Below are 143,599 nucleotides of genomic sequence, written 5' to 3' on the forward strand. Positions count from 1 at the left end.
CCATACTTTTACTACATCCTTCTAGTGTCCTGGCTGCTACGGTGTCCTCAGGCTCCTGTTACAACATTTTTGCTGTGCTGTATTACTGTGCCACCCAGAGGCTAAGGGTCTGTGCTAAAGTCTGTGCTAAACATTTCAACCAGATGTAAAAAATGCTAAACCAAGTCAAAACTAGATAGTTTGTGATTGCAGGGCAAACAAAGGGACAACTAATATCAAGTAATGTTCAATGCAGCAACTGATCTCTAATGACTGCTGGAGGCTCATGGTCCAGCTGATCATCCTGAATTATTTCCTTTACCCATGTCTGGTACTCAATTTCAGCACCTCCCTGGGTTAGAATTCCTCAGCCTTTGTCCTGACTTGTGCTTGTACTTATATTACAGATCATGGAACCATGCAGTTCTACAGGTATTTTTTTTTTTTTTAACCTAACAAACAGGTCGATCTGATCACACTTTATCAGATTCAGTCCAATAGTGTAAATCATCTCTATATGTGGTGCAATCCTCATTCTGTGTGTTCTACTTCTACCTATACCTCTCACCCATTCACTCACACACAGATGATGGCTGCCAAACAAAGCCTAAACCAAATGGAGCAGGCAATACAACTGAACCTTTATCAACCTTATTGGTGGACAGCTGCTCTATTTCCTGAACCGCAGCCTTCCCCAAATATTATTGTTTATTTTATAGTATAGATCCATTGCATATGAACAGTTGACAATCATACATTAAAAACAGTGAGAGCAACACAATCCCAACAACAGAAAAAATACATTAATTGAACACCATCAGCCTTCTATACATAAAATTCCCTCAAAATAGAGATCATCAATGGGCATATTATTTTCTGGTGTAATGTATTAATACCTGACTGAAATTGTGGTGCAGTTTTTGTTGGACAGTGCATGCACTAGATGCCAAAGAATTTAAAAAGTCAAATTATCAGGAGAGGTGCTATTGAAATCAAACAGAGTGAGGATTTTCAAGATGTTTGCTTTCATTAAAAGCAAAACCAACTTCTGCTTCTTCCCACACTGTGTTTCACCATGAACTATTAGTAAGACATGCAATCCTTTCAATTTGTATGCTACTGCAAAAGGCCTCTTAACTATTCTTGCTAATACGCTACACTTACATTATCATTTGAACATGTTCTTAACACAATAATCATTCTCCAAAAGTTACTTAGCAAATCAAAGGTTTACAAAGGAGTAATATACGTGTTATTCTTTTGACTGGTTTCCATTCATAACAATGTGTTTTAAAAAACTTTGAAACTCACTTGATAAAGGTGGTCATTGCTCCAAAATTAAACCTTTGAAGAAACAAATATGGTTTAAAAATCATAGTATGAAGTAAACATATTAACTGTGAACTGTTTTTTATGGACAAAGTGAAATGTGATGAAGCACTGGTTCTAAGATGACAAGATAAATACTGTCCGTCTATTGAGCCCGAGCCTGCAGGAATGTTAATACAGTCTATGGGCCCCTCTGACAGAGCATCCTTAATTATACAGACACAATTGTGTCCATGTTGATCACAGGACACTCAATCACTGCTCTGTTTGCTAAACACAACTACAGTATTCCCCACCCTTTCATGTAGACCGAATGTATTGGGAATAGACTCCTGCAACAGATCAATTTCTTGCACTAATCAGCAGTGCTTGTTTGTGGTGGTATGTGATTGGCTCTTTCACAGACAAGCTCAGATTTCTTCCTTGGAGAACACAGAAGTAAACCAGGAAAATGTTGGCCCATCTGGAGATTGTAGAGGAGAGTTTGTAATCAGGATTCAAATCAGTAAGAGTGACTGAGCCGTAACTCCCACTGAGCACGGGGCCTCTTTCCAGCCATCGATTCTCATTCAGGTGAATATCAATTGTCCCCATTTAAAGATTTCAAGCAGCCATTTGTAACAGTATCAGTCTTATAACTCCCTCGTCTCACTCTCTTACATTTATTCCTCTCCACACCACCCAGGCTATTGTACTTTGGTGGAATGCATCATAGGACAGGCTATTGAATAGATAAATATTAAAAACTATAACTGTAGATATACTATAACTGTAATTCAATGTCTGGTAACCACTTTGCCTTGACTAAAATTTAGAGCATTACAATTATACAACAACTACAAATTATATATCTAGTATTATATATTATTAGTATTATATATTATATATCTACCACATCTCTTTCCTTACAGCTTCAGATATGACCAAGCAAACATAGTCACCAGCTTTATTGTGACAGACAATACAATAATTGACAGAGCTAAAACAATCCGGAAACACATGCATATAGGGCCAACTCAAAATGTTTGGTGAAACATGACAATTACAGTACAGTGTTGTAGACAGGTTGGAGACATCTGGATCGTGGTGCAAAGTAGAGTTTGTGTCTGCACAGTGAGATTATTGCTAGAGCTCCCTCAGGTTATAACAGTGAGTTTCAACATTATTGGGTACAATGGAATTCAATACAACAGCCTTCAGTGGAGGAATCACTGCTTCTTGAATGCAAATTAGATGGTGGTTTGTGTTGGTTGATGGTTGCTCAAGGCCATCTAATAACAGGGTTTAATTACCTAATTACTCTCTTAATTACAGTAGGTTATAATTAGGATATTTGACATTCAATGCACTTCCACAAGGCCATTGTTGCCTTCTTGTGTGTATACAGCTACTGCATACCATTAGCTCAGTGGGGGTTTTCTGGGTGTTTAATCTCAATTGGCTCTGACCTGTCACAATGTCCTTGCACACGATGTGTGTTTCATGTGGCTGTGCTCATTTGGATGTTTACCCAATAAATATATTAAATTAAATAAAACCTATATCCACAAATAAAATAGCAAAATAAATCCTGATAATCACACTGTGTTAGTTGTTGTATTTATTGTTGTATTGGAGTTAAAGTGGTCTTTCTTTTGTCCTGTATTTTGCTGTATTTTGAAACAAAACAACAGCATTTTTTTACTAACCATTTCTTGTAAAGATATCATGAAAGGTCCTGTGAATTAAATTCCTCTGGCTATGCTGGGAAGTAATCTAATGTCACCAAGCTTAAAGCTAACCAGAGAGTGAAGAGGTTGTCATTCAAACACTGGTGTCATGAGGTTAAACAGGGCATTGTGGTTACTTTACGTGGCGGCTGCAACACTTTTGTATGTTTATCTTTCAGTCAAGATGCAAAGTTTTTTTCTAAATAAGGGTGAGCAACACATATTTATTTTAAACCAGGTGAATACTGTTGTATGCCCCTAACTATCTGTGCTTTTATGTGAATACTTTCACGAAGTAAATTTGCTGTATTCCCTGTCCAGCAGAGACATCTAGCGGCTAGTGATAGTACTTTTAGTTTATCTGTGTTCAGACCTTCTCCCAGCAAGAGTCACACAGGCCTTCCTGTTAAGGTGGTCCAACAAGAGCAGCTAAACCTGCATAAATCAGTGTTATTGTACAGATTGGTGTCCAACAGTAGATTTTTTATTCATTTTCGTAACTAGTTTTCCATTCTATATAAATAAACTATCCTTTACTATTGGTTTGATTATAGAACTCTCTATTTCTGCCTAATCAATATATATACAGTGGATATAAAAAGTTTACAAAACTGTAAAAAACATAACTGTGCACACCCTCTTATATTTAGGAATCTAAGTGTGTTCAGATTTACCAGTTCCAATCACCATTAAACTGATGTTAAACAGTAGTCAGTTAACACCTACCATTAATTAAAGTGAGTCTTTTTCAGCTGTTCTAGTAGGATTTACTCAGTTGCCTGTTAAAGCAAAAGCCATGGTCCACAAAGAGCTTGTAAAGCATCAATATGATCCCATTGTGGTAAGGTATCAGTCAAAAATGTCCTATGGAACACAGTGAAGACCATCATCAACAAGCACTGGATGTCACTCAAAAATTGATGAAAAAATAAGAAGAAAACTGGTCTGGGAGTCTGAAGGTAAGGAGGAATTTCACCTTTCAGCATCACAACAACCCTGAGCATACATCCAAATCAACACTCTGAGTCTGGACCTGAGTCCAATTAAAAACCTGCGAGGTGTCCTAAAGAGGGCAGTGCACAGGAGATGCCTCTGATTTCTTTTCCCCTAAAAAAGTTTTTAAAAACTAGTTTTTAATTGAATTGCACAGAATATAGGATTATAGGTCAGATTAAAAGTGGCCAAAGCAATGACTTGGTTTAGCATTTTTTACATCTTGTTTTTGAGATGTAAAAAAAGGACATTTTAACAGGGAATGTGTAGAATCTTTATAACCACGTAATTTTTAAGAACCCATTAAGAAAAACATTTTTACAAATCAAAATGTCTGTAAACAAAGAAACAATCTTGTTCAGTTTTTCTGCATTATCACGAGACAAATAAATGATTGACATATTGGGAAATGTAATCAAGAAATTAATTATTGCATATAACTGTAGGTTTAGATAAGATAAGGGAGTAGATCAGGTGTCAGGGAAAAGATGATGATCAATGATTCCGAGTAACATCACTGACAATTTGCTGTAGGTCAATATCAGAAGACATTTCACTTCAGAAATCATCAGTGAAATTCACAAACTACACAGCTGTAACAAAAGAAAGTAATTCAAATTAGCCTCACCTTTAACAACAGCAACATTATAGTGATCTACTCACAAATATACATTTTTCACAAGTATATCTATTCCACCTTATGGGTACTTTTGGTAATTGCAAGTATATGTAGCGTGTATGTGAACAGGCTTTTGTACTTAACATTTTCAATGCATTATTGATGACTATGTGGAATTAATAAATGTACTTATATAGAACAAAATTCTATGACTGCACACACACTTATCGTGTATTATTGATGTTTTATGGGATGAAGTTACGGTCAAGTGCTTTTTGTTAGTCATAGCCTTAGTGGAAAAGTATTTCCTTGTTTAGAGATTAAATATGAATGCTTTACTTCAGATTACAAAAAGCAGTATTGTACGATAAATCATTGTGTGCCTTGATTCCTGCGTGTGTGAAAATAAACACCAAAAATCTTTTTATCAATGAAGGGTTAACAAGTAGTAATATGTTCCTATTTTAAGTGGAATATTAAAGTAACTTGTTACATACATTGATATAATGTTTCTTTTTTTCTTCATCTTTTCTTTCAATTTACAGTAAACTGTGTTATGGAGTTATAAATGTGACTTTATTTTATTTTGATGAATTGAATCAACCTGAGTTGAATTCAGTTGCAGTTTGGATGAAGTTTATCTGTAGGCCCTTTGTTTTAATGAACACTCATTTCTTTATGTGTGGTGTTTCCTCGTGGGTTGATGATTAACAATATTATGTGGTAAAAGGTTACAGTTTTGGCACATTAAATTTCACATCTAATTCGATGTCAGCAAGGGTTATTTACATATCCAGATTCTTTCAACCAAACACAATAAGTGGCCATTTATTAGATAAACACATTCACTCTGGTTCTTTCCCCCTTTGTCCCCCCCACTCTTTCCCACAGTCACACAAACACACCTCCACCTGCACGAAGGAGCAAAGGTACATAAGTGTCTGCAAAGGTGCTTCACTCAGTGTGAAGCGACTGCAGCAGCACTCCTGTCGGAAATGTCTCGAGACTACTTCGGATTTTCCTATATAAGGAACAATGCAAGAAACAGTTCAACCACAGTGGCACTTAATAATGCAGCGGACATCTCCGTTATTGTAATTTACTTTTTGGTCGTCTTGGCTGTTGGAGTATGGGTGAGTAGATCCATATTCCCTGTGAATAGTTACCTCTTCACCTGTTTTAGAGTTGTGTGAGTTGTAGTTTGTTTTAAGCCATTAAACATACTTTGTGTATTCAGCCACAGTGTAAAATGTACCATTTTATATTATAGAAATGTCAAAAATAACTATTATTTATGAGTTGATAATGAAAACATTTCACTTTTGCAAAGAACCATTTTGGTTTTACCACTTCTATAGCTTGACTGAGATATATAGTGGAGTGACATGGTGTAGTTACTACGTCTTAATCATTAATGTAGTTTAACAAAGCAAAAGATTTTTACATTTCAGATGGTGCTGACTAAATTTATTTATGAGCAGTGATGGTCTAAGTGCCTTGTTTACGTTTGTTTCTGTTATATGTAGCCATGTTTCAAATAAAATGTTATTGTGAACAATATACTGTGACCGTGAATATGGAGCTTTGTACAATTTAGTTTAATGATTCTCTAAAATGTGCCCTCCTCCTGTTGCAGGCTATGATTCGTACCAACCGAGCCACAGTCGGTGGCTTCTTCCTTGCAGGGAGGAGTATGGTGTGGTGGCCGGTGAGTGTGTTATTGAGGATAAGACACTTAAGATAAAGCTCTGTTTTACGCTTACAGTAACCTTGCAGCAATAAGGTATATTATGCCTGCAGACACATCCTTACTGATAAAATTTTTTTATTGTTTTGTGCTATAAAAAAGTGATGTGTCATAATGAACACACTTGAGTATTAACAGATTTTATGGGAGTAATTACAGTGAATGGGGAAATCGTGTAGTACCTATTTTGCTGACAGTGTGACATAACAGCTTAGTCATCAATGCATCTGATAAATCCTGTTTTCTGTCTTGTGCCTTCCTGGTTATCAGCTGCACTGAAAACATGTGAGAATTTTGGATATTATGCATTTCACATCACTGACAGATTTAACTGTACCCCTTACAGATCGGAGCATCACTCTTTGCCAGCAACATTGGCAGTGGCCACTTTGTAGGAATCGCTGGGACTGCTGCAGCTTCAGGAATAGCCATTGGTGGATTTGAGTGGAACGTAGGTTATCTTTTCTCATTATGTCACTTTTTACACAAATATATCGCCGTCAGTTATGATAAGCTGAAAAGTCTGGAGATTGTCAGAAACATTTCACCCTGCAGAAGATGGAAGAAAATAGAATGAAAACATAACTTAGTTTTATTGTTTTGAATAAATGTGGCATCAATTGTTTATTGTTTTTTGTGTCTGGTTCAGGCTCTCGTTGTGGTCGTCATTCTGGGATGGCTCTTTGTGCCCATCTACATTAAAGCTGGGGTAAATACATCAAAAACATGCACTCTTTATTCATCTAGGTGACATATTTATCTCCATTATCCTGATGTGTATTTCTAATCTTTGTGAGCTTAAACTAAGTCACTGATTGAAACTAGAAGAGTGGGAGGCCATTAAAACAGCAACATTAGTGAAAAAAACACAAGTAATACTCTCATGGATGTCTTTAGGTGGTCACCATGCCAGAGTACCTGAAGAAGAGGTTTGGAGGACAGCGTATTCGCATCTATCTCTCGGTGCTGTCCCTATTCCTGTATGTTTTCACCAAGATCTCAGTAAGTCACTATAACATTTCCCATATTTGGGTCAACACTGGATGGTATTGATTAAAATGACTTGTTTTGTCATCTCATCTCCACTCAGGCAGACATGTTCTCTGGTGCCATTTTTATCAACCAGGCTCTTGGGTTGAATATCTACCTCGCTGTTATCCTGCTACTACTGATTACTGCGCTGTACACCGTCACAGGTCTTAAATTCACTTCCTTTTCCACTGAAGCCACGGATCAACATTTTACTCATAAACTAAAAGCAGAGGTCTTATCTACCTCTCAAGGCCATTTGTAGAGATGCAGACACACAGGCACGCTCTCTTCTCCTGGAAGGTTTATCTGTGCTGTGTTAGTGTGGTTAATTACCCGTGGACTATGATAACCAGAAAATGGCCTTCTGTTGCTGTTTTGTAATGCATCCACATGTGTTTTGGACGAAGAATTTATAGATTGTCAACATACTGTATGTACCGTATCTCAGGTGGACTGGCTGCAGTGATCTACACAGACACCTTACAAACCGTCATCATGCTTGTTGGATCATTCATCCTCATGGGTTTTGGTAAGGTTATTTTCTTTTTGTTGATTTTTTTTTTTTTTACCAGATATAATGACAAATCATATTGGTAACATCAGACTTTTGAAGAGTCTCTGTAACATAATCTAAACTGTCCAAATGTCCTCAGCTTTCAATGAGGTGGGTGGCTATGAGCGCTTCCAGGAGCGCTACATGACGGCCATCCCTTCTGTCACGACTAACATCAGTGCGAGTTGCTACGAGCCTCGAGAAGACTCCTTCCACATTTTTCGGAACGCAATTACAGGAGACCTGCCGTGGCCTGGCCTCGTGTTCGGACTCACCATTCAGGCTGGTTGGTACTGGTGCACTGATCAGGTTAGTCACGCAAATGGGCAGCACTGTTGGGCATGTGCATGACCATTATAACAGTGAGCATTCAATCCTTGTGCTGACTCAGTAGCAGTTTTAACAGCATAAGGTCATAAACACACACACACATACACACATACTCAGAAAGAGACTCATTCAACTGAGAGGTTATACACACTTATTGGATTTGTCTTGTCTGTTTTGGACAAACAGCACTCAGTTGCTCTGAGAAAGCATGCTTTTAGGTAGTCTATAATGTTCTTCTACCGAGTGAGAGAAGATTAACAGACGATGGATGCTGGGTCTCTGGTTTGGAACTATTTCCATTTACCCATACATACTGTAATATTATGGTCCTATTGATTCTTTTCCCGACTTCTGTCTTTCTGCAGGTGATTGTCCAGCGCTGCCTTTCAGCTAAGAATTTATCTCACGTTAAGGGAGGCTGTATCTTGTGTGGTTACCTGAAGCTGCTGCCAATGTTCCTCATGGTTTTCCCTGGTATGATAAGCAGGATCCTCTACGCTGGTGAGTGTGCTGTGTGTTTTTAATGCTCATCCTTTTGGACAGTGGTGTTTTTGAATCATAATTACTACCATTCCGTCAAGATGGAGAGGTTGCTTGTAACGTGCTATGTCATGTTCTATTCTATTCTAGATGAAGTGGCTTGCGTGGAGCCAGCTGAATGTGAAAAATACTGCGGTGCCAGTGTGGGCTGCACCAACATCGCTTATCCCAAAATGGTGGTGGATCTCATGCCCAATGGTGGGTGGCTGAAAACTTTATTTATGAGCTAAGAATGCAAACAGTGGAGCTTCTTCTACTTTTTTCCACTCCAATCTTCATCATCATTTTTTTTAATTTTATCAATTTCAGGGCTGCGAGGTCTTATGCTGTCTGTGATGTTGGCGTCTCTGATGAGCTCACTTACCTCCATCTTCAACAGCGCCAGTACCCTCTTCACCATGGACATCTACACTAAAATTCGTCACTCAGCCACTGAGAAGGAACTCATGATTGCTGGCAGGTAAAACTCATGTTTGAGGTTGTTTCCAATATCATTTCCCATGCATTTCTATGCACTATATCCGTTTGAATGCCTAACTGCAACTATTTCCACTTATGTGTAAAGGGTGTTTATCTTGGTCCTAATTGGTCTGAGCATTGCATGGATCCCTGTGGTGCAGTCAGCCCAGAGTGGTCAGCTCTTTGACTACATCCAGTCCATCACCAGCTACCTGACACCCCCCATTGCAGCCGTGTTCATGCTTGCCATCTTCTGCAAACGTGTCAATGAACCTGTGAGTTGCCTCTTGACAGCATTCCCTGTTGCATGTAACAGTAGTAGTGCACAGCTATGCTAGCAGCTCTGTGAGGTTGCAGATCATTCAGAGAAGAAAACAAACATGTGTGCCAAATTTCATTGAATGCACTCAAACTCATATAGTTGTCCCAGTTGTCCCATACTCTGTCATTGCTTTATCAATTCCCTTAACCCCAGCTTCCCCAGTGGAGCTGCTCAGTGGCCTCAGATTGTGGCTGTACTAGCAGCTTCCACTTGTGTTGTTGTGTGCCTATGTTCATTGCATGTCTTCAAAACAAGTCAGCTTCTCAGTAAAACTACCCTAAATGTATAAAAAGTCTAAAAGGAATACTTGGGAAATACGCCGGAGGGAGTCTCCACTGCTGGCTGCCTGGTAAGTGGCTGCAGGCTGGAAATATACATATACACCTTTAAAACTACAATATAATGTTTTAAATTAAGCTTTTTCTCTGGATTGAACAAATAATATATAATGTGTAAATCTGTGTTCTTTAAGGTATAGTTTTCTTTTTGTTTGTATGTTAGGCTACACAAATGAGAGATGCATTGATGTTTTTATTCAACTCAAGAAAGTGAATAAGTTTACTTTTCCCCCAAACTGTGCAACAACATATATTTTCTTCAGTAACTTCCGCTGCTGCTCTTTATGTGTTTTTGTCTAAAGTGACACTTATCCTGTTTCTTCTATCCTCAGGGAGCCTTTTATGGCCTTACCATTGGCCTGTGTATTGGCCTGTCTAGGATGATAGCTGAGTTTGCTTATGGGACAGGCAGCTGTGTTAGCCCCAGTGACTGTCCCACCATCATATGTGGAGTCCACTACCTCTACTTCTCCATCATCCTGTTTGTTTGCTCCTGCATCATTATAGTGGGAGTCTCTCTCTTGACGAAACCCATTGAAGATAAGCATGTACGTGACAGACGTGAGATAATGCTCGATAAATCATTATTTTCCTAAACATGATCATCCACTAGAACATACTTGTCATTAAGTTTTAACCCACATGTTGTTTGTGTAGCTGTATCGTCTGTGCTGGAGCCTGAGGAACTCAAAGGAAGACAGGGTGGACCTTGAACAGGACGACTGGGTTGACAAAAACAATTCCATGGAGATAGAAGGTAATCAGGCTTACAGTAGATGCACTCACTCACAGAGAAGCAGGTTTTCCTCATTATTTTTTCTTTAACAGAACCAAAGGAGGAACCTGGCTTGTGCAAGAAGGCAGTGATGTGTTTTTGTGGCCTGGAGCAGAAGAAAGGCCCCCAGTTGAGTCCAGAGGAGGAGGAGGAGCTGCAGAAGAAGCTCACAGACACCTCAGAAGTACCTCTGTGGAGGAACGTTGTCAACGCCAATGCTATCATTCTGCTTTGTGTGGCTGTTTTCTTTCATGGTTACTTTGGTTAAGCTAGCTTGATTCTACAACAATAATTTATTCATTTCTTAATTTTTTGTACTGTAATCTATGAACAGAGACTGTTCAAAAGCCAACAACCCTCTAAAATAACACGTATGCAGTGCGTATCTTTCTATATTATTAGAATATATATGTACTGTATGGCTAATGAAGTCTTCCCAGAGATAAATTATGTTTTTACTAAGTAAGTAACTGTTAACAACTCTGAAAAAAGTAAAAAAGATGTATTGTAAACATTTGTGGGTATGTGATTTATTTTTTATTTTTTTTGTCTTTTCTTGGTATTCTGCAGCTGAAGTAAATCAGTAAACCATAAACCATACTGTAACTTAACCAGTATTAATATTGTGCACACATACTCTCACAGTATTACACAACTCCTAAACAACTATCAGCCAGTGCTGTCTATGAGGTTTCTTCCTTGATTGAACTGTTTCTTCTGTGAGTGTAAAAATAATATCAGAGGACATGTACAACAGCTGCAGGGTGACTCACGCTTGTCTTCACCTGAACAGACTGTGCCCATGCTGCTCGTAGTAGCAGGCATTTGTGATCTAATGTGTGATAAAAAAACAAGTCTTTGCTCACAGGAATGTGATAATCTAATCTAAATGCAATTAAACCATAGCTGTAATATGTCTAAATCTTGATTATAATCCCTCCTGATTTGAATCAGCTACCAATGCTAACTGTCACCCAACACTGGAAATATAAATGCCTAATTTTGCATATGGGATGCATGAAAGTTCCTCTTCTAAGAAATTAGAGGTTCAATCTCATACAAAAATTCACTACATTGTATTTTTTTATGAGGATACAAAGACAATTTCAGAATTGTTAATAGTTTCTATATTTTCTACCACACTAAAGCCTTGTTTTCTAGTATGTGTCTGCTCAAAGTCCATGAGTGCTGTCACTTCCTAAATCTGTGCCCCTTATTGTATGTTGTTTTAGGTGTTAATGAATAAAAACCTCCTCACAGAAGATAAGTCTTCACCATTTGACTCTTTTTACTTCCCTCTAGTGGTTCACTGTAGTTACTACTGTGGTTTCCCTTCTATTGGCCTGCTCATTAAATTCTAGAGTAAGAAAAGCCTTTTGCCCAGTACATCCTCATTATGACAATTTGATTATCTCCTATCATTAACTGTACTTAATGTACACTAAGTGAACAGCACTAATGTAGCCTTGAATATGTGCAACTGTGTTGAATGATTTATGAGTTCTGCCTTGGACTTGCATACTTTGATCTGTGCAATCTTATCTCTGAAATCCCAGATTAATTCTCCACTAGTAGCCGCACATTACTTTACAGCCATTTAATAACACGCATGGCAGCCATTCTGCTGAACCAGGTGGACACTGGGTGTAATAAATAACAGTCAAAACTTAACATGGAGAGTTTCAGTGCTGCATCCCATCTGTCAGACATATTTATGCACTGATGAGTAATGCAGAGACCAGACATGTTCTGAATTCTCTGAAAAAGGCAAAAGATTGGATTTAGTATATTAGGCAATAAAAAAATATTTTTCAAAATTAGTACTCCTGGCATTTATCAATTAAGATATCTTTGTTTAAATACACTCTATCATGTCTTCTTACATACTGTGTGTGTTTGTAAGCTTTGTTGACCTACAGGTAGGTCAGCTCCCAGCAGAGAGCTGTAATTAAGTTAGCGTGAAAATGCATTGTTCTGGCGAAAAACCAACATCCTAATCCACCATCAAGATAACAACACACGCAACATTTAACATCTTGATTAAAAACATGAGGACAGAGATCAGGCTATGATGGGTAGGACACAGTGGCCTCCCAGTAGCATAGTCGACTCATTACAGAGCACATGTATTGTATAGTCGGAAGCTGCAAAACAAAATATTCTTTAAAATGGCTTCTGTATTTCCCCAATGAGAACTACACTTAGACAGGAAGTTAGGCTTTAACTTGTAAGATTGTACACCTTAACCCATGACATACTGTAGTATAATATATGTGATGCAATAGCGTAAGTGTGAGTCAATGAGCTTGAGAGAGCAGAAGGAAAGCAAGTTGTTCCACAAGTTAGAAAACAAAACCTTCTTCAAGCCCAAAAAATATTACAAAGCAACAACTTCCAAACTTACCAACAGTACAATTATTAGAGAATTTGAATCTGTCCTATGACAGCTTGGATAGGCTATAGCCCCCCCCCACGACCCTACACAGGATGATCAGTAACATATAATGGATGGAAGGATTTTTTTTTTCAGCCAGCATTTAGAAACTTTCAGTGACATTGCCCTTTAAGACACTTCTGCTATGGATTTAGTAGGTTCCGCCTGCCTGTAAATGCTATTTTTATAAAGTAAACATCTTTTTCAACCATGGCAAGTTTGGTGGATTCTTTTTTTCATTTTTTAGGACCCAGTTTTTTACTTGGCAATGGGGGTCACACGTGTCCACATAACTGTCTGCCTATAGTAGAATAAGTACTCAGACCTTTTACTAAACTTATATAAAAGCACTAATACCACAGTGTAGAAATACTTTGTGAAGTCATACATGTTAAGTCATCAAGCACAAATAGAGCTTATTTTGTAAATAAAAAGATAATATGTGCTAATTTCTAGGTAATAATAAAGAAACAGGGACGTAACATTTTTGTAATAGTAAGGTAATGGAGGTAATAATTGTGTAATGCTAATGTAAAGGGTTTTTATGTTGCTAAAAAAAGTAATCATGATAATTACTGTAAAGTAATAACCATATGATAATTTGATATAACTTATAACAATTTATACATCTTAATATAGGAAAAAAACATGGGTAATAATAATTACCTGAAAACACACTTTTTTGTTTAATGGGCTTTAAAACATTGTTGTTTCTCTATAATTTCATGGTATTATATGCAACAATGAACAACATGACAGCTCCCCACAAGTTAAGCCTCTCCATGCCTGTGGTTTGAGGAACCTATTGCAACAGTGATATGTTTAGCACATACTGCAACTCTTTTTTTTTTACCTCTGACTTTTAAGAAGTCTAAACATCTACAAATGAGTCAGCGTGTGGAGTCCAAATGGTCACTGTCAAACAATTTTACATTGTGCATTTAATGCCCGTGTTATGTAAGCATAACCCTCTTAGTAACTGAAAAGTCACATGTTTTTTCCACTTTGATCCGAGGATTTGCATTGGTCTGCGTGGAGGCTACAGTGGATGCAAAATTTATTAAAAATACTTGTTATCCAACATCCCTACTTGTGCAGATCTATGGTGGCAGCTTGTGATGCTGTTTTCAAGTCTAGTAGTGAAGTTAAACTGTCAAATCTAGACACTGATCCTTCAAACTCTGAAGAAGGAAGAAATATAAATGACACCTTTCTGTCATCTTGATAACATTTTTCCTTTAAGGCTTAATGTGAAGAGTCACCGGGTCTAAAGATGAAGTGTCAACGGGGTTTAATTTGTGGCTGTAAGAATCAATTTCCACAAACATGAATGACATACGAGCTTCAGTGTTGCATCTGGTGCATCTGTTTTCCTAAGTTTCCAGCAGCTTAACAGAAAATTAATTTTGTGAGTTAATTTATGCTTTGGTTTCCCTTCTCGGATGTGCTGCACTCTGTAGATCAGATCTATTTATAATGGCTTCATGTATTTAATGAGAATAGGCTAGTGAATAAAACCACGTGTGTTTCTGTGTGTGTCTGCACATTGCATATAGTGTATGTAAGTAGTGTAAGTAATCTCTTTCAGTGAAAAAGCTTTCATATCTCTGAAGGCTATAGTCATGTTTGTGTACAAATGTGTGGTTATAATAGTGTGCATCCATATGTGTGTTTAGCCATAGGGTGGGGTGGGTGGGCATCGTTGTTATCATTTCTCATTGGCTGAAATTTTTTCTCTGGCAACTCGAAAATCTGATCCTGCCTGCAGAGGCACTGCAGTGTGTGATGCAGCTAGAGAGAACGGGGAAGAGAGAAAGAGGGAGAGTGTTTGTGTGTGTTTGTGTGTGAGAGAGAGAGAGAGAGAGAGAGAGAAAGAGAGATAGAGAGAGATAGAGCGAGAGAGAGGAGGGGGTGTCCATGCAAAACAAGCCACATGCATAAGGAGGGAGCCAAAAGCATAGACACAGAGAGGGAGCGTGTGTGTGTGTGTGTGTGTGTGTGTTGTGTGTGAAAACACTGCGCATGTGTGACTGTGAAACACATCGTCTGAGGCAGATGGAGGAGGAGAGAGAGGAGTAATGAACGGCAGCTGAGTCAAGTGGAGAGGGGAGAAGGAGAAGAGCAGGCTTACCTGAAAAGCATAAGGAAAGAGACGGGCAGAAAGAAGAAGAGAGAAGGGGACGCACATGTCAAGAAACACAGCATAGAAGCACAGGTCACTGCACAGAATAAGCTAAAATATTTGAGAGGCTGAGGAAGACAGAGGGATGGAGAAAGAGATCCCTGAGGTAAATGTTCAGCTACAGCTTGTCGGATGAAGAGAAAGGGTGGGAGAGTGAAGGATAAAGGTTCCAGCGAGGAGAGGAGAGGAGGAACAAGGGATGCAGAGCTCGACAAAAGCAGCCAACATACCCACATGACGCATTTACCTTTCAACAGCTTCCTCCATCTTACATCTCCTCCATCTTTCCCTACCTTCACTGCCGCTTGTCGTTCGACCTGCTAGAATTAATTGGAAAAGAGAGAGCATCTCTGGTGAGACATGCCCCCCAACAAAGAGACTCAACGGGTTGCCTTATAATTGCAGAGCAGCATCAACAACGGCAACAGACTGGAACATAAGCAAGGAGACGAGAAAGGACTGGAACAAAAGCAGACAGGTGAGGATGAGTGATGGCTGTGTATCTGTTTTGTGGTAAAAATACGACAGTTTGTCAGTTTGCACCGTTTTTAAACTAAAGTTCTTGTCTTGATCTTTTGTTAAAAGATAATAGAGAATGGTGGTCTTCGCCATTTGCTTTGTTACACAGAGCTGCTATTTGCAGGGTTGTTGCATCATGACCATCCATTTTGCACACACATACACACACACACACACAGATGCATGAATGGAGACACACATATATGCCTACACACACCTACATGTCTATTTATCTGGCCAGATCACAAACAAGGGTAAGAAAGTGTGAATAAACTGTGATGATGTGTGGGTGTAGATGGAATCATGTGGGCATCATGTCTCCAGCAGTTATGACATTTGACAGACCTCTTCACAGACAGACAGAAGGGGCAAGAGGAGGGAGGGTGGGGGTTACAGGGACAGGGCAGGAACTGCCTGTTCTGTCGTTGTCAGCAGCACTGAGGCATCTCTATACTGGCCATACATTGGCGCTGCAGTGAGACTGCTGGGTACACCATGTTGTGATTGCATAACTGCTCCTCATAAATGCACCCCTCCCACATGCAGCATGCCAAAGCTGCTCTATCTCACATGGTCCAAATATTTTGGCCACCCCACCTCTATCTCAGGGCTGAGTCTTTCTCGAGCTCGCACAACCTCAATAATGCCGCCTACCTTAACCCTGCACTGGGGCAGCCAACTTAAAGGTAAAATCAATCGCCTTAATCACTCAAAGACTGAAAAGCTAATCATTTGCTGAAAGATACCCTCATAAATCATTTATAAGGTCTATTTCAGGCAAAGACAATTTTTTCTGCCTATATGCAACTCTGCCATGTTTGGCTGCTGTGGGAGCTACATACCTGAGAACAAAGAGCACTTGGCCGTAATGAACTGGGAAGCAAAATGGCTGATGTCTGCTGAGAATGACAGCAGGCTGAATTATTAAAAACAACACCTCCCCACATTCTCACTAAGCACTTTCTGCTCATGCAGAAAATACAAGCACCAGACATATGAAAGATGTTATAACAACATGAGGTGGGGAAACATCTAAATGTATTTTAATCCTTTTAATTGCTTTAGCCTGACACCAACCTACTGCATGTTACAGTGTATGTGAAGGAAAATATTTCATCATTGTGAAAATGTGCTTTAAAAAAATTGAGAAAATAATATATGGGCACTTTACGTGCTATTTATTAAATCTAGGACATCCAACTCTAAACCACTGAAAACAGAAAAACAAGGAAGTCACTAAAGCTACATCTGCATTATACACAATGTAAAACAATTAGTGTTCTCTTCATATTGTATGGAGCACATCCAGCTCAATTTAAATAGTTCACAATATTGAACTGAATCGCTGCAAGTGCCATGATTTCTGGAGAGGCACTGCATCCTGCAGAAATACGTTAAATCTGGGGGATTTGTCCTCAAATCATGTTATATAATCAAAATAGAACATAACATCCCACGATGCAGCCGAAGCATCAATGTGGATACACATCTAAACTTAGTTGGCATACCTGATATACAGCTAGTATGTAGTCCTGGATATTTGTTTTGTTCAGGGCAACAGACCAATAGGTGGATGGATTGATGGACGGACAGATGGTTGGATAGAGAGAACACAAATAGAGACAGACAGATTTTCATTGAGAGAAAGAGCTCAGCCTGATGCGCAGACTCTGTATGACTCATTCTATGACTATGAACATGATGCCCTAGTCTTTGATCCGCACAGGTGGAATCTATCTAGTGTGATCACGAGGACCGCGACAGAGGTGTGTGTGTTTGTGTGCGTCTGTGTGTGTGTGTGTGTGTGTGTGTGTGTGTGTGTTTGTGTGTCTGTGTGTGTGTGTGTGAAATAAACGAAGGAACATAGTGGGAGTGAGAAGGGAATAGGAATGTTGTCAGCTTGTGGTGTTTTTCACACTTCTTCACTCATGTGCGCATTTGTGTCCATGTCAGTGTCCAGAATAAATCCTGCATGACTGATGTGTACAAAAACCCTTTTAACAGCTTATGGATGCTTGTTATCTGTTTGTTGTGTGCTTGCTGGAATGTAAAAGGTGGTGCCACATATGTGATGGGGAGTCATCCTAAGCTAAGTAGGTTCAAAGATATGTTCGTGTGACTTTTTTTAGAGAGCAGCTCTGTGTGTGTTTAATGGTATGAGGAATTTGCTGCTGAGACAGTCTTCTTACATCTGTATGGTCAGCTCCCCTCTTCCTCCTCGTGCCTGTGATGATGAGGTCAAATGCCTGCCAGGATTTCATTAGTGTAATAATTCCTCTGCAAGGAGAGGATCCAGAGCTATGTGCGCACACTCACACACACAGACACACACTGACACATGCGCTCAATGTCAAAACTGAGGGAGAGTTGTGGCAGTTTACACTGCATTATATGGTGGTTGGGTCAGAGATGAGCTCCTTACATAACCGGAGAAGGCTCCGTCGATTAGAAAGAGGCTGCGCCAAAGCTGGCCCGTCAGCAAGGAGGAGCATTAGTTATCAGTCCTTTTCATAGTGCTGTCACCAAATTAGAGGGTAATTTTAGCTGCTTTGTCTCCCCCAGGCACAAAGGCTCCTCGCACAGTCTGGTTGCGTTATCAGCTTGACCTCTGCCTCTTTTAGACAGAAATGTTTCTAACGGCTGTTGATGCCCACAAAATGCATCTGGACATGAAAGGTGATTCATTTAGATTCAAATAGTAACCCAACTGCTACTGAATATTTGAGTGACTCAAACATCACTTTTGACAGTTTGAAAGACCTCAAAGGTATCGTTGTTTAGATCCCTTAAATTTGTACTCAGCAGATGATATCTTTGGAATTCCTGATTTTTTTTGTTTTTTTTATACACTGATACTGATACAGAAATCTGCAAAAGACTAATATCAGTAGATGTATAATCTCTGCAGATTTAAGAACTTGAAACCACAATAGCGTGAAGTCTAAATGTACCTAAAGGCACATTCTTCTACACAAATAACCATGTAGAGATATTGTAAACTTAAATATAATATAGTATATTATGGCATCAAGTTAGGTTCAGTACTTTATCATTGCTATTCATAGTTCACTCTATTCATTTCATAATATTTTTTAAAATATGTTTAGACACTAATAACAACAAACCAGCATAAGGTTTGTGATAAACTGCATGTACTGTAATGCAGCTTTAATAAGCCAAATTTTATATCTGGTTATAACAATGACAAAATCCTTCTTTGTGTGCATTGCTTTTCAAAAGGTCCAAATGATGGGCTCCCAGAATTTTAAACATTATTTGGAAACCTGTGATCATATACACATTGATGAGGACTGATGATGACTGAATATTATTAACTTAGATAAAAAATACCATAATATTTTATCTTTGTTGCAAACAACAAACCGCATCAAATGTGAATGAATACATACTGTGTGTGCAGGGGAATAAGAAAGAAAAGCTATTTTGGGAAAAGTGTTGCAGCGCTGCAGAGCTGGAGGGACACATTTGGTGGGATCATAAGTGACTATGGCAGAACCAACAGCTCTGTTGGTTTAATGTAGAGTGTGCAGATATGTCAGTAGATTCATCGAGAAAGTTTAAAATATTTGCCTGCTTGCTTAATATGGCTCACTGCATTACGTGTAAGTAATGGTCTAAAGCGCTTCCGCGTGTTACTGTTACTACATCTCTCTCATTCGGTGTGAATCTTCAGCAGAGGTTGGGGGCAGGAAACCACGGAGAGGTGCACAGATAAACAAACCATAAATAGAAACCAGGACCAGAAACAAGCTCCCTATCCTCTCTCTTCTTCACCATGTAGGTCACCTCCTGTGCTCAGTCTTTTTTTCCTCTAATGACTCATCACAGTTGACAGCTGTGCACAGAATGAAGGATGTGTCATCCTCCCTCTCCCGCTGTTTGCCAGCTATTGTTTTTGGTCAAGTTTAAAAATTTTCCTCCGTACACTTTTTTCTTTTCTATAAACCCACACAGAGAATGACACAAACGCTCGGTGCAGCTTGTAGCCTGTACCCACGCATGTTAGAGTCAAACTGACGCAACACATGATGATGATGATGAGAGTTCACAGGAAGAAGGGAGAATGACAACAGCAGGACCACAACGTGTGTCACAATTGCCTCCTCTAAAAACACGAAAAGGCTTTGGATTTTAGTTTTGTCGAATGCATCTTATTTTTATTTGAAGCCTCGCTACAGCATACATTTTTATAGCTAGTATAACTTTGTATTAGTACCTGAGCAAAGAAAAGTCATACTTTTCTCTACAATAATTAATCTGTGCACTAAAATGTGACAGCTAAAAGTTGTTTCAACTGGGAGAATGCTTGTATGTAAAGAAATTCTGAATTAATAATAATAACAAAACACACACAGTATAATAATCTGTCCTCACTCCCTAATTTTTTTTGCACACCAAAATGCATATCCTGCCATACCTTATACCATCATCTTTACAAAACCCAGAATTGTTCTGTTTTTTGGTAATGAAGGTAAGGTCATAGTACTGGACTGGATTATACCTTTATTTTTTCTCTCCCTGTTTAAAGCAGAATATTATAAACATTTCCCAGTAGAATTATGCAACAATGTGACCCCATTAGTAAAACAGATAACTGAATTAAAAAAGTGACGATAAGCAACATGAACCTTTTGGCAGAACAGTGGCATTAGCTCAAACAGCCGTACTTAATTAAGTGGACAATGGGTAATTTCTAGTAGCAATCAAACTGTTAACTAGCTGTAACTAACTACATAATTATCAGTTACTAACTAACAGAGGAGAAGAAGTTGTTTAGCATTTTCTTAGGTCATCTCTGGGTTATTTTGTTGGACGGGTTTTCTGTAGTAGCCTGCTCTCTGTATCCGCTGTGCTGTAAACAGTACCGCAGTCACCCAACTTAGCAAAGTGATAATGCTTAGCCAAAGCTAAGGTTTACTCTCTGTGTGACATGATAGTCCTTTCCTTCTTTGTGGAAACACACTTGGGCTGAGGCCAGGACGCAGAAAGAAACAGGACCAAACTTTTTCTTCCCCTTTGGCATCCTCTCAGATGAACACAAAGAAAATAATGTAGAGAAAGAGTTGAGTGATTGTCACATGACTTAATATATGTGAAGTACTCTAAAATCATACATAGTAATGTAACTTTTCTTATGTGAACTTATCATAACTGAACTAATGTCCCACAGCCAACATTATGTTGTAACAGGTATTAAACAGCACAAATTGCACATGTCTGTGCTTTGTTTTGCAGATATTCATGAGTTTTCTGTACTTTTTTTCTGTTTTCACAGGTAGCTGTCCCAAACGAGGCACAAACTAAGTCCGAAAAAGGAGACAAGCACACTGCTCAGCTACCACTGCTCAGCTGGGAGGACTGTATGAAAGCTAAAAAATCCTCCCACCTCTGAGGAATTCAGCTTTGAGTTTGAAGGAGCCATTCCAACAGCTTTCTGGAGCATTATACGACACCTCCCAAAAAACAGACCTCCTTGCTCCCTTATCAACAAGCCAACAAGAGGGTCACACTGGGTCACCTGACCAAATAGGACCAAAAGCAGAGTAGAGGTTATTCTTTCCTTCTTTCTTTCTCACGCACTCCTGTCAATGTGAAAATACACCCACAGCCAAAAAACAGGAAGCAAAGGGGGAGTTATGTGAGACACACTTGTAACGGCTAGTTTGAAAAGTCAAAGAGTTTCCCTTGGCAGGCCACAAGATATATTTTAAGACAATATGTCCTGAACCTTTCTGAACTGAGTGTAGTCAGCCCCCACCTCTCTGAATCCAGCACCAACCTGTACTGTATGTATGCATGTGAACATCTGTGTGGTTAGAGTATTTATGAGATTATTTAGTGGTATCACTGAGTGGGAACATGTGTTTGTGCTAAAGGTGTATCTGTCCATGTGTGTGAGTCTACCTTTCTGCAAATAGCCACCAGAGGCAGCACAGTATAAGTGAGTTCAAACAACACAAAAAACTACCTTTAAGTGGTCAACACTGGTCAGACACTGTAAGCTGGACTGTTAAAGCATCTGTGCATATCAGTTGTGTCAGGTTGTGGTGCTCTGGCTAAGTTCATCTGTCTGTCTACACCTCATAAAGACTCAGGCTGACAGTAGCACACAGCGGGGAGGGGTCTCTGAGGGAGACATGGAGGTAATCATCCGTCCCCATGTCCCCTCGAATGGCTGACTTCAGAAAGGAAGAGCAGTGTTTTTCCCCTTGCAAAAAACAAGGTGTCCAGCGCTGATTAGAGCCACAGCTCCTCTCTGTTCGACGTGCGAATGTCCTGCCTCAGGCGCCAGCCGGTCACCATCCCTATGGACACCGTCAAGATCATCCAGTCGGAGAAGTTCCCCAGAGAGTGCCCTGTGCCCGTCACCCAGCCGCGCTATGCCCCGCCACCCAGAGTGGCGTGGGACGGTGGAGGTGAAGGCGAAATCATCGTCAACCAGGCCTGCAGTGACTTGACCCTGGACATGGCGGGGTCTCCGCGGCAGATGGTGTCCCCCCTGGCCCCAGTGACGCGAAGGGAGCAGAGCTTCCTGGCGCAGCGCAAAACCAGTGCCAACGAAATCTGCTACCACCAGTTCCACTACAAAATGGAAGACGTCATCGTCAACCAGTACGTGCTGCGCTCCTCCTCCACCTCGTCCTCCACTTCTTCCTCGTCCTCGGGGCCCGTCATGCCCTGCGAGCCCCTGAACTGCCCCACCTGCGGTCACACCTACAACTTTGCCGGCAAGCGTCCTCGCATCCTGTCCTGCCTGCACTCCGTGTGTGAGGAGTGCCTGCAGATCCTCTACGAGTCCTGTCCCAAGTACAAGTTCATCTCCTGCCCCACGTGCCGGCGCGAGACAGTGCTATTCACTGACTATGGCCTGGCTGCTCTGGCCATCAACACCAGCATCCTGAGCCGCTTGCCCTCGGACCCCAACGGGCCCGTGCAGTGGGGCGGGGACGCCGACCGCAGCTGCTACCAGACTGTGCGTCAATACTGCCAGTCAGCCTGCACCTGCCAGATCGCCAACCCCTTGTCCTCCTGTGGCATCATGTAGACAAGGGGGGACACTGCAGGCATGACTCGACGCTGCGCCCCCCCCACTCCACTGATTTCATCTACTGTATAAGCTCGACCCTTTCTGCCAATCCCCTACTCAAACACGTACAATAACTAAATCCCCCACAGATGTTATCTCTATATATTTAATAGCACAGATTGATGCTGTGTGGGACTAATGGATGCTGGTGGTTCAACAGACGATAAATAAATGTATTTTATGTATGGACTGGAATTCTATTCACCCTCTCTCGTTTGGTTGGACGTGTTTGTCATTGACATCTCTTTAAATGGGAATGCCAGGGGAGGTATATCCCCCCAACCTAGGTGAATAAAGATTAAATAAATGATTAAAGGATCTCTGTGTGGCCTATAATTGTTTGCTCTCTGTAGAGTGAAGATAGCTGCACAATACTGGCTTTTCTACTTTCTTTTGTTACTATGAAACAGACTCTTCTAATTTGTCTTATATTTACTTATTTTTAAGAGATTAGTTGATGAATTAATCATTGCATTACACTACATTGAGGTATTTTCTAATGGTTTTCCCAAAGGGTGGATAATTGGTTTGATAAAAAGTCCCTAAAATTCATAGCATCCGCCCTTAATTTACACTGAATTTGAAATGAATTGATTTAGATAACATTTCAGAAATGGTTTTGATTACTTTTGTTCTGGTATAAATTGGGAAATGCTTTTCATTGTATTGTGTTCAATTTGAAGAAGTTTCTACCCCTTACAAAAATCCATATTATGTCCTGTCAATATAAGAAACAATTTGTTAATTTACTGATCAAGTTCAACTGCAATTTGATCAACAACTTTTGATGAGTAACTCATTGTTTTAGGATTTGCTAATTTCATATCATTTGAAATTGATTTTTGTAGAGTTTGGGACTTTGATCAGAAAAAAAAACAAGCAAATAGAAAATGAATTGTGATGCACACTTGGTGCTATTTTCCGGGAGACTAAACAATTTGTGGATTTAGGAAATAACAATCAATGTAAGTATTAGATGCTACTCCATCTGAGAAAAGTCTGCCTGACAGGACTTTAAATGTATTTTCATATTAAAGAGGAGAGGTACCAAATTATAATGATGCAGTGTGTCATTAAAAAGTTTGTCAAGCAAAGCCACATCTCATCCTTGTTTGTGCATATCAACTTTTTTGTTGTTGTTGCTGAAGGTCACAAAAAAGAAGTAATCAGAATTTTAGTGATGTTTACAGTATTTTATTTTACATAGGGATGCAAACTGTACAGTAAGCACTGTTTAGCAACATCGACAGATACAGTTTTCCATATGACGCGTTGTACTAATTTGAATAATGATTTTGCATAACTATGCATTCATTTCATTCCCTTCACAGTGTTATATAAAATGACAGCATTTGTCAGTAGAAATAAACAGGCAGTCCATACAGTGAACAATAAATAAACACAGTAGATTCATCATGGCTGAATCAGAGGCCAGTAGAAAGCAGTGCTCAGGTTTATACGGAAAAGCTTATTAACAAATGCCCACAAATCATGAAAGACAATGTGCTCAGTTTACTCAGACAGATCCTTCTTTCTTCTTCTGAACAGCTGGCTCAGCCGACGTCGTGCTGAGTTTTTCTCAGGCAACTGCATCTGTTGGCTGTAGAGATAAAAAATTCCTCAGACAGAGCCAAAGCAAGATGCTGCACAAATGGAGGCAGTGCAGTGTAAGTTGCGTTTCGTGATAAGACAAAGTGTTGAAGAGGAATAGATGCAGAGAGTGAAAACGAATTCCCAAAGCCTATTGTGCATTAGTTCTGGACCAGTGTGTCAGTTAGGCTGGCTGCCATGTTGGAACAGAACACACACTTCCTGACATTTCCACCGCGCATCATTCATTATTTGCCATTATTTATACTGTTCAGAGGTTAGCATTATAAATAGAATATCTCACCTTTTTTTAGAACCATCTCTTTTCCACTTTTTATTGGATTTATTTGTCCCCTCCATTGTATTCTCCTAAAAAAGATAAAATGTATAAATAAAATAAATATATAATACCAGTGATAAAAACGTGCATTCCTGACGTTTTATTTATATAGTTTTTATTTACCCTAAATATTTTCTTTGTTCTTATTCAGTGTCTCATACTGTACCTCATATTCTGAGTTTTTCTCTGCTGTCTCAACCAGGTCAAATGTATTCAGATGCTGCCCTCTGCAGTCTGCACCAAATCGTCCTGCACAAAACACACAATGATTTATGAACACACAACTATTCTCTTTAAAAAAAGGATTCTCCAGACCGGTGTTTCCATTCCAAGCTAAAATGCAAAGAAACAGGTGTAGGAGTACTCACTCAGATGCATTGTGTCTGAAGCTGATCTTTGTCGAAAATGTCCACAACGGCCTTTCTGCTGCTGGGGTTCACTAGACCTGTTCTCCACAGTGTCTTGATCTTCATGCCTTTGACAAGAAGCAAGGTCCGCCTCAGTAGTTTTAGAGTCACTCTGGCAGGTGTAGAGAGTCCAGGAAAGAGTCAACTTGTCAGAGAAACTAAGTCGTCATGGTTCCATTCATATGCAGCCTCAAGCTACTGGAAGACTTGTCAAATTCAGTCCAGTGTGAAAACTGTGTCACCTTCTTAATTGCTCTGCAAAGATATGATAAATGAATGTCTTCACCTGGCTCACCTGTGTGTCTTGATCTTCCTGGAGGGCATCCATCTCAATCTGTAACACTTGGTTCTGCAGCTGTTGTCTGGCTATTTCCTCCAACGTTTGGCACAGCTGCTCCAGATACCTAAGCCCAGGACTCAGCTCTTTCCTCCCCAGCTCACAAATTTCCTGCACAAATCATGAAGCATGAAAAGTGCACAAAGAATCTAAAAGGGTACACAAAGTTAACTAACCTTCTGCATCATACTGTAGGATAAAAAAGATAGAGATCAGTGATTCCTTTTGTAATTTTCAACACAGTCTCTTGACTTTTCCTACAGTGCCACCATAAAGCTGATAATGATAGTTTTGGGTGGAATGTTTGAACAACATCGGACCAAATTTTCTTTTTCATTTCATTTATTTTAACCCACAGCCATGATTTAATGGCATAAAGAGCAAAAAAAAGATATAGCAGAAATAAAATACAATATCTATCACTCAAACAAATGTAACACATTGTTCAAAAGGCTCATCATTCACCATTTGGACCTGTACACCACATCTGCTGCAGTGATTCAGTTAAAAATTAATCTGAACATACAGTAGATTGACTGTTTAAACAATACTTTGTCAAATACATTTCTTTGTGATACATTCTCTTCATACAAGGAAATAACCACTGTGCACACACACGCTTAGGGACCGAAAACAACACAATGAAATTGTTACAGTTAATCCTGTTGTTGCACCACCCTCTGTCCTGTCAGCATGGAATCATTATCATAAACACCAACTTGTGGTAAATATTGGTTAAAATCAAATTCTAAACTCTAACTTTTTTGATTACCAACATCTTTATCAAAAAAACCCAGGCACTGCTCAACTTCCGCCACCCATCATCAGTCATTCTTCTCATGCCTGTGGCCATAAAGTCACCTGGGCAGACTGGTTTATGATTCCTTGCACCACAGACAGATTTGTGACAGGTCCCACGCATGAAAGAGATCCTGAATGAGTAAGAACATGCCTGTAAATTAGAGAGCAACTTCTCAAAGGCATGTTATGCTGTAACCCTTTAACTACAGGAAGGCCTTGTTACTCTTGAGGTTTTCTTTTTGCAGTTACAAGCAAGCGCTCTGCAAGATCATACATGTTACTGTGACTAACTTCATGTTGAGACTGGGACAAGTGTGATTCAGTAGCAGGAGTAATGTTTACATCTCATCTGAAACTTACACATTAACACATTAAATGCTTAAATGTTTGAACACTTTGGTTTGTGACATAAACAATGTCTTACCTCAGGCCTCTGCTTGTCAGAGCCCATAAATGACCTCTGTGTCCACATTTCTGACATCTGTCTGATAGGCACTGTTGGGTTGACTGTGCTCCTTTGACCAAAGCTCTGTGACCTTTGACCTCTCAATAGATGTGATGTGTGTCGTTTAGGTTGTAAAGATGCGCGAGTTTGTCGCCTGAGCACCTCCTCCACTGTAAGGGGCTTTGGTTTGTCTGTCATACACATAGAGTCCGTCCTCTCTATTATTTGGTCCACTTCCAGGTGCAAGCCATTGGAGCCCTCTCGAGGTCTGCTGGGACATAGATGCGGGGACAAAGATGAGAATGAGTAAGGTACAAGAGAAGAGAAGACAGGAGACTGGGATGTTGGAGTTGCTGGAGTGAGTATGTTGCTTTCTCTTTCTGGAAGAAATGCATCAATTTCTGCATTTTCTGTTGAGGCAAAGCAGGTTGTAGCAAGAACTGATGTGTCAGAGCTGGCTGTCTCTACTCCAGAGTCCAGCGATTCTGAGCACAGTTCTGTCCTAGTGCCAGAGGAAGGTATAGAAGAGTCTTCATCAATATTGTCAAGCAATTCAGAGTCAGAACATTGTTTTCCTTCAGTTACCCAGGTCTCCATAATATTTCCAAAGTTCCTGTAGAGATTCATCTTCAAAGTCTTCCCCTCACACTTCTGCTGCTGAAGAAGACGTCAGTTTAACAATGCACACAGTCAGTGACTGAGGTGAACAGGTGATGTAGTATTCAAGACATCTCCTATGATCTGCCTCTGTTCTTTCACCACGCCTCTTCCTATTATCTGTCCTGTCACAGCACAGAGCTGCATGTTATTACCCGCTCCTTACTGCCACTAAATACTGTGACTCATCTACAACCTTATTTAAAGTTATCTTTTTGTCTTCCCACTTATAAGAATTTCAACATAAGTACAAGCCATGACATGGCCGCATCTGTAGTTTTTATCTGCAATACTGTGTGTATTTACATAAAGTATTCAGCAGGAAATAACATACAGACTTTAAAGGGTTGCATAGTGCTCTTCACAAACAGAGCCATTGCAAAGTAAGTTTAAAAGACAATATGAAGCGAATCAAAGATAAAAAAAAGACAAAAAAAAACTTCCATGACTTTCATACAATAACATGATGATGAGAGTTGAGTGATTTAATATGTAGAAACTTCACAATAGATATACAGTATTATGCATGAAAGGGGAACTGTAAGAAGGAGCTGAAATGGTAAACACGTGTTCATCATTTCAACAGACCATGATTTATCTGAGACAGCAGGAATGTGTAGAATGGCTGCTCCTGTTCACTGATAGGATCTACATTCCCCAGGTGAGCAGAGACAGCGCAGGTCATCTGATCAAACACACACAGGCTCATTCACAATCCTTAAAACATAAAACAGAACCAGGTTACAAACCAGGTGTCAACTTCATCAAAGCATATGTCAGTCGGACATATTAATATACAATACACAAACTATATACAAATATATATGTATACACACATATATATGTGTGTGTGTGTGTGTGTGTGTGTGTGTGTATATGTATACATATATGTATATATATGTGTGTATATATATATATATACACATATATATGTATATATATATACACACACACACACACACACACACATATGTGTGTGTGTGTGTGTGTGTGTGTGTGTGTGTGTGTGTGTATATATATACATACTGTTGCCCAGGAAGTAGGAATAAAATATTTTTTACCTCTTCTCAAGAAATTATTGTGACATCGTGTATAACTTCTGTGTATAACTTTTCAATTGTGTATACTTTCTCAAAAGTTATTTATCAGTCTCTTCCAAACACGTCATAGTGAAAATTTAAACACAATTAACCTTTGACTAAAAGAGGAATGTGTCTGAAAAGAAAATGATTCCAACTTTATGGGCAACTGTGTCTGTTTGAGTGCGTGTGTCTGTGTGTGTGTTTGTGTGTGTTAGTTATTTTTTAAATAGATTAATACGTTATTCACTAACACTACGTATTCAATAGGTTGTTTTACTTCATGTTTGTGTCAGTACTTGTTAAAATCCTTCACTAGGGGTCGCTAGGGATCTTGGTTGAATGTCTATCTGTCTGAAATGTGGCGTGAAAAAAAAAACCCTGTTCTTTCCGCTCTGTTTATGTGGATGTTCCACTTTCACGCATTTGTGTTTGATCTGTTTTTCTCATCTTCTTCGTTTATTTATTTAAAAGGCTTGTTTCCATGGACAATGAATATATAAGATAAACTACTAAATGTTGCCCTCGTGCGCTATTTACTCATCAAACTACAACACTGCACATTTCCCAACTGTGTGCTGTTCGAATGTTTATAAAATCACAAACATTCTATCTACTTTATCTACTTGCAGGAGAACTGTGTTCCGTCAGCGTTTGTCTTTGATTGTCTGTAGCAACCAGTAAACACCGCAGGAGACGGGCCAGCTTCAGCCTTCAGCAAGCCGACATGGAGCAATACGCCCCTAAACTAAGCACAGTTTTAATGACGCCTGATCCTCATTATATACCGGGGTAAGTAAAAACACAAGAAATCAACTTAAATATGACTAATATAGATTTAGTGTTAAAACAAAATGTCGCCCTGGACTCATGTAACGTCATAACAGGTCAAAGAATACACTGTGGACAATGTCATAGTTCCATTAAACGCTTACTATTTGTAGTGTAGCCCATGTATTTTTTGAAGTTGTGTGAGAATGGAGATAAATCTCGCAAATGTTTCAGCTCTGTTTATTTATAATCATATGTTTCTGCCATTTCCAAGAAATGAAACCAGCATTTACAGTACATATAATATAGTACAATAAATTGCAGTATTATTACAACCGTAAAGTGTTAGCCATCTGCTGGACAATACAGTTACAGTTTTATCACACAAAATGTGTCTTTAATGCAATCAAACACCTGTGACACAAGAAATTAGCATTTCACGTCTAAATCTTAATTACTTTAATAGTAGTGTTAAATCTGTTAAAATAAGATTAGTGCATATATAATTTTTTGTACTCTACAGCTGGTTCCTGCTTTGTGTTTTTCAGGTATGCAGGCTATTGCCCACAGCTGAAGTTTAGCATGGGGAAGTCCTACGGCCAGCTCACGGCTGAGTTGCTGACCTGTCCAGATGTGAAACACTCTAGTCGTCTGGTCCTCTATCCAGGTCATGACACTTCCCCAGAGTCTGACACTGGTCTGACATCAGCAACAATGCCTGACAGTAACCTTAATAAGATGATACCTGGATACACAGGTAGCTATCGCACACAACAAGTGGGGTCAACAATGTAACTGTACACCTCATGGAAAATTATTTATACCAGGGACAAAGTTAATACCATTTTAATTTTAAATCTGACAATAACGTTCTTCTGATGTGAAATGCTAATTAGTATTACATGTCAATTACAGTATTAATTAAGTCTTACAGAAGGACTCAGCCTTGAATACATGATTTTTTTTACACAATATGAGGCCAAATTATTTGGAAGCAGCTGCTAAATTATTTAGCATAACCTACCAGCTAGCAAGACAACAGGCTGAAGTTACATTATGCACAGGAGATGGCTGAATGGTGTGAAATATTTGTAGCACTGTACACTGGTGATTTTAAAAGTAAAGTCTTTCTTTTGTTCTGTTTAATTGCAATTGTTGCAAACAATCTTTTTCATCTTACTTGTAGAGGTATCAGTTCATGCCGCAGCTTTTGTAGTCTTTGTCCAGGTTTTTCAGTACATCTGTCTGTGTCACTTCAAATTAGCGTGGCTTTATCTTTGGATCAACAAAATGCTTCTGAAATCTTGGTTATACTGGATAGACAAACCTCCGTGGTATAATTAGTGTAAAGGAAAGCCTTTAAAAATTGAACACGCCGTTCTGTGAATTATCCAGACTAACAGCGGGGCTATTTTATGGCTGTATACCACTAAATATTGAGTTGAACATGCCCTATAATGTTGCTTCTTGCTGTTTTAGGCTTCATTCCAAAAAGGCAGCACTACTTTGCCTGCAGCTATTCTGAAACATGTCGTAAGGCACTGAATGAGTTTTACCAGGAAAGGCGTGTAAAGCTCCAACGGCAACCAACATCTCTGCCAGCTGTGGTCAACGGCATCAAGCAACATGTTGAAGTAATTCCTCTCTCTCCTTACAACCATGTTCTAGCTCCATACTTGTTGGCATGGCACTGCTGACTAAGTCGACCCGTGTTTAATAATCCATGATGAAGCACCAGTGTCGGTTCACTGCAATGGCACCAAACTAAAATAGACTGAAAGATCTAGAGCTTAACTGTTCTGTAGTGCATTCAAAAACAGATTCACCATTTATGTCTGTTTATGTCTGAAATTCATATTGATTCACTTTTACTCAGTAGAGAGAAGAAATATGAATACCCAGCTATTATTAACCAGGTTTACACACAATTTTCTATTCACCTGCACTAAGGTGCTTGTGATATTTTTACCCGAAAGTTACAGGTGCAGTTTTTGCTATCGATCAGTTGATATATTATTTTTATTATAATTTGTTATTGTTACTGCTTTTATAAAATTTCTGTTTCGGCAGAGATCACATGATCCCTGAGCCATGTAGGTTTTAAATGTTCTCTTGTTAAATCTTTTGGCTCAGAGCCCAAAACCCCCTCTGACGGCGATCTCAAACAATATGGTTTCCAACAAGCCCTTGAAGTCCTTTATCCCCACTGGAAAACCATATTTCATGGAAGATGACAACCCATACAAGTACTTTATCTCAGGTAGAACACAGAGGATCTATTTATACCATGTAATAGGCAGTAGTCTCACCGCATGCTATGTTGGTTACATGCTGTAAGTCTAAAAACATTCAATAATTGAATTTTAATGTAGAGGTGCAGGAAACAACTGCTGTGGACACAATATTGGCAGGAAACAACTGCTGTGGACACAATATTGGCACCTTTTTGGATTGTTGTCTTTTTCACATGCAGTTGATAGGGATTAGCCTGATGTTATACATTTTCAGCCACAAAAGCCCAGTTATCTTAACTTGCTAGTCGTTAACTTTACCTGAACTTTACCCATTGTGTCTGAGCAGGTAGTGTACAGTGGAGATTTAAAGCTCTTTCCCCAGAAATGACCTGTCTTTTGTCGTCAAAATGATACAAGAGCAGTGAGAGTGAACCAAAATAGAAAAGTTGCAGACTGTACAAACAAAACAATGAGCCCAAGGACAATAAAAAAACCCAAGAGTTACAGCAATTGCTTTTTGTGTTTGCCATATGGGGCACTTCTTTCACACACGTATATTCCTGTATATATTCCTGTGTTCCACTTGTTTGACTTTAATGTCAGGGCTACTAATGTCTCAGATTCATATATGCGGACTGCAAAACCAAAACAATGAGATGTAAGAGTCTAAAATGCAGTGAAGGGCTGTGAATTGGGAAATATTCTGTTGGTTCACAAAGTACAAAACTTGTAGCAGCTCACTGAGTGATGTCCTCTTGCAGGATTTACAGGACATGTGCCAAAATCCCATTTCCTAATTGGTAAAGGTTATCCAATCACCACCAACCAGGCTTTGATTCAGTTTGGGAAGCAGCAGCGGAGAGGTTCCATGTCCCAAAACAAACCAAGGAGCGAGAATAGCCCAGCTCCCCAAATGCCTGCTATCTATCATTCAAACAGGGGTATGGTGCCATCGTTCACAGGACACATCCCAGGTTTGTGACACATTTCACACAACAAAATATCGTATGAGTAAATGATAATAAAAATGATTAAACTAAGTGAAATTAGTCACTCTTGCAGAGGTAACCATGTCATATTTTAAACCATTCCACAGGATACAAGTTCATGTATGGGCATACCTTTGGTCAGCTTTCCCAGAATGCACTGGAAAAGAATGTCAACAAGAGGATCCTTCAGGAAAAGCCATAAAATCCATCAGAAACCTCAAGTGAAATGCCTAAATAAAACTAGCAGTTAAAATCCAAACACGTCACAGTGAAAACTTTTCATTAGGTTCATACACTTCCATGAAAACCCACTGTTGTACATTAGAAAAAAAAAGTTGTGGTGCATGAATGAAACACCAGAGAAACAGAAGTCAGACAGGATGTTCACTCTTTATTGACACAGCCTGATTGTCACTGGGAATTGGAGGAAGCATTCAGAGGTTGAGAAAATCATGATGGGGGAAATAATTTCACAGAGGTTACATTATTGCAGTACTTTACATATTCTCTATTTAACAAAAGCAGAGAACACATTTTTATTCAGTCCTACTTCTTATCAAACTACCAGTCTATCAAAATATACCTGACACATTTAAATACCTGAAACAGCCACAAGAGGGCTTAGAATTTGTGCAACTTCACTGCAAGACATACGACTGTATGCCAAAGAATGACATTTGTTAATTATTAATAGTCGGTTCAGTAGCGCTAAATGTTGTATTACACTACACAATAATTCTTTGTTTCTTAATATACTTACTGGGGTTATTTTGTGATGTAGAAAATGTTTTATAGATTTTTTTACATTTTTGCTTGTGTCAGGACTATGTGGGGACATTAGCTCTTCAACTAGCCCCAGCACATTAACACTTATGTTACCTACATCAATGCTAACTAATGTGCACCGCCCAAATAAAAAAAACACAACAAAAACAAAACAACAAAAAATGAATTATACATGTTTTAAATGCCAGTACCAAAACATTTCCAAAATCTAATTCTACAACTATAAAAGTAAAGTAGCACTATTAAATACTGTAGCACCAACAGCACTGTATTAACTCATGCACTGACAGTAAATCCATGCTGTGAATTTGCTCAAAAAAGCAACATACTGGAAAATGCACTACGAGTAATGGTGTGAAGAGAATGACATGACAGTATGAAAAATTTGTCATTTTAAACAATATGAATATCCAACCATCCACAGCAAATCCACATTTATGACTGAGATTCACCTACAGGAAATGCAAAGAAGAGTAATGTGACAAAGAAGCACCTACGTACATTTATTGCAGAATTTAATTGCAAAAATAGGCTTGGCTCTCATCAGTGATTAAGTGATTATTTAAGCTCATAATCTGTCGTGGAAATAATTCCAGCTATTTTGATCCAATTCATAAAGATTAGTCTCCGCTAATTTGAATAGTATACAAACAAAAACAATAACTGAGGGGTAAATCCAGTTCTGGTGGCACCAGCTTTCAACTAAACCCAGTTAAAACATAGGCTAAATTCTAAGATAGAAAACTACAGGATTGACCAACTAATTTGACCTGATGGATATATATATACCGTTGCCCATAAAGGTGAAATAAAATTTTTTGTACCTTTTCCCATGAAATTATTGTAACATTGTGATTTATTCATTAAATAAATTCATTATTATTTATTAAAGTGCATATCTTCGCTAAACTTTATCAATTTTCAAAAATATTACATTTTAAAGTAAACTACAATAATCTTTGCAAAAAGGAGGAATGTGTCTGAAAACAAAATAATTCCAACTTTATGGGGAACAGTTTATGGGTAACAGAGAAGAAAAGTCAAACTTTCACACAAATTCACACAGAACTCAGAAATGGACTGGACAAAATTATTGCCGCCTTGTCAAAATTGTAAGAAATAACTGCTATTCAAGCATGTGATGCTCCTGTAATTTGTATTTAGAAACACCTGTGGCAAGTAACGGGTGAGGGCAATACAGTAATTACACTTGCAACCAGTTAAAATGGAGAAAAGTTGACTCAACCTTTGTGTTGTGTGTCACACTGAGCATGGAGGAAAGAAAGAAGTGTAAAGAGGTGTCTGGATTTGACAGAAGAAATTGTGGGAAAGTATGGACAATCTCAGAGCTACAAGTCCATCTCCAAAGATGTCGAGGCGGAGGCGAATGAATGAGCAGAAAGTTTAGTGAGCGCCAGAGACACTATCCAGGATGAAACAACCAAGAGCCATAAATACATCAGGAAGATGGCCCCATCTGATGACGTGCTTAGTGAATATATCAGGCAGCAGAAACCAGAGAAGCAAGGGAAAGAAGAGCGTGGTAGATGTAGCAATCCCAAGCAATAGCGACATCCGGAAGTTGGAACACGAGAAGCTCGAGAAATACAAAGGACTGAAAGAGGAGTTACAAAACATGTGGAAGGTAAAGGTACAAGTGGTAATAAGGACATTGGGGGCTGTGACCTCCAAACTGGGAGAGTGGCTCCGTATATTCCAGGAACAGCATCTGAGATGTCTGTCCAGAAGTGTCCACTCCTAGGAACAGCTAAGATACCTTGCAGGACCCTCAAGCTCCCAGGAATAAGGCTGTCCCAAACAGAAGGGGTGAGTGGGGAATGAAAAAAAAAAATATATATATATATATATACATATACATATATATATATACATATACACACATATATATATATATATAGATAGATAGATAGATAGATAGATAGATAGATAGATAGATAGATAGATATAGATATATATAGATATAGATATAGATATAGATATATAGATAAAGTATGTCCAGGACCGGGGATCAAACTACTGACTCTGTGGTCTGGCTTACCAACTGAGCTAGCTATATAAATGTGTGTATGTATACTCACAGTGCTACAGATGTTTAGTTTCATTTTAGATAGCTAAGTATTCCTTAATTTCTAATCATGCAACCTGGACAATTAAACCTAGAAATTTTTTATATGAATAGCTGGTGCAACACAAAACTTGATGAATATGGACCACTGCCAAACTGCTAATATTTCTGATTTCTGACCTATTTGTTAGTGTGATCGAGCATTGCTTATGCACTTGTATGTGTATGCAGTTAAGACTTTTTAAAATAAATAGTCTATACTCTGCCCTCCACCCATAGCGGGTGCAGTTTTCAGTAGCCCTCATTTTAAGTTCCTACTAGCTTCATTGACCTGATTGACTGAGCCAACATTCCAAGCTGTGATCTGTCCAAATGAAGCCATTGCGATGGTCGCCTGAAACCAAAAATAAGACATCATGAGTAGAGAGAGTCATCATCAGTGAAAGTATTTCACCAATCAACATTATTTTTTTTAAAAATTAAATCAAATGCCAAGATTAAGAGAAAAACACTGGTCAAAGTATGTTCTGTGATAAACAAATTAGAAATTTAGCTGATTCCTACCTTTTGGTTTGTCCTCTAGTGTGACTCTGGGAAACAGTTTCTGCTCTTGCGGAAGTATCAGCTGCTCCAAACAGTTTAGCCCAGCGCAGCCCACCAGGACCAGGGCTTATTGCTTCACCACATGTTGATGTGTGTGTCTTGTCTTGCCTGCTGTCCATACTTATCTGAAACCAAGTATCTGCATTTTCACAACAGTCCATCTCTTCAACCACAGGTTCCATACGGTTAGGCTCTTTTGGCCACCACCCTTGAACAGGAGCCAATAATTGACTTTGCAGTTCATTTTTGCACATGTAACTTGAATTCAGAGACCTGAGTGACTCCTGGTTATGCAGGTCTAACTGCTGTGACATCTTGGGTTGCTGACCACTCTGGCTGTTTTCCACCTTTTTTTTGGCCTCTAGTTGTCGCCAGTTGGTCACAAGGAAGGCTGAGCATGGTGGAGTTGGAGAGACAGCTTGTCCCTCAGGACACAGCTGCCTGTTACTTAACAGTCGAGGCTCCAGGAGCAAATTGAGATCAAAGGGCAACACAGAGAGAGGCTGCAGCAGGAGTAGCAGCTCCTGAAACAAGGGCTGACAATGACCAAGTGACATGGACAGGAACCCCCAAGAATGATAGTAGGTTGTCACCACATCTGTAGGGATGGTAATGGTTGTGAACACACAAAGATCCTAACATAAACATATCCTTTGCTGCTTACATGCTCAAAATGGCCTACTGATTCTTGTCATTGTGAGTTAGTTCTTGGCCTTGGAAACTAACAGCAACAATAAATGAAGTCCCACATTTTCAGTCTTTAACCTAATCTTCCGTTTTAACAGATGAAGTTTGTATAGTGTCGTGCATGACAACTGTGATATCATTTTTGTTGTGAAACTAAATTTGCTTATGTTATATTGGCATGTTAATATTTGGTAAATAGCACCAAACACAAACCGAACACTTGACTGACAATACTCAGAAAAAATGAAATCTGATCTGATCTGATCTGAAGCACTAATTGCATAATTTAACCAATCATTTTAAAATTCATTGCAATCCTTCTAGTTGTTGACTGTGGAGGAATCAGACTGAAACTTTGACTGTGCACTCACCTTTTTGACTGAGGAGGTGACTGAGCCAAAATTCCAAAGCTCTCAGACTGAAAAAGGTTAAATAACAAAGAATCAAGAATCAAAGAATACATGATTTTATGGGCAGTAATTTTATTAGCATTTTTAGTCTCATTGTTATCATTAAACATATTTTTTACTTACTTCAGCAGACCCATGATGAAAGCTCTCAGTCTCATGCAGTGGGTAGTAAGCTGGGGGCACTGTCTGATTTTACACACCAGGCGGTGGAGGACCCTAGTGGATGGTCCTGTTGCAGTTTTGAACAGAGAACCACTCAACTCAGATGACAGTTCTCTTGAATCAAAATCACAAAATTATCCTATAGATGCATGTACCTATCCTTGTAGAGACTTCCACCACACTCCAGGAGTGGTTGCGGCGCTGCCCGATGATGAGATCCAGTTTGTGATCCCTGAGCCCGTCCTCTAAAATGTTCTGGATAGTTGGACACAAATGTCCCAGAACCAGACCAGCAATTGTGGGGCTCCAAGAGCTGTTACCCAGGCGCATCTATGGCACAAGGAAAAAAACATATATATTTCCTGCCGACATGAGTTATTTGGGCCTTGATTGTTGGTAATATATGTTTTGTACTTGGCCACTGACACATTTTGTAAGGTGGCTAGCTTTAAAAGTTCATACCTTTTGTTCAGGGTCTCTGCTGCTGCCAAAATGAGTCATGATCAAATCCACTGCTCTGCTCACAGACCTGAGCAAGCCTTAACACAGTGGGGAAAAAAGAAGTTGAGTGACCTGAAGGTGTAAGTAATGCTTCATGCATACTTTCAGGTAATTCAAAATATCCCAAATCTATTTTATGTAATTTTTGTCATAAGGAAGGATTAATCAAACATGTTTTTAGAACTCTGCTACCCTGCGTTGTAGTGCAGCAATGACATTTCTTATCATTCTTAAAACAAGTTCGTCTTGGAAACAGGGTGAAATAATCCCACAAATGATTTTTAAAGAACTTTAAAGGACTCCATAACAAATAAAAGCAACGTGAGAAACATGATTTAACCTAACTGGGTCAATGCGTAAAAATTTGAGAGCATGCTCTCAGAGTTCTTTATCATATTGCTGGAATTTAAATGTCCACGAGAACTGATGATCAAAGAGTCAGTTTTCCATTTCACACGTTGCCATTGCCTTGCTTTTCTTCCTGCCTGTCCTTCTTCACCTCATACTGCCTAGCCTCAGCAAATGTCACAGTAAATTCTTTATGCATGTTGATGCTGCCTGCAGTGCAGCATCACACTGACTGCTGCAAATGTCTCCATTGTTGATTATCCCATGCAGAAGGTCCACATTTAGATAATTAAATTTGCACCAAGTGGCCCGTGTGGTACCACTAAAACAAAATGATTAGGTGTATCATAAATCATTACCCCTATTTCTACTGCATCATTCTCCCTCTTTTCCTCTCTTGGAGCTTGAAAGTCGAGCACACATAGGCTGCAGAGCAGAAAGCTCAGCCAATCCTGTGCAGGGAGAGTTAAAAATAGGTCATGTTTTAGAGGAAGCCCCTTCAGGGTATTGAAGGCACTGCTGCACCACAGTGAGTCTTTTTATTGCTGCTCTCATAGCTAATTACTGGATAGACAATCCGATGAAGAAAGAATCCTGTCATTCCTTCTCACTGAGTCACTTTTTACTCGATTCAGATTCTAGGATGTGTCACATATTGTATTTCACATCACAATTTAAACAACCTGCTTTGTTTACCATTAAATGATAAGTCCTCACCTCTTCTCTGAAGATGGCTGATAGACAGAGACTCATAAGATGTATCAGGCGAGAGGTAAAAGTCTGTGGGCGGCCTGTCACTCTGGATCAGAGAGTCACTCGGTTGACTCTGACTTCGCTTCCCGTTGAGCCCAGCAGAGTCCTGGGTTTGCTGTGCATGGAGCCCAGAAGTTGCCAGGGAGAACAGAGAACTTAAAGAGGAAAGAGGAGCTACTGAAGAAAGGGCAGCTGTAAAACTGCTGTGAAAAAAGCCAGAATCAGCAGCAGGTGCAGCTCCGTATTGTGGGAACTTATTTTCTGGTTGTGAGCATATAGGAGGAGATGAGCAGACTTGTAGGTTTGGTTGAAAGATGTCAGTGGTTAGGGATAAGGTGGGGGGTGAATTAGAGAATACTGCATGGTTGGAGGAACTGGTCATGGACTGATGGGGACTTTTGGGCTCAGTTTTATGGTGCTCAGCTTTATGGTGGCTCTGCTCAGAGGTAAGGTTCATAAGGTTCTGGTAGGTGGGTATTTTAATAAGGTTGGACTGATTTGGGGCTGAGATTAGGTTTAACAAACTGCCTTGAGTTTTGCCTGAGTATGGGCTTGTTTTATCTTGCACCCGAGTTAGTCCAGGGTTTGGACTGATGTGGGATGGATTCAGGGTGCTTTTTGGTGCACATGGACTTAAGCGTTCTTGGCTTCTGCTGGACTGGCTCCATGTGTGTACGTGGCTAAAGTACTCCGGGCTCGGTGTGGCGGTGGAGCAGGTGTCAGAGCTCAAAGGAGCATCTAGGAAGATGGGGCAGTGGCTGCCTATTGGTGAAGGTTGAAGATCAGAAAAACAATGACTGCTTTTGCCCTTGAACTTGAAGTGTTGCTGGGAGCTGCCACACTTGCTGCTCTTCTGATTTATGTACTGCTCTAGCAGACACCCCAGGTGCTGGGCCTGGGCCTGGGGTTTGTCTGAGGGAATCACAACAAAGGGCTGAATGGGAAGAGAGGTTGGCCGCTGGGACTTACTATAGCGCACCACTGTATTTTCCAATGAACATGCACCTAAAAGGAGGACAAGAAGGATAAAATGACATGGAATACACAATATGTCTACTTTACACATACTGTATCAAAAGCAGTTAATTTTTTCCATTGTTGTATGTTTGCAAATTTTGCCCTCCCACTCATAAAACCTAGTAACAAAGAAGATCTCTCTTCACAACTACCTTACCCATCTCACTGGCATCCGTATAACAGTGCTCCTTGTTCAAAGTCACAGATGGCTGTGTGGATGCAGCTTGTGTGTCATGTGGGCTACACTGACTGGGGCACAGCAACCAGGATGTGCACAAAAGGTTCTGAATGCTGTCTGTATGTTGCTTCCCACAGAGGGCTTTATCAGTGGTGGTGGTAGGAATCTGGTAATCACAGGTCTGCAACTGGGAGAAGTCGAACTCAGTGCTGCACTGTGCTGAGGAGAACCTCTTCTCGGTTTGTTGATTCTCTTTCTCCTGAATGTGATAAAGAAAAAAAACAACCACTTAAGTTTACGCAAACAAACCACATGTATTTTTTACACAAGCTACTGGTACCACTTTTTAACATGGGATCATGGGATTTTAATATTGAGTATAAATACTTCTAACAAAATTTGTCATTTATTAATGGGTCATGTGGAACCTTGTGGCTCAATGGGTAGGGCATCAGGTTGGGAAACAGAAGGCTGCGGGATCGTATCCCACCCCACCAGGTGCCAGTCCCGAGCCCAGATAAAATGGGAGGGTTGCAGCAGCAATGGCATCCGACAGTAAAATGAAAAAAAAAATAGCTAATGCCAAATCAACATGCAAACACTCCATGGAAAGCCGAAAGCCGTTGATTTTTTTTTATTAATGCGTCATGTATTCATTATAAACCATGTCATAAACCTGATTAATCTAAAAGCTGGCTAAAAGACTCTGTACAAACACCAGTTGAATTCAGTTATTCAAATAAATAGGCTAAAACCTTGTGATAATAATATTGTTGATGCACTTATTGAGCCTCTTGACCAAGTCTCCGTTACAAAAAAGACCCAATCTCAAGGGACATCCTGGTATATATACATATACATACACGCACGCACACACAAAGATATAAATATACACACACAAATATATATATATATATTTATATATATATATATAAAAAAAGCTCGAGCTTTGATTTTCACAACTTGCAAAAATTGTTGTGTTCACACTTCAGAACACAGCACATACATACATGCGACTTTATGTGTTCAGTTGTCATTCACATGTTTATAGCTGTAAAAACCAAGTATCTACAATAAAATGACTTTTTAGTAGCAGAAATAAAATCACATAACAATACCTGGATACTAACTTTTATTATTTATACCTAAGAATTTGTAATATTCTCCATAAGTAAATAAATCAACCAATATAGAGTTTTACATATTGAGGGGTGACAAAATGCTAAACTTATGTATATGTCTACATTATATTGGGGCATTTTTCGTTAGAAATTTGATGTTGAGCACATCTATCATCTAATGCAGTAGTAAGAGCCATTTTATTCCAACATCCTACCTTCTTGTGATGGACAAACAGCTGCTCAGGAGGAGCAGAAGGGCTCCTGCTCTTAGCCTCATGGCAATTGGTGAGACTGGACCAGGATGGACTGGGTGACTGGGAGGAGAGGTCACAAGTCACAAGCTTGTAGTACTTTTGGTTGGTCTCCATCGTGAATGTTGACTGGGTTTGGAGACAGGCATTCAGGTCTGACACTTCCAGAGAAGAGAGACCCGGGGGGAGCGGCTCCAGCGAGTAAAGATTGCAGTTAGCGTCGAGGCCTTGAGGAGACCAGCAGGAAGCAGAGAGAGTCATGTCAACCTCTTCTTTATGGGGAGAGTAAACGGTTGTGCCATTGTGCCGGAGGTCCTCAGTGGGAGTCTGGTGAACAGGTTGGAGGTTGAGGAATATAGATCCCTCCGTTGACTGAGAGGGTTGAAGTGCAGGACTGCTGACATCATGAGGTGTGGCAGGGTTGTTGCTTCTGTTATAGATAGTGCAGAAGTTAACCAACACACCATCAGAGCTATTGCAGGAAGAGTCACTGATACACTCTGTGTGACTGTTGTATGGGGAACATTTGTGTTGGCTGTGGATGCAGCAACACATGTTATCCTTCACTCTGTCTGAATCCTGCTCTCCACAAGGCATCATCATGATGCCAGATCTGCCCACATGAAAGCACTGGCAATCACTATACAGAGCGTCCAGCTGGTTGGGCTGGTTAGTGAGCCATCCTCGCTCACTCTCTGTACCTAACATGGTCCCTTCATTGCTCCATTCACTGTCCATGTTTCCATGGGACATTGTGTAATTACTGGTTTCATCACTTACAGGCCAATTGGAATTTCCATGCAGTACAAAAGATGAATCCTCATGATATCTGTGCAGATTATCTCCATCACTATATTCATCTTCCTCATCATCATCTAGCCCTGTCTTGGGAAGAAATGAGTTGTGAGAGCACAGACTGCCTCTAGCTGCAGAGCCCTCTCTTTCGTCCTTCTTCAGATGGGAACTCAACTCCTCTGGAGATGAGGTTGAGTCGTATCTCCCACTGCTGTCGCTGGCCCCCTCCTCCTCTGCACGGTCCTCATTTAGACTACCGTAGCTGCTGGAAAAAGGTCTTCGGCCACCACTGAGGGCATGCTCTCTGTTGAGAGAATCTTGCTCTGGAAGGGACACAGCTCGGGTGAGGCCTACTGAGCACAGACGGCCGGGCCTCTTGGCCGAGCTGCACAAGGCCTGGACAGGAAGCTGCCATGTGGGGAGCTGAACAACAGGGAAGTGGCACGCTATCAGGGTGTTCCCTGAGAGTCTGGATGCTCCTATCATACTGCTAGATAAAGCTGTACCAAGGAAACTGTCTCCATGTTCCAAAAATTAAACCCTAAAAGAACAGGATAAAATAGAACATGCTTTTAATGTGAGGATAGTGGGGCATGGGGATGCATTCAGAAGTAGCAATAACTTGTTCCATAAAAATACAAAAGAAAAGAAATACTCTATATTTCAGGTTATCAGTGCTATTGAAAACTGCTGTGCAATAATAAAGTACAATAAAAACATTATGTGGTCAGCTGAATTAGTTTAAAATTGGTTTAAAACTTGTCTGATACCAACAATACTCATGTATAGAATGCACCATCGTTGGTGTCTGCATATGAAGTGTTTATGTTGGACCCCCAATTGGTCTGCTTCTTCCTTTCTTTGCAGTTTTCTAGGCTCAGAAGTGAGGGACCCAGATGTTTTGGTGGATAGTAAAAAATATATTTAACTTTAGAGTAATAACTCCCTAAACCATTAAAATATATATAAGTTAAAGCAAATTTTCTGGCTAGTGCAGCCAGTCTGTTTTCTCACTTTACATTATTGGTACTCCAGTCAGTCATACTGCGTTTTCTGATCACCACCCTCCATAATTCAGTCAACCATTAACAAACTCCTCCTCCCTCAGCCTGGGCCAACCACAGCCTCTCACAGTTACTCAGCTACTCTGTAACTAGGGCATCTGCACTGCAGAGATGCTCCGCTGGCACTGTTAGGAGTAAATACCTTTTCACATCAGTTTACTTAATCCAAAGTGTTCGACCATGCTCAGATGCATTTCTGCTTGATAATGTATGTACAGATACAGTTTGAAACAAGAACCTATACAATAGCAGCTTAAGAAAGATTATCATCCCTTCATCTATGATTAAACAATAATGTAATGAAGACTATTAATATGTTGATAAGAAGACTACATAGCATCTTAAAAATCTGCACATAACAAGAAACTACAGAGAAAAATTTTATCAATTCATTTATCCATAATAACAGATTATGCTACAATAGAACCTCACACCATTCACTTACATCTGCATTCAGCAGTCTGTTCTTTGTGCTGTGCTGTGAATTTAAAGGAGACTAAAAATCAAGTTTATACAAGTTTGGATGTGCCATCCTTTTATGTCATAGATCACACAGCCATTAGTTTGTAGCCCTCACACTGAGCTTCTATGTCTCGTATGGCACTGATGTATAAAAATTCAAAACAACATCTGTTGCAGAGGTAGGCTAATCCTCTTTATCATCACATCCATGCAACAACATCATTACCATGGCAATACATAGTAAACACATTAACAACATGCTCAAATGCAGTTAATACCCTTCACCGTACCTTCTAGTTGGAGTTAAGCTACTGTATGGTTATAGTTCAGTGTTAATACAAAATAACAGGATTAGGCTCACAGTTTAACAGTTTCACAAAAGCTAAGTGTGCTCTGAAAATAATAGTGAAAACCCTCTTCTTCTGCCTGTTAAAGGATATAAATATTTTATTTCACAAATACTGAGCAGGCTGCTCAAACATATAGTAAGACAGTATCACCATTTAGGTTCTGATGGTGGGATCCTAGCTGCTAACCTACATGTACTGGTGATCTGCCTTAGCCCAATTGCATGTTATTACAATACTGGGTTAAATATTTTTAAACAATATGGGGGGTTAATGTCGGTCTAGTGGCACAACAACAGCAATCCTCTAGGACAACATAACCAAGTAAACCTACTTTAAGTTATTACAACAAAAAAATATTAAATAAACAAAAAACAAAGAGCATATTAGCAGCCTTATGATTGTGTTCCCACCCCATGCTTTTATTTTGACACATCCAAAAACTGCATTTATTTTTAACACTCCGGTTTATGTCTACTATTTCCAGGTGTGGTCTAATGACTCTGCATTTTAACACATTTTGTCTGAAAAAACAAGAACACAATTTGACATTTAATTTTATTAGTTGTTAGCAAGGAATCATTTCCTCAGATACAGGTGTAACAGGTGGGACCTTCATCACAGTGTTGCTGACTTTCTAACAGAAAATTGCTCAGTACTGAAGTCCCCTTAAATTAAAGCACTAAAACCTATGCCAAACAGTTCTGTCCTCTGGGTACTGGAGCACACTGAGATGGTTGTGATTAACTGGACTACTTCACTGGAAATGTCTGCCAGGTCAGGACAGCCATCTCACATGAAGGATGGGACTGTGTTCAGTGAAAGAAAAGAGTTTTAGGCCCAACTTGATGTGTTTGGAGACAGCATCATCATGTCTCTGTGTAATGATGTCTCGTTACACAGCTTATTACAGGTCATGTCAGTCTAAGTGTATGTGAGGAAAGGTTTAAGTAAGTGCCTAAGTATTATTTAGTTAGAGATGGCTGGATCTGACGTTAGACCAAGCCCAAATCCTAAATCAAGGCCACATAAATAGGCAGAGAGGCAAGGAAGGGCAAACTGTAGATGAAATTTGTGTTTGTTTTCTGTTGAAAATAAAATAATTAAAGTGGCTAAAGCAGAACAATAAAGTAAGTAACATGACAAGAGCTGGTGTGTAGGATTCACATGTCAAAGTAACCGTCCAAGACAGAAATAGTGGCCTTCTACACACACAGAGAGAGAGAGAGAGAGAGAGAGAGAGAGAGAGAGAGAGAAGGCTTGGGTCTAGAAATCCAAAATACAACTGAATATGTGAACTAACTTCCCAATAGCTAAAGCACATTAGCGCATTCCGACATTTGAGACATGACCCCTGCATCTCTGCAAAATCTTTAAGCTTAACACCTACTTGAACGCAGCTGTCTTGCCCGCTCCTTCCAGGTGACTCTGGTTTGGAGGTGTGGTTAGGTCCAAAATCATGCAACCAAACATTTCTTTTCAAAGAGCAAGCAGGGGCTCGACGCACCTTTGACATCAAAGACGCATAAGAAAGATGATGTTTCCAACTCTATTACCTGATATTTATGGAAAATTATAACTATATACTAGGGTGACGTGAAACCGGTCCGGGATTGGGCTCCGGGTGGACACACAGCAGTCTGCACGCCGCCGCTTCAGCACCGCTCAGACTGGCGGAGATGTTACGTCATAGCGGCTTTGGCCAATGAGGAGATAGAAATCTCTGTCACTCATAGTGTCCAAGACATCAGGTGAAAAAACGTCCTAAACCTATAAATAGATATATTTTTTCAACAATAAAAAGTAAGCATAACAAAATAGCACAGTTATGGCACTAGTTAAAGCATCTTTATTTATTATATTTCTTAGTTTATTGTACGGGGACTATGGACACTCCCAGACTGCCCCAGAATCCGTTTATACTGTTCATCCGTAGTCCCTGTACATACAGTATCATCCAATGCTAAAAGATCACGTATTTATAAAATTACATAGAACATCAGTGCATTATTGATCAATTCAAGATCAAAGTAATAATTTAATTTATATTTAAATGAGATAAAGAAGATAAAGAATAAAGACAATAAAAAACTTGATACATTGTTAATTATTTTATTAATTAATAAAATGGTTTTTACATTCAGTGCCACACGGTCTCTGGCACTTTATCATTTCTATTGAGAGGGTTTATACATGTATATGGTGTTTTTTATTATGGCAGAATAGTGCTGAACTACACATCAATACCGAATAAATGTGGAATCCTCGTTGACCAACTCGATAATTTAAAAAGTGTCTGAGTAATGGAGAAATTATCTCTAAAGTCACAACAGTTTAACTCTAAACAGACACTGACCTGTGAGATGTTTCTACAGCAATTACAAAAAGTCACTAAATTGCCATTAATCATTAATGTGCTGTGATGGACTGATTTGGTTGTAGCTGACCAGGCTCAGCTTGCCCTCCAGTGGTGAAAATGGGCCCTTAGTATTCAGAATCCACTTTACAGACGGCTGTACAAGATGTATCACTTTCAAGTCTTAAGCCATGCTGTTCTATAATGTTATTATTATACAAGACATCCTCACTAACCAAAAGAGCTTTTATTTGTCTATTTGTTTCAGCAGATGGGTGGATGGATGTCTCTGGTCGAAACGTTAATATAAAAAATAAGAGCACTTGTGTTAGCTGCTTCACTCTGCTTCCCTCCATTTGAACCACAGGTGAGATAAGAGTTCTGGTCTGTTTGTTGTAAACAAGGTGGTTAATTATCCTCTACCAAGACATCGTGCTCATCATGGGATACTGTATATTCCTGAGCATCCAACACACAATTTGATTGTGGAGAAAGAGGACAAGATCACTATCTTCACCTGTTTACTTGCTGGGCTACCCTACATTGCATTGGGCAGATATCACCTTTTCAACTGTTTAACTCTCCTAGTCAGCACAGGACACAACATTAGCGTCTCCCAACTAAACAATAAAAATCTGATATAATGACAAGGTCAAAAATATCTTCACAATCCCAACCGTACTACTCTTTAGGTTAGAGGTGATCTTTGTACTACAAATATGGCCAGTTTCCTGTCACACAGATGTGTAACGTATTAATTGTAAAATATTATTATTTAAAATAATATTTTTTCTTGTTTCTAGGTCCCCTAGCAGTCGTGTATCAACTTGGATAAATAAATCTTTTATTGCATTTGAACAATCAATGTAGTGATTTTGAGAAAATTTTTGCAACATTTATAAACAACCAACAACATTTTAAAAGTTTTATAGAAAGAGTAGAATGAACTGTGAGGAATTTTTTAATTTGTTTCACACTGAAAGACAAACACAAATTTTGCAATACACTGTCTTAAAAATAAAAAGTACATTTGAATATTTACATTCAAGGCATTATGTACAAATAAATAGATAGAAAAATAACAGGAATAACAGGAACCAATAAATTCAGAGCACCACATGGACTTTGCATGAATATTTGTATTTTCTTATTACAAAACATGTTCAGTTTACAACCTGTCAGATTTTCTGCCAGATTAAACAAAAAAATTATGTAAAAATCAATATCACTGTAGGCAGAGCCAACTGAATGGCCATGTGAACTCTGCATTTATAGCTTTGTTTTGCTGCACTGCAGTGCCAAATCAGATTAGGTTAACTGAATGCAGAGAGTCTGATAAACATCCAACATCTCTTGAGTTCCAGAAAATCTGAGTAATTATTTCATTCACAAGTCATTTTGAAACAGGTTGCTTTGGTCCGTTAAGCAGATGTGTGTTTTGTGCCCTGATTGAGTCGTGTTTGTGTATCTCTTCTTTAGTTGGCTATCCAGAAGGAACAAATGTGTTTTCTGTAAAGATAAGCGACAACTTTATTGCAGTGTCATTAGTTTCCAACTTTGTCCACACTATGGAAAATGCATGTGGACACAATGTAACAAATAGAATGAAGTGATTTTATTGCACACAGTATGGAAACTAAAAAAAGGAGCAATATGTCTATTTAACATCAGGGATTTGGAGTAATATATCTAGTTTCATATAAATAAGAAAGCATTTAAGAAATACTGATTTATTAATGTTAAATGTTTAATACTAAAGTACTAAATACAATTCAGCAGACAGTTTCAACATATAATATAAAGTAAGCTGGATCAGTTTCTCAAATATTTGATTACTATTTAGGTTTTAACACCTCTGGAAAGTTCTGCTGTACCTGCAATATTTTGTGCCACACTCTACATGATCTCTGCAGCTGGCACCAACAGGCTTCATGCTGTTCCAACGCCAGAGCAGTGATCGTTTAGTCCGCTGAATCAGACCATTCCAGTCTTCAGACAGAGGCATTGTGTTAACCTGTAAATTAGAATATTAGATCTTACAGGTGATCCTTATGAGATACTATATGGTGATAACATCCAAAACTATAAACCTATCGGGAATCCAAGAGTCATTTAGCACAAAGGAGATCAAGCAGACTCCATAGAAAGCCAAAGGTTATTAACTTACCTGAACTGTAAAGATCAGAAGCAGAAAAACAGAAAGAACAATGACTTTTTCCTGAAGAGTCCTCATAATGTTTGCAGATCAGGTTCAAGGGAGATGCTGTTCTGAGGAATGGGAGTGTGTTTTCAATAGTATTAAATGGTTTGGTGGTGTTGGGGAGGAGCTACCATCTGACTGTTATCAAAGATGAATTTGCCAATTTGTTACATTAATGACTGAAGCTGAGGTTTGGCAGAAGAACTAACTTCAAGTCAAAGCCAGCAAAACCCTCTTAGCCTCTTTCCAAAGGGTACTTATCAGTTTTTTACTTATCAGTTTTTTATGTGCAGGGCGCAAATCTACACTTTAACCTGGCAATTGGGGACAATTCCACGTCGGACGTGTCAGATTGAAAGCTTAACGTGTGTTATGGATGGTAGAGATGTTCATATCCTTCACCCATAAACCATCCAATTAACCTGAGCGGTTAAGTTCAGACTGTGGGAAAAAGCTGAAAGAATTCCATATAAACACAGGGAAGGAACTCCAAACAGAACGTTCCGAATGTTCCATCAGTTCAGTGTATTTACCCTCGGCTCGTTGGGATCTTGAGAATGGCTGAATTTTACTAAATTAAGTTGAACTCAGTTTGCCAGAGGTGCAAAACTGTCCACTAATTTGCCCCTGGACAGATTTTCCTTTCTCTTTTTTCACTGAAAAAAGGAAAGTCTTAAAGGATTGGGTCAACATTTCTGGATCAATACACTTTAAGTTTTGATTCAGATTTGGATAAGATAATGAATATCATTGACGTGTATGTGCAGTAAGACTGGAAGCAAAGTTAAACTTCTGTAAAAAGGATATGTAGTTATTTTGCAGGTTTCTATCTTTATTTAATGACTTGATTTTTGATTTTTCTATGTATAGACAGAGCAAGGCAAATAGTTACTTCATGGGTGGTCTTTATGCTGATTCTAGCTTTATACTATTATATCACCAAACTCTGCAATTAAGTGTCAAACTATTGCACAATTTAATATAACTCTTGAAAAAAAAATAAAGTTGTATGAAGCCTTTTGTGGCTCCAGAGTGATAAATTGCCTCAATTGATGTCACTTGAATCAGCATCAAAGAGCAAAAAATAAATAAACAAATAAATAATAATAAAAACTCTCTGGAGCTTACCAGACCTCACCTGTGCTAGATTGTAACATGAAAGAAAGGTCTCTACACTTAAGATTCTACTTGGTCTGTTAAAGGGGAATGCAGGGAACAAAGTAATGGTTGTGCTGTAGTGAGAACACTCACTAATAACCATTTTAACCTAAAACCAAAAAGGTGATATTGGTTTTCCTGACAACTGTTATAGTAGTGATGATAGCTTTTATTGTAACACAATAACAGGCTCTGAGTCTCGCCTATGATGTCATTATTAGGGAGATGACACATTTGCCTATACCAGTCTTTCAGATACAAACCAAGAAAAACTGCTAGAATTGAGCCCCAAAGGCAGTTTTTAACATACATTAATAAGGACTCGTTTCTGCTGTATCAATTTTTATACTTTTAAAAAACGACCATTGTGAGTAATAAGAAGACTAAGAAATTATATTTTATGAAAAGTACAGTATTCCCAAATGCAACCGCTCTCACAAGTTTGAAGGAATGGTTCCAGTCTTTTGAAATACTTACACTAAACTGCACAAGTACAATTTTACTACATGATGCCTTTGTGGGGGTGTGTGTATTAAGTGCAGCTATAACTAGACAGATTCCAACACCAATTCCTGAATACAAATGATAAATTAGTAAGACCAGATTTGTCATAAGGTGATTCATAGTTTATGGCTACAGTTATACGAAAAAGGAAAAAGTGAGGTAATTAGTGAGCACTTTATCCCGTCATTTTGCAATATGGGATGTAGGAAATACAACACGCCTTTAGAAAAGTTTAGATATGTGACCAGTCAGGAGTTTTTAAACTGAGATGACATGTGAATTGAGGACTTTATTATCAAGCAACAGTAATGTAAACAACATCTTTACATATAAAACAAAATACACAACATTAATCCAAGGAAGCTCATCAAAGGGCTTAGTAATATTTTAGGCATACAGATTTTTTTCATCTTTTGTAGCAATTATGACAGTTTGAAAAACATTGTTTACTTCAGTATTAAACCATGAAAATACAGACCATTCCTATGTTTTAAAAGGTAAAAACAAACACCAATTAATTTTGGTAAAATATTAAAAAATAAATAAAATACTATCAGTAGTTTAACAAGTATGAAGTAATTAATACAATTATTTGAGCATAAGATAAATGAAAATGTAAAATCACACCATCATGGCCAAGTGTTAGAATATGGATCAAGAGATAAGACATTTATACCTGGCAAAATAGAAACAAACATTCTCTTTAACGCTGTATCAGTGGAAGTATCTCTATTTGTCTCTTATTCCACAGAATACGGTTTACCTATAAGAATAGTGTTATTTGCACAACAGAGTACAAATGAAGACCATTTGATTAAAGGACACCTCGACTGATATTGAACTTGCTTCTTTGGGTTCTATAGTACATGGAAATGATTAACATTAAAGTTCCCTCTGACTTCCCTACATTAAAATATCTCTACTTCTAGCTGAAAAACGTCTCCAGTCGACATCACTTGGTGAAACCTTTAGTTCAGATTACTTCATCTTGTTGCTCATACTTTTCCAGAGTCTTCATCTAGAAGCAAAGAAATATCCTAATACAGGGGAGTCAGAGGGAAGTTTAAAAGCCTTCATGTACATTTAAACCCTAAACTAAAGCCGTAGAAAGCAAGTTGAAAATTGGTGAAGTTGCCCATTAAGTATGAATTTAAAACTCAGGAAATCGCAAGTGTCTCAGTAACACGAAATCCAACTCTCTAAATACCAAAACCACTTGACAACCATTTCATTAGAACACATTTTAGGCTAAAGAGAGTATACAGATGTAACAGAAAATATTTTCCACAAGTTAGACAACACAAAAATTGTCAAATGTTGATGGAATAATTAAACATTACCAGGCCTTTTCCAATTTGGCTTTCTTGTCAATTAAAAGCATACTTTAAGATTAGTTATGACAGCTAATTAAATTAGATTTGATAGACATGGTTTATTTGTAAACCACAGTTCCCAGTTGGGGAATGTTGAATTACACTGCAAGCATGACATTCTGCTTCTTTCCACATCTGTCTGTTTGGTACTACGACGTGAGGAGGGGCTCTTCATCAGCAGCAGTGCTCTGAGAAATAAAACCAGAAGCCCTAATGTCATCTAAAGATATTGCTGATAAACATGTCTATTATTTACATTAAATATTTCCTATATAATTTTGGACTACAAAATGTATATTTATACAAAAAAACTTGTTCATTTACCATTTTTAACATTGTATCATAATATATGTTAAAAGGACTAAACAAAAAGTAATACAATTGATAGACTTTTCTACACAATCACTAGAATTTTGATTATTATTTAACTTTCCAATCAATCAATCACCAAAATAATAATCAACAACAATTTAAAAATATTATTATTAACAGAGTTCCCAAATAAAAAGCATTGGTGTTCTTTCTGTTTTACAATATTTTATACTAAATATATTTAGATTTTGACTGTGGGTTTCAATTTTTTTATTTAATATAGAAAAACTATTATTAAGTAAATAAACTCTTATCAACTCAAAAACTCAAGTCCACCTTAAACACTTACTTCAGGGGGCTTTTTTTGACAGATCAGGAACATGAAGATTATTCCTAGAATGATGCCTGCACCAATAAGCATGAATGGGATGTTCACCAAAACATTATGCTCGACAACAATCACCTTCAGTTTTGTAGCTGATGTGTCGTCAATGACAACGCTCTGGGAAGGTGATATGAGAAAGAATAACACATGAAACGCCAAAAACAATGTCACTTAGTGGCACTTTGTTATTATTTTATTTTATGTTTTGAATTCATTTGAGCAATGTTTAATCAAATTTATAATAAAATACGGATCCCCTTAATAGATACTTAAAATGGTAATATTCTGAATAAAAATACATTTAAAGCACTGAAATGTTATAATTTCCCATGTATGCTCAGTCAATGTAAATACGCCTGATCCAGACAAATACCAATGGGCATTGCAGTGTTAGGTGGAAACAAGCAGAGTAAGGGTCCTTGAAGAAAACAATAGATAACCCCTGTTTTACGGCATTAAGTTTTTATTTAATTTCTAATTAAGGTTTATTATCTGCATTCCAACCAGTGTGCAGACAATTGTGATAAAAGGAGTGTGTTTATACCTCATTTAGGTAAACCACAGGAAAGACCACTGTTCTCACATTTCCTGTTTGACTGAAAAAAAATGTCATTATTTACAATGTATTTTCTTTTCATAGTTAGCAATTTAAATATTTTAACACAACAAATTTGTGAATAAATATAAAACACTGTAAATTATGTCATCCTTTTTGTGCAGTATGTATACATAGGTATATAGTACATTTAGTTTTACATTTTTTTTTTTTTTCAACTAGTAATATAGATTTGTTGGTCTGGACCACATAATATCTTTGTTGTTTATTCCATCAGATGCCAAGTTGATGCATAATGAGTGAACCCAGACTGTCCAAAAGTCCATTCATAATGATGATGGTGGCAGAATTGTTTTACAGTAATCTAACTGTTAATCCTACTTAGACATATGTGTTTATATTAGAGTCAGTGTAGTGACAGGGTTCATGAAAATTGGTCAGTAAACAGAAACAGATGAAGGCAATGAACTAGTTACCTGAAAGTAGAAATTTTCTCTACATAGACATTGACCTGGAGCCGTTTTGCTGCTTGCAGAATGAATCCTGTTAGCTGCAAAACAAAATAGACTTGAAGACATGGTTAACAAACTCTTATTGTTATTAAGAGTTTGCACATTTCTTATTTGAGTTTGTACAAACTCTTATTGTTATTAAGAGTTTGGAGTTATTAAGTTATTAAGAGTTATTTATTGTTTACTAATTAGTTTTGCTAATTTTTTTTTACTATTCTGTCTTCTATGTTGTTTTATGTAGAAGAAGCAAGAAAAAATTAACAATTCCAATACTTTTGGAAGCTACACTTGTGATTGATGAGGATTGAGAGGTGTTTTTGCATCCATCTTTACTGTATCTTGCCATGTAAAATCACATCCCTGAAGCTGGCGGTGAAGGTGCTTTGCTCTAATCATGGAACTATACAAGGCTTCATAACCCAATATTTATGACAGAAGTTAATGGACTTTGATCAGTGCCAATAAATTTGTGCAGTGGCACACTGAAGATTACAGGATACAATTACAGTACTGGGAAGAGAATAAACAGATAAAACAGTAGCCTGTTTACAGGGTTCAAAGACTCCTTTTGAATGCTTAATGCCAAGATTTTACACGCAGGTATTGTGTACATGAATTTGCATTTATGCAAATGTATGTGTTATAGTAGCAAAATAGAAACAATTTCCTTTTTCTCTTTATTAAATATTCTACAAATAACCCCTTCACATTCGACTTTGCATAGTTAAGCAATCTAAGCTTCAATTTACAAGAAAATAAATTTTAAATTACAAATCAACACAGGCCTCTAAAAATACTAAAAACTGACTGTACATCTTGCACTAAAGTATATTATGCTTCAGAGAATATAGCACCATATTAGTTTCACTAGTTTTGTATTGGTTATGAGCACTGAGCTTCCGGAAGTGTTTTTTCACAAGCTTAACTGTTGTTATAATAATGATAAGAGCTGTCAGAGCTTATCTTTGGTGAGCACTCCGTACCAAGTACTCAGCTTTAATTTTTAACCCCAATTTAAAGTGGATACCTATTGGCTTAAAGTTGCAAAGTGGAGGTCGTTTGGTATCTAGCGGTATAAAAAATGTCACAGTTGCAAACATTATAGTTCACAACGAACATATAACACTGCAGCTGGAAACAAATACTCACAAAAATCCGCATATAAAGTGTGTAAAGATCTCAACGTGTAGAAATATAACATCTTTAAGTATGGAGTTAAAATTCCTACTGGATTGATGTCAATGGTAGTCTCATGCTGCTCCTTCTCTGGGTTCATGCCAAATACATCTTTAACATATTTCTCATCTGCCTGGTAGAAGTGTGGTGAAGACATTATGATTGGAGCTCCTAAACAAACAAAGATTAATTTAAGATAACATTAGGGAAGTTATTAATTAATCCATTAATGATTACATTTCTGGAAAACATCAAAAACAAGCATTTTTCAGGATTTTTTTTTCTTGAGCTTCCCACCATTTTTACATGGGCTGACGTTCAGAAGGCCAGAGCCAAGGCAATTTCCAGTCGGGACACAGAAGCCTGCATTGGCTGGGTTCACAGTGAGATTGGCAAACACTGTGCTGGGTGGAATGAAGCGATACCCAGGAATTCCCTTTACTGTTACATCTTCCTCATACAGAGCATACAGTGACCTTTGGGACAGAGTCAGGCATTGGTTAATATTTGCAGTCATAGATCAATCCCACAAAGCCAATTATGGCACAGAAGAGGAGGTTTTTGCACATGAGCTCTGTAGCAAATTGATTTACTAAAAACCTGCAGAAAAAATAAAGTTTTACCAAAAGTGTTTAAATGGGTGTGTTGGTCTTTAACATTTGCCTCATGAACTCGTATATGCTGTCCTCTCCATTCTGACACACACAGAGAGCTAATATTAGTCGTTTAATGCAGCATTGAAATAGGCAAAAAGCTTACAGTGACCTTATTAAAGAGGCTAATGCTTTCTGGGAACCAGTACCGGTGAACCAGTATCTTTAATCGAATATCTAGGCCTAAATAACGCAGAGAGGAAAACATTCTATGGCTCATTGTTAGGAGGCAGTTTTACTAAAAAGCTCAAACCAGACAAATATAGTATTATCAGAAAACCAACAGAAGAAGAAGCAAAAACAAGGAGCAAAACATAAAAAAAACTGACATTACTTTTAAATTACCCCAATGAACAAACAAAAGATTAGTGATATAGTTTACTAATTAAGACTCTTGACATGTTTGAAATACAAAAGACCCACATTAGCTTAAAGGGACTTATTAAGTAATCATTATGTATACTACATATATATTAGTATATGTAATATATACAATGATTCGGGTTGTTTCCCATTCTTCCAGCAGTATGGCCATGAGCCTTCTGTGAAACTGTCTACTCACCTGCACAAGTCAGAGGAAAACATGTATAGCATCTCATCCTTAGTGATGACTGGATGGAAAGACGCTCCGTTTGTTCCATTAATCATATTGCACTCGTCAGATGTCCACCAATTCAGTGAGCTGCATGCATACGCACAATTGTATAATATTGTTATTGAATCTGTCTTTAATCGAAAACAGCTTGTCAATTATGCAGATAAAAAAGGAGTTCCACTCAAGACATCTTAACAACTGCATTAGATTCTACGGTAGGACTGATTAAAGAACTGCTAACCAGTTTCTAAGGCAGTAAATATGTTTGTGAATGACTCCCCTTCATTTCTTTTGCACAGATGACTTAAACCAAATGAGTTAGCTGCAATGACTATTTAACCTAAATAATTGTTTTATCAGTCATTATAACAATAGGCTCAAGAACAGTGTAATTTCAGCTGTGACAGCTATGACTTTTTGTCATTTGTAATTTACCGTATCAACACACTTTGAGCGCTCAATAATCTCAAACAGGATGAATTGTGTTCCTGTCTGTTATTGATACAGCTACTTTGTTATCCATCCATTGAAAAAGCACTTTACCAGTGATTCTCACTGACTGGATTTACAGTCCAAGCGACATTTTTTGTAGTGAACGGTGGAGGAAATGATTACCTTGAACCATTCCATGTATCCACTCTAGCAAAGTCCTTGTAGTTTTGTTGGCCAGTAAAGAACACATATTCACCATCATTGGAAGCATTGCTCTATCAGGAAAAGAAAGGACATTTTTAGCCCAATAGATTTTGTTTCTACCATCTTATTATTATGAACACTCCAGTATGAATAGAGTTAAGAATTGTACATAAATGTTTAAATGAGACCTTATAGAACAGCCCAAAAACATCATCCAGGTCATGTATAAAAAGTTTGATGGCTTTGAGCAGCCCATCTTCATATCCCCACAGCAGCTCTCCCACAGTGCGGGTGACAAACAGACCTTCCGCTTTACTCTTCATGTAGGCGGAGATTAAATTGGCTAGGACAGTATGGTTTTTAAAATTCTCCATCACTGTCTACGAGGAGGCATAAAGAACATTAGTATAGTTATTCTACAAAATAATACAACTGTGACTCAGTCAAACAGCACTAGTAATACACAGATGTATTTGGCTTACAATTGCAGGGATGTTGACTGTCCTAATGAGATCACTTTCTGGACCCCAAGACATGTTAGGCTGGAAGATGTAGGTTTTAGTGTTGACAGCTGTAACTTTAGTGCCATTATCTTGAAAGATTACTTCTTCCATAGGCCGGTACTCCCTGTGCAGGGAGAAACACACTACCTTAAATAAGTTTGTTCAGAATTACTTTTTATCTTTCACTCTCTATGTACAGTAGAGCACAATATCAGGCCCCTCAAGTTCCATGTGCCATATCATAAATACTGAAGTAGAATTATTTTTAAAAAATTGTTTCCCACAAATCGCAAATAATAACTGTAGGCCACATATTTGCAATAGTCACACAATGATGACCATCTCTGTGATGAAATGACTGAAAATCCAAAAACTGAAAAACCAAAAATGCAAATTTATACTGTTCAAGACTACCGATTATGAACAACTTAAACTGCTCGTGTTGTTTTGCTTCAGCTTCCACTGTAAAATCTCAGTACAAAGAAAACCATCCACTGTGTGATACAATGTCTCCCAAAGCTGGGTTTATAGCACAATATAAACTTTAGGACTCAATTACTCACCCTTTGTAACTGTGCAAAGGGTGAGTATATGGGTTGCGGGGTTACTGTAAGACACAATATTGCTGGGTTGACACAATGTAATGCTGTTTTGGCAGAAAAAAATGAAAAATATAATTAATTCTCAGTAATGTGATTCTTATTTCCCAGTTAAACAAGCTGGCAGCTGTACAAAGCTACTGTGTTAGGCCATGCTGGGAGGGGGAGGCAAAGAAACTGCCTCAGGCTGGCTGGGGACAGGACCACAATAATCTCTCTTTGTGGTGGCCTCTGCAAACTCTAAATGACTTTCAAAAAAACAATAACTCATTTATGATAGGAGCATAATTCGTAATTCTCACTAAATATAACTAATACTTGTAAAATAAAATAAAAAGTGCTAATGAATGCTGATATATCATTATGGGTCAGCCACCTGTCAGCGAAGTTGTTAAAATCTCACCTTTCCCAACAGTGTCCATTTTTTTTATCAGTTTTGCCATAATTACCATAATCTGTAATGTTTAAAATGCATTGTTAGTGGAGTTCTTTACATTTTAACTTTAAGTAAAATGTAAATAATACTTACTGTGTTATTAAGTGTTATTTGTAGTGAAGAATTTTTTTTTATATATTTGCACTTTCATTACTTGAGTACTGAGTTAGTGTACTTTTATCACTTCTAGACACAGTGTATCATATTATGCTGTTTATATTTTTCTGTGTAGGCACAGACTGCTCAAAGTGGCCATGCTGGACCTTTTCTTCAATGACACTGTTAAAATCACCAGTGTTATTGTTGTGTGTGTAATGTGTGTGTTGACTTCAAAGCCTTTGTTTGTATTAAAGTACAGTGTGTCACTACATTGCTTATTTTAGTGAATAATGCATCGCTTCAGCACGTTCTGCATTGATCTGCATGACCATCCTGTAAATCTTTGGGGCCAGATAATCTAAGCATCTACTTTTGAAAGCTTTCTGTCTGGAGAGATAGAAGGATTTACTTTGTATAAGGTGTGTATGTTAAACTGTATATTTGGCTAAGACACCAAAAAGCTTTGTGTGCATGTAAGCTTTTTCAGATTTCATGTGATTCGCTTACTGGACAATTTGTCTTTTTCTGTTAATTCTGTTCATGTATGATGTTAACATATTAGGTATTGAACTGAGAACGCTCATCGTTTCCCCTGTTCCTCTCTCACCTGTATGTATATGGTCCAATCTCCACCACAGCAGGCCTCTCTCCATCCAGCATTTCCTGGGGATTTGTCAGATTGAAGAAGTAAAACTGCATGTAGACAGGGGCTGGTGGATTTTCCCAGGCCTCAAACACTTCTGTGCCATTTTTCAAAACAACTTCCTGGGGGAACAAAGGTCAGTGGTTTATGAATCTTGCACAGCTGAAAAATAAATATGTGATTCAAAACAGATCATCTACTGGTGGCTACAATACGCTGGTGTCACATCATATGACGAAAGTCACTGCTGCAATTGGTGAAATAATTGTGTCAAGGTATACCTTTTATTTAACTTTAAATGAACAAACCAGGTGATATTACAAAGTAGGAATAGAAAGCAAAATAATTACAAAAACGAGTATACATAGTGAATATCAATACCAATATAAATATGTTAAACTATCATCATCATAAAAGTTGATACACATGTGGTTAGCAACACTTTATTTTAGATTCCCCTCTTAGCATAGAAACAGTATAATAATTCTTTAAATTGTTCAAAACGCATTGTACTTCATTTGTCAGCAGATGTAAGTGTTTACAAGCATATTTCTCAACAACTAATTGTCTTCCTTTAGGCCCCTTCAAGTGGGAGCAGGTTCCTGCACAGATTATAAATAACACAGTAAATCACAGAGACGACGCTACAAATGCAGACAAATACTTTAGCGTAGCTTAATAAACTACTAGAATGTCCTTGCAGTATTAGTAATTTGTAAAGCATTCAACCCTTTTAGTAGCTGTGCTGCGAGCTAAAACACGATGAGCTCCACATTCCATAATGACAACAAGACGCAATCGTTCAGACAAACTACGTTAAGTAAGACAGCTAACGTCAGCTGCCACCAAAAATGTCTAACGTCTAGCTTCACGCTTCTTATGTAACTAAAGTTCCTAACCGTTTCAACGTTAGCCTCAACAAGGTGCTTACCTTTTTAACCATCGACTGTGCAAAATGTTCAAACACGTTACTCACGGCCAAACTAATCCCCACTATCAAAAATATCGCAGCAAAATCACCGGTGAAATGAATACAAAAGGTTTTCAGTAACATTATGAAGTTTCAGTCAGTCAGCTTTTACTGGGTGTAGCTATCGCGTATGTGCTGCGTTTGTTTTGATGGGCCGCTGGAGTGAACCTTCCCACATCCGGCATGAAATCACTCACTAAACCCAGTTCCGTTTTCTTCGACAGTCCACGGCTCACTGGAGCACGAAGCTGCGAGGAGCACAGGATTCAATGTATTTAAAAAGCTGATGTAACTTATACATTGTTGTGATATACTGATGCTCTAACTCCCATTAGGTAGTGGGCAAAATTTGTTGTACCTCCCTTAGCTGGTTGTTAAAAACCAACTGCGGGGCAAGTAACTATCTTAAATCTTTGATTTTATTCACATGACATGGCTACATAAATGGTTAAACCTTAATGCCCTTTTGTGGGGCATTTTGTTTCAATGACCCTATAAATTAAATTCTAGCTCGATTTGCGTTATAAAATAAATATTAGACGACATTGCCATTTATCCAGGAAATTGCTCACGTGTGCCTTGTGTTGCAGTAGGCTATTGCCTTACTTAATTTAAGGCAACAAAAAGACATAACTTATTTAAATAGATTTCAGTAAACCAACATCATAATATGTCACTTACATGCGCTTAATTAAAAAGTTTAGAGTTTAAATGTTGGTAAAACCATATCAAATTTTTGTTTTAACTTTAGTAATATGAGGATAAAACCTCTAAAAATCTTTATGAATTTGTATGACAAAATGTATTTCATACCTTAGTGTAAATGTGTTTTCTAAGTGGTCCTATATTATCACCTCTCATCTCATCACACAACACTGTGCGACCTAAAACAAACAAGGTGTAATTAGGGAACTAGATAAATGAATCCTTACTATCCTTTCTTACGTGTATTCCTGCTCACAACACCTAAAGCTAATCCTTATGCAGCATTTAGTTGTGCTGAATCATTTATTCATCACATCAAAAGTAGTAAATCCACTAGATGTCAGTGTCTGACTATTTACTAGGATTTCACACCATTGCCATCAGTCTCTGTTGCTTCATAAACTGGAGTCCTACTGTTAACTTGATGAGTTAAGGGGTCAGACTTTGGAAAAACTGACTCACCTATGAGTCGCCTTTGTCACTGTGTCATGCGTGTTTGTTTCTGCCTCATTTTCTCCTCTCTTTTTTCCCCTGATTCTTGTTTTTTTTGCCCAGAACTTTTAATATTGTCATTTCTATCAGTGTTTTGGGATCTGTTTATAATAGATCACTATAGACAGCTTACAAACTAAATGATTTGTGGGGGTAACCAGGCCGAACATGATCAAAACCTCCATAGTTTGAGCAACAAGATGACATAATCTGAACGGAAAATTGCAGCAGCCAGGCTATAAATTAAAGATGATAATATTTATTTGAATTTGGGAGAAACACACACACACACACACACACACACACACACACACACACATACACACACACACACCATGAAGTAGTCTAGGTTACGTCAGTTTCATCTTATGAAATAGCATCAATGTTATCACCACCATGACTCTGGCGTGTTTTTACCTGTATTAACAGGCCTCACTGCAGTGCTGTTGCAACATAGACCCATAACACTGACATGACTTGTCTGATTAGCTTACCTTAACCAAATATGATACTGTAAGCACAATGATTTATACATAACGACCAGATAACACATTAATGGGAATACTAAATGAACTGTGAAAACAGGTATTTATGGTCTTCTGTAAATATGGATGAGCTTGGTCAATGTTTAGATCCAGCTTATTGAAGCATGACCATAATAATATTACATTAACTACTGAAGCACTGATTTGTCCATTATTGTATCTTGTTGTCTGGCCATCAATGGGCTATACTTCAGGTAAGGAAGTTGTCCACAGACCACAGGGTCAGTGGTTGAATCCCTGCCCCTGGCTACGTGTCAAAATGTCCTTGGCCAAGATACTGAATCCCACATTGCTCCCCGTGGGTCAGATGGGCACTTTGCATAGCAGCCATCTCCGTCACACTCCCTACCTCCCTCAATTCATTTTCATGTCCTATAACATATTTTAAGTTTTATGCTCGAATACACGCTGTAGAGATTCACATTCAATTTTCAACTTGCTCTCTATGGTTTTAGTTTAGGGTGTAAATGTACATTAATGCTTTTAAAATTCCCTCTTACTTAACTATTTTAAAATATTCCTCTGCTTCTATCTGAAAAAACCCTTGCAGATGACATCACCTGGAGGAGTTTCTGAAGTCTCTGGAAAACCAGGCTGAACATGATCACAACCTCCATAGTTTGAGCAACAAGATGACATAATCTGAACGGAAAATTTCTCCAAGTCACGTCACGTCTGGAACCGTTTTTCAGCTAGAACTCGAGATATATTTTGATATAGGGAATTCAAAGGGTAGTTTAATGGCATTTATGTGCAAGTACTACACAAACTAGAAACAAAATGAGCAAGTTCAAAATCAGTGAAGGCGCCCTTCAAAATAGTTTGTGTGGAAGGATTCTGTTGTGTTTCCTTTCATCGTGGCTGTGTGAGTGTGTCTTTGGGAGAAAGAGCTCTCTAACCAAGACATGAATCGGGCACAATGGAGAGCAGAGGAGGACTCGCTCACCGTGGTCACGAGCTCTAGGAGAGTGACGTCACTTTCCCAAACCGGGCCGTTGAAGTCCGACCGAGAGACTGCTGGAGTCCGGGAGCAGTTCAACTTTTAATGCATGCGGGCCGAGTTGGGCCGCTGTGTAGCTACGGGCGCACGGGTTTTTGTCTTTTATGCATCCTCCTCCTCGACTTGGTTTAAAAAATAACAAACGCTCGCTGTTTGCTCACCGATTCGTTAGCTACTTTTGTGCCAGTGTTTTTTATGTGTTCAGCCCTCCTGCGACTCCAACAGGGTAAGTTAAGCGTTTCCAGTGATTTCAGATCATCTAACATGTTTTTAGTCGGCAAACGCTAGTCGCTTTTCACTGAAGCTTCCTAACTAAATGTTTGGGAGTCCCAGAGGTAAATTAAACGGGCAGCTCCCGTGCTGTCCCTCGGCACACATCGTTTAATCTGGCGTCCAAGTGTTTGTGTAGTATGATGCGTGTCGCGCGCGTTCCATACTTTTTTTTTGTGTGTTTAACGAGTTGCAGCTTTTTCCAGGTTTGTTATCACGTTATTTCCTTTTTTTTTTTAACTCTGTAGTTTGAGGTGTTGCGTGAATACAGGCAACTGCTTGATTAGTTGTAGCATGGACAGTGTGGTGGTTTTAGTATGTGGCCATTGCCAGTTTTAGTTCCTGCATAGCGTAAAGTTTGACAGTGGACGCAGTGGGAAAGTTCGCTGTGTGAGTGGCGTTTTTAACAACACACTTCTATAACATTATTTCTGTTCAGTTTGTAAATTAGCTTCTCGTTTTTAGAAAGATGTTGTCAATCCGCTACCACTTCTTCCTTTTGGTATAGCTCCCATGCACCGAATTCTGCCATTGATTTTGCAAAGTAAGTATCATCGGGTGTCATCAGAAAATTATGTTTTCCTCGTGAATGAGGGCCGGCAAATAGGTGTTAGAATAAATGCTTATAGGAGCCCAGGCATGGTTGCCCTTGATGCACCCATTAATTTCACAGCAGACCTCCTCTCCAGTGGGCCAAGCAAACCTTTATGAATGCAAACATTTAAAAACATCACTCCCTTATGACTAAAAGTGGCAAAGAAACTTAAATTGCATACATAGTGCTCTTAGTTGAAATAACAGCTTACCAAGAGGACCCTGGAATAATCATAATCAAATACATAAGTAGCCTAATTTTGTCTGGAATGTTCACTAGAAATCTCTGGGGCTAAATCATCAATAGGGTAATTTCAGAAATAAAAAAGTGAAACTGCATGAGCGGTTAACTGATGCAAAAATGCCTTCGCTAGACATCCCCAAGAGTTTTGTGGTCATTGGAAACAGCCTTAGAAAAAAACAATACAATGCTGGATACCATTTCCAGTAACACATTTAAATGACTTAGGATTACACATGCTAGTTGCATGTGTAAATCTATTCCCAAAACTGCCCATTACTTAGAAAAATGTAAATATAAAGTGAGGAAATGCACTGTTTTTAAACATCTAAGGAAATATTGAGTTACTAAGGCTGCACAGTATTGCCACCATAAATCCCTGCTGCAACACACATCTTTTATTGACTGTAACTTAGTTGGCTATAGTTTCACAAAATAAGTGCGTTAGTTTAGCCTTTTCAGAAACACAAGGCTGAATTTAAACATCTGTGTGGTTTTGCTTCACAGCCTTGAATGAGTGAGTGACTGCATGGGCCAGACTGAACATGAAGAGCCTTAAAGCCAAGTTTCGAAAAACTGATGTAAGTACTGCAACACATGTTCATGGCTATGTAAAGTGTGTGCACATGTGTATGTCTGCATAGCTGAGTCAGTGTCTGTGTATGTTTGAGCAGTTGAGGATGATTTATGACAGATTTTCTCAATGTTGGTGTTGGCAGCAGCCCAAAGCTTGTTGCTATTTTGCTCTTTGTTTAAGAAAAATAAATTGGCTTGAAAAATAAAATAAATATATTATGATATTGCCTCTGTGATCCATTTAGAGTATCCTCCAGGCTTTTTTTAAAAGGAAAATATGCCACGTTCGATTTTACATGACAACTTGGTAGCTCTAATTGTGGGTGTCAAGAGAATTTCAGGACCTAGAAATTGGGTCATGAATTTACGAAACCATTATGTGAGTGTTAGTGATATGACACAGACAACACAGAAGGTAACAGGTGACTATACAAAGTGATGTGTATTTCTTTGAATAATCAGAACTTCTAATATGTTAAGATACTTAGCTCCAGAAGTAAATTTCATTCTTTTGACGATGAATCAGTATTTAGGGAAGAATTACCCATATTGGTTCAGTTATTCATTTGCCCACAGTCTAAGATACTCTAGACTCAAAGGAAGTGAGGCGTCTCCAGAATGTCTGACTCAAGTGTTGTCTTGGTGACCATAATGACACAGACAGGAAAAGTCGGCAGCGTTGCTGGATGATTGGGATAAGCTTTAGGAGTTGGAGGGAGTGCCAGAGATAGAGACATTAGTGGATAGAGTGAAGAATGGGAACTAAATGACACTTTGTACTGTATGATCAGTCACATCAGGTGGTGTTGCTGATTGGTGTATAGACCGTTTCCACAAGATTAATAAGAGTGTGTATTGGGGCTGGATGAAAAGATTATATTAAATGTCACGTTCTTACTAAAGAGCGTGACATTTAGACAGAACCGCAGAGGAAGAATTAGGTGGCGCAAAATATAACCACGACATAAGGCAAAGTTTACCTAGAGAGTAAATGTATTGTGTGGACTGTAAGTGACATTACCTAGAGAAACACCTGTAAAAGAAAATCTCAAAGAGCAGTTAAACCTGTCTTTAAGGGATGTTGAGGCATAGACATCAGTAACAAAAACAAAAAATATGCATTTTTCCTAGTATCTGGCTTGAAATTTAACAGCATGCAAATTGCAAATTCAGTCAGCTTCAGTATGTGGGAAAGTGTATAATAGTTTCCATTGTTCTTGAAAAATGTTCAGTCCAGGAGTGGGCTGCATGCTCATAATAGTGAATAAAAAGGATAATTTCTGCCTCACCTATATCTCACCTATGTATTGTTTTTTTCCTGTTTTACTCCCTGTCTTGGTACAGCAATACTTTTTGGACATTTTTGCTTTCATAGTAAAATGCTCATCCTCACTAAAATAGCAAGATGTAGGCAGCATGAGTAAAAGGAAGGGAAGAGCAGTGGATGTGAATGTTGCTTAGAAACACAACTGAAGTCATTTGCAGTCATGCATGCCTTTGCAATCCTCACTCCTACATACACTGTGGCACCTTAAGCATTTCGACATCTGATGAAGTGTCGGTTTATCTTTTAATGTAATTATTTTCATATCTTTATCATTTTAATATATGTGCATTCATAGGTTTCTGGTTGGAAAAGGAAACTACTGTAATGTTATATAGTAGACATAGTGGTATTACTCAGTTTGTCCACATCATTATCACAGCCTTAGAGTTGTATGTCTTGTTCTGTATACATAGATTGTGTTGAATCTGCCATGCTGAATTTTGGTAAAGTGTATCTTAGCAGCTACATTTTGGGAGTACAAATGTAGTGATTCAATTAATTGTTATGATAAGCATGTTTATATTCTGAGCCCATAGTTATTCTTTTGCTTTATATAGAAACCGTGAACCAATGTAATAGAAAGAAAATATCTTCTATTTTAGGCTGTGTGTGTCATTGACAGATTACTCAGGAATGTTCCCCCCCAAAACCAGACCTTTAGCTTTTTTTTTTTTAAACAAAATAACAGAAACGTAATGCTTTTGTAAATAGCTTTGTTTAATGAAGTTAAGACATTCCCAGATAATGTGTAATGGAATCTGGGTTTTACTGTCAAATCTTCACCAAGTGCTTCACTTTGGGGATCCTCCTACTGCCCATTGAAATTAATGCTTCAGGCAGCCAACCCTTAACTGAACCTCTCCAACATGAGGCCTAAATAAGGTATAAATGTTAAAAAGTGTAATGAAGGAGAAAATAGGACCGCACTAACTATAGAGAAGTACTATCTATAGTCTAACTAAATTTCATTTTTTATATTTATTAAAAGTTCATGATTTAAATGTGCATAAGCTAGAAAGACCACAAGATAAACATATAAACATACAGTACCCAAGCATTGGACACACCTTAAGTGATTTATGTTTGTTTTGTTATTTTTACATTGTAGATTAATACTTGGTAAGAAGTTATCCACACTAGATGTTCTTTTAAGAGTACTATACCCTGGTGAAATGTAGATGTTAGTTTAGTTAGTCTATGGGCCTTCCTGAATAGGAATATTTGGAAATTGTTACATATGGGTAATGAAAAGCATATCAATACCCCTGAGATCTTGTGAAACATGGTTGTCTGTGTGTGGCTGTCATGTAACCCCTCCCCCCACCATACCAGATGGGATGGCATGTTTCTTCAGAATTCTGAATTTTGAATTCTGAATAAATCAACAACAGTGTCATCAGCAAAGCACTCCAACAGCATCACACCACCTCCATTCTTCACTGTGGGAACCACACATGCAAGTGCCATCTATTCTACTTCTCTGTGCCTCACAATGACAGGTGCCATTGATTGGCAGTCTGAGGCTGAGAACTCTAGTGGTAATAAACTCATCCTCTGCAGCAGAGGTAACTTGTGCACAGTACTGTGCAAAGCTGTTATTAATCTAATATATTATGGTTTAACACTCTTTTGCTTACTCCATAATTTGACATGTTTTTCACTATTTCATAGTTTGATGTGTTCATGCTGTATGAATCTACACAAAGTTAAAAAACAAACAACCAGTTGCATAAGAAATTGTGTCCATACTTTTAACGGGTACATTAAATCATCAGTAGGCTTGTATTCTTTATCAAGAAGTTGTACAAGCACAATTGTTCCTAACAACAAAAATGATTGTTGGGTTTTATTTAAATGTGCCAGTTAACCACACTAAGGCTCCATCAATATCAGATGCAGTCGTGTAACATTAAATTATATTGTTTTGAGTATTAAAGTCAATATGCAGTAAGTTGTTTAGAGGGAGATGAATATCAACTTGTATAACCAACTTTTTGCCCTTCATACTATTGGCTACAAAACAGCTCAAACATTTACATACACATGATCACCTTAAGGTTGTGAAAAAATATTGATACCCTTAAGTGCTGCAATATTATGTTTTGTGATTCTCAAAAACACTATACTGACTTTTTTACAGTAATAAAATTGTTTAAAACCCTGATGACCAGAAAGATGTTCTGGTATTCTGCTGTTGCATGGAAAGATAACTTTTTTTCTTCTAAAAATTTTATGAATATGAGGGTGTGTGTCATAGTTTTCAGTATGTCACGTTTAAACCACTGTATTATGTATCATATTGCCAGATTCTATCAAATACACAGCATTGTTATTTAAGAGGTGTAGGCCAGGTTATGATTGTAAACTGTGTGGTCCCATTAGACTTTAAATAGGCTAAAATTAAAATCAGATGCTAGCACTTAAAGCTGTACTTGAATGACCTAACATATCCTACTGTTATCGCTTACTTGACGCCACCTGCTCCGTTTGACCCCACCTGCTCTCAGTCTGACAGAAACAGACAATTCTTTGCACATAATGTTTGGCACATAATGTTTGACACATAATGCTGACTTAGCAGAATGTGTCACCAGGTTAAGCAGATCATCGTTCTTAAATGCTGCACTGTAAGTGGTGTGAAAATACCACCCACACTGAAGCTGTTCTCACATCTACAACCTGAATATTAACAGCAACATTAATGTTGCACAAAAAAATTGACCATGAGCACAACTGAATATTTGATTTTTTTTTCTTAGATTATACTGCAATAATAAGGGTTTCCGTATTTTTTATTTTTTTTGTCACAGTTGTGTTGTGGTCCAACTTTTCTACATTAAATTTTTCCCCCAAAATCCTGTGCTTGCAAATTTCTAAAAGAGAGTAACACTAGTGTTGCATTATCAGACTCTGAGAGTAGGTGTGTAGTTATGCAAGGTCAAAGTGAATCAGGAATTCCTGTGAGTGTGTGACTATGTGTATTCACGAAATTGTGCTTTCTGAAATGTTAGCATGCCTCACTGTGATATCTGCCTGCATTTAAGTGTTGTTTTGGTTTGTCTGTGCCTGCCTGAATATGTCTTTGGAATCAATCATTAACTTTTTGGGATATGTAGATCATTTTGGCAAAGCCTGTATTGCCAAAAGTGTGTGTGTGTATGTTTTGTGTGGAATGCTTAAGACAAGCAAACGGTGTAATCTGGCTTCTGGGAAAGTGTTTAGTGAACAGCCACTGAGAGACTTGCAGGCATTTTGCTTCAGTGATGTCTGAATAGTCAGCTACCAGAAATGGTTTTGGTACACTCAATATATCAGTATACGCAAGTATTGTTGTCTTTGTGGTGTTGAAACTAGACCTCATTGATTTAATTTAAAGTATGTTCAGCATCCACAAAAACCGAGGTGGATTCAAAACCTTTATAAAATTATTTGCTACAAGAATGCAGTTGATGAATTACCCCTTTGCTTGCTATTCTTTGCTTACCATACTGCATGTTCAAGTTTGATTGTATTGTAGAAGATTGGTTAATCGGTATTAAAGTATGTTGGCTAAATGGCAAACGTGACACATCTCTGCAGGATAAGTGGTGTAGATGATGAATATTGCAAATACTGTCTACCAAAATTATAGTCTAGATATTATATTACAAATTCTAGACATTATTCTACAAACCCTTGTTTTAATGTAAACAAAGGAAGATATAGATCTTAAATTAATTTATATACAAAAGCCCATATAAATTATACTTTAACTAAATTGCATTGTAATGCCATAAAGTAAAATAATTCAAACATCATTATTCAAAAATGTTACAGCTTTGTTCAGGGTTTCTTGAAACAACTTTAATTAGCTGTACAAGAGCTAGTTTGCTGAGACCATTATCTTACTCTTAGCCCCTCACAACCATCCCCCAAGTACACGACTTAGTGGTTGTGCTGTTCAGCACACACATACTTATGCAAACTGTATTTTTTATTTTTTTTTTTATTGTTATCTGTTTGACAGTGGATCTAGTTTTAAACCCTCACCCAGCCATTCATACTGTAAGACTACTTAAACCTGCTCCCACAGCTGCTAGACTAAGCAGGATTACTTAGGGCTATCTCTCTCTCTCGCGCGCACACACACACACACACACACACACACACACACACACACACACACACACACACACACACACACACACACACACACACACACACACACACACACACACACACACACACACACACACACACACACACACACACACACACACACACACGCATCCATGTGCATAGACTAGTGTCCAACATATGTGCAGACAAACACACACATACCCTCCCTCCCCTTATTATCTAGTCTGTCTGTGTCTAAATGTGTGGATTATGCTGTCTCCTGTTTCATGGCTCCTTCTTCATTATCCAAGCTACATGACACAGGACACTGTACATTTATTGTTTGGAGTATTTTGGACACTTCCTGAATAGTATCAGATAGTAAAAGAATGGGGTACTCCTTATCAGACGTTTTGAAATGTGTCTGTTGTGTTAAGTAGAGATACGCTACAAATAAAATCACATGCTGATCATATGAACATTTCTCTTTAAAAATGGCTTGTACCCTATGTGGTTGAAAACATTAAGTCATATTATTTCCTTGCACATTAAAGAAAATACAGCAAAAATGTCAGGAGGGGAAAAATACTAAAAATAAATAAATAAATATATAAAAATTGTATTGAAATCAAAGCTGAAGTATCTCCACTTGGCTCTGCTTGATTGGGCCCTGTCTCACTCGGTTTGGCACAGAATGGCTTGTTCTGGCTGGGTGTAGTGAAAGGGTATTAGTGCTGTGAGTGACATTAAAACCTAAGAGACATCCCAGCATTAATCTGGGAGAGAGCTGGTGAAGGGAAGGGTGTGTCTGTGTGTTATTTGTCAGTAGTGGTTAGTGGAACAGTCCTAGGGATAACAATGACCCTGTTCAAATATAGCGTATATAGACTGCATCTTGATAACAGTGAGGTAAAAATACATACATTAATTGATTTAGTAAATGAAATAGTTTTTACTTTAATTTTGGAAATAATAATTTGTTACAGCTGCAAAACAAAGACTAGTCTCTTGTTGTTATTTACATTTTGCTTTTCAATATACTGTATAGAACTTAGAAATAAGCAAACAAGTAGGAAGTGTTTAAGTTAAATAATCCTATTTTTTATGAAAAACAAGTTTTACACATTTCTATTATGGGTTTTTTAGATTGTATTACATTTGGGCGCATTCAACCTAAATGCATTGCATTTTCTTGTAATTATCTCAGTGTGTGAGCGTTAAGGATAACTGGTAGAAAATACATTTTGGATGCTAAGTATGAAATTACTCATCATGAAGTGTTATTTTTTTTCTTCTATTTGTGTTTGCCTACTTGATATTATCTTGTGCAGCGTGCAAGACAAGTCCTCCTATACTGCTACTACAATTATAATGGGTAGTTATCTGTCAATAACACTAGCCACTGTGCCTGTTAAGAAACTGCAGTCTTGAATTAGTTTAAAACTATACAAGAAAAAAAGTAGCTTAGGTCTTGTTTAAACATGGATCCAATTAAAAGAAACCGCCTATGGGCTATCTTTATACATTAGTGCCCTGTGTACATGAACTACAGAAAACATCCAAGAAACTTGTTCATCAGCAAATAAATGAAGCAAAGAACACTGGTAAACTAAGGTGGGTGTGAGCCTGGTGGTTGTGCTTGTGTTTGCATGCTCATTAATCTGTGGGTGTGTGTTTCTTCAAGGGTCTGTTTAATGTCTGCTGACTTTGTGTGTATGTACAGTATTTGTGTCAATTAGTATTTTTTTGGGGGGGGATTAGTGCATGCAAATTCCTGACATGGTTTGGAACTATATGTAGATGAAGTAATTGTATAAAATGAAGCTAATCACTGGCTATGATGGTGGCACCAGAAAGACTGATAAAAGCAGATAAGGTTAGTGAGGAAAGTTGGAAGGTGGTGTAAAAGGGTTAGGGGTTGTGGGAAATAATGAGAGAAGAGACCTAGATGGAAAAAATGCATGTAAAGGAGAAGTGATTGGTGTGACAGAAAAGAGTGTGCAGAAGAGAACCCCTTTTTTTGAGAGCGAATGGCAGTCCGACTCCCTGCCCCAGTTTGATTCAGACAGTGTTTAGTTTGGCCTGCTCTGAACAACTAGAACAATATTCATGCTAGGAGATAGATGGGGGGGAGGGTTAGAGTTATTTCACCTGACAAAGTATGAGAACTTTCCTTCATGAGGAAATTTTCTTCTTTTGGCATTGCACTTATTTATTTGCTGATTACTTCTGAGTACAGTTTTCACTTGCAAACAGTTATTAAATGTTTTTAGTTTTTAATTATTTAAATGACCAAAGGCTTTATGTAAAGTGAGACAAACATTTTCCTAGGTGTTTGTGTGTGTGTGTGTGTGTGTGTGTGTATATGTGTGTGTACTGCCTGACAGAAGTGAGTGATACAGTATATTTTGTTTTACTCCACTGAGAATAATGAGGCTGTTTGCTGTCCAAGTCCTGGAGTGTTTATTTATAGGGCAGGAAAGGCTATTTGTGTCAGAAGGAAGTGTTCCACGAGGCCAGTTTTTGGCGGGAGGTCTTCTTGCACCCATAAATGTCCCATGTTGGACCTTTAAATCAGTCGTCCAATTCTGAATGTGGACAATTATTCAGCATCTGTGAACAAACACATGGTAAAATGGGTTTCGTTTCCTAGAGTCATGGTGGCCCCATAGTATTCCTGTAACTACAGATGTTTTTATGAGCACAAGTAAAGTACTAAAATCAGGGGTAGAGAGGTCAAAGTGAAATATTCTGAGTATAAGTCAGATAATGAGTTTATTTATGGACCAACACTGAAGTGAAGTGAACAGAAGAGAGGAGAAAGAGGGCTCTCTCTCTCTCTGTCTCTCTGTCTCTGTCTCTCTCTCTCTCTCTCTCTCTCTCTGCCCCTTTCTGTAAGGTCTTAGTGATGATGTCCTGTCAACAATAAAATAAAGGTAAAGTAATAACAATATCTCGTCAAATATTTAATTTATAAGTTAAAAAGGGGCTATTTAAAAAAAAATAAAAAATCAGTTGTAAAGGGGAAATTCACAGATTTTTACACATCTAAGATTGTTCTTTGTTGCTCCAGAGAGATTAGATCAAGGTCTGATAAACTGCTGCAATGTCTCTTGAAACACTTTTTGGGTCCAAAGACTACAAGTTTGAACATTAAAACTTTCATAGTGTTATAAGAGTGCAGTGATAAATTGCTGGGATATTCTTTTGACTATAGCATTTGCTGATATTTTGTAAAATATATTGCTTGTACTGATGTTCACAACCTTTTGACTAAAAATGTTTAGAAAGGACAGGGTGTTGCCAGTAGAAAAATAGTGACTGTAAAGCATACTTGACAAATGAAAAAATGTTACTCACGATGTGAATTTCAATTTCTAAACGTGGGGTCCAGATTGGGCAGTGTTGTGAAATACGTAGCAGCATCTTTCATTATGACACCAGCCATCTGGTCTTTGTTTAACAGTTCCGTCTCCTTGGTCTCTTATTCTGGGTTTTGGTTTCAGAGTCTAGTAAACTATTTTGTGTGTGTATGCAGTATATGCACACACATCAGCATTAGTGCTGATGTGTTAGTGCTACAGAGGGCAGTAAGCAGTTTCAGCTGTGGTCCAAGAGAAAGGATGTATTGTTTGAGGACATTTGAGCATCTACTTTGTTGTAGATAAGGGGTTTGAAGTTAAAAGCTATTGCTGATCAAAGGGCAAAGATATTGTAGATGTATCACTGTCTTTCCTTCACAGTTCTTTTTTTTTTTTCTTTAGTGTTTTACACTCTCTCATTTACTTCCTGACGGCCATCCTGTGTCTCTAAACCTCCTCGTTGTTTATGTGTCTTACTTCCCTTTTTACCTAACATTTTAATGTATCCCTCATCTCTGCATGTATTTCCATAAACATGACAATTCTCACTTCCACAAAAGAGAAATCTAGTTTGGTGTGTTAATTGGAATAAAGGATGGTGTTATGGTTTCATGTTATGTTCAGACAAATTTACTAATAATTGAATAATGAATGATAATCAATGACAAGGCATCTGGAAAAGTAATTCCTGGTGGTCAATTAAATTTGCAATGGATACGCATTGAATTTCTTTTTTTTATTTTTTATTTTTTTTTAGTCATTGGACTTTACTGGAAATGCTTACTTATTGCTTACTTATTAATGATTACATTTCTGAGTTTCACCTGGTTTCCCAAACTGACCAGATCTGACAAACAGAACTAAACTAAACAAAACTAATGGTTGTTTTGAATTGATGTTTTTTTTTTTCTTTAACACAAACCTACAGAATGTCATGTAGAAATTGCAATGTTCCTCATCGTAGTTTGTTTCTGTCTTTCAGAGAACTGGTTTAGAGGGAGAAAAATCACTAAGTAGAAATATTGTGAATAGGGTGTTGTGATTCTATATTTGGTTTCAAGACTTAACCACTTTATAAAAATCTATACCAATGAGATACATGCTGAGAGGTAAGGTAAGGAGAGGGGTAAGAAGAAGTTTAATGATTAATATCATTTTAAAGCAATACCTAGTTCAGCTTTATAACACCCCAATATCTTTTGTTTTCAACATCCTCTTTTTCTCATCTTTTTATTTCTTTCACACTCTAGGTTTTTGCTGTCTTCTCCTAATTCTGACAGCCAGCCTCAGGTCTGGACTAACAGGAAACACTGGTGTTATTACCAAACTCTTTGTATGTTCTAATGAGTGTCCAGCTAAAGACATAAAGAGAACAAACACTACTGTCCACACCCTGATCCAACTGTAAACACACTTATCACAGCACAAGAAACAGTGGGGGAGAACCCGAAGGGGAGGTGAGATGACAAGGGCAGTCAAGGAAACAGAACTGAACGAAAGAGAGGAAGAGATATCCATTTCACTTCCTGGTGTAACACCCAGAAAGACATTTTTTACTGGTTTATAATGTCAGGATTAGTAACATGGCTCACATTGGTGTAACCCAATATAAAGCCTGCAGTATTTAGTACAAGTAGATATTGTCAAAATTCATTTAAAGTTCAGGGGTCATGCTCTTTGCTCTGTGTCCAGACTACACTGAGAATCTAGAACTACTCTACATTTTTTGGTGCTTTTTTATTAATTGATTCCTAGATTATCAAAATATTTGGTTGTTAATGTGTTGTGAAACGATGGATTCTTTTGGCAACGATATTGGTATATTAAAATGAATCAAAAGCATCTCCTAAATTGAACTTTTCCTACCAGCTCTGTCACCACTCCTGCCCACCTTTTAGTCTGTAGCCACTTTACTGTATGCAGCTGTCTTACATTGCTTTTACTCAGGAATACTTTTAAACCATGACAAAAAATTTGGAAATGAACATGTATGTACTTTACCACATTTTTAATTTCTTGTTGTGCTAAGCAAGAACTGCAAGTTATTTAGTTTAGGTAAATGCTGGTGGACATTATGCTGTTTTTGTGGTGTAGAAAAGTCTTTAACACACTTTGCTCTAATCAAAAGGTGAGGGAACTAAGGTCCATACTGACTTAGCAAAATCTCAAATCTTTGCAAGCACATGATTATTTTATCAGTCTCCCTTGCGATGACACAAGTCGTGTATGCGGCTGAAACTGGAGCAGTTCATTCCGCTCCACTTAAACCTGTCCATTATAATGTTGTCTGATGCTTTCGTTGTTATACTGCTTCATCGTCATGGCCCTTTTTTTTATGTCCAGCCTTTTAAAATCACAGAGACCATTAGGAAGGATGATGGTCCATAGTACATCACCCTTTCCCCTGTAATTTGTTCTACTAGTGCTGGTGGGAGTTAGGGTTTAAAGTCTAGTCCCTTTTCTTTCCTATATGGTGTTCTTGTTAATGTGACCATGGTAGCAACATTCAGTGCAAATGTCAACACACTTGTTAGCTTTGGGATTAAGAAGTTTCTTTTATGTTAATTTAGAAAATAAAGAGCAAAGTCATTCACCTGACAAAACTGAGATAATGCTGTAAAGGTTTGCATGTATCTCAGACAAACTATTAATCGTTGTTTAATTAAACTAGACAATACTTATTTCCTTCGCTGTACATTCCTACACAGATGTGCAAATGGTACACAAAGACTGGTTTCTCTGTTATTCAAGTCCATTTGTGTAGTGATAAAGGACATGTTAATAAACAGAAAATGTGCATATTTCTATTTGTCAGAGAAGGGAGGTCCACACTGTAAAAATAGTGAAGGTTCAGAGGAGCTAAAAGCTTTTGAGTTGTATACATGAAGTGAAACTTTTGCCAACAAGTCAGCTGTTTTAAAGACACGGGGTAGTTGGGCCATCACCATTTTCTTTACTCTAAATGTTCTTCAATTTCTTTATTGAAAGCAAATGACAACCAGCCTAATGTGTTGTCATTGCTGGTGTTTCTAATGTGTGCCTGAACCTTAATGTAGTTTTAAATTGCTGCGCAGACCCATTCAGACCTCTTTTTTGTGTGTGTCTGGTTTTACATTGGAACACATTGGAGAAAACCATCTAACTTTATAATTTCCAGGTGGTTTACCACCTTTCATGTTAACTCTACTTTTAAGTGGTTACATTTTAAGCATAAACAGCTCTGATTTCATTATGCATTATAAAGCCTGTGTCATCTCTGTGGAACATTTTAACAACTTGGTTCTTTAGTTTAGGATAATGTGTGAATTTGTAACAGTATTTTGCCTTTTCAGTATCAGTCTGAGACGTTTGTGACACACTCTGCTGGTTGGGCAAATCTGAAAATAATTTTTTATATCAGGAGGTACAGTGCATATTTGCTGCTTGAGTAAAACTCAGGAACTGCTTTGACCGATATCATCATGAAAAATCTCATTCCGATCCTGCTGGATGCTAGTGTTTGGAAAACGTTTGAGAAAAGCATAGTCAATATTTCTAACAAACATCTGAAAAATAGCTACATTAACGAATGAAAGATTTTTAAGATGGAATGGGTTTAGGATGCAGGAATAAATATTCAAGAAAAGTCTGACCTTGCAGTACATTATATTAACAGACAAAGTAGAGTCTTCTTGCAGGATTAGATACTAGAAATGAGTGAATGAATCAGTGAGATGTGACTGCTACTGTTATTAAATGTGTCATGTAAAGTATAGAAGTAGGATTGACTGACTGCTGTTTCCAAATCACAAAGGCACTCAATTACAACACCAAGTTCCACCCTTCTTTACTGATTCCCACAGTACATTTTAGTATGTTTTGCTCCAAACCACTGGGCTTTTCCTTGGAGACTTCAGCAAAAGTGGTAAGCTCTGATAAACACATCCCATTTGCATAATTCAGTTTATAATCTAAACAATAACCAAATTCATTCATTTTTTTTTTTTCATGTTGCATAATATTGTGTTAAGTGTCCCACCTCTGCTATAATAGTTTTTGTCGAAAAATGTTAACTCCGTTATTGAAACAATAATATTTTTTGGAATGCATTTCCACCAAACATATAAAAACTTACATAGTGTAAATTTGAAGTAACACATGGAGATGGACAAAGCACAAGCAAATAAAAAGTCTGTATTTTTATGCCAACCATATACAGTATGACATGGAAAGAAATATTTGGCATACAGGAAAAGGAAACCTGTATATACAGTATACACAAGCAAATTGAAAGAAACATTCACAAAATTGTGCAGATACACAATACACAGAATTCACAAATTCTAAATACAGAAACACTGAAAGTCACACAACCGATTGGACGTTTCTTAGGAATATTTAGAAACTTGCTAGTAATCAGTAAGAAAAAACAATTAAACTATATAAATGCTAGTTATGTAGTAAGTGTTGTATATCCATGTGTTATAAAGTATTAGTAGGTACAGTAATTTTCCTGATCAGTGATGCTGGCCAGTATATCTTTTATACATTTTTCTCATTGCTCAATTGTTTCAAGTCTGTCAAAGAACTTTCTTGTCTTACACCACCTCCTAAATCGTATGTATCTATGTCTCGTGTGGAGGTGTTCGTTTGCCATTGAATAAGACTCAGTTTTCCAGAACGTCTGACAGTGTCACCAAGAATACTAATCCATGTTCAGTAGTCTTAGAATTTGTTAAGTTTGGTATTTTCCGTAACCTTACTGTTCTATATTATTGACTAAGTGACTTGCAGTGCTCAGTGATCATCCTAGCTGTTTAGGTGACGGAGGGGATTTTTATAGCCCTGCATTTTTCCACCAGCTGTACAAAATGTATTGCAGTGATTGCATCTGGGTGTTTGCCATAGGGTCTAAATATACCATTCATTTCTACGTTGGCTTATTGCGCTCCTAAAATAGGTTACAGATTGCCACCTCAGGTGTTTATTGGAGTCAAAGAGTTCATCACCTTATCATGTGTAGGTCAGTGGGCTATGAGATCAAATCTAATACTGTACTGAATCCTAATATGCACAGATGGTTGCAGAGAGTGCTGACTAAGGTCTCTCTACTCCGCTCAAGTTAAGCTTCCTTCACTACCAGCTACTTTAACAATTTTCTATGAATACATTTTCTGTTTTCTCTTTGATATTAACCAAATAATTGGATAATCTGCCAATAATTGGAAAATGTGCCTATATTGCCCTTGTGTACCTGTACTCATAAAAGTTTGATGCCACACCCCAGGTAGGTGGAAGTGGCAAAATGTCTGTGGTGTAGATCGGTTTTAAGGTCTGTTTTAAGATAATTGAAGACAACAGTAGTAAAGCTGAATAAAAGCTCTGATCTGCTAAAGTCTTGAGTTCCAGTTACAAACAATCATTCTCAAGTTTATTTTTAAAATGTTTAATATTTGTGTCTGACATCAGCGACAACCAAGTGAGATCTAGAGTAACTACAGCCTTATGTGGACTTCACTCTGTTTTACAAAGTGGTTTTACCTTCCTTTTCTTCAGCCCGTTTTGTCTGCTCCATCTAGAATCTCACATTAAATCTGTTCTTTATTTGCCTCTTTCTTTTTATTCATTTTAGTAAAAGTTTTTTTTTGTTGCCTTTTTTTTTTTTTTTTTTCTCTCTTTTCTTTTCTCTCTCCCCTTTCCACTCACCCCAACCGGTCAAGGCAGATGGCTGCCCACCCTGAGCCTGGTTCTGACAGAGGTTTCTTGCGTTAAAGGGAGTTTATCCTCTCCACTGTTGCTTAGGGTTTGCTCGAGGGGGATTTGTTGGGTTTTCTCTATACATCTTTATAGTCTTAACTTTTATTCTGTAAAGTGCCTTGACCTGAGTTTGTTGTGAATTGGCGATATATAAATAAAGTTGAATTGAATAGAGGTAAATGTTATGGTAGAAGGCTCTTAAAGCTTGTTATGTTGTATCTTTATACCATCATACTGCTGCATTACAAGGCACTCAGTGTATGAGATCATGCTTGAAGCTTTCCAATAGCTGACTTCTATCTGGATAGCCTGGCACTGACACAAATATGGGGCCATTTGGTGTGTGAACGTGTGTCAGTACACGTCCACACTGGAATTTGCCTGTGTGTTCACATATGGGCAAAGTGTTTGTGTGAGGCATAGACAAGCCAAGAAAACATTCTCTACCTCTGAGAAACATCACTCAGATTTAGGACATCTCAGATTAGGATGTGTTAATGTCTGAAACCACCACGTCATTGTTAGGAATGTAGAGAAGGTAAATATTTGAAGCAACATACTTTTATAGAATTTAAAATCTTGGATAGACAACAGTGATAATAAATAAATACAAACAGATCTGTCTTGGAATTTGCTGTGGATTTGATCTGTTTATAATGATGGTGATTATGATGGTTTTGTTTAGTGTGTGTGTGTGAATTTGAAATTCGTAGAAACCACATTTATATGGAGTATATTGTCTTCCACCTCCTGGTTACTCATTCCTCATTAATTACATTTGATGTCTGGGTTTTGTCTCACCTGGTTTCTCTCCCTGTTTTTCTTATCCTTCTACGTCCCTCTTTTTCTGTCTCACCATTCTTCTAAATCATCTGCTTTAGGTGAATGAGTGGAACAAAAACGATGAGCGCCTGCTTGCTGCGGTGGAGCATGGTGAGGTGGAGAAAGTGGCTGCACTCCTTGCCAAGAAAGGTGCCAGTGCTGTCAAGTTGGACAGCGAGGGCAAGTCAGCGTAAGCATTCTGATCCTCTAAAGAATAAGTGTAGACATTTAGCATGTATATTCACACACACACACACACACACACAAACACACACACACACACACACACACACACACACACACACACACACACACACACACACACACACATATATATATATATATATATATATATATATATATATATATATATATATATATATATATATATATATATATATATATATATATATATATATATATATATATATATATTTTTTTTTTTTTTTTTCAGAACATGAAAATTAATTAATTAGATCACAGGACTTGATCAACAGACAGTTAGACTGCTTTAACCTTTCTTTGTACTATGATATGAGCGAAACAGCTCTAAACAAAAAAACACTACAGTGACAACGATGCAAACAAAATATCAGTCCAAACCTTTGAGGATCTCCAGTTTGCTACAAAGACTTTCTATCAAGTAAATAAAAGTGCAGCTAATTTCACTATACAGTACAACACTTATCTGACACTTTAACTACAAAGATCTTAGAAATGGTAGTTGAGTATTACATTTAATGGAATCACTATCAATTTTTTGTCTTTTGTGTTTTACCTTAATTTCAGGAATTGTTACAGATATAGGTCTTAGGCTTATAAAACTACTGACATGTGCTGCAGCGCAGTGTTAAAAATGAATGTGCAGTCTAAAAATATGGCTTTTTGTCTTAGTTCCTGGAAGGCTGACATTTTGCAACTATTCATCCACTCCATGACATGAGGAGGCAGTGGAACCTGTTGCCTCACTGGTTGAGACTGCTAACACAGAGCCTTAATGTTAATATTTGACCCCTTTGTTTTTTGAAGTCCAACACCCACTGACCGCAATGTGTTGAGCATCTCACACAGCTAGGAAAATCAAAACAGAGGAACAAATGTGGAGGAAACGAATTTGCAGATTTTCACGTGACACAAACCCACAAGTTTTTATTTTCCATACAAGTTCATCCTTGACCTCTTCCCGTTTGTGCAACAGAAACACACATACAGATGCATATTTTCAAGCTTTGTAAATCAGGATGAATGTGGTGGTTGGGGACTGTAATGCTCCAGTCTTTTCAGAAAGCACAAAGGGGGAGTGTACAGTATCTCTATGGTGATAAAACCTGATTGGTGTATGTGTATATCCTGCCCACACTTCAGGCTGGGCATGTGTAGTGATTTTTATTTTTATTTTTTTATCCTGCTTGCCGAACTGGAAAGGGTTTTTATTGATTGCCAACTGCATACAAACACACAAACAGACATGCACAAGAAGGCCAGTTTTTTAGCTGTCTTGCTTAGAGTTATGTGAGATAATTATCTGTATGCTAAATATCTAGCTATAGTCAGCACCATCAGCTTAGCCTAGCATAAATACTAAAAGTTTTGAAAAGGCTAGTCTAGCTACCAAAGGTAACACAATCTGCTTACCAGCACCTCTAATAAACGATTGGTATCATTTGTTTAATCCAAATCAAACATTAAGTGTAAAAACAAATGGCAACCTCAGGAAATCACAGGATCGAGGAAAGTAAATGGTCTAATGCATCTAATGCAACTGTAAAACCACAAATTGCTGTTTTTTGCATTTTGCGTTTTGTGTGTATTTAGCAAATCGCGATATAAGTCTTGTAGCTTCATATTTAAAAGTGAGATGGTAGAGTGTAATTTAGCTCCCCATTTAATTGTTGGCAAATGGCAGTGGTAGAGCATTGGGTTTGGATACAGATGGCCATGGGTTTGAATCACATCCCACCAGAACACCCGCCCGAACAAAAATGGGAGGGCTGTGACAGGAAGGGCATCCAGCCTAAAAACACATGGCAAATCACGCTGTGGAACACATTGCCCCTAAAGGGGAAAGCTAAAGCTAAAAGCCATTGATATTTGACTGTTGACAAGAAAATGTATTAACATAATTCCAAACTATGTCATTAATTTAGTGGGCAGTGAGGTGTCAGTCTTAATTACAATCCAAACTACTTTTGTTGACAGAAAGTATATAGATTTTGATAATGTTTGGAGAGTGTCAAAAGTGTCCAGGTGTCCGTGTATTTGTAGTCTTTTATTGTAAATGTACTGACTGATGTATAGCATTTCAGCTTTTTTCTTATTCAGTTCTTTGCTTTGGTTCTGTCAACAGTCTACATGTAGCAGCCTCACGAGGTCAGACAGACTGTCTTTCTGTCATTCTTGCTCATGGAGCTGACCAGTCAATCACAGATGCTGCAGGTATGACCTGTCATGATAGATAGTAGTGAATATCTGTGATTTTGTATAAGGATCATTTTTGTCAATAGATTTATTTAATTTGAATTGTGAGATTATTGCTTTATTGTGTTATTTGGTTATTATAGTTCTGTTACCTTTTTATAAAATGAATTCTTATGGTAATTTTCCTTTTTTTTTTTTGATTTTGATTTTATGATTAGGTTTTAATCCTTTACATTTGGCTGCAAAAAACAATCATACTGAGTGCTGCAAAAAACTTATTCAGGTAAGGTCGAGGCACAAATTGTCATTTGTGCCTCTTAAAATTATTTTCAATACCATTAATACTAATACAGCCAAGCTTTGTATTTATGACATGCTGCTACTAACACAACATAATTTCATAGTATTGTAATGGCATTAAACCACACAGTATTAAATTTAATATAATTATTATAATTTTTTGACAAATTTATTTGTGAAACCTGCAGTACATTCTCAAGATGTCTGCAGACATTTTCACTGCTTCATTTGTTCTGTATGCTGACGGTGTGGTTGCTGTGTGTGTGTTTGCACAAATCAGCAGATCTTAGTAGGAGAACTCAAAAACAAGTACACTGTTCTCTTCTGCTGACCTTTCTATAGATTTTGCAGTATCTTGGCACCAATGCACTGACAAACCTGTGTTTGTCTCATTATTGTGTAATACAAACACACAAAGTTGTGCGAAGTAAAGCCAATTTATTGGAAATATTTGAAATATAGTAAATTTCAAATGTAAAGAATTTACTACAATATTAGTTGACACAGCACATGTATTGCATGTCGCATTCAGAGTATTTAACTTTTCCAATTATAATCATTTAATATACATGTGTAATTTCCTGTTTCTTTTCAGTGTAAGTGTCCTATCGATGCTATAGACAGTTCAGGAAAGACTGCTTTGCATCACGCTGGTAAGTGTGTCAGTATCCTGAGAGTTTGCTTGCGATGAGGGAAATATCTTGTGAAATTATGTTTAAAACTTTGTTTGTATTAAATGATCTACTAAATTTGTAATTGACATTCAATGTGATTTCAGCACAGTTACATTCTTACAATACCCCTGCACTCAAACCAAAAACTACAATGTCTCAGTGATGAATCTCACAAACTAAAGTTGGAAGCATTTATCTGTTATGCACTTTTAAAGTAGAGGTGATGTCTCACTAGTGTCAAGTATTGCTACAGCTAACACTATCCTGCCTATGTTTTTCAATGAAAAGAAAAGGATATTGTTCAATATTGTTTAACTCGTGACTCATTTAAAAAAAACAATCAATTAGGACTTTTGGAAATCGGAGAGAAAGTACTTGCTAAATCAAACCTAAGTCAAACTGAACCAAGCTGTGACCTCTAGACGAACCATGGGCTTATTTTCATTGTCTTGACTGTTGTTTTATTTTATTACCAGCTGCCAGTGGGAACATCCGGACCATCCAACTGCTATGTGAACTCAAAAGTCCCATCAGCCTGAAAGATGCAGTATGTACTTTCACATTACTTCCACACATCCTTCTCCAGATGTATTTTTCCTGGCAGGACTTTAATGGGCTCAGAAACTAAATAAGACCACAAAAAAGCTTAATTCAGTCTTATTCAAATTGATTTTTTCTTATTTTTATTTGTTCATGGGAGGCAAATCACAATTTTTGCACTTTGGATCTTTTTTTAATCTATCTGTTAACAGTAGATTTATCTCCTGGCTTCCTAAATTTTGGGTTTTTTTTAGCTTTAGTAAAGTAGAAGCAAAGCATTATTGTTTGAAAACAGTTACCTGGTGTTCTCCCTCTCAGCTTTAAATCTACAACATGGTTTAAGAATGATTTTCATTGTTGAGTGTGTGTGAGCGTGCATGTCCGTTTGCGAGATAGAGGGTCAGTGTACTGTGGTAACTCTGCTCTAAACCGCAGACATGTGGTCTCCATTGCAGTGATACCTCATGTCTTGGATTTTTAACCAAACCGGGAATGTGTTAGCTGTTAGCATGAATATTTAACGCGTATGTTAAAAAGTAAAAGAGAGTAAGTCAGTGAAAAGACATGAAGAGTGTGTTTCACATTTATTTTGCTTTATTATCACGGCACAGCTGGGCTGTTGCAGATAAACATACTTGCACAGAGTTGTCTCTGTGCACACAAGTGAAAATGTTGTGCTATTTCAAATTAAGATTTATTTAAGTGTGGCTAGATGACATTTCATTCAGTGTGTTTCAGTAATAGGTCAGTCATTTTCACTTATGTGTTCTCCACTCATAGATTTATTTATTTATTTATTTTAAGGTTTTATGCATGTGAGATGTATTGACAGAATTTACTCTTCCAGCATGGACATCTGCAGGTGTATGTGTGTATGTGTCTGTGTGTGAGTGGTTTGAGCAACATTATCTGCTTTTACTAGACATATAGAGAACCACAAAGTCATATGGAACATTTTTGCTGTTAATGGGCTGAGCTGCAGCAGCAACCTGCCAGCTTGTTAACCTCAAGCATATATCATGGCAGTAACATGCATATAGTCCATATCTGACTTTGATAAACACATACCAAGACATTAAAAGAAACAAGAGAAACATTTATCGGGGTGGGGGGGGGTAAATCTCAGTTACATAAAATTAACCCATTCTTATATCTATCTAATATAATATAATTCACAGATGTTGCCTCAGAAGTCCTTACTGGCCATGTTTTTAGATTGACCGCGTTAAAGGCTATTGAAAGTCTAAGGAATATGCAAAAATAGTAAAAATGAGTTACAACTCGACCAGCTTTACCAAAGAAATGCTGTCTACATATTAATTCATGAATAATAATATAACACTAATCGGGGCAATTTTGACAGTTTCAAGGTCCACTAAAGTTTCAATGCATGTATTTTACATGTAATGAAGTTGTAATCTAATCTTACAATTCGATACCAATGCTTTTAATGAAGTAAATTATCTGAATACTTTGAGCACAGTATTTTGCTAATGAGGCTAGTTCTACTTTCGAAGACACAAAAACATTTCACTTAAAAATAGTACTGCATTAAAGGTAATGAAAAAATCTGAAAATGACATTTCTTGTAGTGCATTATATTATTTGTAGTGCAAGGTGAAATTACTAAAAAATATAAATAAAAATGTATTTTATTAGAGCATTTTTACCTGAGCTGTGCTTTTAGCAGTATATGTCTACAATATTTGGGTTTTTCAGGCATTAGTCACTAATAGGCTGGTTCAACAGACAGACCAGTACAGCTTTGTGATAACTTTAGTCTCTACATAAAGTACTTTACTACAACTACTTTTGTAGAACTAAACTTGAAGCAGGGAGACATACTCTCCCCTACTTTATTTGCTCTTCACTGAATGAAATTAAGCAGGCAGACCTAAGTATAGTGATTGATTGACATAAACTTAATAATTTTGTTACGTGCTTATGATATTGTATATGTGGCAGAGAGAGAGACCAATGGAGAAATATTCAGCTGGGAGAACATTTGGGTCCATGATGAATTCATTGAAATTGTATAATATTATCTGATTTTTAAACTGTTAAATTCAGTGTTTATGTTGCAGAAGCGTGGGGTTTTAAGGACTGAAATTAATTAAATTCAGAGTTGAGCCTTAAGATACTTGCTAGGGGTCCATAAATATGCTGTTAAATGTACTGTTGAGAGTGACAATGGTAAGGAGTCATGTCATGTAACATAAAGAAGTGAAGTAATCAGGATGTGCAGCTGCCAGAATTAAAGGCGACTGAGAAGATTTTTAACATGGGACAGAGCACATAATTATCATCTGTCCAGAGAAAGTGCTGCAATATTTCCTCAGTGTAATGTAAATGTGTGTTTCTTAAAAACTTTACTGTGCATGTTTTACACTGCAAAGTACAAGACTTAAGGACACATAAGAAACAATGGAAAGAGGAGATTTAGAAGAAGCCACAACTCGGAAACAATGTGCAAATTAAGGAAGGCCCTAAAGTGTAGTCTGTTAAGAAATGGTAACCTACCACTGCCAGTTATAGTAGACAGATAAAGTTATTCCTGAAGAAGAGTGTCTTTTTGTTTTATTTCTTTATTTCTATTGTCCTGCCCTTCAATTATTTAGGGGTTCACTGTTAGAAAAAAATATCAGATGAAAGACCCTGACTTGTTATGGATGTCAAAAGGAAATATGTTGCATTGACATTTTAAGAACAGTATATTTGTTTTGGGAGAATTATAAGATTTATACATTTTATAGAGAATCTGGTATCCAACATAATTTTTTAAATCTGTCAATTGTAGTTGACTGAAGTTTCAAAAATATCTAATCTGGGAGTGAAACCCTTCTAAGGGCTTCTGAAGATGGACATCAAGAGGGAAAAAAATGTTTTTGCTCCTCAAAATTTGAGAAAGTAAAACTGAACATGGTTTAAAACCGTGATCTGTCCAGTTTTCAAGGGAACAGCTAAAATAGTTCAAATTAAACAATCTATTAACCTTTTGTTTCAACAGTTGACAGCACACTGATATAAACAAGATTAATGGTTAGCGGTAGTGGTTCATAGTATCCCTCACCCCACTCCAACTGCTGTCCAGTGGTAAAGAGGTACATAATTTGGGCTCAGTGGCCAATTCAGGCATTCCTTACATAAGAGGTGTTATAAAATATTCTTTCTAGACTAATCTGTCACATGTTGTATAATGAATCCTTAAAAAGGCCTACAGACATTTTACAGATGTACATGTATGTACACTATTTATGTACAGTATGTATGTACACTATGTGTTTCTACATCAAGTAGTAAGATTAGAGCTGAGTTTTGATGATGATCAGGTTACCAGGTCTTTGTCTGCTTGAAAAATTCTTTGCTATCCAATTTCCACCGTAGTAAATTATACATTTATGTTTTCGTGTGTTCATATTTGTATTATACAAACACAGTTACGACAGTTCGACCATAGAAAGAGACTGAAGATTAAGATTTAGTTGTGAACTACAAATAAATGGATTCTGAAACTTTTTGTTGTAAATACTTAGAAATAAATTGTATAATTGATTCAAACACGCGGGCTTCTACATCCCAACCCAATGCTCTGTTCTCTGTGGTGTGTGGAAGCTGTAGCCTTTTATATAAAACCTGAAGATGACAAACTTTAGTTACTTTAGATCCTTTTGCATTGTTCAGTTCAACAAGAACTTGTGATTTTTTTTCCCCGTTACTTGTTTTACTGTTAATAATATAATTGGCCTGTGTTATGTAGTTTCTGTTTTATATGACTGTATTTTAATTGTGTTTTTAAACTCTGTTCTCACTCTTTAGTCATAGTTTTCTAAGATACATATTATTTCCTAACTTAATCTTGGCTTAGTCAGCATTCTTTCTCGTGACTGAACCTTTCAGACAACAGCTCCTCCCAGCTATACGCCACCCTCACATGTATGTTGTTTAGGTTCAACTTAGGTAATAGAAGGTTACGGTTAGGTTAAGAATCATACTTTGGGTTGGATCTGTCAATCCTGGTGAATTATGTGGGATGTCTACGTTGCATGAAATACTGCCCTAGTTGCCCAACTCAGGGTAATAAACCCTTCTGAAGCCATTCATTTAGAACTGTAAATATATAACTGTGGGGATTTTCCCTTCCTTCTAGTTCTCTGATGCTAAAACATACACCAGTTTGTAAAGTAGGACAACTTCAACTTTTCTGTTTATCAGCTAGAATATGTATTTGATGTAGGAGACATTTCACTTCTTTTTCACATAGATGTGAGACGTCTCTCACCACACAGACATTTTGCATACTCCATTTCTAGGCCCACATCTGACGTCACAGAAAAGTAGTTCTGTAGATGTCTGTTTATATAAATCTGTGTTGTTAGTGTGTGTGACGCTTGTGGTCGCTTTCAGTTATTTATAAAGTTTATCATGTATCTCTGTTCCTAAGGATGGACTCACTCCCTTGCTCTTGTCAGCCAAACATGCTCATGTTGAAGTATGCAACGCTTTGTTGGACTGTGGTGCTGAAATCAATGCCTCTGATAACAGCGGCAGGTATGAACGCATTCAAGACTATTACTTATTTATTTATTTTAAGAGGGCATGTTGGCTAGTATCAGTGATCAGTATTTATACTTTTGTGTTGTAGGACAGCTTTGATGCTGGCAGCTGAGTCCAATGCACTCTCTGTTGTTGAAGTACTGGTTCAGCGAGGAGCAGATCTTTCAGCTGTAGATTCACAAGGTCATGATGTCGTACATTATGCCAAGCTGTCAGGCAAGGCAGAAGTCAAAACTGCCCTCATGGCTGCCCTGAGCAAACATCATGTTTCAGGTGTGTGCAAACACAGGCACAACATATTTTTTTGACCGTTTGATTTGATGTTTGACTTCTTTCCATAATACAAACATGAACATAAATGTATCACCTATGTGGTAGATTTGTGTTGCTCATATTTTCTACGCTGTCAACACTGCCACCTGGAGGAGTTTTGACATAACTACAGTACACTTCCCATACACGCATGATCTATCTTTCTCAGTGACTGAGATTTTGCCAGCCGTAGAGTATTGGAACATGTTTAAAGAGGAGACTGACTGTTGCATGTTGCCTATTTTTTTTAATGCTTTCTGGTCTTCTTTGATAGATACAAAGTCACCTAGAAGTCCTCAGGTAAGTTATTGCTATTACTTTTATTTTGAGATCCTCACAAACAGGAAAAAGTACTAAAACTTTTGAAAGTTAATCAATTATTAATAACACTTAGTCTAAATTTGTTTTATTGCTACAATGTGAATTATACTCAAGAGGCTGAAAAGAACGAGTCACATTTCTGTTGTGTAGCTTCACATGATGGATATTATTAGCAGCAGCTCTTCTATTTTTTTTTTTTTACCATTTTTGAAAACCTCAACTTGAGTCCTATTGTAGCACCCATTGATTGACTCTCCACTTACTAACCAGCACTGAATCCCACCTTTCCTTTTCTCTCTTTGTTGCCTCGTTTCTCTTTTGCTGGCTCTTCAGCATGATCAAGTAGTTAGGCTAAGTGATGAACGGATCACAACTCCCAAAAAACGAAAAGCACCTCCACCTCCTATTAGCCCACTGCAGGTAAATGCATGTCTGTGTATCTGCAACTCTTCATAGTAATGCATGTCTGCAGCATATTCTGAAAACAAGTAGTCAACTTGTGCTTATTTACATAAAATTTAAATATTTTGAGTCTGTGTTTTTAAGGTTTGACAAATCATGGTTTGTCACAGTATTTCATTCATATATTTATTTTGTCCTTTTTTACATAATTAATCAAATTCTTCATCCTTCAGAGCTCTGGACCCTCCTCTCCTTCAGTTGTTACATCCACAGGGACTCCTGCGTCAGGCAAAAGTGACACTCCGAAGATATTCAACTATAAGGTTATAGAAAATGTGAAGTCAATGTTACAAAATTTAATGAACCTTCCCACAAATTGGAGCATAGCTTTAAAAAAAAAGAAACCAGTTTCAACCTCCCCTATCAGTACTAATATAAAAAATCATAGTTAAATATTAACCAATTTATTTTTCTTCTGTCTCCTTGTCAATATTTTGCTCTTCTCTCCTCCCCTTCCTCTTTCCCGCCACCTGTCTCCCCTCCCCTTTCTCGTGTTAAAGGAGGATGAGGTCAGAGGTACAGTTCTGAGAGACGAGGTGGAGAAGCTCCATGAGGAGAGAAACATGTTGCTGGAAACGATTGAAGACCTGAAGCAGACCGTGGAGCAGAATGTGACTGGTTCTGAGCTGGATACAAAGGTGGTTAATGACTAAGCAAGGCTACATTGATATGTTTGCATTATGTCTATGTACATTTGGTAAAATATTACATACACTAAATACCTTTACTGGTGTATAAACTTAAATATAGATCATTTACACAACCATAGTAAGGTTATTTTTAATAGATAAAACATTTGGTCTTAAGATTTGTAAACATTGAGTGTTGTAATGTTTCAGTTTTACCTTAATTTATGTTTTTCTGGTTATTGTAAGTCGACCTTTATTACTGTTCTCTGGCAGATATCTGTGCACTGCCGAACTCTTTCACTCTGGCATTCTTGAAGCAGGTCTAACCTAAGCTGTAGACATGTCGTGACTCGCTTTGTTTTTCACTAGATAGCTAGTGGTCTTTAACATTGCTTTTATGCCTTTCTGTGTATGTATGTGTTAACAGGTTGAACACAGTTGTACAGCATCAGCAGCTCTGGTTTCTGCTCTGCAAGCCAAGATTACTGCTCTGACTTTGGAGAACCTGCACCTTGCAAGCAAACTTAAGGTTTGTATCCCATTCATTCATGTAAACCAAAAAGAAATCTACAGTATAAGCTAAACAACAACCTTTTTCGTGGGAGAACCTAAGAACTTAGAGTGCAACTTATGCAATTTATTAAAAAGTTGTATGAATTCATGTTTGACAAAAGGTAAAATGTAAGGTAATGTGTGCTTAACCCCATATGTTGTTGTTAACATGATTCAAAAGACACAACAGCACAGGGTATTTAAATATTTCATTTATTCGGCCTCTATCTAATAATTAAATTCAATTCATTTCAACTTTATTTATATAGCACCAAGTCATCTCAAGGCAAGTATTTACTCATGCAAATGTTTGGCAACAAAGAAGTGATCAAAGCTGTAATTTGGTCTTTCAACTTGATGTTTGCATGGGAATAGGTTATATGGCACATTGTGTACATTGATATTTGCTGCCTGTGGTCACCTGGCACCAAATGTTATCTAATGGACAATGTGAGGGACTTCTATATATGTAAAAATGAGAATTTTAGAATAGTATGACAAACATACGCTGGGGTTCCAGTGGCTCAGGTGGTAGTGATAGGGAGTTTGCGTCCCACTCCTCCCGGGCACATGTCGAAGTGTCTCTGGGCAAGACACTGAACCCCCAATAGCCCATGCCCATCCCCAGCTGTGCAGTGCCGGTTCCAAGCTCGGTAGAAATTGCGGAGGGTTGCATCAGGAAGGGCATCTGGCGTTAAAAAAATACTGTGCCAAATGATCCGCTATAAGGACCCTAAACTCACAGGATAGTGGCACCAATTACAGCAGTCATCAACATCACCTGTGTCTTTTGCAGTTTTTCACCATATAAACATCGCGCTAATGTCCTATTGAAACACACAGTAAGCTATGTTGATGGAATTTTTTTTTTTGTTCACAGCATCTGCAGTGTAAACTGATTAAGTAGTTTTAACAACAGCTTAACATAGGCAGAACTAGCAGCCTGAAGTTCCAAAAATGGCTGATCTGCAAAGGGCAAATGCCTTAACCTCAATCTTCACTATACAGAAACAGCCGTCCCTCCAAGGAAACGAAGACCTGAAGGAGAGCAGTCATCCAAACAGCATGGCGTCCAACTCCTCCTTCCACTCCACCCAGGATGAGTTTGAATCACTGTCACCAGTCCCTTCCACCAACCAAGGAGAAAGGGAATATGTTTCAGGACATGTTTTTGTCAGAGGGGATGAAGAAGGGGGCAAAGAGGAGATCACACTTTTACGACAGACATTAGAGAGTGTTCAGAGGAAACTTCTGGAAACCAGAAAAGAAAACCGCTCACTTCAGGCACAGCTGAAACCAGAGAGAGAAAGAGAGGAGCATGCATACATGAGGGAGAAAGGAAGAGAGGAAGAGTTGATGGAGAGTTTAGCAGAGCTGCAGGCAAAGCTGACAGACACTCAGGAGAGATACCACCAAGCGGCGGAGGAGGTGGAGATGCTGAGAGCACAGATGAGAACACATGGAGCGGAACAGACTGAGGAAGAGGAAAAGAGAGTTGCATCATCCAAACTTGAGCATGAAATAAAACAGCTGACGGCCCAGCTCATTCAATCAGAATCTGAGCGAGAGAAAGCAGGTCAACAAGTCCGACAGCTAGAGGAGGCTCTGAGGAGGACAGGGGAGGAAAGACAAACCATTAAAGAAAATGAACAGAGGATTTTGCAGATTGAAGAGCTGTACAAGGAGTCACAGGAGGAGATTAGGATACTCCAGGTAAATATGGGCTTCCTCTTTATACATTTGTCTTAATTCACAGAAAGGCACTGATATCATAGTTAGGTCTATACACATTCTTTCCATGGTGATGTTCTGCTAGGCCTTTGATGCAGATGTCTTCAGGTCCTGGTTGCTTTGGGTCATTTTGTCTTCAGATTTGCCTTTACGAATTGAAAAGTTTGCCCAGTTAAAGTCAGGCGATGACTGAATATACCACTATTCTGTGTTCAAAGGGTTTGCGGTACTTTACACATAAGGAGGGATTCTTGATTTAGCCAAAAAAACCTGGAAAATATTTGCATCCAAATGACAATACAAACAATTCAGTTTGATTATGCTTGCAGTTTGAGCAAATCATCTTTTTTAACCCAGTTATGTTTCTTTGATTCAAATTCTATCTACTTCTTCGTGTTTTTCAGGAGGCCCTGAAGGGCACAGTCCCTGTTGAAGCTGCAGCCAAAGACTTTGAAGAAATGAAAGCCGAGCTAAACGAGGTGATTACTGGGCTACAGCGGCGCTTGCTGGAACTCTCCCACTCCTACAGCGAAACCAAGAGTCAGCTAAGTGTCACTCAGAAACAACTGGCTGAAGCTCAGGCTGAGGCCAGTGAATTGTCTCCTTCCTCAGAACAACAACAGCAGCAAGTCCAGGTGCTAAACAACAAGGTGGAGGAGCTACACATGCTTCTAGTGGACATAGAAAAGAAGTATTCAACTGCTCAGGAGGAGATTTTGGCCCTAAAGCAGGAGGCAGAAGCTCAAGCACAGAGCTCTGTAGCCCTCGCTGACCATACACAGGTTATGTTATCTTTGGGAAATGCCATCAAAGAGTTGGAAAGCCAAACAGAAAACCTGAAAGAACAACTACACCAGAAGACCTTGCAGGTGGAGGCTCTACAGAACAGGTGAGGAGAGGAAACATTACAGACATAAGATTTTATTAAGGGCCAGGACACATCAAGATAACAGTTGGCTGTTGGCGGGCCTCCATTGGCCTAGTCTTTGTAGTGTCCCTTGTCATTTCTGCTGGTTGGTCAACATGTCCGTTTGTGTCGGGCTTTCAGGTAAAGAGAGCACTCTGATTGGCTTAATGCTTAGCAAATCAGCACTTAGGAAGAGAACCTGGTTTCAATAACTCCAGTATAACTACAACTATTGTTGTGACTTTTTTCAAATATTCATGAATAGAGGTAGCTATACCCCTATTCATGAATAGAGGTAGCTATACCCCATCTGGGGCAACTTATTAGCCCCGATGACATCTTGGCAACCTGGAGCAGCGTTTTTTCGTCTGAGTTAGTTCTTTCAATTAGGCTCAGTGTATCCTGGCTAAAGAAATATTCCATGTACGCAGTTCCATCTCACAGGAGATGTGCTTTTACTTCTTAATTTTGAATTGAAAGTCCTACAGTTACTAGCAGACTATGGTTTTACTTAAATTTTTAAGTTTTCTATAATATGATGATTTTCCATTGTGGATACAACTGGCTCCAACACAGCCAAACAACAACAATAAAGTGTTATTTCACATTTATGCTTCAGTGTATATTAAGAACTTCATGTGGGCATTTTACTGGATTTAAGTAACTTTTGGGTGGGTGTAGCTCAGTTGGTAAGGCAGTTGACATAGACCACAGGGTCAGTGGTTCGATCTCGCTTCCGGCTACATGTCCTTGGGCAAGACACTGAACCCCCAGTGGGTCAGGTGAGCACCTTGCATGGCAGCCACTGCCATCGGTGTGTGAGTGTGAATGGAAATCAACACTGTAAAGTGCTTTGGATAAAAGTGCTATATAAGCGACTATGTACTTTTAAAAGTTTTTTTTGTTCAATTTTTTTCAGGCTTTAGTAAATTACTCAATATGAATAACTAGCAAGCAACAACTTAAAAAGTACACTGCTTTAAGTAAATTATTAATTACATCCGAATTAGTAAATGTGCTGTTCAGAAGAGTTTAATAGAACCTCTCAAACCATTCTGTATGTGACTGTGTTGTGCACTGGGTTCCATCTAAACGTAGTAAAATGTGACTGATATGAAAATTGGTTGTCTTACTATAGTCATAGGCTGATCAATTCGATTATATTAGAACTCCGTGGTTAACAAACTACTTTTCTAGTTTTAAGGTTAGCACTTCACATGTTAAATGATAATAATATAATAGTTGGTTAATATTTTGGGGTATTACCAGGTAATAATATTTGAGCTGTAATAAAAATAACCGGGTTATTGTATTTAATTGAAAAATAATACAGTAATATTACCATTAAAATTATTCATTTAGTAATAACTTTTATCTAAAGCAACTTACAAATAAGCATCAGACACTAGGGACAACATTGGGGATCAATGTCTTGCCCACAGACACGTAACCAAGAGGACCAGAAGTCGTACCAATGCTCTACCTACTGAGCTACAGCTGTAGTAATTACTTACCCAGCTAACAGGACACAAACACAAGACTGATATTGTGGAAATCACACATCAAGAACTACAGTAATTACTGAGAATGCCTGGTATTACCCTATTACAACTAAGATGTAAAGTGCTTGCCTTTCATGCCTTTAACCCAAAAAATTTGACTTTTAATAGATGTGGTTCTTGTGCCAATTTTAGTCTGAAAGCACAGAAGGATGTCACCCCAGATGATTCCGTCTCGCGTCTGGAGCATGAGACTCTGCGAGAACAAATGGATAGTAAGGTGAACCATCTGATGCAGCTCCTTCAGGAGGCCCTAAGGAAACAGGATGAGATGGCGTTGGAGGCTGCTGATGCGTGGCAGAAGGTGAGGAGAAAGAGATCAGGCATGAGAATAAAATGAGATGTTCACAGGAGAAGGTTAAAACCAAGTACTTTGCTATTTTTATACTTGTTCATTCATTCATCAGGCACGTGAGAATCGTGCAGAGCGGGAAGCGCTGCAGGAGCTGGTGATGTCAAGGGAGAAGGAGAACCAGACACTGACCTCCAGACTGGCCGAGTCCCAGGATGCTGTGTCTCAGCTCAAACAGCTGGTGGAGGACCATGTCGCCTCAGAAAGAGAAAAGAATAAGAGGGTCAGTTACAATCTGATAGTAGTAACATGACAGTGTTAGTCACTTCTTTGGCAGTGGTTATACTGTACTGTATATGGTTTATAGTTAACAACTATTATACTTACAGTACTTATTTAAGAATTTAAGCTAAACAGTCTAAATTTTCTAATCAAGGCTCTTCTGTTGTCCCTATGCTAGCAAACCTGAGAAATTTAATCCCTTTTTTGTCTTCATTCTCAGATAGATGACCTGTCTCGAGAGGTGGGGAAGCTAAAGGATGCATTAAACAGCCTGTCTCAGCTCTCCTACAGCTCTGGTTCACCCTCTAAGAGACAGCAGCAAAACCAACAGCTGGAGGCACTGCAGCAACAAGTCAAACAGCTGCAGTACCAGCTAGCTGTAAGAAATGACCAAATAAAATAATGTTGACTCGTGTACCTTGTATAATAAAATATACATCTGTGATTCCAGAATGTTTTTGACCTGTATTTCCATTGCAGGAGTCAAAGAAGCAGCACCATGAGATAGTGTCTGTCTATAGGATGCACCTCCTTTATGCTGTCCAGGTAAATTCACAGATTAGTTGAAATATTTGTTACGGTTCACGCAAACTATGAGGAGCCCACAAAGATGGACAATCAAAGGATGTTAATAATGTACTGATGACATGAGAGAGCCAGGGTGGAGAGCTAGCGCTGGCTGATCCACCACTGTTTTGTAGATGACAGTAGGGCAACAGTGGTGGGTGAAGTAGTGGTATTCATATGCACAAAGAGGGATCGGGCCAGTGGCTGCACTAGGCAGTGAGCTAGTGCATTTGACCCATAGGAGTTGCCTACTCGAAGAAGTAGGGTTTTGTTAGACAAGTCAGTTTAGGCCATTTCCATCTGACAGTTGGAGTAGGGGTCAAACCCGGAGGAATGGCTTACAGAGGCACAGATTAATGAGAAGGTCTGCTTCCAGTAACAGGAAGCAAACTGTGGCCTCTAGTTTGATAATACATCCTGAGCTGAAGATGACAAAATGCTGTGCAACATCATCTTAGCTTTCTGTTTGGCTGCTCTGACTCTGAGGTTTGACCATAAAGCAAAATTTGTGTATTGTTACTAAGGAACTGAACCCTGTGTTGTGTGCCCCTAGGGTCAGATGGACGAGGATGTTCAGAAAGCCTTGAAGCAGATTCTTATGATGTGCAAAATGCCAAGCCAAGCCAAGGAGGCCTGCTGAGACACAACAGGCCTAGTTTCCCAAACTGAAGTAAACTGCTGTCAGCTGTATCTGTTCCCATGTCGTCCTGTCCCAAGTCACATTTTGCTTGTGCTGATTGCAAGCGATGCCTCTGGATAAACCTTGACTAATTGCAAACGAGGTTTAGTTTACAGTCATGTTTACTGCCTTTTGATAAGGACATTTTGACCCGTTACAAATCTGAAAGTCAATAATTTGATGGAAGATGGTATGGGGAAGCCTCAAGCCTGCCAGGGAGACTGTACTGTACCTTAAATGACTATTCATTTGAATGGAGGAGCCAGCTGCTCATGTGCACATTAACACTACACTGAAAATGTGCATCAACTCTAAATTACATGCAGTTGTGATAATGCAATGTGTATATACTCAGACCTATACTGTTATTGTCTGTATGCACTAATCAGTCCAATGTAGTTTGTTACATTTGCTTAAAGAAAGCAAACACTCAGCATTGCTGTTAATAGTATCTATTTTACTTAACTAAATGTTCCCGATACAATCTACAGTAAGTTATATGTTCCCTGATGATGCATGCCACTTCCCAGGCCATAAATCACTTCTATGAAGAAAAGCATGGTAATGTTGTATTGCTTTTTTTCTAGTAGCACAAATTTATAAAACATGTATTTTAATTATTACTATGCCATGTTTTCTAAGTTACTGTATTTTAAAGATGATTGAAAGCTGTATTTTTATTGGCCTTGTTTTGTGTCTTCATTTTGAGTTAATGAAAAGCTTTTTTCCTCCAAAGTGTAAAAAAGCACTGACACCTGAATTCATTTCCTGTTATAACATGGGGGTTACTGTAATTAAAAAAATTCAATTGTAACAAGTGTCCAGCAGTATAGGTTTAATGTCTTTTTGAATACCAGCCAGTTAGTTCCCATATACATTATGATCGACTGAATGTTGTTTTGCATATAACATTTTTCTGTATTGAGTCATGTGCCTGCACTTTTTAATCAGTATTTTACCTGCTCTGCTGTACCTACAGCAAATCATTATTATCCTCTATAGTTCCTTTGTAGGTATGGATCAATGCTGTTCAATGTCTGAAAATACATTTCTTTGAATGGGTCGTCCATCAGCTTCTGAACTGTTATCACATCACACTGCTTTGCCTTAGTACTTACACCCTTAACTATTAACCTTTAAACTGATCAGAGTTTGAATATCCAAATTATATATAAAACTAACACTGTTTAACTGGACTCTGATTAATTGAATTTGGATTCAACAGACTGAAGCTCCCACACTTATTTTTCACTCAGGAACCTTTTTTAACCGATTTGTACCTGACTGACCAGACTGATCTATTTGATCCTGAATAGAGTCCTGCTTGTTTTGTATGGTATCAATCAACTTGTTTTCTTCTCTCTCTGTCTAAACCTTGACTGAAATGTTTTGTACCAAGACAGGTAAAAGGAAGCAACATTGTTTTGTCGTTTCTCACGTAATGACAAAAAAATAGCTTGTTTGCAAATGTCTTTTTTTGCCCACATTAATAAAGTTTCAAGAGACTGATATTAGTCTGATTTGATTTTGATTTTTTATATAACACATCTCTTCAGTAATGTTACTGAATTTCATTTTATTTGATATTAAGTGATATTATGTCATGCATACCGCAGCCTGCGTGAATTCACAGCTGACCACAGATTAATAGTAACCAATTTAAGAAGGCAACATACTGATTCCATTTACACATTATCTGTAAGCGCTTAAACTTCCCAGCTGTCACTGAGTGAGAGGCAGAGTACACCCTTGAATGTTACCAGTCTATCTCAGGGCCAACACAGAGACATTAACTGACGGACAATCATTTAGACTCACCAACTCACTTAACATGCATGTCTTTGGACTGTAGGAGGAAATAGAAGTACTCAGTGGAACCCAAGCACAGGGGAGAACATCAAAACTCCATACAGAAAGGCCGTAACGAACCGGGGATATGACCTGGGGACCTTCTAACTGTGAGGCGGCAGCGCTAACCACTTCATTACTGTGCTGCCTCCTTTACGTTTATGAATGACTATTACTATTTTTTCCCCCCACCCTTGTTAAACTATTTATTTGCCAGAATGTCGGGATTTTGACTCACACGCAAAAAAATATCTATATACAACATATCTGTTACAAAGGAAAATAAGGCAGTTTTGCACTTTTCTTAAATCACACACCATCCTCAATACCGACAGTTAGATGAGTTATCACATAATATTAATATGTCCATATATTAAACAGGCATATTAAAAGTTCAGTTTCATTAAATAGTGTAAAACTTTTAGCTTACTCCATTTTGGGAAGTATATCTTTATAAATGGTGTTAAATTTTATTCTGCATTCCTTAAATTTAAATATCTCTCTAATTCTAATGGAAAAAACTTGGCAACTGAACTGAGACAGTCTCCAGATTATGTCACCTTAAGGCCCAGCAGAGCAATCAGGTGACATCATCTGAACTGAAAGATCTTTTTTAAATTAGACAGAAACAAAGATATTTTAATATAGGCAAAGCAAAATCGAGTTCAATACCAAACATACACCCACCAAAAGTAGAAGTACTGTATAGGAAGGTTTATAATTGGTGAAGTCACCCTTTAAAAGTTTTCCGGCAAAGATTTAAACTGTTCCTCTATTAGTTCAAAAGGAACCAAGAGTTTTAACAATATAAATAAAAACATACTGGTAATTGGTCTGGGACAGCAGAAAAAAAGGGGACCACTAGATGGCAGCATTTACTAAAACTTATCTATAAATAAAGTAGTCCGTGCTCTGATGGACCACAAAGAAAATTGCTTAATCCCTTTGTGAACAAATTCTTTGATTATAATTAAAAGAATCAGAAATTTTTCCTGTTGCCCCAAAAGTCTCCAGATGCTAACCAAACTGATAGGATTTGGATTTGATAGGAAACACCATCTTTATGAAAGATGAGCAGAGAGCTAAATACACTTGTAGTAGTTATGCCAAATAGTACCAGATGCATTTTTTTTTTCCTGTTAGGTCAGGCACACCATCCTTCATGTCCACACTCCTTCCATAACGTCCACTCAGCTTTGTCTCTCAGAAGTCCTGCCAGTTCAACTCTGGGTAATTTATCTGCCGTTCTGTTTCCTCTAACCGGTGGCACAACTCCTTCGTTTCCTGCCCTGGCCCTGTGTTCTACCCGCTGGGCAAACACACACATGCATGTGCATTCAAGAAAGCATATACACACACGCACCTCTGCTTTTACACGATAACTTCCTGTCAATCTTCCTCTTCCACATGTTCTGCCCTGGGGCCTCGGGGGTTAGGGGAGAGAGATCCACTGCTGTGATCCTAATCCAGATAGGGCCCATATTTGTGAAGCATCACAGCCTGCAGTAAACTTTCAATGTCTGGCTTCTGTGAGTAGCAGGATAATCTCTGCTTTGGCTAAACTGAGTTCAATTTAAGGGGGGGTGGGGGGGTCCAATTTAGGGCTTTCTATTTGTAATTTCTGTATTTCAGTTTGTTTACTTCATCGAGATTGACCTTTCAGTGTTTTCCTTCAATGTCCAGTTCCTTTGAGGGCCTCGAGATAAGACAGTTTTCCCATAAAATCTCATTATTTGTCTGCTTGCTCCAATGACTGTTTTTGGTAGAACTGAATTTTTTTTTCCCTCTCCTCTCGGCTTATCCCCTGATCATTGTCCGCATGTTGATTTGGCACAGTTTTTTTTTTTTTTACGCCGGATGCCCTTCCTGACGCAACCCTTCACAATTTCAACCGGGCTTGGACCTGCACTGCACAGCTGGGGAGGGGAATGGGCTGTTTGGGGTTCAGTGTCTTGCCCAGAGACACTTCGACATATAACCTGGCCTGGGGATCAAATCACTAACCCTGTGGTCTGTAGACGGCTGCCTTACCAACTGAGCTACAAACAGTCAAAAATAATAACACACAACAGAAAGTGACAATTCATTTTGTTAAAGAATCTTCACACAAATTCTCCTGTTGCAGCTATATAAATGCAGAAAATTCCAGAAGTTAGTTAAATCCTAAAAATGCATATCAAAGTGGGATTTTTTCAGACTGAACCATTCCATCAAATTTGAATACTATAATTCATATTATGTGACACTCCTATGTAAGCTCATACTTCTTTCATAAAAAAAACCAAAAAACACAGCTTTTATAATAATGACTCACCACTGAGACAATGAAATTTAAAATATCATTTCAATGCCAAAAGACAGCACATAACGTGGTGACCAATAACTGAACCCTAAGGAACCGTCAGAGCACAGATGAGTTATATTAAGACTCTCTCCTAGAAAAAGCAAACCAAAAAAATTACGTAGTATAATGTGTGAATCAATAGATCTTCCTTTTTAAAGTATATAATTATTTAAGGATGGTGACTGTATAGAGAAAAAGAGGTCAGAATTAAAGAGTAAAGACAGAGTTTATTTTATGAGAACTCATAACAGAAGGTCAAAGACCAGAAGAGGAAAACTGCTGCTGAAGGAGCCCATTTAGGGAGGAAATGAGAGGAGGTTGTGGCCAAAAGAAAATACATGGAGAAGCGAGTGTAGCAGATCAGGAGAGAAGGAAGTATATAGGTTAAAATCACTGGAAGGATGACTAATCTGCCACTAAGAGAATTTTGAAAGTAGTGAACAAACCAATATCACCTGTTAAAAGTATGAAAGGACTAAAGACAGGAAGAAGGGAGGAAAACAAGCGGCTGATGAAGAGCTAATATTCCACTTAGCTTGCTTAATAAACATAGTTCACTTCTGATAAAACATGACAGGCAGCAAGAAAACAGTCCAGTTTTGACTGCCACCTCACCACTTTAACATTTACTGCCCAGGTCTTTGCTAACTATTTGTTTACACTCCTATATTTCCTACTAATCGAGGTTTGCATGCTCAGTAAATACTCTCATGTGCGTCACAACCGTGTGCATGCTCTGTGCTCAAGTGTTAGTACTTCTATTTGGCAGTAGTGTGTATATCATGGTGTTGGGGTTTCTGCTGTCGTTTCTGAATATTTTAGATGTAATAAACACATGATGCTAGCCAAATGTTTGGACACACCTTCTCATTCTTTGGTTTTATTTTTCTACAAACTAAACATCAAATAGCACATGGAATTATGTAGTATGTGAAAAACCTAAAATATGTTTTGCACTTCTTAACAAAGTGGCTGTTTTCGTTGTGGAAATGTTTGCGTGTCATTGGCGGTACGCTGCAACAATGACAACTGATATATCCTGTCAGAAGTGACGCTGTGAAGCTTCTCTCTGTGTGTTCCTCCGTAGTTTTGGTTCACAGTGTAGTAATACATTTTATGGCAAGAAAAAACTCAAACCAAGTACAGAGAGACAAAAGTACCACTTTAGTCAATAATGAGAAGTAAACCCAGCTGAGACGCTCTGGGATGAGTTGGACCACAAAGTGAAGGAAAAGCAGCCAAGTGCTCAGCATATGTGGGAATTTCTTCAAGACTGCTGAAAGGATGCCAGGTGACAATCTCATGTGGAGAAAATCCCACAAACTGGTCGAAGTCCCAAGTCAGGGTCAGAATGTCATCAATGCCTGTACAGCTTGTAAAGCCTGGATCTAAAAAAAGCTAGGATCTAAATTGTTTTTGTTTTTTTTTTTCACACTTTTTGTTTTTACATCTTCAGTAGAAATCTACAATGTACGAATCAACAAAACAGAGCTTTTGATTGTAAATTATTGTCTGTTACAAGCTGTAAGACAGAGTTGTCTGCAAACTCATTGCTTCAACCCAAATTTGAAACCTTAAAACCTGACTGATGACAACCTTCAACATATCTGTCCTGCAGCTAAAATGTACGAATGATCAAGCTGTGGTTAGCTGCACCCACAGTAAAATGTAGCATCAAAGAGGCTGTTAAAGAACATCACTCCACTGTGGTGAGCAGTGGCGTGCACGTTGCAACATGGGGGCTTGAACTGTACGAATCCAGGGAGCAGCCAGGGATCAGCAAACCTACTGTGAGTCCTCGTCTCTGCCCGCCACCCAGTGTACAAGACACCAAGAACACATTCGTCCTATTATCAGATCTGTAGCTGAGTGTCATAAACACACAGGTGACGAGCGGAACAGAGCTGTCCGCTGACACCTGGTGTCGAGTTGGATTAAAATCAGGGACACTGCTGGACTCATACCTCACTGAAGGTAGTAAAGAGGCTCCTCCGTGGCTCCCCAAACTTTGGTCCTTACTGTGACGCACCTTTTTTCAAGAGCTTCTTAAACAAAATACCAGAGGTCCCTTAATAACCTTTCATATTTCATAAATGAAAAAGTTACAGACTTCTGAAATTGACATAAAGAGAGTGAAGATGTTGCAATTATAGTCAATGAAACTCAGTGTGGTCACTCAGGACACCTGAGTAATGCAACAAAAGATGAAGAAAGCTGAAAGTTGCATTGTCTGGTGGATTTGCTTCACCACCAGCAGCTAAACAAAAGGCATCAGAGCTCAGTAAAGGAAATGGTCAGAATTTCGTTGGTTAAAGATAAAAATGATTAATTTCAATACGCCTGTACTAACACAGGTACCAACTCTTAAGATCAGCTTGGGGCATCTCCAGTTGTTTTATTTAACTGTGCGTCTCCACGATGCAGTAACCGCAACCACAATAACAATTACACGGTTTTACTTGTGTCACTGGGCAACGTGATAAAGGAAACAGAGAGCGACTCCCACTGATCTACAGTTTTCTCCTTGGCAGAACATTGAGACCACAAGGGTGTTTGCATATATATTCTGATGGTAATGAACTCTAATCTCACCTCCCTCTCTCCTCTGTCCATCTCTTGCCTTCCTCCCACCTCATTCTGTCCTCTGCATCTTCTTATTTTTATCTTTCGTCTGTTGCACATCAGTACAGTTTGTCAACATTGTTAGCATGCATATGTTCAATCTAAAACAACCGCATTTTATTGCCAAGTAATTAACTGATGTGTGCAACATGTTGTTCTTGTGTTACCGTGTCCCATTTTGTCCCAGCCACCAAGCCGTCAAATGTTCTCATTTTGTCTAATGCAGGCTGGCCTTGAAACCAGACCCTGCAGTAGACAAATGGAAGGGCGTAAAGAGTCGCATGCAGTTTAATTGCTGCAAGATGTAACCTCGGCTGCAGTCTACTGTGGCACACAAACACACTTACACACATTCATGCACATGAAAGAGAGTGGACACACACACACACACACACAAATGCATGCAAACACTTAAACATGTATTAACCCAGTAAAGAAAACAAAAACTATTCTTACTGTGTTACTAAATAATAACTTGATTTTTCACTCTGCATCACAGCATTGGCTCAAACTTCATAGACACATTTCTGGTTTGTTTTCTGGTGAAAAACAAGGTTTTAATTCTACTACAAGGCCGTCCTTTGATGGAGAACATTCAAAAGTTCTCTTTGAAGCAAACCAAATGGAATAAAACCAAATCTAAATGATTCAAAATCTCCGGGATGTGCTTCCTCGGGCATCTTACACTGGTCTTTGACCCAACGTCTAATGAATAAAAGATGATATTAATGCAAAGACGCTTTGGAGTAATCTACATTTGGCTTGTGGTAGAAGCCCACGAGGAATTACTGAAGAGAAATTATGGGAGGAGAGAGAGACAGGAGTGAGGCTCTGGACTGATTTGATCTTAGATATGAGGAACGTTCCCACAAAAGGAGTTCCATTGAATTACAGCATTGCAATAGAATATTTCTAGGATCGTTGACTCCATATACTGAATGTGAACATTTAAGGGTGCCCCCCCACAATCCAAAATGATAAAGAATCTGGGACCAGAGCACAGGTCCATGGAGAATCAATTGAAAACTTGGAAAAGGTGAGTGTAACAGTACGCTGGAACATTTCCTGTGGGAAAACCAACATTTTATGACTCAAATCTAAGATCGCTGAAAGTCACCTAAAATTTCATAAACTTCAATCTCATCTCTATTGTCACTGTGGGCGGTACACCAGGATGACATCATATTCTACATCCGCAGCTCTCTGGTGTCTTGCTTTAGGGGAAAAAAGCTGCTTAGGTCCATATGTTTATAAAAAAAAAAAAAACACAACTATAAAATTAGGAAGAAATTTGCTGGTGCTACGCCATGATGATAACAGATGTGAATTTAAATTGAGCGGTATTCCCCTACACCTTCTCTGGGCACGCTGATGTATTCCCTCACATCATTGTGCTGAATGCGGCAGTAACCCGGATCACCGAGATACAGTTGCACTCAGACCACAACACAGCAGACCACAGAGAGGTTCAGCAGCAAAGTCCTGCACTGAAACACTGCAAGTAGCGTATCGTGAATGGTTCTAACAGCTGTGGTTATGGTACTGTAATCTCAAACAGTATATTGCTAATGTGTCTGTCTGTGTTGATTTAGGAAGGATAAAAGCAATGTAATAACTACGAGATTACTTAAACATGATCCAGCCTATTTTCAGACAACATAAGATAATGATCCTCTACAAATCTTCAGTTTTTCCCCTCCTTCCACTGATCATACTCAAACCTTAATCAGTAAAACGTTATGACATGCTGCCTCACAGATCAGATGCTGTTTCTCTCTGCATACAGTGGATGTGGGATAGTGGGATGAGATCTGAGAGCGTTTTGGCCACAGATCCAAATCCCAAGATGTTTATTTCTGCATCTGATTTAGCACACAATGATTGCAGCAATACTGTCTGGAGGTGGGGTAATAGCAATGGGCAGAACAAGGCCTTTAATCGCAATATTTTCTTGTTTGTGTTTTACATTATGGCATCTCACAAATATGTTAATAGTGATACGAACTTACTTGTGTCCCAGTGCACCCTACACTTCACTTTGTATGCTGATCACATAATAAACTATAATTACTAATTGTGCTCACATGTACAAAGAGGATGTGCATAGAAAGATTTGGCAGAAAGTGATGAAAAAAACAAACAAACAAAAAATATATTTTTTTTACAGTGTGTTAATGTTGAATCACGTGAAAGTAAAAACAACTTTGCTCATTCATTCATTGTGCATCATGGGAAAGCTCTGCCTTTCCCATGAGTCCTTACTCCAAACAGCTTTTCATACTATACATCTCTGACGTGTATACCTTCACACTGAAATGATGGAAACCCTCTGATTTAATTACCTTGCCCTGTTCTGCCATTCCCGCTCTAGGCTGGGCTGCCCAGTTTCAGCTCCTCACGTTCACTCTGGCCTCCCAGCATCAGGTTCTGATGAGCCTAACTGGAAACACGTGCTCCACGCTGGCTTCCCTGACAGATGGGACAATATAATGTTATTAATGACAGAACGAGAGACACCGAGGGAGGGAGAGAGATGTGGAGAAGGAAAATCCTCCCTTCTCAAAGGCTCGCTAGTCTTAAATAGCTCAACACTGAGCTGATGTCGCTTCTGAGGAAGCTTTGGGAGAACGGCAAGTCTGCTTTTGCATTTGGAATACACTCCTAGTCTAACTCTGGCAGGCTCATGCTTATTTCTGACTGATTCTGACTGGGCATGAAATGACATGCCCAGAAGTGCACAGATATCCCCTTATGTGTACATATACTCCGAGGAGGTCTTTCAGGTTAGTTTAGTTCTACTTAAGTAAAATATGACTTGATTCATTTTTAATAGTATACTGCCACCTTTGTGGTAGCCGTGTTGAGCAGGCTCCTTACTGTCGCACGACAATCCCCAGATCTAAGGGGGTTAGGGTCGTAATCGTTACATCTTCATGCCTCCACCCTGTTCCCACCTCCCACCTTAATGAGCCTGATGGAACAAAGACCTCCTCTGGCGAATATAACTGGGTTCTTAAGCCACTTTATTCAGACTTAAGAAGCTGCTTGGATAAGTAGCAAAATGTTTCTTAGCAAGAAGAAATAAGTCCAGTTGACATGCTTCCATCTTCCGACAGCCAAACTCGGATGAACGAGAATCTTCACTGACATGACAATCACGTTAAACTGAAAAAATAAAACGTCTGAAAAATGTTTTTTACACGTTGATGTGGAAGACCTTGACCAACATGCCCTGAGTTCTGACCCGATCCAGCAATTAGTACTCCCCACCCTCACTAATGGTAATGGTTATGAAGTTGAATGGTAGTAAAGGGTTTGAGTAATAAAACGTTTCTGCAACGTTCACCAAATTAAATTTACAGTATGACTCAATATGCTATTAAATATTCTGAGTAGAGAAGAATTTAAATTGTTTGCCTTACATAATTTTTGGATTTATTGTCTGAATGTAAATAAACTATTTTCATGGTCCACATTTATGACTTAATTGTTTAATGATTATTAGCTGATAGATTTGGAAGAAGGTGTGAGGTATGATAATAGCATGAACCCAGGTTTGAAAAGATCATCAAGTGGGTGTGATTGGGAGGCTTAGCGGTGTGATGCACAAAATGCTGCCTTGCTGAAAAGATGGACAAAATACATTTCCACGTTTGATATGCGACCGTGGAAAGATTCTCTAGTCATCTTTGAGTTTGAGATCTTGTGTTTTTAGTTGTATGTTTCTATTAAATAAAACTGAACAAACCATCACCACAACTGGTCAAGACCCAAGTAGGAAAATCCCACAGTGACCTAACAGCTTGATGGGGAAACTCCACCACCACGAAACCGAGCAGCCGACCAACATGGACGAAGCAGCATGGCAACCAAACAAGCTTCAGGCAGACACCAGCTGACTGGTTACAGTGAACGACAGAGCTGGATGTGCGTATAATCTTATGACCTAACTCTTCTAGTCTGTATGACTCTGTGTATATATTAGCCCCAAGCAAACTGCCATCTTCAAGTAATCCGCATGTTTAAATATCAGATATAGTTGTGATTGTTGGTGAATGAACATTTGAAAAATGATAAATGGAATAAATGTTCATTTAGATTTTTTCTAGAATCTAATATTGTAAGTCAGTGAGCTTCCTAGCTGCCTTAAACAAAACTAATTTTAAAACCTTTTAAACTCTGAGACATCTTTAGGACCTACAAATATAGAGTGTTTACTACAGTAAAGTTTTAGGACATATTACCAACTACATATTTCCAACTCTCATTCCTGGGCTAATGGGACTAAATAATACATAATAAGACAAATGCAAGTGCATCATTATTTCATTATCAGGCAATATTCATCAGCACACTGAACCTGAATCCTAGAGAAAACCATCCCTCTGCTACACAATGAGTCACAAAAGCCAAATTCACCTGCACAAAATGATTCTGGCAGCCTAAGGCTATGTACCCCACCAGAGCAGGAAACACCGAACATGTACAGTTTGCACAGGTATGGGTCAAACCACAGGAGAGTGGGCGTGAATACTTCACATTTACAGAGGAGCAGAGAGTGTTACAAAGCCTGATTATTAGCCAGGGTTTTTAGAACGTTTGGTGCAATGTTCCGAAAAATGCGCCCCCTTGAACTGAACAGATATTGTGCACAGAAGACCACATGCTGAGGGAAAATTAGGTGCTTCACTGCCTAAATGTCTTTTCTCGCCCCCAGTGGCCAGTGATTCACTTTGTATCAAAGCACCGGAAGCTATATTAACACTGAGTCAAACTACCAGAACCCACCTCTGCCTCCTTCCTTTATTTACCCTCTATCTAACAGACACACACACACACATACACACACACACACACACACACACACACACACGTGTACAGTGCGACAGCATCTACACAGGAAGGGGTCTCTGAGTTTGCAGCCGAGTGACAAAGAATTTACAGGCATGTTGAAAGAACTTGTAGATCTAAGTGTGGATGTGAGTGTGAGACAGAGTACGTGTGACAGAGAAAGAAATAAAAAGGCCTGACACTCGTCTTCTATGGCTGGCTTATTAAAAGGGTGAGAAGTGAGTCCAGTGTCTGGAGGAGGGGGTTAATTGTGATCTTAAAAGAGGACTTCAAAGGGAGTCTGGTGTCAGGGCTGAAGGGCATGGGAGTGAGAAAGGATGAAGAGGAGGAAGAAATACTGTAAGGGATGTTGGAAGTTCAGGAGAAAAGTTGGTAAAGGTCTGAACTCAGTGTTACTACTGACAAAAGGAAAGAGGAACAAGGACGTAGGCTAGTTAGAACAAGATGTGAAGGATGGAAGAACATGAGAAGGTAAATACGGGATCCTGGAAAATAAATTATTTGGAAAGACGTAAAGAAAAAAATGTGTCTGTGTCAGACACAAAAGCAAAAAACTAAAAGGTGGCACTTTGGGATTTTTTTGTGTTCCAACAACTGGGCAAGGACATCAACTAATAATACTTATAATAATAATAATAAAATACTTCAATTAAATGTGTGGTCCTAGGAAATATGCACAGTACATTACAAATTTAGCAATGCAACACTAGATTGATGGACGGAGACCACTATTGTCCAAATTAAAATTTCCTCAAACTATTAGATGGATTACAAAGTGATTTTGTACGGACGTTTAATAAGATGAAACCTTAAGGTACGGAGACCACCAAGGTCTCTGTACCTTGCCAACAACAATTTAACATTTTTGTGCTTTAGTTTTAATGTGTCGATATTTACAGTATTTGACATTATACACCAGCAATGTTTGTAAAGGTTACAACTGGCCACCACTAATATCTTTGGTGATAATTAATAATACTAAGACATTGGAGAGAGCTATAAAAATATTCATTCATATAAAAATATAAATACACTTTAAATGGTGTCTAATAAGCAATTGAACTACATTGATAATATATTTTAGAATCAAATTATTCTGCCACGGGTACCAACCAGTTTCTCACTTTGACAGGCTGGCGCCTGGGTCACCTTTCAGATTGGGGGGGTCCCCTGTGCCTAAGCCTCAGAAATGTGGTGTCCATTTCAAACTAGACAAACTAAATCAAGTTTCCTTTGCTCTGATCAATATTTATTAGCAAACACTGCCCTATAATAAATACAAACAATCTCTTTCTTTCATTTTTTTAAAGATTAAACTTTTACAAGGCTTAACATCTTTAACAGTAACAACTCGCCTCACGAGCTTTGGCCCTCGTGCTCCCTGACCGCCTGACTGGTTGTTTTAGATGTTAGCTTAATGTAGCATAGATGATTGGACAATATCATTACTCTAATTAGACTTTTTAACAAGCAGCTGTAAAGCAGATGGTGGAGTGGAGCTCTCAGACTAAACACTCCAGAGACAGTGGAGACGGATTCATATTCCGCGATATCCCCGCTGTCGACAGAAATCCTCACATCTTACAACTTTTCAGTAACTACAACAGAAGTGTTTGGATTTTAGCTTATCCAACGGGATTTGGAAAGAGCAACAAATCTTTCTTAACCCAGCAAATACTAGGTCGATTCAGTAAAGCATGAAAGTAATAAAAATATAAGATTCAAGGTTTTATGCTCAGCACTGTTGATGATGCTTTTATAAGTCGCCCTGATTAATAACTGCACTACATTTTGTTATTGAATTAACTAACTGGCTCTTTGCAAGTAAGAATTTATTAGTTTTTTCAAAGGTTCTTGGCCCAACTTTCCCTTAAATTATGACAAATTTTAAAACAATGTTTGGAAATTGCGACAGCTTCTTAGAAAATGTATGGCTTGTAATAAAATATTTAGAAAAGACAAATGCAAAATGGGTAAAGAGCCCTTATGAAGACTTCGTAAGAAGCCCCTTTCACACTGCATGGCAGGTTTATTGCACCATTTTGCACCATTTTATGGCAGTGTATAAAAGTTACCATACCAGCACAAGGGGTCAATGTGGACCCCCAGTTATGTTGCCACAGTGCTTTTGCTACAATAGTTCAGCATCATCTTCGGGATAAAAGGGAACAGCTAGTTTGTTGAGGGCGAAACATGGTGATCATTGCATTGGTTTCATTTAATTTCCCGACATAGATGGGAGAAAAAACAGCATTTATCACATAATTCAGACTCAAGCAAACGTGTGATGCGTCATGTACAACATTGTTAATGCTTATGGTTACTTTTGGATCAATCCAATAAGATGCATATTGAAGCAGAAACGAAGAGACTTGCAAAGGACTACTAACTGTGTACAGGCAGCAAAAGAAAGTAGTCAAGTACTTTTACCATTAATCTCTTCAGTAGGTAAAATGCATATTATTAGAACTGATTGACTTGGCCAAAGTACAATCTTTCAGTCTTTCCCTCTGATTTAGTCCTTTGTTGAGTTGCCAGCATTTTTTGGATCATTGTCTTGCTGCATGACGAAGCTCCTCCCAATTAGCTTTATTGAATTTCTCTGAACATGTGCAGACTAAATGTTTCTGTACACCTCTGAACTAATTTAAATCATCAATAAGAATTACTGCGCCTGTTCTGGAAACAGGAAGGAACTAGAATTACTTCAAGTAATATACATTACATCAGGGGTCACCAACCTTTTTGAAACTGAGGGCTATTTCTTGGGTACCGATTAATGTGAAGGGCTACCAGTTTAATACACACTTTTGAAATAACAAATCTGCTCAATTTATCGTTAATTATATGTTATTATTAATAATGAATTAAATTAATGATATTCATCTATGTGCAGACACGTAATTATTTCTCACAATAACTATCAAATGTGATTTAAAAAAGAATAGCAACAAAAAACTTAGATGCAGCTCACTGGTAAGTGGCACTACGGTGAGCTATTTTTAGAACAGGCCCGCGGGCTACTCATGTGGTCCATTCTTAACACCGTCTCCTTTTAGCTCTGATTTTGGTTTGGTTTCCAGCTCTTCAGCTGCTAAATGCTCCACTACTGAATGTTCACTAGCTTCAGTGTTTTTACAATGGCAAAAAGTGATGATGCAGGCCACAAAACAAAATTTCTGTTAGTTTGTTGTTGTTACACCTTCATACTAATATAGCCAAAATATTAACATAAAAATACTGATTGTAGCCTCTTCAATGTACATTTCATTGGTAATACTTCTGTACTGTACAAGTTAAATTTTAAAGGCAGAACATTTTACAGTATGTGGGTGTGTTTGTTAAAGGACAGTGTCTAAAAAAAAATCTAAATAAATCACAATTGTTTCTTTAAAAAAAGAAAAATGTAAGAAAACAATGTATTGGTCAAAAACCAGTGAAATATTTTATTGTTCTTCTCCATTTACACTTTTGTGGATCAAAAGATTACAGTCATTATGGGGGAGTGTAACGACAATTTTGTGACAATGTTGTAAAGTCATAAAAAGGTTCAACAAGAAGAAAAATTATTTGACCATTTTAAGGCTCATGGAGACCATGTGCTCTACACAAATTGAAATCCTGCAAAGGCAAAACTCTGGCTCAAATAACTCCAGGTGTGAGAACTTTAAACTGTCGTGCCCTAAAAATATCTTCCGAATTACCCAAATCTGAGTCACGTAAGCAAGTACGCATTTATACTTCACAAATCTTGATAAACAGAACACAGCCAGTTTCTAGGTGCTCACAAGAGCTGTCCAAAGCATTGCCTACAATTTCCAATAGAGATTTTTAATCAACAGTAGATTATTTTCCAGTGACTCATAGTCCATCTATGTTATTCTACTTGACACTGATTACTTTCCTCTTGGACAGACGGTTCTCCAGCACTCGAGTTGAAGGGTTTTACCCAACTGCAGCACCAAAAAATGAAAATGAAAATAGCTCATTTGTAGCTCAATCAAGATGGGCTGCAGCACTCAAATTTTTTCCCCCCAATCTTTGACAATTTATTTCAACACTGTTTAAACCATTTGTCTTATGTAATGATAATGCTAGCAAGTACTGTTTGCAATCAGACATCTAATGACTTTCTTGGAGCACAGGCCTTATTATAAGGATATTTACTGATCAGATAAGCTCCCAATATTTGCACCTGTTTCTACCCGTCAATGCTCTCATAGTTAGTTTCTTTGTCCTGCATACACTCGCACTTCTCAACTAAAGTAATTCCCGTGCTTACATGACACTATAATGTTGGCTTCTGAGGCATTCGCTCCCAGCACCAGCCTGACACTAATTACAATGATTCATTTAGTTTTATTATAGAACAGACATCTCTCTTTGTGTGCGTCTTGGCCTGGGGAGACCCAAGTGTCTGTAAGTGAAGGGTCTTTAATTACAAGCACTAACAAACAACACCATGTACATATGTTCTGGTTTACTGTAATGACGGAGGCACCAGCATGAAAATAATGTCATCACACAAAGGATTACTAAGAATGAGATATCAAATTCTCTATTTCTTCTTCTCCCTGCCTCTTTCGCTCCATGTCACAGTAAAAAGTAATCATCATTACTGTAAGTTCAGTAATCCAATCTGCTGTTATTGCTTTGATCCATCGATGTTGCTGAGGCAATGAATCTACATGTACTTACAGGGATGAATTAGATCTAGAGTATCTGGCCCTTAGATTCACTTCTCATCAGGGCCTTGCAGCACTTTAACCATGTGTTTCTGTTCAGGTAAATTTATCACTGTTTATCTGGCTAAGGCTAAATTCTCATTGGGAAAAAAGAAAAACTCAAATCAGCTTATTCGCCATGTCTCGCTCTCTCTCTCTGTCACCTGTTGGACCATTGCTTGTCAAATGTTCAGACAAGAGAAGGGTTGAATTACAAACCAAACTTAGCCAGTGAATTACAATCTGGTAACAGCCCAAGGGAGCCTAAAAGCACTAACCACACATGTACATGCCATTTCTGTGCATGTTTTTCTGTAAGCGAGCGCACGACTGTGTTCCTACAAACTGCATGTGTGTCAGTGTGTGACCAGAAACACCAGGCAGTGTGAGTAATGCCTTAGCCTTTGGTTGTCTCTCATATGAGGCGACGTCAGAGCCTGTTAGCAAATGATTAATCAACAACATTATTTGGGCTAATGCTGTCTGATAGCAGTTTTCCTGGAAGCTCTGGAATTTGTCTTCACAGCTGGACTTTTACAAGATCTCTCTGCTCTACAAGGGAGTGACAAAATAGGACTGCAGTGTAGAAGTCAGGAAACATCTTCGGGAGTAGAAATGAAGTGGTACATTATATCAGCCTTCATACTATCAATAACAACAATTTAACTATATTGATTAAATAAAAGTAGAACATTTAACTATTTTTGAAGCCAATGATGCATTTTTGCCTCATCTCAAGTTACTCCCTGGCTTTATCTCATCTTACACAGTGGTGATATATTTGTCTGTTTTCGTCTTTCTTAGATAATAACCTCACCACTTGTTTTTAAACTCTTAAGACAAATAATTCTAATGACATAATTTCTTGTTACAGTGCAGAGCCCACCCACTTCTTTCAACACTCCTCCAACCTCTTAAAACACATCGTTGTGAAAGTCGACATCGTGTCGCTTTACATGTTCTTTCTATATACTATGATTCCTGTTCTTGAAGTACAATATTTTAACATGACACTGAAATAGTTATAAAATGTGTTTGTGATTCCACAAATGTGACCAAAATCTCAGTTAATTAAATGTGAGTTAGTACTACTGTGTATTTGTGAAGGTATATGGAGTAAAGCTATGTATTTCAGATTGTGGTTTTCCTACATTTTTCAACATCAAGAAGACTCCCCTTGATTTCATGCTGGTGGCTGGATATGCTAGAGGAGGGGGAAAGGCATATAGAAGGTCAGACATATTGACAGATTTACCACTGAAAGACCACTGCATCTGCTGTTTTAACAGTGGAACCAATGAGCATGCTGGGAACTGGAGTTTTGGAATGATTTAGGGTTTTTCATTTACAAATTTTGTAAAGCACCAGATAGATTCGTTTAAGAAATAAACATTGTATCTTTATAGGTATGAATGTATGTTTGCATTTGTGTTGTATATATGCAAAGAGAGCTGCACTGTAGGCCCAAAAAAAAAAAAAAAAAATTAAAAAATAAAAATAAAAACACACAACAAAAAGACAGAATGTGGGTCGCCTATTCCCACTGAGACTGGACGGGTATGACCTACATGCTTAGCTACCAAACACTAACTGATGGTTTATTGGGGCTTACTCAGGCCAACAAACCCAGTACTATTAATCCAAACCAAATAAATATAACTATTGTTTTCCATAGGACATCTAATGACATTTTAAAGCAGATTTGAAATATGGTTCTTACACATTGCTAACAGAACATTTCTAAGTAAAATATACAAAGAACTCCATAACAAAGCATTTTTTTCCTCATAATGGGCTCCAAATGTGTGTATTTGAATAAGATTACTGCTTCCAAAGGTTAAAAAAGACTGCGTGTTCTCCAACAAACAACTGACAGCAGGAGACTAGAACCACAACAACAAAGAACAACAACAGCAGTAGCAAGTACTACTGGTGGAAATGAACATGAAGTACATATATGAACTATACTACTACCCCCTCTTTTAATGCTGTTTTTGGAGTAAAAAAATAATAAAAAAAATAATTTGCTCATAGCAGGTTTTAGTAGTAGATAAATACGATCTCATAACTTTTAACGTGCCATCATTTATTCAACAAAAATGAAGGCAAAAAGAAAAAACACGTGGCCAATACAAAGTACCCCCTTACTGCTTTCATTGGATTTAAGAGGGTGAGTGGCAGCCGGGTGCTGCCAATCATCAGCCTGGATTAACTGACCATCAACAAGTTTTCAGACGTCTACAAGAGCGGACGTTTTTGCAGTTTGCTGTACACCAATCAGGAAAAAACAATCCCAAACAATTTGGACTTCAACATTCTATAGTGAGAGATTATTCAGAAGTGGACTCAGGAGTGGATGGCCGAGCACATTCACCTCTGGGTCAGACTGTGCAATGCGAGAAAAATAGCGAGAAAAAACAAAAAAACAAAAAACAAAAACAAACAAAAAACGACTGATGTTTGCAAAACTGCATCTGAACAAATTACATGACACAGCGCCATGTGTGAAAACCAACACAGCACATCAGCAGAGGCACCTCATACCCACTGTGAAGCTCAGCGGTGGAGGGGTGATGATTTGGACTTGTTTTGCGACCACAGGACCTGGATATTTTGCAGTCATTGAGTTGACCATGAACTCCTCTGTTTTAGCAGAGTATTCGAGAAGCATAGGTCATATGTCCGACAGCTAAAGCTTTGTCCAAATTGGGTCATGTAACAGGACGATGATCCAAAGCAGACTAGTATGCCAGAATGGCTGAAAAATAAAAGAATCTAGGTTTTGGAATGATCCAGACCTCAACACTTCTGAAATGCTGTGGTGGGGCCTTAAGAGAGATGTGCATGAGTAAATGCTCAAAAACCTCAATGAACTGAAGCAATGTTGCAAAGGAGAATGGGCCAAAATTCCTCCACAAAAATGTGAGAGTCATGATAATTAATTTAATTAGTATCACAGTTGTCAATCATCTCACTGTCTGAATTTGATAATTCGGTTCAAGTCGAAGCTTCAGTATGCCATGACCCAGGTCCCTCCTGTTGGGTGAGCGGATGTCTTGTCTTGGTCTGGTGGACCAGTCCAGGCCAGGATAAAGATTAATTCCACAATCAGACAAGCTATAATGAGGTTTGAAACTAGCAACCCACTGGGATAGGGTACAGTAATCCCCACCAGTGGAAGGCTGAGTAGTCATTGAAACACGTGTGTTTGTTTAAGGCTCAGTGGGAAATAGTTGAAAACTGTATTTCTCACATTATTTTATTGTCTCTTGACGAGCAAATGTTATTTGTCAAGGTATATTATTAATCTGTCAAATATCTAAGACTCAGTTTATAGTAATATGGTCAGGATTATATTTGTCTTATAGAAATAAAAGATCATGTGTTTCTTGAGAAAACAAATCCTCAGATTCTTCCTGCGAATTCAAAGAATTACTGCCCATGAGGTGCAAGTGTGTTTTGTGTGGTCCTGTTAGATGGAGGAAACTGATTTATCAGCGAAAGGAACCCAGGTCATGGACAGTGAAAAAGCGTAAAGGAATTTGCAGATCATTTTTTCTGTCAGCATGTGGGAAAGATAACTTTCTTTCAGTCAGGAGAATTATTTTCTACGTGTTGATATGAAATAAATGTGGTTGCAATGAAGAAGTAGAATAGGAAAGACTGTAAATGTTTTAGAACTTTAAGGCCTCTCCAGTTGTTTCTACAACTGCCATTTCTATTAAAAGATGTCCCTCGTTGAGTCATTTTTTTTTTTCATATTTTGTGAAAAAGAGTATGGAAATAAACTCTTTGTAAACCTAACTTAATATATTTAACTGAATTTAGCATTTATATGTGTTTGGTAAATTCAGATGTAATGTGGAAATAGTGTGTGTATCCCATTCTGTAGTTCAGCAAGTAGCCATTACATTATTGTTAATATGAGGCAACTTACAGTGTTTGGCTAAGCTTAGCGGTTCAATTATAAAAATGCCACCTTTCATTATAAATATAAGATATGATTCAAAGCAAAACAGCCACACTGTAGAAAGTTATGTTTCATACACTCAACCACCACACTGACCTCCACTGAACATCATCCAACTTCCTGCTTTTGGTGCAAATCTTCTCCACAGTATGTAACCTGCCATTAAAGAACAGTTATATTAATGTAAAAAAGACAGATGCAGAAAAATGTCACTGGACATTTACAGAGAGTTAATTCATGTTAATAAAAAAAAAATAGTGACTGATTAAAAAAAATAAAATATAAATCTGAATGTCACAGTAGCCTAAATAGCAAAAGCCAATACAGAAGAAAGAAAGCAACTTTTCACGTTAGCACATATGTATTATTGATGAATGCCCCTTTTGCCCTCTGTGATTCCCAAAGGTCCACAGTTTGCTTGCACATTCACAGCAAACGCTACATTAAATAGAGCCTTGTTTAAGGTGTGAAAAGGCAAAGTCTCTAGGCAACAGGATTCCAAATGCTCATGATACGTCAGAACCAACTGTTTTGAAATGGAGGAAACCACTTCTGCATAAACTGTTGTGGAAGAAATGCCCCATTCATGACAGCAGCAGGTGGTTAATGTGTCTCTGATGACACCGTTTTAATTTTGTAGCGAGTGCAGCTGCCTCAGTCCATCACTCCACACTGCTAAAAATGATGCTAAGTTACTGCTGGCATGTTGGTCCAGCCATGATGTGCCTTACTTCCACCAGATGCTTGACAGAACACATCAAAGATACACTGCTGACTGCCTTCAGTCTCTGTTGTTTTATTGTTATCCTGCCACATCTTAACAAAATGTGTTGAACTCATGTAGACCAAGGCAACAACGGCATTTCTCCATTATCTGTCTTAGAGGCTGGATTTGATGAGGTCCAGAAGATACAATAGATTTGGTAACTTGTAATAATATTTGGTACAATGTGTATTGGTTTCTCCTCGATGAAGGTCAGAAGTTTAACTAGGTTGAGCAGCCAGTGACAAAATTGGGCTATTATAAGAACACGACCAAAAAGTTAACTGACAAACTCAGGTTCGATTTGTAGTTATCATCACAACAAATCTAAATAATTCATACCTTTACAGTCGTTTATACAAACATGTCACTGGAACAAGACCGAAAACATAATGTCCAAAATATCTGAGATATATGAAAGGATACTCGTCCATAAGTGTAGAAGGAAAAACAACTACTAGCATTAAGTTTATATGAAAAAAATCAACACATATATAACAACATATTGAAAATAAGACTGCATGAAAACAGGTTTTCTGTTATTTAGGCCCAATTCCAGGTTATGGTTATACCCATAGTCCTCCTTTTCAAGTGCTCCCTCATTTTTGAGTTTCCCCTCAAAACAGAATTGCTGTATAAACATTGGTGGTTGAAAAATCTCCATTATGTAATGGGATAACCCTGCAACACTACTTTGTCATCAGAGCCAAATGGGCAGTCTTGTTGTCTGAGAAGTCCCCAGTAAAAACAGATTTTAAAAACAAGGGGGAAAACTGTTCCCATATCCAATACACACATGCTAACATTAGTTTACAATCACAATACACTAAAATTAGAGGTAGCAGACAACAACCCAGTTTTTTTACCTTGCACCTCTTTTAGTGGAGACACAGTGCAAAAAGGAAAAACACATCATTGTTAAAATACATGACTATGCAGGATATTTTTAGGTGCAAGTGCTTTTGATGCCTTCGATGATAAGTACAGTAATGTAAGCCTCTTCTTATAAATAGGTCATATTTGTTTGTGAAGTGCCCAGTAGTGACCTGTCCAGGGTGTATCCAACTTCTCACCAAATGACAGCTGCAATAGGTCCCAGCACCACTCTAAAAGAAGTGAGGCAGTTGGGATTACGGGGGGAATGGATGGATCACACAGACAAACACACACACAAAGTCTACTGCACCAGCACCATGTTTTCCTCTGTGGAAGCTTCCTGGCTGCCTCATCATGCAATCTGAGACAAGACCAGCAATCAAAACCACTATACAAACAAATGTGACATGACATGTTTGTTCTGCGTAAAGTTTGTGACCTGTGTTGGGGTGATTGTCGTTAATCTTTCTTTTGTTCTATTAGCTATTAACCATCCCTTTGGTAAACATGTGGACTCAGTTGGGACTGTATCCAAAACATCAAAGATTTTTGTGTGTTGTTGCCTCCATATGAGGGAGTTGGCCTCTGCAGACACATTTTTGCTCAATGCAAAAGGATACTGCAGATTATAAGTATGTACAGTATGAGTGTGTGGCCTCTCACAACCAGCTGCAGACAGCAAGTCTATAGTGGAGGGGTCCAAAGCCCTAGTTTTAAAACTAGAAAGTGTAGCAAGATCTACCTTCAGACAAGATGTGTGAGGGACAAGCGCTGTGGGAACCCATGAGTTAAGACATCAGCAGCTACAGTAGACGAGGGGGAAGCCCAGCCTCACCAGCCTCATTACATGCAACAGACTGTTATGATGAGGAAGCGTGATGACTCCTTTTATGTGAGACCAAGTCTCATGTGTAATGCTCCTATGATTGAATAGGGAGTGTAAACAGGAGAAAAAACAACACACAGACATGGGATCAGCCCTGGAGTAAGTGTTTGTTGTGGTTTTGAAAACCGCAAGTTCGTGTGTGTCTGTGCGAGAATGTACTACCTCTGGTAGCAGTGTCTCTTCTAATGCTGTAAATGTGTTTGTTGTTGTAAGGCCCACTGCAGAATCAAAGTGAGTTAGATCGCATGATCACAAAGTGTTCATGGTTATATCATCAATCAACCATCACAAAACAAATTTAGGCCGAAGGCACAGGTGTTTATGTGAATGCCAAAATACATTACTTCTTTCCTGTGGATGTACTCAGCTTACACACAACAAAAAATCAGGACAGTAGGAAGAGGTTTTATGAAACTAGTGCACAGTGCAGCGGTACGGTAAGTATTTCTATAAAGTTATGAAAAGAAAAAGTTAGTTATGGGGTAGAATTTGAGGACATTTAGGAGATGATTTGGAATAAAGCAACATGTTGATTTATAATTTCTTATCAGAATAAAATCATACTTCTTTGAATTCTTCCTTTACTTTCAAATAACCACTTAACAGTGAATCAGTCATTTAGCAGTTGTTTTATTCACAGTAAGGGACATGCTAACACAATTAACATGGGGTTTGTTGTCTTGCTCAAGGTTGCTGACAAACATATTAGAGCACTACTGCAGCTTCATTAGTTTTTAATGTTCATCTATACAGTTCAAAACAACTCTTATTAACAGTAAATTTCAAAATCACCAGAGTAGCTTCATAAGTATAAATAAGTAACAGTTTGACATGAGAAAGTTTTTTAGTTGTGTTTAGGACAACTTAAAAACAGTCTATTAGTTCAACAGCCAAATGATTAAGACAAAATACAGTGAGCATGATGTACAGTAAATGGTTGGGACTCTGGATAATGGAGGTCTGTAGCATAGACTGCCGGTTGTCCAATTTGGAAAGTACAGTAATTTGCATCTATATTGTTATGACCAATGTGATTACTCTCCCAACTACCTGCAAATATTTATGCTTCAGGGTAAGAGCTTTGGCTCATGTAATATATCTGAACATTTCTTGAAAACACAGTGGGGGCTTTAGAGCACACATTTGAAGACTTAAAGTGCAAAGATACTTGAAAAACCATCTTACTTGATTGATCTTAAAAGCAAAGAGGCTCTTACTCAGACAAGTGCTTAACAGGTTATTATAAATGCGTTTTAAGTGCTTCAAAGTACTTTCAAGGCATTTTCAGCTCAGTGTTTTCTTGCTCTTGTCTTACCTATTAACAAATGTCTTCATCTTCGTTGCAAGGACCCTTTTGGTGCTTTGAGATTGCTGTCTATTGTCTACCCGTGAACCTGGGGGATGGTTGGATGGCTTTACATCACAAGGTTTTGACTGTCTGAGTTTGCTCACTCATCAGAAACCAGACACAATTAATTTTCAACTCGTCACCCTATGTTTTACAAACTAATGTGTCGGGGGGGTTACATTAACTTGCCATACATGTAAAGTGCTAAAACTTCAAATGTTTTAGCAATTCTATCAACATATCATTATATTTTAGGTTGGATTTATGCAAAAATAGAAATTATTCTAAAGGGATCACAAAAATTCAAGCATCACTGTATGTGAGATGCACGTGCTCAGCGTGTGCACAGAGGTTAGGAAAAAAGAGCGAAGGGGCTGTTGGCCCACTTAAACCTGATACCTGAAATCTAACCTCAGTAACTGGAACAGGAGAGAGATCTGGTTCCAACTATAGTCAAAGTAATAGACAGGAGTGGTGGAAGGGTGTATGTGTGGGTTACCAAGGATCCTTGGCAACATTAGGAAGGAACTGATAGAACTTCCCATGTCTCACTCTTTCCTCTGACCTCTCACCCTCACCTGACCTTTATGCAAAGGTGAGTGTGTCTGTGTTGTGATGTATGCTTTAGTAAATGTGTAGGTTGCTGGTGTGTGCACTTGTGGCAACAACATGGTCGAGAGCAAATAGAGCTGTCTTTAAAGTGAAACAGGGTGTCGTTCTATGTGGTCTAAAACATGATAATCTTTGAGCTTTCAAGGTCTGGTAACATTTTGGCTAAATAACCCCTTAAGATGCTTTAACCTGCACACCTGGCCTCCATTTTACCTCCTGCCTGATGCAATCCTGCATTTCATGGCACTCATTCCATGGACAAGTCCCCTGCAGAGGATTTCACAAGTGAACTTGGGTTTCTGTGAAGTGTGGTAGCGTGGATTAAACACAAAAACCAAATACGGTGCAGAATGCATTTATTAACCTAATGTAAGGTTGTGGTTGTGGCACTCATCTCATTATTTTATGATGAATGCACATAAATAACATTTAAAGTTGAAACATCTAGTTTTTGCAAATTTATTTCAAACTTAAAGGTCCGAGTTTACAAATTGTACTGACCCAAATATTCTTGCCTTTTGCTTTGATTTTAATTTTTTTGTCTTTAACTCTCTCAAAATGCTTGATGGGAGCAGCTATAATTATTAATTTATCCATCTGCTCGCTTTCTCTGAAACCAGAACTAGTCCACCTGCTGCATTATTCACTCAGAACCAACACACCCAGTTCCATACATCAATTTTTCAGTGAAGACCATGCACCTTCACTGGGCTTCACTGCCACAGTTATTAGATGGACATGGATGTGGAAATCTATATGATGGACAAAATCTAGAACAAAGGGGATTTTTTTCAGACTCAAAAACTTTAGGCTTTGTTGCCTGATTTTGAATGCCAATTTGGTAACATTTGTTATTTAACATTTATAATAAGCCTTTAAATGTCAAATGTGTAATGAAAGAGTTATAACACAACTTTTGTAATTACAATCAAATCGCAGCTTTTACAGAGTTTATTATTAGTGTTTTTCAGCAGTGTAACTACAAAATAAAGACATATCATTTTACTAAGTTGTCATGCAATAAATGATGATACATTTGCCTCTAGTCGTTGTCCATAGGAGTTTTTTTTTTTGAAAATTACATTAATAAATGCTTGTATCTTCTAATATTGTTACTGTATTATGTACAGAATAAATATACAAAATGAAGTGAGATATGGATAAATAATTGATATCAAACATAATCTAAGATAATCTTTTTGTGGGTTGCAAAATAGGTGTTTATCATTAGTTCTATCCTAAACAAGAAGCAATTGAGATCTACTTTGTGTAGCTGTGTTTTTAAATTTGCCTTGAATAACAGAGGCTTTTCAAGCGAAACACAGTAAAGAAGGTGGTAAAGGAGCTCCCCAGGTCAAGGAGTTCATTTCACCATTACTAGGGTGGCTGCCAGTATGTTAACAGGCAGCCAAGGTGAATGACCAGCACTTTTGTGATAAGTAATTAATTCCCATGGCAAATGCATAATGAAAATTTGCATTCCAGTGGCAGTTGAGTTTAACATTCCTGCTTTCTACTCTCCTGCACGGGCTACACAGTAATTACTTCCATGTAGTTAACATTAAAGTATGGAAGCTATCTAAGCTTGTAGAACCACTCAGTAGTGAACTGGGAAACTTTACAAACTTAAGTTTATATTTCAAAACATAAGCGCTGTCGTAGATCCTGCACCATCTGATACAGGAAATCACAAGCCAGTTCTTAACAAAGTGGGTATGAAAAAGGCTGCAAATGGATGTGATGCCATTCTGTTATTTATACAATAATGGTTTTGCCATTAAAAAAATTAATGTTTAAAATTAAAAATCTGGGCCAGTGTCATCTAATTAAACTGTATCAGTGGCTTGCTGGTGCAGTGTTTCCACTGACAGTAATTCCTTATCCCAACCCCATTAAAAATTAATGATGATGTTAGATTATACTGATCTTACTAAGCCAATGTGCAAAAGAAGCCACAAATGCTTCCTATTGAGGCGGCCCAGAGCCATTAATAAAATCAACACCTGCTGCACACACTTCCTATGTGCTCTGTGATGTCTACGTTTCTGACTGTTGTATGTGTGACTGCATGGCTTATAATGGCATCAGTGCTGGTGGTGTATAGATATATCTGTAAGGCAGATGTCAGCGGGTTTTGTCTGCTTCACAGATGGGGGAATTTGGTGTCTTAAAACTAAAAATATGACAGAACTTTCCTTTTGCTGTATAATTAGCTCTGTTATGACTTCATATTCAGTCATTTTCTGCATGGCTGTAAGAGTACTATCCTATCTCATTTTGAGCTTAGAAGACAGTTGTGGATGAAGAAAAACAGCCCTGCACCACACTGCTCCCTGTTTTGTTTGTTTCCACTGGTAATGACCTTTTAGTCATCTGACCTTCAGAGGTGTATTAATTTTGCGTCTATTTAAAGAATCCCCATAAGACAGATTGGTTGCAATATGTGCACTAATCATTCCGGCAAGCCTTCGAAGACAAAAAAGCTCATCCCCTAAGAAATTTTTTGTGTGGCTCATATGACGTTACATCATTTCATGTCTAAACAAAAAAAGAATTCCCATAAATGACAGAAACCAGATTATCAGGACTTTCTCATATGTGACAAACATGATTTTAAATGGAAAACAAATTAACAAATGATCCTGAGGACAGTGCTGCCCTTATATAATTTCTAGCTAGATTATAAATCTGAATATTATAATTTTCTTTTAAATGTACATGAGGTGACCATTAGAAATACTGAAGTGTGTTGACCATAAAACACCTTTAAACCGAAACATGGGTCTTATTGTTGTATGTCACTGTCTTAGAACATCTTTGTTTATCTGATGTGAAGGTTGTGTCTCTTAGCTCAGGAGTCTGGCATATCTTCTGAGGCTGCCTGCTAAAGACGTGTTTATTCATGTTTTTTTTATTGCTGAAATTAAGATGCTGATCCATGTTTGTTTCCATTTCAAGTGCATGTAGTACATTCCAAAGGGATGACAAAAATAATGCTCTCAGTGGGAAGGGTATCAGAACAGAGCTTTAAAGTGACTGGGCTGATTCGTTTAAAATCAGATTGCAATCAGTCCTCTGGGTTATCCACGATGCTTTGCAGTCACTTTGCAGTCAAGAGTTATCTATTTAGCAACTTACTCTAAGTGCTTTAATGTGTCTCTAATTAAAGTTAACTGCCAGGGCCATTTCTGTAGAGCTGGTTTGAACACATAATGCGTTCAAAGCCACCAACTCAACGCAATGAAACAATTAGAATCATCGCTGAACTGCTGGTTCCTAATGGCGTTTTCCTCCTAGGCATGAGCAATCAAGACTTATCCAAGGCATGACCAGTGGAGCTAGAGTGGACATGTTACAGCCCATCTAGGGTGATTCCAAAATCTTCATAGTTTTTGGGAATAAATAAGATCAAAGCCATTTGTTTTGGGCCCCAACCCTGGATTAACACTTCCCCTCTGCAGTACTTTGAAGTTTGTTGCCAGATTGCAAGGAAAGCTAAAGCAAAAACCACGAAACAAGGAGACCAATTTATTTCCTATAAATGGGGAGAAAAAAAAAGTTCTGTGAGAAATGTGGCAATAGGTAAATAAAATGTATACTCATTAGAAGGGAAGATTTTTTTCTATATTTATGACTTAAATATGGAAGGTCCTACAGCTATAACTGTACATTTTAGGACAGTTTAAATTTACAATCATATCTATTAATATTTTACAATTACTTTTAGTTATAATAATGCTGTTGTGCTTTATAAACCAAATGTCTTAATGTAAAGCAACAACAATTAGAATAACAGTCCTTTCCAAAGAGGGAATCCCCTAAAGGCTTTCTAAATAGTTCAGAGAAGGAAAAAAAAAAAAACAATATGTGGTACTCCACTGCATACAACAAATTGTTTTCTGGTGTGACGAAATATTGTTTCCCCTCACGGACGACCAACATCTGAGTCCTGTTAGTACTGTTACACAGAACAACAAGACTGCTGGCTGAAGGGATGAAGAGATCATTCAGCAACTGTTAACAACTGATAATTAGTTCTAGAGTGATTTTTAAACAGTGTTCAGTGCATTAAAAGAAGGGTCAGAGATGTACTTTGTGTATTTGTTTGTGTGTTTGGGAAGGTGTGAGTGCGTGCGTTGTCATTCTACACCCCCATTTCAAGCCACAGACCCACAGACCATATGGTTTCTGTCTCTGCATCTCCCTAAACATTGCCTTTTTCGTGTCTTCTTCTCCCTCCTTTCTTATTTTCTTAAGAGTTTCCCTTCACAAGCTCCTATTTACCCAATTATCCATTTTAAGCTAGTGTTCCCACAGTTAGCATCTTATAATCAATGTATGAGCCTCTGTGATCAATATAATACTCAAGAGACACCTATAACCTTTTAGCAGAATTACTTATCAATATAAACAAATAAAAGCTCAGATCAGTTCCATTCAAGGCTTCAAACAACTGAGGATTTTCATTACTGATGCACTTGTTTATTTTCCTGACCATACTTTTGTCAACAAATTGCCAAAAAACGTTGGAACCATATTATATTTAGTGTAAACTGATTTGTTCAAATTACTTGCATTAATGTGAATCTAAAACTGACATGGTGGCATCTTCTGGTGTGCAGAGGTATCTGAGAGGTCAGTGGTCAGCAGTTAAAATTGCACCCCTTTCAGCTCCACGCACCACAATCACTGGATAACAAATGTGTAAGAAGTTTGGTTAAGGTTATGCACAGACACAACAGGGTTTCATAATGAAGTTGAATTCCAATGCCTGGAGAAACAACAATCAGCTGAAGTGTTGTGCTGCAGAACCCAAGCTTGACACCCTATTTTGCTTTTTTCATACAGTATTTAGAAGGTAAAACCATGCCACTAACAACTCAATAGCACAACAAAAAAGAATCAATATAAAAAACATTAAACAGCTTTGCAGGACACTAATAAAAATGTGTGATCTCTAAGGCGAAGATCTTTAATTATATGCAGGATCTTAAAGAACCAAATCGCATAGTGCTGTCCATGGTGCTGAATTTTGACAGCAGGTGTTGACATGTAAATGGTCTGGTTGTACTTAACATATTAAAATACTTGAAAATTGATGCAAATAATCAACATCTATTTTGTTAATTCATTCTTGTTTTTAAGTCGGGGGTGGCTGTAGCTCAGTTGTTAAGGCAATCGTTCACGGACCACAGGGTCAGTGGTTCGATCCCGGCTAAATGTCAAAGTATCTCTGGGTAACACATTGAACCCCTAACAGCCCATTCATACCCCCAGCTGTGCAGTGCCAGTCCAAGCCAGGTAGAAATTAGGGAGGATTGTGTCAGGAAGGGCATCTGGTGTAAAAACTGTGCGAAATCAACATGCGGACAATGATCCCATTTGGCGGCCCTTAACTCACGGGATAAGCAGAAAGGACAATAAATAAGTAAAAAACAAGAATTTTATTTATTAAGTCATTTTCTAGACATGAATGCCAAATATGTTTAACTGAACATCTTTGGGTTTTAGTTGGTTGATCAGAAAAAACAGGTAATTTTAAAGACAATTAGAAGTTTCAAAATATTGCAAGGGACATTATTTCTATTACTAGACATTGTGGAGTAAATGGTTTGTGTCTACACATGGTATTCCACTTTATTCATCCTGGAAATATTTAGACTTGAGAAATGAAGAAAGTCACTTGCTATATCTGTACAGTTTGTGCATCCCCAAAAGGAAATGTTTGAAAATCCAGTATGATGGATTCAAACAAAGGAACTAAAAGAGGAAAGAAATACAGCAGATCCTGATAACTTGGTATTCCTTATACAGGAGTCAGTAGTTAATAACAGAGACCAAGAGAAAAAAGGTGAAGAGGAGAGAAGGGGCAGTGGCGGAAATGTGGCTGCTGTCTGACGATGTGAAAAGGAAATTAAACAATGCTGAAACCAGACAGTAGACCTAGATTCTTGAAAGATGAAACATAACAGCACACATAAGGTACAACTTCTTTCTTCCAAACACAGAGATGTTTATCTGAAATTGAAGTTCTAAATGGTCAAGATGAATAAATTGCTACATGGTATCTGACAAAACAAAATCAGCTGATGGGAACTCAGCTCAACTTGTTCTTTTGCTTCAGGAAATGAGAAAAAAACACTCTAAAAAAACTTTTGTCAGGCAATGGAAATTACATTATGCTGTGACACAGATCTGACAGGAATGTCATTCTGTAAACAGACATTTATACTAGTAGGAAGGCACTTATAGAAAAATGGTGATATTGTTAAATTTGGCAGAAATGTGCGAGATGAACGTAAGTTTTTACAATTTAGATATTTAGGCAATTTTGCACATCGGCTCCTTTTGCCACTCATTTCTCAAATTAAACTATCACAAATCATTTGGTCCCAGTAATACTGAAACCCCAGTATGTTATCTTTTCAAATAATACCCAGCCCCAATTAAGGATAAAATCTTTAGGTAAAGTTAGAGCAAAGGGTGCCGCAAAAATAAAGAGGGATACAGGAAAGGCTCTCTTTCCTTCTTTTGGAACCATTCTGCTGAAATGGGGGGTTTGGTCTGAGAAGGGGAGGAGACAGAAAGAGGGGAGAGGGAGGGGAAGAGAGAATGGGGTGGGACAGATCCACCATGCATGTGCACACGCACGCACGCACGCACACACACACACACACACACAGAACTCTTCAAAGCCAAGTGGTTTTCACAGACATCCAATTACACTAAGAGATGACATCTGGGGAACTGCAGCAGATAAATAAGGTGAAAGGAAAGACAAGTTTCAGTCACCTCAGAGAAACGTCAGATAACCAGAGAGAGCACTGCTGATAGAGCCAGGAGGGAGGAGAGGCAAAGGAAAGGGGGGGGGGGGGGGGGGGGGGGGGGGGGGGAGAAGAGGGAGCCACACACAGGACGAAAGAAAAGAGGCAACACACTGCTCCAGCGCTCAGACTCCGAGAGGCAGGGACAGAGGAGAGATAGGGAGCTCAGCTCACTGACAGACTCGCAACAAGAGAGGGAAGAAAGACGAGAGCTCCGGGCTCCGTTACACACTCAAGAAACTTCAAACCAGCTCAGACTAAACAAGAGAAACAAAGAGAAAAGAAGAGCAAAAAGGAAGAAAGTCTGGATTGTGACTCTTTTTTGTGGCCTGCCTTACATGGATTCCTCTGGACATTTTATGAAAAGCAGCATTAATCCTTTTTTGTTTGTTTTTATTTATTCTTTTTTTTTTTTTTTTTTTTTTCCAACATTTTGAGATCTTTTATCCAGACCTTCGGCTATCCACATCCCTGGACTGAAGAAGACAAATAGTTGGGGACATGCGTATTAGATTTTAGTACCACATATTAATGAACTAATAATTTAAGTGTGTGTGTGTGTGTGGTTGGATGCTAAAGTGTAGGAGCATATTTAAACTTCAGCCGAAAGTGAAGACGAGGTCTCTGAGGCAAGACCCTCAGTTGTTCCCATTCTGAGGTGACCTGAGTTAAGGATGTTGATGCATTTCTACAGTACATTTGAGGAATAAACACCATAGAGGAATACAACAGACTCAGCCTCAACACTGCAGCTTCGCTACCACCACCAGCAGCTGCATCCATCATAATTGTTGTCACTGAAAACTCTACATCTGCTACCAAAAATCTTCGATCACATCTCCTGCAGTCCTATCAGTCTTCAACCCAGCTGTTCTACAGGTTTTCACACCACAGTCCCGCTGAGGTTGTGGGTACACCAGACAGAGGAGGTGTAGCTGGTCAGTCGGGGGAGTTTCTCCCACTCTTGTTCCCTCTCCCTGCACCCAGCTCAGCATGCCCCAGTCCTTGAGCAACTCCACAGCTCTCCTAGCTCCACTACCATGTGTAGTTGGACAGTGACACAAGGTGCATCGGTCGCCTGGTTCTCCTCCTGCCCCTGCTGCAGACCTCCTTCACTCCTCCTTTCCCTCACCTTCATCCTATTGCTTCTCCTGCTTGGACCTTCCTCATCTGCGCCCCTGTCGACTTTATCATCACCATTAGACTTTGAAAAGAACCACAATGCACCAGGAGGGGCTCCTCCACACTTCATCTTACACCCACCACCGTTCTCATCACCTACACCACTGCATGCATCCTCTGCGAGGTTGCCAAGGGCGACCAATGTGTCAACGTCCTCTGCCACGGTCGTTGGGCGCCACGTGCGGAGCAGCTACAACCACCTACAAGGAGATGTGCGCAGGAGGAAACTGTTCTCCTACCAGAAATTCTTCCTTCGTATTGACAAGAAAGGAAAAGTTAATGGCACCAAAAGTGAGGATGATCCATACAGTAAGTCTTCTTTCTTACAGTTTTGAATGTCTTTCGTCAGTTTTTTTCCCCAACTAGAAAGCTTTTACTGGTTTGTGCTTCATTGTTTGCATCAGCATCTTGAATTTTTTTTGTTGTATTGATAAAGAGCAGCTAAATGGAAAATTCATAAAGAATTACATAAAGTTTGCTAATAATATATTGATTATATTGATTGCCATACTGTATGGCAATGAGAAGGCTACATTGAAAGATGTTTTGTGTTTATCTGTGGAAAGACATGCTTCTGTTTTTCCTCTCTGGGCAAAATATTTAAAGGCAGGTGACGGGGCAACAGAACAAATAGCAGAGCTGCGTGCTTTTCAGCCTTTTCACCATGTGTAGAGGCGGGCATATTTTCCAGACTACAGAGTTTGGGAAGAGAAAGCATGACAGTAAGAGTGGGAAAGGAGAAAACAAAATAAGCAAGGCAGGCAGATAAAAAAAAAGAGAGATGATCCACTGGAACCAATTAAAAAATGGCCCAGGGAACTTTGTTCCTCTTTGAGGAAATATCTAAAACACAGCTATTACCAAACCCCTGGGGAGAATGACAAGTACTTAATAGCGGTGGGCATATGCTAAGGATGAGGTTATACAGACTTAAAGTAGTAACCAAGTGATTCCTGCTGCTTTTTAGAGATTCAAATATGCAAGCATGATTAGATACCCAAAGTCTAAATGGTTAAATAAATACAAAGTGAACATATTTTGTCAACTCTGATGCAAGATAAAAGGACTGAAGGTGAATTTTAAGAGTATGCGTTAAGATAAACCTTTAAGATCTTTTAAAGATCATTATAATCATTTACGACTTATGCAGAGCATAAAGTAAGCTGTTATCTTTCTGTAGTCCACATCTTTATCTTCTTGTTCAACACATCTGGAAGTTCTCCAGGACTGCCACAGCCTTCTGGCCTCTGAGCACCACAGAATAGCGACATCGCCTGAGGGCAAATTGGGAGTAGATTTGAAAAGAGAACTCAACATTACTCCCACATTTACCTGCCCAGAATTTTTCTGCCTGTTCGATGAATAAGAAGGGTGACATCCAAAAATCAATTTCTTTAAGATTTTAACAACAGATACTCATTAAATTGTATCTTGTGTATATGTTTAAATTGGTCAAACCTGGAAATATAATCTTAATAAACGGATCTTTATCACTCACACACCTTCATACACATGGGCTACATTTGTATGCATCTGTTTGTGGATCTGCGGTGCTGTACAAGCCTCTCCTGCTGAGAGCACACGCACACGCACGCTTGAGCACAGAGAGGCCAGTCTTGCACATGGCCTCCATATGGCAAAGCCTACTTTTATTAGGGCCAGGGCCAGTGTGAATGTGTGTGCGCATGTGTGTGTGCCACTCAGACACCAGGTCTCTGCCAGACATGGCTGAAGGAATTTCAGTTAGCGTCTCTTCCTCCCTCCATTTGCCTGCAGTCCTCTCTGACATACACACACACACACACACACACACACACACACACACACGCACACCCCAGCAATAAAAGGTGAAACATGTCACTAGCTGTAATTGCATCAGGTCATGGCATTATAGGCACAAACCATCAACTGCAACTAGATGTGGTGTCAAATAGGTAAGAATTTTGTAGAAGAAAAATAAATATATAAATAAATAAAACCCTCCCATGTAAGACATTGGCCATGGAGGTCAGACCGTTCAGGCCACTGTCTGCCATGGCAACATACTAACTGTACAGTAGGAGGCATTTCATTTATCACCAATCTACAAAATAGCAAGTGCAGATGTAAAACGTGGTTTTGATTACGAGATGGAGGGTGGAAATTTGAGGATAAACTAGAGCAATCTGGCTGTGATGAAATGGTGATTAAATAATGTGTGTGTGACTGCACACATCATTCAATACTGTGTATAGTGTGACAGTGTAAACTAATGCACAAGATACTGCTGTTTTTCATGTGCTCCAATGATCAATCTAACTTAGATGTGTTTGTGCAATGTTTTACAATGTTATTTTTGCCTATATTTATAGGCTACTGAGCATTTATGTATACTGTGTGGGTTTAAAGCTCAAATAAGCTAAATAATAGCTGCTCAAAGCTGATGCAGGTTTCTGTGTGTTTATAAGAATCAAGAGTCTAATAATTCAAATCCAGCTTGCAAACCTATTACACATAGCACGTTACATCATGTACTATACCTTCACAAGGATGAGCACTAACAATTTTCCAGTAAATTTAATCAAACTTGCATATCTAAAATGAGGACCAAGTCCATAACAAAACACCCACTTTTAGGAAGTAAGGAAGTAGTTATTAGTGTGGTTATCATGATGTAGCCTGGTAATGTTCAGGAGGTCAGATTGCAGATGAGTGTCATTAGATGGTGTCAGAGGTGATAAAGACCTTTTAGGTCCAGTTCCGGGGTCAAGGCTTTCCTCCACAGCCGAGCAATTCTAATCACCCTGTCAAAACTAAAGGCAGTGCATAATTCTGGGTTTACATTTTTTCTAAATGTTTTTCCACAAGTGTGTGTTACTGCTCTTCCATTTATGTTCATGCAATAAATGCCAATGTATGCATCTCACCTCATAAGCCCTTTGAAAGAGGACCACTCTGAGTCCGAATATGGATATCCTCGCTGTCATTTGACTAACGTTGATCCTGCCCCTGACCAAAAGTGACAAAACTGTCATTGTTTAGTTTCCTTACACATCTTTTTTACAAACAAACAAATAAAGCAATGAAACAAATGGCCATGTGTTTGCAGTTGGACCACAGACTTGTGCTTGCATGCAGCCCAATTAGCATTGACTGGTGCCAACATAATGACAGTTGGAGCTTTGACTCCGAGTGTGGCCCAATTGTAAAAGCTGACACACAAACTTATTGTTAACATTAATCAAAGTCAGCAAACAAACCCACTGAAATGAATCTAACATGCCACAATTTATGGACAGTCAACAACATGGGACCTATTCTGGTTAAGAAAAGGGTTTCCATGTCTTGGCTAATTACACAAGTCTGTTCCCCCCTGGTTTGCCCTCTAACTATTGACCCAAGTCAGGAAGTTTTTTAATCAAAAGTCACTGTTACACGTTTTGCTTTTAGCTGTTCTACTATTTTTGCCACTTTTCTCTATATGATGTGGCAGGATGAAACAAACATAGTAATATTAGTTTGATATTAATATGTTGTGCAAGATGATTGTATGTAACTCTTTGATGGTATGTAATTTCTGGGGAAAAAAAAGAAGAAGATGAAGACTGGTTGACAGATTTCTTCTTAGTAAAATTAGGCTACACGTTATAAAAAGGTTTAGATCCCCCCAATACTCAGTAGAACAAATCAGTGTTAATTCAAATCCACTTCTGTAATTTTCTCCTCTACATCCATAAACATCCAGTGACTCAACAAAATTAACACAGAATAAAAAAAGTGCTTTCCTTTCATATCTTTTTAAAATCACAAATGAGTCCCAGTATATTCTATTACTGTTTTTAGAAGTCTCCGTTTCTCAGCCTTACTTTCTCCACCTCCCCACCGGATGATCATTTAAAGTTCTCGTGGGAAAAGGTAACCACATTGCCAATAAAAGAGAAATAAAAGAAAGTTATGGGGAGATAGAGGATGGACCCGAGCTTAGTGTCAGTGTTGCTGCTCAAAGTTAGTTTGACATCTTCATGGACTCTCCGATCCAACAGCCATAAATACAAGCGGTGTGCAAAAGTCACTGCACAAGCTTGTTCAGGAAATACTCCACCTATCATCGAGTACTTATACAGCTGCCAGAGGCAAGTTTAACATCAACAATTACATTCAGCTCTGCTCTGAAAACATGCCATATACTGTACATACACTATGTGTATTTGCTAACTTGTGATTTTTTTTCCTCCAACTACTCTAACAATCATTTCAGTTTATCTATGGTTGAAACAATAAGGAGCTCTTACGGTTAGGTTGTAACCAAAAACAGAAATAATGGAAAAAACATGCAAATTAATTTGACTTTTACATAATTACTGTATAACATCTGCATGTAGGGACAAAAAAACTTTGATTAATTCAGTAAGGTATATTTCAAAAATGCTCCTCATGATATGGTTTTGTTAATATCTCAACCAGACCGGGAATCTGGATTAAATCATGTCACATCCAATTCATGGCTCATTTTCTTGAGAAAATACAGGCCTTGTGCTGCAGAAACATAACATAATATTGATCATCTTACATAAGAGCAATCTTGTTTTACTATACCTGATAGACAGCTTTGCCTTTTACATTTATAGATTACTTAATGTGTAATAAACCAAGTCGCAGAAACCAGACTATCAAAGTCAAGACGACACTGATGAAGTGCTGGTTTTCCTGTAAAACAGATAAAATAGGGAGTAAACATTGTTCAATTTCCCTACTTCAGAAATGTACAACTTTATTACAGATATTAGAAACTGTATAAAACTTTTTAAAATGTTCCACTAAGAGATGTAAGCAAATTTCACTTCTCTTTCCTGTATATATATATATAAAAAGGTGCTCACTGATCATTACCATTTTCATCTTAAGACCTCCACGATATAATCCAGGGTTTGTCTATTATGACATCTAATGATAAAAACATAATTCTTGCATCAAATTGTAAGAAATAAATGCTCTATTATCTGATTCTTTTGTTACTGACTAACATACTGGTCCTATTTTAATTAATTGAAATCATTTGTTGGCAAATAGTCTTTTTTTTTTTTAAGTAAATGTTAGATATGCAATTTCTCACCTTTCCCTGCTCCCTTTGACAGCACCACTCTGATACAAGGGTGAGTGTGAAGGCTAGAGGTCCAGATGTAAGAGTGCCCTTTGACCCCATTACTACCCGTACAGGGTCACTTACAGAGCATGTGTGTTCATGCTTGGGATGCATCAGCAGGCCACGTCCAACTCTGAAAATGATCAGAACAACCATCCACATTTCCTACTTAGAACTAATTGTACAGTGGAGTTTCCAGATTCAAAAGCCATGGTTTTGTAAAGAATAACTGAACCAATGCTTCTTATTTTTTCATTTCTGTTTACTTTGCTTTGTCACCACTGTTTAAGATGTTCCCATCAATTCACTACCCTGTCCAATAATGTGTCAGCTATATTGAGACTAAAATAAGAGCCAGACTTCAGTAGGTGGACTAGGAAATGAAAACTATCAGCCAGGCACCACCTAAAACAGAAGGGTTTTCAACAGCAATTCATGTTTCTTTAACATCCCCTGCTGGCTTGGGGCATGTTGGCTCTCTAAAGAAAAAAAATGGGGCTGCACATCAATTACTTACTATCCACAATTAAAAATTGATTAATCAACAAAGAAAACAGCTGTCAGGATCAGCCCGAGTCTTTTACAAACTTCTGGAAAACTAGAATAAATTAGTCTTAACTGTGTTACAGAAAACTGTTATCAGACTTTCTCTACCAGTAACTATACAGCCGGAAGCCCAATACTGAAAGTGTCATTTAGTGTTAGCCTGATGCATGTGAACAGGCACAGTTAATGACCAGTAAAGCCATGGGAGGTGAAGAACAGCATCTGTGACAGATAACATCCAGGGCTGCTGCCATATAGACACCATGTGCTTCAGGAAAAGCCCCCAACAAATGAACAGAAACACAGTGGAAGTGAGGCTCTTATTGTAGTCATCAAAGGTAAAGCTGAGCGCTCAGAGTTAAGTCCAGAGGGACATTTGGACAGGCTGGCTGTTTGAACAGAGCAGTCAGGAATGCCAACTAATTACTGCATGTGAACGAATATAAATGCATACACAAGGAGAGAAAGAAAGTGAGAATGATACAGAATGAGAAAAATGTAAGTGACAAACTAATGCTTGTGGTGTAAAATAACAAGTTTTCTAGGGCTGAATGTTCAGTGGCAACAACTCAAACCACAACAGTTGGGAAACATTGCACTGGCAGACGAACTGTAAATGAAAAATGTGTGAAATGCAGACGACCGTCACAGCACTTTGCCTGAAAACACAACTCCTGGCATGTCAGGCCTGTGAAATCACTGGAACTTCATCATGTTACAAAGTCAACTACACTAAAGGAATTAGAATATCTCAGGTGGTTACGTGTTTTTCTCCTCCTAACCAAATCACCATTACCATCATTGTGAATTTCTGCTCGGTGCCTGTCAGATTCTATTAAATGTGTGTGACATAACCCGCTATGGTCTCGCTGCGAGAAGTAAAGTGATCTCACACTATGCGGACTGGAATGATGAGCAATACAAATTAACCTTGACGCAATTTGTTGGCAAGACTTAAGATATTTTAAATATTTTTTAGCTCAGGTGATTTGTTTTGTTTGATTTGAGAATAACCTGGTTTGTTTTCGCTTTTTGTACCTCAGTTAGGAAGGCTTGAACAGCGTGTAGATTCGACTATATTTAAAAGACAGTAGAGTGAATGAACGTGTCAGGGAAGGGAATCCAACAATTATGGTGTGAGGATAAGCTAAATAATACAAGTGCTGGTTACGGAGAACAATCACACTAATGAAAAAAATACTTAAGAAACTCAATGTAGTGCCAGAGAACATTATTATCTGTTTAATATGATTTATAACCAAGAAATCTAATACATGAAAACTAATTTTATAAAGGAATCAGCTGACCAAAAATTCTATTTTTAAATATTTCTGGCCATATTAAAAATCAGAAACAGGCCTCCGTTTTCTCAGCTTTGGTCAAAACTGTCGGCAAGACGGTCTTTGATGTGGCCACTTAGTACAGGATGGTACAGATGTCAACCACATCAGTCTAAACCAATACCTCAACACTCCTCAAAACATACAATACACAGCAGTTTCTACTCCAACCCAATATTACTCACCAGCACTTGCCAAGCAAACTGCACATCTGAGAAATGTTTGTCCTCAGACTTCATAATGAACCGGAAATGTTCAACCAAACTTTAAGAAAAAGTAATGCCAAGGAAATAAGTTTAATCCTGTTAAACCACAGGTGGCCTTAAATGTGACAGGATACTTGTTTCTTTTCCAATAAAAATCTTAAGTTCATTGTTATGTTTGTAAATGGCAGGGCCAAACAGTTTAATAGGTTCTGTTCATATCTGATTTATGCACATAGTTGGTCCTTTTTTCCTTTCTTGCATTTCTCTATTCTTGTGTGTCATTTACTGTTTTACTGGCAGGGATTTATTTTTCTTTAGAGTCTTAGGCAGTCACATGGACGTAAACTCATGTCACAGTGAATACAACATGTTGTCAGTCACTCTATTGCCATAGTTTCAAAGAGAAAAATGATCTTAGTGTTGAGACCTCATATGAATAACATCAGATAATGAAATCTTAAAAAGAATACATAATAATGCCACTTTTGCGTCGTAAAACTTTGTTTCTTGGATGTCACATTTACATCCCCCTTCCAAAAGCAGTGAAGGAATTAGCCATTGAGGAAAAAAGAAAACACATACGAAAATCAGGGATTCATTCAAATATTTGAGCATTGGATACAGAAGAAAAGAACCAAAACCATCTCTTTGCCTCTCACTGAGGGGGGTTCATGACACAAACTAATCCGCAAGTGACAGTGTTCCACAATAAAGAGCAAGACCTCTCTAAGCTGCAGGCACGCAGTAGACCCACTCACAGCTGGTCACCGTGTCGAAGTCACAAAGTGAATAACCGCAGTATAATCTTCAAAAAAGGCCCCTGAATAAACAGTGGGAGCATTTTCACAACCTCCCTTAACCTTTAGGTTCAGCTGGAGTCTCATTGCCCATGTTTCCAAAGAGTCTGACAGTGGGCTTACAGTATGTGTGTGTTCCTGTGTGGGTCTATGAGAATGTGTTTATACATATGTAGCAGCGTGAAAATGTATGTCAAAATGACTAATAGTACACCATTTGCCCAGAGTGTAAAGTTCAGAATTGTTCATTCAACCTTAAATTGTGTTCGTTACATGAACATCTTAAATAAGATATTGTACAAAGGCATTTCATTTAAAAAAAAAAAAAAAAGAATGGTAACATGATGCCCTTAATTATAAGGGAAGAAAACTACTCAAGCAAGTGTTCCAGATGCTTATTATATTGCTAAACTGTGAGTTACTGTAAGAAGTGCAATGACTGGGGACCTCTGTTGGATTTCATTCTCCCTCTACTCTAATCATTTCCTGACATTTGTCATCTTCTGCGTTGGTTTAATTGAACCTCACTGGGGAATTAGTGCTACCGATCAGAGCATTTATTGTATGAAAAAGAAATACCTGATAAAACAGTAAAATGGTGAATGCTGATAAAAGCATATATTCACATTTGATCTGTATTTTGTAAAGGTGTGGTCAAAATATGCACTACGTTTGATAAAAATCTGGTTTATTAAGTTGAGTAATTACCTTGCTAAGTAAGCAGAGGAACAAATTCAACTGCACACAGGATTGTGCCCTTTGTAGTTTCTATAAAAACATGGATAATATAAAATATATGGATATTTTCCACTAAGTGAACCCTGTGATCTTAATCCTTAGAGTATGGTTATTCCTCTGCCCTCCAATACATTATAATTAATGATGAAAAAGGGAGAAAATATATGTCAGATTTGGTGTTGAATCAAAGAGTAAAATGTAAAAGTGCAGTATGATACAGGACTAGAACTAAATGCTGAATCCTGTTTTTACGTATGTGTGTTATATTTGTGTGTTTTTTCACACAAAAAAAAATGGATGTGTGTGGCTGCAATACAAGCTTGAGTCCTGTTTTACTTCATCTCCTTGCCATAAACTCTGTTGTTGCAATCCAAGCCTTTTGTTGCAGCATGGTCTTTTAACTTGCAGACAGACAGGCTACTTCTGGTAACTGGGAAAGAGGCCATAAACGAGCCCTGTGCTTTTGGTTTTTGACAACCCACATCAAACAGGAGCAAGGAAAGGGTTTGAACAGGTGGACGGGCTGTTAGTGCAGCACAGACAGATCTTATTTTGATGAATTACAGCTCCAAAATGTCAGCTGTGGCACAGTGCAATGGAACATTTGGAACCTGACAGATCAGTGTTGTGCTGTGGTACATGTCTGTGTGAGTAATGGACTTAACACGGCAAAGTTATGCAACGTGAGCTATGAAAATCTTCTTGAAGTTCAGAGATTTACAAAGCTTTTATAGACCAAATAAGGGAGCTGTGGGCATGGAATAATGCCAGTATACTCAGGAAAGGATTACATTAAAAGAAAGGGAAGAAAAAGCCCAAAACTATTAAAATAACGACAGCCATCCAAGGGAAACTGTCACTTAAAAATAGAAGTGTTGTTAAAGTTGTAAAACACAGTAAGCAGTGGGCAGATGTTTCCACCTGTAGATACACCAATGCTTCTCAAGCTTCATCCCCTCTTCTCTCTGACCATTTTAAAAATCATACCAGGTCTGCAGAATGTTGCAAATCTGCAATGATGAGAGAGCTGGAATAAGGACAGAAAGGGGCATCTGTTAAAAGAGAGGTATAATTTATGAGACTTTAAGCTTTAAAGAACAATGTAAGTAATTTGCTTGATATTTAACCCTCATACTGCTTTGTGTAAAAAATTCTAGATGAAAACAGTATTGGCGTATTCTGAAAGTGAGAGCCATCTTCACTCAATTTTAATAAACCTACCATAATCCACAAGTTTATTGTGCATTTCCTTAAACAGTACATCCAGTCCCTGCTTTCTACTGGCCCCTACAGCTAATCCCATCAACCCCCTGATAGTTGGCTTGGTACAGCTGACTTTAAGATAGGAGAAGAAAGGGCTGGTGACCACAGCTTAAACTAGTGGTTCAGGCTTGAAAACAGATATGGACACTCTGACCTCTTGCGAATCTAGCAGCCAGAAAGCCTCTCTCCGTTCTGTCCGTGTGCCTGCCTGCCTGCCTGCCTGAGCTCCCCAGGTCAGAAAAACAAACACAGAGTGGAGAAATGTTTTTTCCTGGCTTACACCTTGGTTCCAGGGCATGCAGCCCACGAGCTAACCAACAAATGAACATGGGGCAAGAGGCCGGTCTGAGGTCTCAGTGAAACTAAGAAAAAAAAAGTGGGGAAGACAAGACTGGGGTTTACTTATAAGGAGTGAACTGCAGGTTTCTCTTGCAGTATTTCAGCTTTTTTAGCTAAATTATAGAGCCCAGTTAAAAGCTCTGCACCCAGAACTACATATATACTCATTTTATAAGAGTATGCTTTTCACATTTTTAAAAAAAATGCACAAAATACCTACAGTAATTATTGTTGTGTTTCACATCATACAATATATATTATTTAGACTGTTAAGGGGATCAGCAAAGGAAAAAAAATAAAAATAAAGATAATTTTGATAATTAATATTTTAAGAGATTTCTAAAGAAAATTTGTCAAAGTATTGGTTTCAGCTTGTCTAATTGAGGATTTCTGCTTTCTAAAATGTAATATTTGGACCTGAAAAATAAAATAGTTTTAAAACTGATATTGCAATCTACAGTAACAGTCTACAGCATCTAGAATTTTCAAATTGCAAAGCTGCAATTCTAGCTGATTTCTTTTAAATGCTTGAGATTGTGAACAATCACTAAAAAACACCTGTCCTCCTCAATTCACATGAAATCTTTAGTGGAAGTGAGTCCAAGTGGAGAAAAAAGGTACCAGGCATATGACGTCTAGTTATGGCATTTGTGACTATCCCCACATACAAATGCAAACAAATATGTCAATTGGATTATTTGGGCCATTTTCAAGTTAGCAGGGAAAGACATGATATCCATAAACACAATGACCCTGACCAGATTTGAGCATTGGTAAAGATACTGAAGCAGTATGGCATGCCCTCATGCACATACTTTAGCCACAATGCTAGACCTGTGCAGATGATGCAGATTAGACAACACACAACATTTTTTATACAAAATTAGGTACGAAATATTAACCCTAACCCTTAAAATTTGTCATTCAAATTTATACTTGTCCTATTTCAGTCATCCTTTTATTTTAAAACAACAGTGTACAGTATATAAATTAAATACTACAGAGAGAACTGATACACAAAGTTTTGACATATGCGTCTCCGTTCTGCCAGGTATTTTGGAGATCAAGTCAGTTGATGTGGGAGTGGTGGCCATCAGGGGCCTCAGCAGTAACTACTATCTGGCGATCAGCAAGAAGGGAGAGCTTTACGGAGCGGTGAGTAGTGGTTTTATTACTTCTTCATTATGATCATCCCCTTTTATGAACAATATCTGTTACTTGTCAATTCAAAATATCCCCTACTTTTTGCAAAAACATTTTTTTTTTATGACTGATGATCTCAAAGTGAATCATGGTCTTGCAAATGAAGACACAATTTTTCTCTCTGAAGTGGTGACTCTGCGGGTTTTCTTAAATGCCTTTTAAAACAATGGACAAGCCTCCAAGACTCTTTATTCCAGAAATAGGAACCAAAGTTAATCAATGCGATCTACTCTATGCTACCTGCCTCACCTCCCTGACTCCATTCATGAACAGGAAACACAATCCTTCAGTTTCTTGTTCTGCTTCAGTCCCTTTGGGTAAAGCAGCCCTCATTTTTCTCTCTCCCCCTTTTTTCCTCCTTTTCTTCATCCCATTCTCTCCCTCCCTTTCTCCCCTCTTTTCCTTACCTTGAAAAGACCCAAACTTTCAGCGTGCCTCTCTGGAGCCACAACACGGATGAAATGACACACGGTAGAAAAGAAAGAAAAAGAGGCATTCTGTTGCATGGCCTGAAACTAAATTCCCATGACGTCTTCTGCTCGGTGCAACTCAAGTCATAGAAGCACAGTAGTAAAAGGGCTGGCATTTGATTACACTTGATGGGTTTAGACAGTGAATTCTTTATCTGCTGTTAATCAAATGAAATCATTGTTTCATTATATCTGCAGATTAATTCATGTGAGCATGTCAAGGAATTGTGATGTGTCTAACATGATTCAATTTGCAAAAATTTCCAAAGAAAACACAAAGGAACTGTTTGGTTTATGATATATATTTGTATTAAATGCAACATTTTTCCATATTTATTCTAAATGTAGCCACTAAGAACTTACTACAATAATGTTAAATTTCCTGGATTCATTATCAGAATTTGGTGTAACTTGATTATATGATCATTGAAAGACTGCCAGCGTACAGACAGAGTTTGGTCGTACAGTTCACCAGCATTGTTTAAAAACCTGCTCAGTGTCTGTAAAATATTCTCATTTTGCTTTGGGAACATTCAGTTTTACTTCTGGAACCAATTTGAACAGCTGTGGCCAGATAGATTGAGATGAGGGGAGGGGAGGGGAGGGGAGGGGAGGGGGGAGAGAGAGAGAGAGAGAGAGAGAGAGCAAAACAGAGAGAGAGAGAAAAAAAGAGAGCATAAGCAAGAGGTTGTTGTTGTTTGTGTAGGGCAAGTATACTTTTGCTAGTAAACATCAACAAAATGCAGTTAACTGGTTATTTAATGGCATTAAGCCTTAAGCACAAGGGCAGCTTTTAGTAAACTGACAAATGTTACTTTTTAGATTAGTTTGCCCGTGAGCGCTCATTGTGATACTGCATCAAATCACAGCCTCCCACAACATAATATCATCATAAATGACAACAACAAAAGCAACTTGAATGACACGTCCACTCGGGCTGCTAATTTGTGGGAAAAAAATAAATAATGATTTATTTTTATTATATCAGGATTATTTTACATTGATTTCAGAAATATTCGATATATCATCTATTAATTTTCCAGTTTTTATAAATATTGTTACTGATAGATTACGTTCAACTTTAAATAACTACAATTAAACTAAAAATCAAATGCTGCAAATAAACAAATATTACAGCTTGGATGAGACTGTTCAGAAGTCTTATGTTTTAATTTTTTTTTTCTGAGGCTCCTGTGGCAATTGCATTTCATTTGTAGATCTTTCATCTGCTATAACGATAAAAGAGCATTTTTTACTTACCTGCTGTTTGTTTATATTGGCAAGTAAAGATGTATTTGTATGTCAACTCATCTTTAAAAGCTTTGTTAAGCACATTTCTGTCACTTGCTCTGCTATGGTGTATAGAAATAGAGCCCAAAACCCTACAACATATTCTTTGGTAAAATAATTATGTTTTCATATGGACATACATTTCTCTTCACTGCAACCTGAACCAACCTTAACATAACCAGCTAACTCTGACTACTTCTGAGTTTTGGGATATAATGTTTCCGCTAAAGTGCGTCTGATACCCTGCTCTCCCACCTGACTGTCCACCACTGACAAAGAAAAGAAAGAACCACCATTCATATTGCTTTTCTCTTATGGGACTGTGGTAACAAAACTTACTGTGTGACAGGATGGTAATAGGCTTAGCTGGCAGGTGAACCACTGTGTGTACAATCTTTGTTAAATTAAACATGCAACAGCCTGGCTGAGAGACTTTGAGTTTTCAGTGAGGCTTGAAAGTGCACCACTGTACAGGAAAGGGGCGGATTTAGTATAACAATACAAAGCATAAATATCATTGTAAAACAGAATAGGGCAAACTGATTATACAATGAAGTATTTGATATAAAACAATCAGTGGAATTTATAACCGTAACAAACAAACATTAAATAAATACAGATTTAGTGTCCACTTTTTATAATTAGCCAAAAATCACACTGGGTACTGCTCTGAAGCAATGGCTGATGAATTTGTTGATCTATGTCATCACTAGATGTAAAATACCAGCATGCTGCTGCTCTGCTCAAACAAGGTCCAGATTTAGTAACAATAGGTACAATAAAACCCATTTAATTTTTCGAGCAACTGATCCCTAATATGTGTTATGATTATTGAAAATGAAAGATTCCAGAGTAATAGCTGGGTAATGAAAAATGCAAGCAATTGTAGTTAAAATAATTCATTTATTGTCTTTTGTGTCAATCAATGCCCTATCAAATTAAGATGTTAATGTAATACAACAAATAAGAAATCACAGATATGCACCATCTTTCTGACTATGGATTGAGGTCTTCAGAGGCTTCAAAGGCTAAA

At 38.1% G+C, this 143,599-nt stretch overlaps 9 protein-coding genes across 21 annotated transcripts in view; 5 read left to right on the top strand and 4 right to left on the bottom strand.

Annotated features, from left to right (window-relative positions):
- Nucleotides 1-5,570: 5,570 nt before the first annotated feature.
- Nucleotides 5,571-11,972, top strand: slc5a1 (solute carrier family 5 member 1). The gene is made up of 15 exons (XM_067484962.1): nt 5,571-5,762; nt 6,266-6,337; nt 6,723-6,827; nt 7,026-7,085; nt 7,274-7,378; nt 7,467-7,572; nt 7,857-7,937; nt 8,062-8,270; nt 8,657-8,792; nt 8,922-9,029; nt 9,141-9,291; nt 9,397-9,565; nt 10,283-10,498; nt 10,608-10,707; nt 10,779-11,972. Exons 1-15 carry the CDS (start codon nt 5,625-5,627, stop codon nt 10,991-10,993), a joined length of 1,971 nt encoding a protein of 656 aa, XP_067341063.1. The 5' UTR covers nt 5,571-5,624; the 3' UTR covers nt 10,994-11,972.
- A 3,117-nt stretch (nt 11,973-15,089) lies between these two features.
- On the top strand, nt 15,090-23,287 carry rnf208 (ring finger protein 208). Its single transcript, XM_067484573.1, has 2 exons — nt 15,090-15,819; nt 21,157-23,287. The coding sequence occupies exon 2, from the start codon at nt 22,153-22,155 to the stop codon at nt 22,924-22,926; it is 774 nt and encodes a 257-aa protein (XP_067340674.1). The 5' UTR covers nt 15,090-15,819; nt 21,157-22,152; the 3' UTR covers nt 22,927-23,287.
- A 733-nt stretch (nt 23,288-24,020) lies between these two features.
- On the bottom strand, nt 24,021-27,597 carry si:dkey-106l3.7 (uncharacterized). 2 transcript variants are annotated; one of them, XM_067484571.1, is made up of 6 exons: nt 26,868-27,597; nt 25,592-25,753; nt 25,267-25,417; nt 25,065-25,147; nt 24,863-24,927; nt 24,021-24,568 (listed from the first exon to the last, which is right to left on the bottom strand). In XM_067484571.1, exons 1-6 carry the CDS (start codon nt 27,513-27,515, stop codon nt 24,481-24,483), a joined length of 1,197 nt encoding a protein of 398 aa, XP_067340672.1. In that variant the 5' UTR covers nt 27,516-27,597; the 3' UTR covers nt 24,021-24,480. The 2 variants fall into 2 exon arrangements, with proteins under 2 accessions (XP_067340672.1, XP_067340673.1); XM_067484572.1 differs by having other exon boundaries at nt 25,601-25,753; nt 26,868-27,596.
- A 1,409-nt stretch (nt 27,598-29,006) lies between these two features.
- Nucleotides 29,007-33,044, top strand: cimip2b (ciliary microtubule inner protein 2B). Of its 2 annotated transcripts, XM_067484947.1 has the most exons (7): nt 29,007-29,151; nt 29,257-29,416; nt 29,944-30,152; nt 30,875-31,029; nt 31,529-31,655; nt 32,391-32,603; nt 32,726-33,044. In XM_067484947.1, the coding sequence occupies exons 2-7, from the start codon at nt 29,352-29,354 to the stop codon at nt 32,818-32,820; spliced, it is 864 nt and encodes a 287-aa protein (XP_067341048.1). In that variant the 5' UTR covers nt 29,007-29,151; nt 29,257-29,351; the 3' UTR covers nt 32,821-33,044. The 2 variants fall into 2 exon arrangements, with proteins under 2 accessions (XP_067341048.1, XP_067341047.1); XM_067484946.1 differs by having other exon boundaries at nt 29,009-29,416.
- Nucleotides 33,045-33,490: 446 nt separating this feature from the next.
- LOC137104103 (AP-4 complex accessory subunit RUSC2) lies at nt 33,491-45,859 on the bottom strand. The gene is made up of 10 exons (XM_067484945.1): nt 45,580-45,859; nt 41,486-42,857; nt 40,129-40,408; nt 38,919-39,959; nt 37,815-37,891; nt 37,508-37,682; nt 37,314-37,419; nt 37,152-37,198; nt 36,055-36,691; nt 33,491-35,884 (listed from the first exon to the last, which is right to left on the bottom strand). The coding sequence occupies exons 2-10, from the start codon at nt 42,800-42,802 to the stop codon at nt 35,797-35,799; spliced, it is 3,768 nt and encodes a 1,255-aa protein (XP_067341046.1). The 5' UTR covers nt 42,803-42,857; nt 45,580-45,859; the 3' UTR covers nt 33,491-35,796.
- Nucleotides 45,860-47,500: 1,641 nt separating this feature from the next.
- On the bottom strand, nt 47,501-48,868 carry LOC137103790 (liver-expressed antimicrobial peptide 2-like). The gene is made up of 3 exons (XM_067484460.1): nt 48,713-48,868; nt 48,420-48,559; nt 47,501-48,054 (listed from the first exon to the last, which is right to left on the bottom strand). The coding sequence occupies exons 1-3, from the start codon at nt 48,776-48,778 to the stop codon at nt 48,021-48,023; spliced, it is 240 nt and encodes a 79-aa protein (XP_067340561.1). The 5' UTR covers nt 48,779-48,868; the 3' UTR covers nt 47,501-48,020.
- Nucleotides 48,869-50,676: 1,808 nt separating this feature from the next.
- scarb2c (scavenger receptor class B, member 2c) lies at nt 50,677-60,066 on the bottom strand. 7 transcript variants are annotated; one of them, XM_067484561.1, is made up of 12 exons: nt 59,817-60,066; nt 58,850-59,007; nt 57,088-57,232; nt 56,794-56,985; nt 56,585-56,676; nt 55,937-56,056; nt 55,019-55,197; nt 54,774-54,892; nt 53,510-53,583; nt 53,022-53,073; nt 52,556-52,594; nt 50,677-51,968 (listed from the first exon to the last, which is right to left on the bottom strand). In XM_067484561.1, the coding sequence occupies exons 1-12, from the start codon at nt 59,937-59,939 to the stop codon at nt 51,930-51,932; spliced, it is 1,332 nt and encodes a 443-aa protein (XP_067340662.1). In that variant the 5' UTR covers nt 59,940-60,066; the 3' UTR covers nt 50,677-51,929. The 7 variants fall into 7 exon arrangements, 6 of the variants coding, with proteins under 6 accessions (XP_067340662.1, XP_067340660.1, XP_067340664.1 ...); XM_067484559.1 differs by having other exon boundaries at nt 52,442-52,594; nt 59,817-60,061; XM_067484563.1 differs by having other exon boundaries at nt 52,442-52,594; nt 57,088-57,251; nt 59,817-59,976.
- A 2,197-nt stretch (nt 60,067-62,263) lies between these two features.
- On the top strand, nt 62,264-97,601 carry rai14 (retinoic acid induced 14). Of its 5 annotated transcripts, none has more exons than XM_067484511.1 (21): nt 62,265-62,823; nt 64,210-64,283; nt 79,683-79,813; nt 81,971-82,059; nt 82,260-82,324; nt 82,937-82,994; nt 83,492-83,562; nt 87,997-88,103; nt 88,198-88,382; nt 88,696-88,721; nt 89,076-89,162; nt 89,378-89,467; nt 89,705-89,842; nt 90,261-90,362; nt 91,394-92,098; nt 92,521-93,005; nt 94,694-94,886; nt 94,990-95,157; nt 95,377-95,535; nt 95,637-95,702; nt 96,277-97,601. In XM_067484511.1, exons 2-21 carry the CDS (start codon nt 64,248-64,250, stop codon nt 96,361-96,363), a joined length of 3,048 nt encoding a protein of 1,015 aa, XP_067340612.1. In that variant the 5' UTR covers nt 62,265-62,823; nt 64,210-64,247; the 3' UTR covers nt 96,364-97,601. The 5 variants fall into 5 exon arrangements, with proteins under 5 accessions (XP_067340616.1, XP_067340612.1, XP_067340615.1 ...); XM_067484514.1 differs by having other exon boundaries at nt 62,269-62,823; nt 94,718-94,886; XM_067484513.1 differs by lacking the exon at nt 62,265-62,823 and adding an exon at nt 62,905-63,073.
- A 30,562-nt stretch (nt 97,602-128,163) lies between these two features.
- fgf10a (fibroblast growth factor 10a) overlaps nt 128,164-143,599 on the top strand; it is a 16,629-nt gene continuing 1,193 nt past the window's right edge. The window contains exons 1-2 of the mRNA XM_067484961.1: nt 128,164-129,561; nt 140,655-140,758. Coding sequence (XP_067341062.1) covers nt 129,111-129,561; nt 140,655-140,758 — 555 coding nt within the window. The 5' untranslated portion in view covers nt 128,164-129,110. The remainder of the gene's footprint in view (nt 129,562-140,654; nt 140,759-143,599) is intronic.

This window comes from Channa argus, chromosome 18 (genome assembly GCF_033026475.1).
Source record: "Channa argus isolate prfri chromosome 18, Channa argus male v1.0, whole genome shotgun sequence".
Classification (NCBI taxonomy): Eukaryota; Metazoa; Chordata; class Actinopteri; order Anabantiformes; family Channidae; genus Channa; species Channa argus.

What these genes read in the sequence shown, in the direction of transcription:
- slc5a1 (XM_067484962.1), top strand. Translation starts at nt 5,625, where the DNA reads ATGTCTCGAGACTACTTCGGATTTTCCTATATAAGGAACAATGCAAGA. An exon ending in ATGTTTTCACCAAGATCTCA is followed by an intron (nt 7,379 to 7,466) that starts GTAAGTCACTAT and finishes ATCTCCACTCAG; the next exon opens with GCAGACATGTTCTCTGGTGC. An exon ending in CAATTCCATGGAGATAGAAG is followed by an intron (nt 10,708 to 10,778) that starts GTAATCAGGCTT and finishes TTTCTTTAACAG; the next exon opens with AACCAAAGGAGGAACCTGGC.
- rnf208 (XM_067484573.1), top strand. Translation starts at nt 22,153, where the DNA reads ATGTCCTGCCTCAGGCGCCAGCCGGTCACCATCCCTATGGACACCGTC.
- si:dkey-106l3.7 (XM_067484571.1), bottom strand. Translation starts at nt 27,515, where the DNA reads ATGAATCTCTACAGGAACTTTGGAAATATTATGGAGACCTGGGTAACT. An exon ending in TTCAGACACAATGCATCTGA is followed by an intron (nt 25,148 to 25,266) that starts GTGAGTACTCCT and finishes TGTTTTGTGCAG; the next exon opens with GACGATTTGGTGCAGACTGC. An exon ending in AGAAAAACTCAGAATATGAG is followed by an intron (nt 24,928 to 25,064) that starts GTACAGTATGAG and finishes TATCTTTTTTAG; the next exon opens with GAGAATACAATGGAGGGGAC.
- cimip2b (XM_067484947.1), top strand. Translation starts at nt 29,352, where the DNA reads ATGGAGCAATACGCCCCTAAACTAAGCACAGTTTTAATGACGCCTGAT. An exon ending in GATGATACCTGGATACACAG is followed by an intron (nt 30,153 to 30,874) that starts GTAGCTATCGCA and finishes TTGCTGTTTTAG; the next exon opens with GCTTCATTCCAAAAAGGCAG. An exon ending in GCATCAAGCAACATGTTGAA is followed by an intron (nt 31,030 to 31,528) that starts GTAATTCCTCTC and finishes CTTTTGGCTCAG; the next exon opens with AGCCCAAAACCCCCTCTGAC.
- LOC137104103 (XM_067484945.1), bottom strand. Translation starts at nt 42,802, where the DNA reads ATGATAGGAGCATCCAGACTCTCAGGGAACACCCTGATAGCGTGCCAC. An exon ending in TACGGATGCCAGTGAGATGG is followed by an intron (nt 39,960 to 40,128) that starts GTAAGGTAGTTG and finishes TCCTCCTTTTAG; the next exon opens with GTGCATGTTCATTGGAAAAT. An exon ending in TTCATCATGGGTCTGCTGAA is followed by an intron (nt 37,199 to 37,313) that starts GTAAGTAAAAAA and finishes AACCTTTTTCAG; the next exon opens with TCTGAGAGCTTTGGAATTTT.
- LOC137103790 (XM_067484460.1), bottom strand. Translation starts at nt 48,778, where the DNA reads ATGAGGACTCTTCAGGAAAAAGTCATTGTTCTTTCTGTTTTTCTGCTT. An exon ending in TTCTGATCTTTACAGTTCAG is followed by an intron (nt 48,560 to 48,712) that starts GTAAGTTAATAA and finishes TCTAATTTACAG; the next exon opens with GTTAACACAATGCCTCTGTC. An exon ending in TGTGGCACAAAATATTGCAG is followed by an intron (nt 48,055 to 48,419) that starts GTACAGCAGAAC and finishes TTATCTTTACAG; the next exon opens with AAAACACATTTGTTCCTTCT.
- scarb2c (XM_067484559.1), bottom strand. Translation starts at nt 59,939, where the DNA reads ATGTTACTGAAAACCTTTTGTATTCATTTCACCGGTGATTTTGCTGCG. An exon ending in ATTGGACCATATACATACAG is followed by an intron (nt 57,233 to 58,849) that starts GTGAGAGAGGAA and finishes CTCCCTGCACAG; the next exon opens with GGAGTACCGGCCTATGGAAG. An exon ending in CAGTCAACATCCCTGCAATT is followed by an intron (nt 56,986 to 57,087) that starts GTAAGCCAAATA and finishes GCCTCCTCGTAG; the next exon opens with ACAGTGATGGAGAATTTTAA.
- rai14 (XM_067484511.1), top strand. Translation starts at nt 64,248, where the DNA reads ATGAAGAGCCTTAAAGCCAAGTTTCGAAAAACTGAT. An exon ending in GAGCAAACATCATGTTTCAG is followed by an intron (nt 88,383 to 88,695) that starts GTGTGTGCAAAC and finishes CTTCTTTGATAG; the next exon opens with ATACAAAGTCACCTAGAAGT. An exon ending in CTGCTGATGCGTGGCAGAAG is followed by an intron (nt 94,887 to 94,989) that starts GTGAGGAGAAAG and finishes TTCATTCATCAG; the next exon opens with GCACGTGAGAATCGTGCAGA.